The 109,670-nt window shown below is 39.7% G+C and overlaps 1 protein-coding gene across 15 annotated transcripts; it reads right to left on the bottom strand.

The window, feature by feature from the left end:
• Positions 1–4,906: 4,906 nt before the first annotated feature.
• Positions 4,907–98,025, bottom strand: RUFY3 (RUN and FYVE domain containing 3). Of its 15 annotated transcripts, none has more exons than XM_027544677.1 (19): positions 97,173–98,025; positions 59,430–59,483; positions 40,057–40,230; positions 39,137–39,254; positions 38,212–38,313; positions 33,206–33,329; positions 32,075–32,136; positions 30,483–30,548; positions 28,236–28,305; positions 24,262–24,354; positions 22,479–22,562; positions 20,092–20,259; positions 19,298–19,395; positions 14,847–14,966; positions 13,015–13,117; positions 11,851–11,930; positions 9,080–9,107; positions 8,242–8,313; positions 4,907–6,332 (listed from the first exon to the last, which is right to left on the bottom strand). In XM_027544677.1, exons 1-19 carry the CDS (start codon positions 97,522–97,524, stop codon positions 6,189–6,191), a joined length of 2,112 nt encoding a protein of 703 aa, XP_027400478.1. In that variant the 5' UTR covers positions 97,525–98,025; the 3' UTR covers positions 4,907–6,188. The 15 variants fall into 15 exon arrangements, 14 of the variants coding, with proteins under 14 accessions (XP_027400478.1, XP_027400480.1, XP_027400485.1 ...); XM_027544679.1 differs by having other exon boundaries at positions 11,866–11,930; XM_027544684.1 differs by lacking the exon at positions 97,173–98,025 and adding an exon at positions 77,143–78,379.
• Between the last annotated feature and the right edge of the window lie 11,645 nt (positions 98,026–109,670).

The following is a 109,670-nucleotide window of genomic DNA, read 5'->3' as shown; positions in this document are numbered from 1 at the left end:
AAAATCAGCTGTCCTCAGGAATGGTGAGAATAAAATAGAAGACCTTAATAATGGACAATCCCCAAGCTAACAAAAGTCTAAGACTCATTAAGATTTGACCCAGGAGAACATTTGGGGGTTATTAGGACGACTGAGCGACTTCACTTTCACTTTTCACTTTCATGCATTGGAGAAGGAAATGGCAACCCACTCCAGTGTTCTTGCCTGGAGAATCCCAAGGACAGGGGAGCCTGGTGGGCTGCTGTCTATGGGGTTGCACAGAGTCAGACACGACTGAAGCGACTTAGCAGCAGCAGGCTAAGTTATTAGCAAGATGCTTTACTTTAAATCAAAACGTGCTACTTCTGAAATACAGTTCTTTAGGAAGGCCTACATTTTCTGCTGGGCAAAGCTGAAATGAGGCTGTAATATAGACAGTAGCCCTGAGAGTTACTTCAAAATCAGTAGGCTATACCTGGAGTCCTTTCACAGAATGGTTAAAATTCCCTTTAAGAGTTTCATACATTTTTTTCCAACTTTCACTTTTTTATTAACAAGTTTGCAGTTCTTTTTCATTAAGTTTTTATAAAATGTACTTGATTTAAAAGTGCTTGTTTCAGGTATACAGTAAAGTGATTCAGTTATGCATGTATATCTGTATGGATAAATATAGACATATATCCTTTTTTTCCTTATAGATTATCACCAGGTATTGAGGATAGTTCCCTGTGCTATACAGTAGGCCCTTGTTGGTTATCTATTGTATATGTAGTAGTATATATATGTTAATCCCAAACTCCTAATTTCTCTCTCCCCGCTGCTTTCCCCTTTGATAATCATTGTTTTCTATGTCTGTGGGTCTATTTGTATTCTATTTTGTATATATTTTTTAAAGTATTTATTTGGCTGCATCAGGTCTTGCTTGTGGCCCTCGGGGTCTTTGTTGCTCCATGTGGGATCTCCAGCTGTGGAGTGCAGGCTTAGTTGCTCTGTGGCATGTGGGATCTTGTTTATAGTCCCTTGCATTGCAAGGTAGATTCTTAACCCCTGTGCCACCAGCTAAGTCCCTGTAAGTTAATTTTTATCCTTTTTTTTTTTAGATTCCACAAATAAGCGGTATCATGTATTTGTCTTGTATCTGTCTAGCTTACTTCCTGAGTATGATGATCTCTAGGTCCATCCACATAGCTGCAAAATGGCATTATTTCATTCTTTTTTATAGCTGAGTAATTTTTCATTGTGTATATATACCACATCTTCTTTATCCTTGCATCTGTCAATGGAACATTTAGGTTACTTCCATGTCTTGGTCATTGTAAATAGTGCTGCAGTGAATATAGGGGTGCATGTATCTTTTCAAATTATCATTTTTATAACTTGACTGTAAACAATGAAAGAGCCATGTGCTGAACTACAGATCTAATTTAAAATCCTCATGCTGAGGAAAATCCTCAGATTCTATTTGTAAATAAACTGCATTTAAGGGAGTTCAATCAAGTTCTGTAAAGTCTGACCTATAGTTGCTTGGAATATGAAAGCACAAATTTTTAAATTTAAATAAACTTTATTTTGGAATAGTTTAAGATACACAAAAACGTTGCAAAAGCAATAGAATTCTTGTAAACACTGGCCTAATTTCCCTGTTTACATTTTATATTGCTACATTTGTCACGGTTAATGTTAATACATAACCATTGACTGAATTCCACACTTTGTTCAGATTTTATTAGCTTTTCCCTAGTATCTTTCATTCCAGGATCCCACATTATGTTAGTCTTTGTGTCTCCTTAACCTCAGTCTTGTTTTGAATGACCTGATACTTTTAGAGTACTGGTCAGATATTTCGTTGAATGTCCCTCAGAGTTTTCTAAGGTTTTCTCATGGTTAGACTAGGTTTATTGGTTTTGGGAGGAAGAATACAAAGGAATTATTCTCACTGCTTTCACCTTATCAAGGATTCTTGTTATCAACATGACATCACTGACCATGTGAATTTTGATCACGTGGCCGAAACAGTGTTTCCTTGGTTACTATAAAACCGCTTTATTTCTGTTTCTATATTCTACTTTTTTGAAGCAAATTACTAAGCACAGCACATATTCAAAAGGTGGGGAGGTAAGCTCCACTTCTTGAAGGAATAGTAGCTACATAAATTTCTTGGAATTTTTCTTTGTAGGAGACATGATACTTCTCTGTCATTTATGTAATCTCATATTAATATGGACTCATTTATTCTCTGGGTAATACTTCTGCATTATTTTGCTCGCATTTTTTCAGCTTTACCCACTGGAAGCTTCTAGTTTTCTCCTGTATACCTTTGCTATGCCTTCCTTTTTTTTTTTTTTAATAGCACTTCCTTAATTTTTGATGTTGCAAGATGCCCCAGACCTAGAATCAGCCATTTCTCCAACGAATCCTGGTTCCTTTTATTGAAGAATGGTATTATAAACCAAGCTTTGGTTTCTGATTAAAGACCGGGCATTGGATGTGCCCATTGTTACTGGGTCAGCTTCCAGACCCTCAGAGCACATGGGGATATATGTTTGTGTACCCACCCATATACACATACATATCTATTTTCTGTATCCAATTGGAAAGCGTGGTATTTTAAAAGTTGTAAAATATACAAACATTTTACCATTTTAATCATTTTTAAGTGTACATTTCTGTGGCATTAAGTACATTCATATTGTACGAACACCACCACCACCACCATCCATCACCAGAACTTTTCATCCCTGCCCCACCTCCCAACCAATTGAAACTCTATCCATTTCCCACTTCCCCAAGTCCTTGGTAACTTGTGTTTGTCTGTCTTTCTACTGTTGGTGAATTTAACTAGATACTTCACATAGGTGGAATCCTATTTGTTGTGACTGGCTTATCTCATGTCAGGGTCCATCCGTGTTGTAGTATGTGTCAGAATTTCCTTGCTTTTTAAGGCTGAATGTATCTACCATATTTTGTTTATCCATTCACTGATAAATGAACACTTGGGTGGCTTCACCTTCTGGCTATTGTGAATGATGCTGCTATGAACGTGGGTATAACCCCGCTTTCATTTCTGGGTATATATATCCAGAGGTGGAACTGCTGTATTACATGGAACTTTTCATTTCTTTAGGAACTGCCATTCTATTTTCTGTACTGGCTGTACCACTTTACATTGCCACCAACAGTGCACAAGGATTCCAGTTTCTTTAAAAGTTTTATTTTGACGAAGCTAACCTATTTTCTTACGTTGCTTGCGTTTTTGGTCTTATCCAAAAAAGTCACTGCCAGACCCAGTGTTATGAATCTACCTCCTCTTTGTTCTAAGAATTTAATAGTTCTAGGTCTATGTTCAGATCTTTGATCCATTTCAAGTTACTTTTGTATATGGTATAAAAGTCCAACTTAGTTTTTTTGGCATGTGCATATCTAGTTTTCCCAGTATCAGGTTTGAAAATTCTATCCTTTTTCCATTGAATAGTCTTGGCACCCTTGTCAGAAATCATTTGAGTGTAGATGTGAAGGTCTATTCCTGTGCCCTCTACTCTGATGGCTTATTATGTCTGTGTGCCATTACCATACTGCCCTCAGCACTGTAGCTCTGTAAGTTTTGAAATCAGGAAGTGTGAGACATTTTAACATTTTTTCAAGATTGTTTTGGCTGTTGAGGCACCTCTTGAGGTTCCATATAAATGCTTCTATTTCTGCAAAAGATATTGGGATTTTTGATAGGGGTTACACTGAATCTGTAGATGGTTGAGGTAGTACTGACATTTAAAAGATATAAACTCATCATCAACTGAGGGAATTTTTCAGAAACTAAAGCTTGTGGTCAGCGATTTTTATTTTGGCTGGCCCACAATTGTGTTATAACACTTTGTGGGTTATTACATTCAATAGTTATACCTGACATACCTGTCGTCTCCAGCACTGTGAGTCTCATTTTCACTTTCTCTATTAGAATCAGTTATTAAGGCTTTTTGTGTGTGTGTAACATTCACATCATCTGAATCAACTATATTCTGAAGAATACCATCTTCTGAGACACTAGTATATATGTCTCTTGGACAATCAAAAGTATCTGCATAAAACCAGACAAATTCTTATCTCAAAACTTCACGATGTGTCATTTTTTAACGTTTTATGCTAATAAACGTACGTTTATAACATACACAAGGTAGGACAAAAACCTACCAGTAAAATGTGAATGATTATGACAATCTTAAGCTGTATAATGAACCCTTGATCAATTTTACATTCTAAAAACTCTGCACAGTGATGTTAATTGTATCACTCTTTAAAAATGTATTTATATGTCTCTGGTCAGTAACATTTGGGTAACAAAAGACGTATTAATACGTCTGGTCAATAATGTAAGTTTTCCAATTCATGAACATGAGGTGTCTTTCCGTGTACTGGTATCTTCTTTTGGCAGTGCTTTAGTTTTCAGTATACAAGTCGTTTGCTTCTATGGTTAAGTGTATTCCTAATATGTTATTCTTGGTGATGCTATTGTAAACAGTGGAAACTGTATTGTAAACAGTGGAAACAATTTTTAAGGAAGAAAGGCCTATCGTTAAGTCAAGGTATTCATGACTTGGTCCCCTTGCTTCGTGGGCATATGCACTAATAACAAATCTCTGGAGCTTTGGTCTTAAAAAAATAACCGAAACACTAAACAGCTTATGTGCATTTCCAAAACAAATCTCAAGTGGCTAGTTATTTATTTCTCCTTACATGCCATGTACAGAGTGGCCTCTTCAATTTACTTCAAAACTAATTATAAAATAACTTTTGCTAATTTAGGATAATCCTCCCCCCCATTTTCTGTAGAACCTAGAACAGTGCTGACACATATATGTAGTCAAAAATAAGGAAGATGGAGAATCACAAGCAATAGATATTATTTAAAGAGAAAAAATGACAACAAACGATGTTGGAATTAACGAATTTTATTTCTCCCTAGGACTCTTAAAATTCAGATCCACCATGTAACAGGTCAGACTTCTGGAATAACAACTTTCCTGGGCTGTCACTCTTTTTAGGAGACAGAATTTATCAAATATCATAGTTCCAGGATGTTTCCACCCCATAACTCTAAACCAGTTAACAGAATCTTCTTAGGTCTTAATTGGAATCAAACAATCTATGTACATGCAACATAATCAAAGGAAAATAGACCATTTCCTGCCTTCCCCTGCTGAATGCACATCTTTTTTTTTTTCCCCAAAGCGTTTGTTGCTAAGAACTGTTTTGAATATATTTTCCAAAAAACCTGTCTACCAGTTCTGAATCTTGGCTTGGAATAAGGAATCCCTTATTCACGAAAGAATTTAACAAATATTCTCAGCCATGGACAAATTAAATTTCTTCACTCTACACCTGACATGGCTTTGCTTTAGTACTTCCTGTTTGCAAAAGTCAAACCCTATCTTTAAAACCCCTTATAATTTCCATGACCCAGAGAGGAGGGAGACTTGGGAAGAGCTGGCTTGCTGCGTAGCAGATTCTGAAAAGGGCAGGTATTTACTTTTGAAGTCAGTAAGTGGAAAAACGGCAAACATTCTTCCTCCTTATTCTGATAGTGAAAACGTGTAGGCCAGAACTAGAAAATTCTGGTCCTAAAACTAGAATACATTATAATATTAAGTACATTCAAAATTTATATTACTCTTTAATTTCTTTTCCCTGAGTTTGGGTTCACAGTTTGGTAGAGATCCTTTAAAGAAGAGGTAGGTGGGAGGGGTAAAGAGGAAATAATGTTTGTCTAGCAGCACCTGAGAGAACATGTAACCTCTATCATTTCAATCTCGGTTAACAATGATCTTTCCCTCTTGAATCTCCAAATATAATAAAGGGATGATCGTTTTCCTTTTTATTCTTATTCACTAAGGACCCTCTCTCCTTTAACATGCAGCTCAGTATTAATATCACTATTCATAAAAATGAATAGCCCTTCCAAAGACAAGCTAGCAGATCAATGCTTCAAAGTGAGGTTGTTTAGATTTAGCAGAGAGGCTCAAATGAGTAACTTTTATTCATACAGTTATTAGAGAAAACACACAAAATTTCCAGCACTGTTAACCACTGCCTTTTCTTCCTGGACCTGGTTTATTTAAAGCATTCCTATCAACTCGAGTTGGTTCTAAAGTCTGCTTTAGGGGATTCTGACATCTAACGTGGGTGGATACATTCTGGTCCAGATCTTGGCCTCCATCTTACGATGGACTGGTAGAATACTGTTTCATCAGATGCTCGTGGCAGGGATTGCAAACTCGCTCAGGCTTGATACTTGAAGGAAGAGGCAGTTCGTTTGTTGAACAGATGTTACAGAAGGTTCCTCTGCAGTTCCTACATACATTCTACAATACAAAGAGAAAGCGAGGTCAGGTGGGTAACAGAAGAGCAGGGCATAAGTATGCATGGGATGCAGGAGGCCAAATATGACGGATGCTTAATGTCCAATAAAATACTGGCTGAATATGTGCTGTATGCCACACAGTATCGGACCAAATAACCTGTCTACAAAGTGCACAGTCAAGTTCTTAGATCTAAATGAAGACAAGCATTTCCACAGAGGTCACATGAACAGATAATACACAGATTATTTATCTTCACAGAATATATACTTCCATTTATATTCCCTTTTAGGTGGGCTAGTTCTAAAATTAGTTTGCTGTTACCTAAGCATACTCCAAATAAGGCAAGCGGTGACCTAGCCGTGGGTTTGGTAACCAGCAAAACACTTAGAAACTTTGCTGAGCATGAACTAAAAGCATAATTTCTAATACATGATGTGCTTAATGTTTTCCTGTGATGCTCTGCGAGCACATCTTTTGGGATATCAGTGCAGGCACAGCTGCCTGCCTCCTTTCTATTTGGGAAATTAATCTATTAAGCAAAGGCTTCCCTGATGGCTCAGCGGGTAAAGAATCTGCTTGCAGCACAAGAGACACAAGGGATGCGGGTTCAATCCCTGGGTTGGACAGAGGAGCCTGGTGGGCTACAGTGCAAAGGGTCGGAGGTGACTGAGTGACTAAGCATTTGGAGTCTTTAGTAGCCAAACTGGGGGACAGCATGTGGGTCATTATGGCCGTGTTGCAGAGAGTGACAGGACAGTGCACACACAGCTCCGAGGTGCCCTGTATAAAGGCTGTGAAGAATAGTTTTCCCCATAAATAATGCTCCTTTCTGCCTAAACAATTCATCTTTCTGAGGGTGCAGTGGAGTAGGGGGGAATCAATCTTATTTGAAAGCCTGGGAGGAATGTTTCCTCTGACATATTGCAGTTACTTTGCAGGTCTTAGACAAGAAAAGCCAGAATTAGATTAGCAGCCTCTTCTGTTTCGGAACACATTTCTCTAACTACAACTTCCAATTCTATAAAGGCAGTCCATCTTTATCTGTTTCTGCTAATTTAAGACTAGGTCATACTACAATTTTGCTTGTTAAAATTTTAGCACGATCACAGACACTGGCAATTGGGTTGTAATGTAGAATTTGGGCATGTTTCCATCTCCTCTATGCACTTGTTCCTGACACTCATTTGTCTGTAACATTTCTTGAGCATCTGCTATGAACTGGGCACATATTAGATACTGGGGGATCCTACTGTGAGCAAGGCACAGATGTGGCCGTCAAAGATGCTTACTCTTCCTTGGGTGCTCCCTTCACCCAGCTGACTCTAGAATGACAAGCTGGGAAGGTGCTCAGACAGAGACCCTTGAGGATCCAAAGGGAAAACAAGTGGTTTGGTGGAAAGAGAGCTTGTTTTCCTTTCAGAGGGTGTTTCCCCAACTAGTTCAAAGGATTCCCTTCCCTAACCTGTCTTCTCTGTTCTAAACAGGATGGAGTACTGGAAGGAGTGTAGACTTTGCAGCCAAAGTCAGGCTGCATCTGAGCTTTCAGTAACTGGGAAATGCAGGTGACACCTCTTGAGCCCAAGGCTCTTCATAAAATGATGGCACAAAGGACATAAGCTTAATGAGACCAGGACTTCATGTACACTTTGTTCATTATCCTTTTGTAATGAACAAATTTATACATTCGTTTATTTTAAATTATGTAGTAAATTCTGTATTTAATATTTGAATGGGGATTTACTGATATGACTTAATAGGACTGAAAATAATAGGTACACACTCACTGCTGTTCCTTTTGCTTCCCACCCCCCACTCTGCACTCTACATGGCAAAGTCCCTGTCATCAGAAGCAGCTAGTCATGCAGTGGGCGTCCCTACGAAGAACTTGTTTGTTTCTCATCACCGTTACCTTTGTTAGGCTGCAGTCTTCCTGGCATAGTTGACAATACTTCGGTGGCTTTTCGGAGGGCAACGGCTGATCCTAAACCACACAGTGAGCCAGTCAGTCTCCCTTAGCCCCAGAAATATATTTTCAGAATATGCATTTTTAGTTACAAAATTATATAATCACACTGCAGACTACTGGAAACTAGAAAAACAAGTTATATATATATATATATATAGTCTTACCACCTTAATACAACTCTGATAATATCATTATCCTTGTTGACCCTCTTAATTTTTATAATAGAGTAACAGGCAATTTTACTGATAGAAATTCATGTATATAAATGTAAAAATCTCCATCCCTTTTATATTATTCTGTCATGAGGAATGGAAGGGAGTAGGCTTCAGTATACCTAGTAAATAAAAGACCATGGTAACTCAGACATAGTAGCATTTATCATCTTTCTCATGGAGTTACCACTATATTTTGTAATGTATTTCTTAACCGTTGATGTTTGCTTATTTCCAAGTGATCAAGAGGTACTTTTTCTCTTCCTTTTATTTAAGGGAAAGCTAAGGGCAAGGCAGGTCTGGTGAGCTCTCTGAGGTCTCACAGTAAGTCAAAGAGAATCTCAAATAGGAAGTGAGCACTGCTGTTTTACTTAGTAAATTGCTCAAAACTGTCCTACTTGCTGTGAGAGTGTCGGGGAAATGCATGTTTAGGATATTAAAAGGATGGGGCACAGAGACTTGTATGCGTTCACCTACCTCCCTTGCTGCCCTGTTTACAACTAGGCAGGGCCCAGCCAACTACCTACCTAATTTTTTACAAGATGTTTTAGGACAGGAGACTCAGTTACCTGTTGATCCACAGGGTGAGACTGCAGCCTATAACAGGAAAGTAAAAACAGTAACTAACAGCGGCTTATATCTCCTTTATCATTTTCAAAGCATGGAGAAAGCAATACCATGGTTCTTCTATGTTGCTGGGACCAAAGTAATTATTAATGTTGACCTCCAAGGAGAGGAAATTTTGGTTGTTAAATCTATTACTAGGATAAGATCCTATATTAGTCTAGGTTCCTGTTTAAAAATAGATGAGAGTTATATTTTGTTTTCTTCCTACTATCAAGAAAATAGTCTTCGTGTTTCCCAACCTACAAAGCCCCAGTGGCTGAGGCCATGCATTTTAATAGCTTTTTTTCGTATCTAGTATTATGGAAACCTGCTGATTCTCATATGTCATGTATTAGTCCCTTCTCCCAAGTTATCCATTTAGATTGAACTATTTCTTCATGAGACCAGCTGAGCTAACCCCAATTTTGCCAACTTGGAACAGAACTTATACAAGAGAAGCAAAGCCCACATTAAATTCTGGGGGAAATGGACCACAGATCTATAATGATTCCAATTCTCTTCAGTTGAATGGCAGTGTGACCATTAATATGACCAGCTTGGCAGCTGTTCCTTGGACCACAATCCAAGGCAACTTTGGGTATGTTTTAGGATGGCAGTTCTTGCCAGGCGAGGCCCTGGAAGCAGCTTTTATTTAGTGCAGAGGAAGACAAAGGAAGACATGATAAAGAGAGGCAACTTGGGTCTCTGTGTGCCTCATTTTTCTCACCTGTAAAGTAGGAGTAGATGATTAAGCTTTTTTAAGGAGAAGTAAATTTGTAACGCCCCACTCCAGTACTCCTGCCTGGAAAATCCCATGGACGGAGGAGCCTGGTGGGCTGCAGTCCATGGGGTCGCTACGAGTCGGATATGACCGAGCGACTTCACTTTCACTTTTCACTTTCCTGCACTGGAGAAGGAAATGGCAACCCACTCCAGTGTTCTTGCCTGGAGAATCCCAGGGACGGGGGAGCCTGGTGGGCTGCCGTCTCTGGGGTCACACAGAGTCGGACACGGCTGAAGTGACTTAGCAGTAGCAAATTTGTAAGGAGACAATGAACGTGACGCATTTTTTAAGCTGCAGAGTACAATACATATAAGGTAGTATACTCATGCCTCCTGGTTTTCAGGTTCCACATCTGTGGTTAGTTAAATCCCAGAGGCACAATCCACAGATACAGCGCATTATGTTCATTGTACCAGGCCATTTTTTGTAAGAGACTTGAGCATCCATGGATTTTGATATCTGAAGGGGCTCCTGGAACCCTGGATGCCAAGGGATAGTCATTGTATTGTCTATTTCTAGGGCCTAAAATCAGAACCTGACATGTAAGACACTCCTGAAAGTAAATGACTTGATTTTGGTCTGGCATGAGCTGACTCTGAAAGGCCCTTTTAAGCCTTGGTTAATTTTATGGTCTAATTCCTTCCCACAGCCCATGATGGTCTGTAGGAAGATTAGCTCTAATCTTAAGGAGTTTAAGGCTGGTCCTGGATCAGACCATGTTCTCTTGGGAGTAAAACTTAAAGGTACTGGAGTCACTCTGGCCTTGGAGGCAAGGAAGGACTGTTTAGGCTAAGCACCTCCAAAATCATCCTGCTGTTGGACTGTGTGATTTATCTTCTCCAGCGGCTAGTTTTGCTCCAGATGACATATTATCTCATTCTTAGGGCATCAAAGATTGGACAGATTCAGCTGCCAAAAATATATACTATATAGGTCTCTCAAAACTCCTCTGTGGTATCTTTCCTTGATACTAATCTTTTGTTATTGTTGTCATTATGATTGACTTTAATTTTTAGTGCAGTGTTAGGTTCACAGCAGAGCTGAGCAGAAAGGACACAGATTGCTTATATATTGTTGGACCTCCCCCCCTCCCCCAATATCAACATTCCACACCAGAATGGTACCCGATGCGAACAGTTACTGAACCTAAACTGACACGCTGTGAGTCATGGTTTACCTTAGGCTTCTCCCTTGGTGGTGTACATTCTATGGGTTTGGACAAATATATGACGACATGTATCCATCATTACAGTGTCATAGAGTATTTTCACTGGCCTATAAAATCCTTTGTGCTCTACCAATTCATCTATCCATATCTCCTAATCCCTAGTAATCATTATCTCCATGGTTTTGCCTTTTCCAGAAGGTCATGTAGTTGGACCTCCTTCATTTTTTAATATAGTGGCACTGTGTAATATTTTGTTGTTAAAGTAATTTGTTAAAAGTCAACTTCCTGGAAGGGATCCCATGATCTTCAGTGAGCAAATGAGATGAAGAGTTAAGAAAAATAAACTATTTTTCTCTTTAAGAGAAAAACATAAGGGAAATAAGGGAATTTATTTGAAACATAGCCTCCATTCACTTAGCACACAGGTGGAAGCAGGTCATGCTCAAGTGCATTAAGAACCCAGGAAATGCTATGATTTGTCTTTCATTCACTTGTCCTACTGATCCAGTAGAGATCAGATTAGAGCTAATCTTTTAAGTGATAGTTTGGGGATTAACCAGGAAAGAATCAGAAGACAGCCTGATCACCTTTATTTCTTCTGAAACTGACTAAATGGGTTTGGTTCAATATGTGTTATCTGGTTTATTCCTTATTCACTCTCCCTTTAAAATGTCTTTCTGGAATATTAATATTACAAGTCAGTGTCTGATCTGAGTCACTGCCAATGTCTAACAAAAGCTCCCTCTGTCCCACCACCCCAAAAGAGCTTTATATCTTAGTACTTTATTAGTAAACACCTGTGGCTTTCTTCCAGGGGCTTGTTTAGTTTAACATTTTCCTCTTGGATTTTGTGCTTCCCATCCTGCCAAAAGAAAACAGCCCAGTTTGTTAACTGTTCAGATTGCCAAACAAGTTTAACCATGCAGACATTTTCTTCTGTATTGTCCTAGCTTGGTATGAAGCTAAGCAGCTTTTTTTTTTTTTTTAAAGGTTAGGGGAGGAATTTAACTTTCAAGATATTTGCCTTTATTCTTTGTTCCGAGTAGTTTCTTAACAAATTATTTGGATAAGACTTGCAACAAATGATTTTCAGAGTAGATAGTTTTTTAATTCTTGAGACTGAAATGAATTCAGAATATATCCTATTTACTTACAAAATGGGCTCAAGGTATCAGTTACTTCTTAGGACAAAACCCTGTTTCCTGGGGTCCCAGGGATAATCCAATTTTGGCTCTCTCACCACTATAGGTGCTAGAGGCCTCTTTCCTAACACTGTTCTCTAGAAGCTTCTACTCCTGCTCTTTAAACCACTCTGTGTTATTTCCCATTTCCCAAGCCTAGTTCCCTCTTTTTCTAAATTTCCCAAGAGAAGCACCTTGAGTATGCTAAACTTGAAATCTTCATGACTTGGAAAACGGTGTACAGAAGCAAATCAACATTTAAGACAATTCTGTTAAAGGGGAATTCAGGATTAGGGAGGGATGGTGATACCATATTATTAAAAATATTAGCTACTAAAATAATCTTAACAAATTGAAAGGATTAAGATGGTCACTGTAGGACAGAGAAGTAAAGGTCAGGGAAGCCTGGTGCTGCAGTCCATGTGGTCACAAAGCGTCAGATATGACTTAGTGACTGAACAACAATGAAAAGATGGTCACTGGAAATTATGGTTATCAATCTCCTTTTCCAAATGAATTCAAGTTAGAGTGTCCTGGAGGCAGACTTAGAATCAAGCTTCCATGTGTCTACCCCAGCACCTGCCTACCACCTAGGTACTCAAGGCCATAGTAATGAAATGTGTTCCATAAGAGAAAATAGCCTGGTCCATCAAGGTAACCTCTAAAAATTGGTCCTCCGTCCATGGGATTTTCCAGGCAAGAGTACTGGAGTGGGGTGTCATTGCCTTCTCCAAAGTAAAGGAACAAGGGAATAACAAACATTACCATTTTGGGTTCTTCTGGCTTCTGGGATCCCTTTCCTGGGATGCTCCTGCTGTTTTGTAACCTTCTTTCTCTTTCCTGTTTTAGCTCTAACTCAAGATGATTCCTGGGATGGGTGGGAGAAAAAAATGACGAAAATTTGGATTTCTGTACTGTTTTCTAAAGAATGCCAAACCCTTTTCTTAGAATTCAGTAATTAAATTTTAATACTTGATTAACAGCATCACTGATTCAATGGACATGAACTTGGGCAAATCCCAGGAGACAGTGAGGTACAGGGAGGCCTGGCATGCTGCACTCCATGGGGTGGCAAAGAGTCAGACATGACTTAGCACTTAGCAACTGAACAACAACAATAGAAACAACCGTGTATATATGGACAACCAGGTTTTAAAGTGCACGTGTGCAAAGTTGCTTTAGTCATGTCCAACTCCGTGACCCTGTGGACCGTAGCCCACCAGGCTCATCTGTCCATGGGATTCTCCAGGCAAGAATACTGGAGTGGGTTGCCATGGCCTCCTCCAGGAGATCTTCCCAATTGAGAGGATTGAACCGGCGTCTCTTCAGGTCTCCTGCATTGGCAGGTGGGTTCTTTACCACTAGTGCCACCTAGTGGTACTATGGTATGTCCACACTATGGACAACCAGGTTTTACAGTAAAATACAATACAATAAAACCAGTAGTACTACAATACATTCGACGTATTTAAGCTTCCTGGGATGATTAAGAATGTACTTGAGGATCTCCCAGTGCCTGCGGGCACTACTCTGAGTATTGACAATTAACACTAACTCTTACTGAATAGTTATGGTCAACTGAATGCTGGTAGGATTCACTATAACTGAAGGATAGTATTCCTAAAATTTCAAGATACCGTATGAAAGCACTGACACTGTAAGTCCCATCACATTTTAATTAGCTATCTCTTTACAGTTATGCAGTCGATCCCCAGTTACACCCTCAACCACCAGTGTCCTTAGTAGCTGTGTACTTGTATATCCAACAACAAACTTATATTTGTTTGAAAGCAGTGCCTTTGGCACAGAGTTGAGTCTCATCTGAGAGATGGTATGGAAGAATGGGCTTCCCAGGTGGTGCTAGTGGTAAAGAACCCACCTGCTAATGCAGGAGATGTAAAGAGACATAGGTTTGATCCCTGGGTCAGGAAGATTCCCTGGAGGAGGGTATGGCAAATCACTCCAGTATTCTTGCCTGGAGAATCCCATGGACAAAGGAGCCTGACATGCTACGGTCCATAGGGTCACAAAGAGTCGGACGTAACTGAAGTGACTTAGCACCCACACACGATATGCTGACTTAGCATGCACGTGCGTGGAAGAATGGTTAAGGGCTTGGAGTCAGAGAAATAGGCTTTTTGAATGTGGCTACACATTAGCTACGTGAATTTGGACAATTTAACCCCTCTAAGTTTCCATTTCATCTGAAAGTAGGGGTGATGAGATCACAAACAGGGTTGAAGGGAAGATGTTAGGAGAAACTGCATATGAAGTGCTTAGTAAAGTATCCTGCACACAGTAAGAATTCAGGAAATCCTGTTATTATTAGTGTTGTGTTGGCCATTACAGTCTTTTACTCCATCCTATTTATCTGGGATCTTGGGTTCTAATTTCCTGTTTCTTTGGTAGCAAAAGATGCTGACAAGATTTGGGGAATGCTGGTGTACGTGAAGCTTTCTGGATTCTAGTTCTGGAGAAAGGACTTGGCAGAGACAGAATGGAAATGGCTGGAGCAGGAGACTCCCCCCTACCCCCTGGCTGTCTAGCATCAGTACTTCCCACGACCGCCCTGGCCACCAAAGCTGCGCTTTCTTCACCGCTGCCTGGTGAGCGCCTCCACTTCCAGCTGCAGACTGTTGATCTTGTCTCCAAAGTCCTGCTTGAAGAGCCGGTTGTCCAGTTCAGCAGACTGGCGGCCTCGCTCAGCCTGGCGCAATCTGGATGTGAGCCATATGAACGTGTGATAAAAAACAACAGCCATGGCGGGGAGGAAGACCAAGTTCACAGCACAAAATAAAACAACCCAAGGAAGAAGGCATGGGGATACACAGAGAGGAAAATAAACTCTGCAGGACATGGGAAGAAATTATGGGGGGAAAAAAGATGGAGGAGGAACAAATCCTTTAACCAAAAAAAGCAAGATGAAGGTGAACCAGGCAGAGGAAAAGCTGATTTTCCATTTTTTTTTTTTTATTCTAGTACTACAGTTTACAGCCATTAGATGATAAACAATAAAACATCACTTTTTAGAAAATCCATACCAAAGCCAACTTCAAGTACACAGTAATTAAAGTTAAATCCACTTTTTTTGTTTGTTTTTATTTCCTAATAGGTTTGGTACTTTATATTTCTGTTTTACACTCATAACTGGAACTTGCAAATGGGCAACTACCTTCTTATGATACGGAATTAGAACATCTTCCTTGTCCCTTTCCTTAACCACAAATATATTAAATCACTGGACACTATACATCAACCTTTACCCAGGCTTCGGGTTTTGACATAATGAAAAGCCTTTGTCAGAGTCTGGACATCTCATTCCTTTTCCATATCTACCACATAGTGTGTGACTAAGTGGACAAGCGTTTCAGCACTGGGCCTGCCTAAGATTCCTGACCATATTCTCTGGAAGATTCTGATGAATGTTTTCTCCCATATATCCTATAACTTTGCACCTATAAAAAGTATGTTCTAAGGTGAAGTATCTGGGGCTCTCTCTAATAGAATTTGGAAGCATGCTATGTGTAGTCTTTAAAATGTTTTATTTTGGTGTTTGAGCACTCCTTCCAAATACTCATAGAAAAGGCAACTCATCACCATAAAAGGGTGATGAAGATAAGAATAGATGCAAAATTATAAGAAATAAACTAAGTTCAAAAGCACAGGAGCTTCCATGAGGTTGGCCATAGGCTCTTTGACTTGACTTTGGCTCAAGTCTGCAAGGACCTATAAAAACACACCTATAAAAATCTATCTTACCCTCTTAATCCTGGTTTTTCTAAGGTGATAAAGAATTTCAACAGCTGGAAGCAAAGGGGTTATCTTTGTCCCCACTTAAGCAGCTGAAATGCTGCAAATCCCATCAGAATGAGACAAAAGAGAAAAACAAAAATTTTGCCAAGCCTTTTTTGAAGTAATAAAGGCTTATGTAATGCCTGTCCCCCCAAATCAAGTCATTATAAAAATCAAAGTATTTATAGGATTATTACAATGTAAAGTCTAGGAAGGATTAGATCTGTGGTCACTTAGAAAAAGAAGCCTTGCTAATTACTGTTTATGAACACCTACTGGGAATCTTTATTTTTAGACTAAATAATAACAAATATAAGTTTATTTAAATTTGTCTGTTTCCTACTCTGAAATAGTTTTCTAATAGATTGTTATTTTTCTGAAAACTTAAGCAAATTCCTTTCTGAACAAAAAGTAATAGAAACTCTTAAGTAGAGGTTGTCAACAAGAGACAAGAGGCAGGGAACCATTACTTGGGTCCATGCCTCGTCATCTTTACTTCAAAAGGAAAAGCAGAATAGATTTGAAAAGTGTGTAGCCTATTTTTTTATATAGGAGAGGAGTGTCTGTATTAAAATTGCTTTCTCTGAGCTACCTAAATAGGAAGTGGAACTGCAGGAAAATGGAAGAGGTAGAAGATGACAAATATTAGGAGGGTCTTCCCAAGCTTCCATATTATTATGTTATCATAAGTTACCTAATCACTAAATTTATCTCTATGACTTTAAAGAACTGGAAGGATGCTGTTTTTTACCCCCTGAAGTCACTAAGGCAAAAAAGTTGCAAGCAATCTTGGTTATGGAGAAGAGGACTGTAGTGAAATACTAAGTACTTATCCTTGGCTTGGGGATTAAACCTAGATAACCAAAGTGAAAAGGGGTCATGGCCTACGAGATACAGAACTACTTTAGGAGAGTCCAAAACCGTGTGGTCGTCACCTCTAGTTCATTACATCGCAACGGCAGAACAGGCTCACTGACACAGACATTGTACCTAGAAACTCGTATTATGGGGGACTGGGTTGTAAAGGCATCAATCATGTATGTACAGAGCTTCCATTCCCTAGGATTTTTTTTTTTAAAGGGGTGTTTATATATTGGTCAACTCAGAAGTAATTTCTCAAAGTTTATTTGGTAATTAATTAAGAACTTATACTAAATTTGCTACCTCTGGGGAGAAAATAAAGAAGAAGGAAAAAACACAGCCTATATATCAAACTGTTTTTCTTAAAGTCCAGCAAATTCAAAGTCAATTTTTGGTGACATTTTATATAGAATCAGAGCATAAATGCAATCGCTTTCAGATTTCTTCCTTTTACAATTAAGTTGTGATATCCAACTTGTGAGGTGACCAGCTGTAAAATGCCTAATGATGTTTTGGGATCAGTTTATTTGCTGCACTGTTTAAGGTCTTTGCCTGTTTCACCAAATCCTTTTCACTATGTTAATACAAATAAAAATAAAAATGGAGTGAAAGGGGAATGAGAAAATGAATAAATAGGAAAGACAAAAATAGCAAGAGAATAAGTCAGCTTAATACCTGAAGAGATAAGTCATTATTTCAGTTCTGTCTGCTTTAAATACCAAAACAAAAATCCACTGAAAAATCATCTGACACATTTCAAAAACACAATTTACGAACACTAATATTGATTTGTTAAATCATAAACATACAACTTTTATGAACGAGACAACTTTTGAGATAGACTGATAACTTTTTCATTTACAATCAGCCAAGCCAGAGGTTTCAAGCTTATTTATTAATTTACAATTAACTTCTGAGTCAACAATAATATGCAGTGCTGTTCAGAACCTACCCTGGTCAAGAACCACTCGAATAAAAGAAATCATCCATTCACCTATTCATTTACATGTCTATTCAATGAATGCTTTGGTCACTTGGCACTGTGATAGATCCAACAAGGGAACCTAAAGGGTACAGTTAACTAGCTTCAAGGAACTCACATTCTCATCAGAAGATAAGATACATATATAAAGGTTTATAAGGTAAGACAGGAAGTGAGAAGTGCTATGAGCAGTATGGCTAGGTACAGATATAAGGCTATAGGAATTCCAACGAGGACAAACTGGGAAGAAGTATCAGAGGAAGCTTTGGATAAGTGGCATTTTAGCCTGAACATAAAAGATGTATCTGAAGAACAAGGGAGTGAAAAGAGGAAGGACATTTCTATTTGATGAAACTATTAGAAAACACAGTCAATTCTAAAGGAAATCAACCCTGAATATTCATTGAAAGGACTGATGCTGAAGCTAAAGTTCCAATACTTTGGCCACCTGATGTGAAGAGCCAACGTTGGCTCTTCCAATGAAAAGACCCTGATGCTGGGAAAGATTGAGGGCAGGAGGAGAAGGGGATGACAGAGGGTGAGATGGTTGGATGGCATCCCTGACTCAAAGGACATGAGTTTGGGTGGACTCCAGGAGATAGTGAAGGACAGGGAAGCCTGGCATGCTGCAGTCCACGGGGTTTCCAAGAGTTGGACACAACTTAATGACTGAACAATAACAATTAGGAAAGACACGGATGGGGAATATGGGAAGTGTGTCCAGGGGCCAGTTAGTAGTGTAGTTTTGCTCAAGTGCAAGAAGGGTGATCAGTGGGTGTTACAGGTAGCAAAGTTTTCATGACCAGGGGTACTGTGGCTCATTTAATCTTGAAGCCTTAGCCATTTCTCCTGGCAGCTGAGTCACTAGCAAGAATGTGGTGATTCCAGACAGAAAGACAGAAGAATAGCATAGGAAGAAGATGTACTTTGGGCAGACTGAGTTGTAGGCACTAGTGGGAAATAGCTGGTCAGGGGATGAAAATATAGAAGGAAGACAGAACTAGAGATCGACAGATCTAAGCACTGTGGGCAGGAGGTGACAGCGGAAGCTGCGGAACTGTTGAGGAGAAAGCAGAGAGAATAGGGAGATGAAAAAGGAGGGAAAGAGGTTCACGGTACCCCTCGATCACCTAGCACTAAAGTCTTCAAAGACTTCAGTAATAAACAGTAACAGAATCACACACAGATTTAAAAGTCCTTTCATCCTTGTACGTATCCCTCCTCTAACACATGACACTGAAATGGTTTTTAGTCACATCTTAAAAAATAACATTTAATTGGCTTTCTTTCTATGAACATGCCTGGTGATAAGCTGGGTGATTTCCACATACTCTCTGTCAAATCTACAGCATGTTCTCTTCACTTCCAGGACTGAATGCCCTAAGTGTTTCACTAGAGAAACAGCAATTTTACCTTTGTTCCAGTTGTTTAATGGTAGCAGCCATCTGATTAGTCTTCTCTTCTAAGCGACTGTTCAGTTCACTTTTCTGTTTTACTCCCAAGTCTGAACTCTGTTACAGAAAAGAATTATGAGTAATGTTTACATTTATATAGAACGTAAAATCCTGAAAAAAGTCACACGTGCCTTAATGGGAAGTAAAGAAATAGAAATGCTTATATATTAATATTTGTCCATCAGTTAATTCCCAAACAGAGAAAAGCAGGAAGCAACATTTAATATTAGTGTTGTTATCGGCAGTTTTGTCTCAAAAATCAACATCAGAAAGTACATCAATTTATCTATATAACTCAGTTGGTAGGTCAGACTTGAGAGTAGATGTGACAATGTGAAAAGTGGCTGTGGCTTTCCAGAATAAGCATACAGGATCCTATGATGGTCTGATTCCTAAAGTGGTTTATTGGCAGCTAGGGCTTCCCTGGTGGCTTAGATGGTAAAGCATCTGCCTGTAATGCAGGAGACCCAGGTTCAGTCCCTGGGTTGGGAAGATCCCCTGGAGAAGGAAATGGCTACCCACTTCAGTATTTTTGCTTGGAGAATCCCATGGACAGAGGAGCCTGGTGGGCTACAGTCTATGGGGTCACAAACAGTTGGACATGACTGAGTGACTAACACTTTCACTTTTCAGCCTCAAAGTGACACCACTCTTTCCTCTTGTATTTAAAGTGCGATTCTAGAGAAGAAGAGGGACAGAGGGAAGCCCTGGGATTTAGGGAGCCAGTGAGCCCATTCCTTGTGCTTCTCGTACCTGCAGCTTGAAGGCAAGTTCATGCTTAAGAGCCCTGAGATCGTCCAGCTGCTGCCGCAGAGACACCAGGGCATCCTGCTTCTCACAGACGTCCTTCTCCAGCATCTTCATAGCCAATTCCATCTCCTGTCTCATGCTGATCTGGATTTCCAGTTCTTTTTCAACATCCTGCCCCCAGAGGGAGACAAATTACTTATTCTCTCTTTCCTCAACTATGTACAAACTACAAAATTCTGCAGGAAAAGGCAGGCCTAAATTCTCAGGTCTGAAGTCTGGCAAAACAGATGTAAACCATCATTGAATACAAAGACATTAACACTAAGAATAAGAATAACCAGGATAATTATAGTAATATTTACTGAAGAATTTACAAATCTGAAAAACATGGTAGGCCAAAGGTAGAGCTATCTAATATGCCTAAAATACACACATACTTGAGGCACATCATTAGATATTAAAACAAACAACTTGTCATGTCCTGTTATAAAAATATGAAGTATTACAGTAGCCAGCACAAAATTAAGCATCTGGAATTCTCTTTAGTTTGAAGGTTGTTGACATTTTCAAGATCCCAAGGGACCAAAAAGATACTTTGGGTCCTCAAGGTAACATCTCAGTTACTGGGAACTGTCAATATGGCTGAGTTTTTTTCTATTTTATTTTATATTGGAGCACAGTTGATTAACAATGTGTTAGTTTCAGGTATACAGCAAAGTGACTCAGTTATACATGTACATGGATGTATTCTTTTTCAAATTCTTTTTCCATTTTTATAGATTAAGCAGCATTTCCTGTGTTTTATAGTAGGTCCTTATTGGTTATCTATTTCAAATATAGCAGCTAACTCAAAAATAGGCTGAACACAGAGCTCTGTATTTAATCACTGATACACTGCTTTTTGTATATATGCTCTAATTGAGAAAGGAGGTCAGTATGGCTGGATGAATAAAAAGAGAAGATTTCATGAAACTAAGAGAAATGAATTCAACGTCCAATGACTATTAGAATGAAAATGCAGGTGATATACAGGTCCCTAAAAGTAAAACAGCAATTTGGACTTGACGCTAAGTGGGATCTATTTCAGTGTCCTGAAAGGGAAAGTGATGCAATACATTTATGCTCATTTACTTCTATCATCTTGAAATTTTAAAAATATTACATGAAAAAGATGCATGTATGTTTATATGAAGTTCTCAGCATAAAACAAAGTCAAATAAACCTTGGTTGTTATTATTAAAATAAATATAGTGGCTAACTGAACTTTTATATTCACTTAACACGAGGCCTGCTTTTGTTTCAACCTTACTACTGCTGTGTTATTTGGATGATCACAGATACAAAGACCTGAGGTTCTTCTGCATCCACGCTGTGCCCAGGGCACATCTAGAACCTTGCCTACTTGCTTGGTTTCTTTCTCTGTTAACAAAACATTTATCATAATGTGGTATGGCAAAGTGGAAAATTTTTTGTACCATTTTTTCATTTGCTCCTTAACTGAGGCACTCCACTGTACATGGCGACCATGACAGAAGGCAACTCAAACCGTATTTTTAAACACTGACATACATTATTTCTAGGACCTTCTTTATGGAAAGTATTTTGAGACTGAATCTACAAACATATAGAAGGAAAATGGTAATTATTTCAAGGATGTTAAAATAACATTGCTAAAGTAACATTAGCAAGAATACTGGAGTGGGTTGCCATTTCCTTCTCCAGGGGATCTTCCCAACCCAGGGATCAAACTCACGTCTCCTGCATTGGCAGGTGGATTCTTTACCACTGAGCCACCTGGGAAGACACAGGTTTATTATTATACTAATATTTGGATAAAATCAATTGCAGAAGTATTTCAGCCCTTATTATACATTCTTATATATGTATATAAATTAATTTCTATGAATATCTTAAGACTAATACTGATGTTGTATTTTTCTATTTATGTATAAAAACAAGAATAAATTCAGAAATAACAACTAAAAGTAAAAGAGGACAAGTCTACACTGATGACTCTTAGTAAGGAGAAGAGGAGCTGACCTATCCGAGGAGACATGTCTTTGCAGGGGTGAGGACTGAGGCAGTAAGAGAGATCATACAGTTTAAAAAGTAGGTTCTATATACCTAGCGTTTTTGCAACACAAACTATAAAAGCAAAAATAAATTAAAAATGAAGATTGGCAAAATTCTATTGGTTGTTGAGAATACTCAAAGCAAGGACTGAGGAAACACTGTAGGGAATATGGGTTAAAAGAATGAGAAAAAAATTCACAGGATCCATAAAATTTGTTAGACTACTACTGATCTTCCCTTGATCTATGAGATAAAACCCCTAAATGGGGGTATTTTAACATGTTGCTGAACCACGAGGACATAAAAGCACAGTTTACCAGTCGCAGTTGTGTCTCTTCCTTTAAGTGCTTCCTGGCTTCACTCAGTGCTTGCCCCTCAGAAGTCCGGTCTGGCTTAGGACCCTTGAAAAGGTAAGTAAAATAGTACACATCTGAGGATGTAGAGAATCCAACAGTTATCGGACACCAGCACTCCTATTCAGTGAGGAAAATGATCACACCAAAGCACATATGACAATGAACGAAGACAATAAAGAAACTGCAGAGGTTCCATAAATATTCTAAGCTGAACTGGGAAATTTTTGCCATTTTGTTTCAAGTCCTTGCAGCTTACCAAACCAAGTGGTAGAAGTCTCAAAATATCAGCCTCTAAGAAACAAAATAGCATTCACTGTAAACTATAAATTGGGCCAAAGTTTCAGTTATTCAGTCCTCCTCCAAAAGATCTCACATCTGGTATCTCCACCCAGACAGCGAGATAAGAGTGAAAGATGAAGGAAAGTGAAAGAAGAAGGAAAGTGAAAGTCGCTCAGTTGTGTCTGACTCTGTGCGACCCCATGGCCTATACTCTAAGTGACTCCATGGAACTCTCCAGGCCAGAATACTGGAGTGGGTAGCAGTTCCCTTCTCCAGGGGATCTTCCCAACCCAGGGATCAAACTCAGGTATCCTGCATTGCAGGCAGATTCTGTACCGGCTGAGCCACCAGGGAAATGAACAGTTCACCAGAAACCTCTGAGCAGTCACAGTTGTCTTGTTTTACAAAATCCATGCATTAAAGTCAAACTTTGCCTGGTGGCTCAGATGGTAAAGCATCTGCCTATAATGAGGGTAGACCCGGGTTAATCCCTGGGTCAGGAAGATCCTCTAGAGAAGGCAATGGAAACCCACTCCAGTACTCTTGCCTGGAAAATCCCATGGACAGAAGAGCCTGGCAGGCTACAGTCCATGGTGTCTCAAAGAGTCGGACACGACTGAGCGACTTCACTTTCTTTTTATTTATGTTGGTTCCCACTCAGAGGCTAGGTACTTACTCTTCAAGAACAATTTAAAAAACTGGATTTCTGGATTCCTAGGTCACAGTAGGTTAGAAACATGAGGCTAAGGAGTAGGGAGACATTTCCAGAAAGAGTAATGCTAACAGCAGTAAGAAATAAAAGATGCCAGTGAAATAAAAGGCAAAAAAAAAAAAAAAAGAATCTGGGACAATTAAGTATAGGTTCTAGAAGCTCTATCAGTTTCAACAGCCCCCTTGAGCAGCACCATTATAACATAGTACAGAATTGCCAATGTTGATAACTATGATCTTCAGTCACCATAAAGGGCCACATGGAGTAAATTATATCCTCTACTTAAGAAGGCTTAGAATTGTGCAATACACAACAGGTTTGCAAAATATGTTGAGACATATATAAAAGGGACTGAGTTATCTAGAAAATTCATTTATATGGGAACTCTTTCCCAGTGATATCAGAGATATACTTCTTATAAAACAGTACCATTATTTCTAAAAATAGTACAAATCATTATATAAAAATGTATATAATGTATATAAAATGCAATAGTGTATATAAAAAAATACATTGAATTAGACTGCTTCTTGAAGTCTCTAAACAGATGTACATGGTGGTGAAGCCAAGGAGTGTCAATAGGAGAGGGGCATCAACCTCCCATAACCTTCATCATTCAAGCAATTCTGCACCCAGTCTCAGGGAAAACAGTGCACTTAACATATGCAAAGGCTTGCTGCTTCCAAGCAGCGTTCTGGAGGGTGCCACCCACCCACCCCTGCTCTTACTGTTAACACAGTGACATGCTCTCACCTTCCGATTAGATTCCAATATGTAGGAGCTTTCTTCTTTAACTCGTTCCATTTCTTCTTGCAAGGTGATAATTCTGTTGTTTGCAACTGCAAGCTGTTGATAAAATTTTGAAAATAATCTTTCTTTTATTAGACACAGAATAAGATAATTCATAATCTGCAAGGACATGATTTTCACGCTTAGGTATTCTAGAAGGAAAGAAAACTATCTATAACCCCACAAAAACTTAGGAGAGCTATCTTGAAAGACAAATATCTCTTATTACTGCTTTTTGTGTAAAAACTTTTTTTTTCCAGTAACAGAATGTTAAGTTATGATCATTTACCTCAAGGGTGTCCCCATAGATAACTCATAATTATATTTAGCTACAAAACCTATTTCTAAAATGTTTGAGAGGTCACCTCATGCTTTGGGACCCATCTTACACACCCTCATTAAGACCTGTTTTTAGGGACTTTTCTGGTGGTCCAGTGGTGTTAAGGTTCTCTTCCCTTTCAATGCAGGGGCGGGCTGGTTTGATCCATGGTCAGGGAACTAAGAGCCCAAATGCCCTGTGGCATGGCCAAAAATTAAAACAAACAAACAAAAAAAGACAAAAAGACCAAAGTTCTCACTCGAAAAGATGCCTTTAAACATCGAAGAGATTTTTCTGTTTCTTTTCAGTGCCTAAAAACAAGGTAATGTTATTGGCAGTGTGTCTTTAGGGGACATGTTTATAACACTGTCCCAAGGGAGGGAAGAATGCGGTGGAAACACTCTCCTTCTCTGTATGTGTGGAGATTAGCTCCTGAGAGAACGGCGAGGGGCCTGAAGGAGGCTGGGAAAGGCGCTGAGCAGCTCCTCTCAGCCTCGCTGGTCTCCCTTTTTGTTGTCTCTACTTGGCTCCTGTTCTACTGTGTAAGTACAGCATCCAGGCTCTGGTGAGCTTTCTAGAGGTGGGTCTGACAGCCCATTTCTCTCAGAAGTGACTCTGGGCAAGCAGGTTGGTGCTCTTGATCCAAGCGCACCTCAGATGGCTTCTTCCAAGGTCTCATCGTCAAATAAACATTAGGAATGACGACTCCAGACCCAAGTGGACTCTCTAAGTCAGCTTTACCAACACAAAGTGGATATCTATTTATCCTCATCTGCTCAGTTCTTTTCATCTTGTCCTGTGCGCTCAGTCGCTTCAGTCATGTCGGACTCTTTGCGACCTTATGGACTGTAACCTGCCAGGCTCCCCTGTCCGTGGGATTTTCACGGGAAGAACACTGGAGTGGGTTGCCGTTTCCTCCTCCAGGGGATCTTCCCAACCCAGAGGATGAACCGTGTCTCTTGTGTCTCCTGCACTGGCGGCAGGTTCTTTACCACTAGCGCCACCTTTGTTCTACTAGTTCAGATTTCAGGAGGGAAGAGAGGTCCTTCTAGGTTTAGTTTAGTTTTGTTTTGTTTTTTTAACTGGTCCCTTTAAATCAAAAATAGATGGAAATGAGAGAGGGAAGACCTTATTAGCCTTATCTGTTATTTATAAAGTCCACACACAGTACTTGCCCATGATTAATATTGCTGGTAAAATAAACTTAGGCCAAGAAGACAAGTCCCATGACTTAGGAAATAAAATTAATGATTTTATTTACTGAGTGCATGTGACGGATGTGTCAGGCACTATAAGTGTTAGTCGCTCAGTCATGTCCCACTTTGCAACCCCATGGACTAAGCCCGTCAGGCTTCTCTAAGCTGCCAGGGAAGCCCCAGGAATACTGGAGTGGGTGGCCATTCCCTTCTCCCGGGGACCTTCCTGACCCAGAGGTCGAACCTAGGTCTTCCTACATTGCAGGCAGATTCTTTACCAGCTGAGCCACCAGGGAAGCCCACTATCCAGGTCCTTATGTATTAACATCATTTAATGCACACAAAAAGTTTATTATCATTCTTGCCCCATTTTGCAGATAAGTAAACCAAAGAACAGAAGCTTAAGTAACTGGCCCCAGATCAGAGAGCTACCAAGCACCAGATCAGGGACAGGAACCCAAAGAGCCTAGCTGTGGAGAGCATGCTTAACTGCTATCCCACATCGCCCCAATATACCAGCAACAGAATCACAGTAGAAAATTTTTATGCACAATGTTTCGAAAGCCTTGTGGGATAAAATTCTAAGGATCGTATCCATAAATTAAAAGTTTTAATATAATTTAAGAATCTATGTCCAAACATAAGATCCACAGAACTGAGCAATAAGGGAGGTGTTTTAAAGTCATAACAGTGAAAACGTTAGTTCTGAAAAAAATCTGATTAGATGGCATTTCTTAACTAGTGCTTTACCTTGCTTTTCTGTTTGTACTTTAGTTATTTATTTATTGGCCATGCCGCACAGCATGTGGAATCTCAGTTTCCCAACCAGGGATTGAGCCCATACACCCTGCAGTGGAAACTAGGGAGTCTTAACCACTGGACCACTAGGGAAGTCCCTAACTTGTTTTTTTAAGACCAAATTATTTTCTGAAGTATAGATGATTTACAACATTAGATTGGTTTCAGGTGGATAACATGGTGATTTAATATTTTTATAGGTTATACTTCTGTATATACAATAGATTATATACTTTTATATATTATAACCTTAAAATTATAAAATATTGGCTAGATTCCCTCTGAAAGTGAAAGTTAGTCGCACAGTTGTGTCTGACTATTTGTGACCCCATGGACTGTAGCCGTCTGGGCTCCTCCGTCCACAGAATTCTCCAGGCAAGAATACTGGAGTGGGTTGCCATTTCCTTCTCCAGGGGATCTTCCTGACCCAGGAATCAAAACTGGGCCTCCTGCATTGCAAGCTGATGCTTTACCAACTAAGCCACTAGGGAAGCCATATTCCCTTTACTATATAATATATTCTTGTAGTTTATTTATTTTATACATAACAGTTGTACCTCTTAATTTTTTCTACCCCTATCTTGCCCCCTCCCCACTGTTTACCACTAGCAAGTTCTCTATTATCTCTGAGTCTGTTTCTGTTTTGTTTTATATTCATTTTTTTTGATTCATGTTTTAGATTCTACATTCCACATTTAGATAACAGACAGTATTTGTCTTTCTCATTCTTATTTTACTAAGCATAATAGCCTCCAGGTCCATCTATGTTGTGGTATTTAACCACCTTTATTTCACTATAGGATAGTTATAATTTGAAAAAGAGAAGATAAAGTCTTTGTCATCTGAAAAATTTTATTTAAGGTTTCTCATAGAAACATTTAATGCTATTGAAGAAAAAAATATATTGTTGGTAAGCTAGGGAAAAAATATTAATCAGAAGTAAAGTATGACATTATATTTTAATTCTTATTTTAGGGACTTTTCTAAAAGTTTTCACATGCATATTCTTATTGATCTTCAGGGTAATTGTGAGGCTAAAAGGGGAAACACTACTTTGCCAGAGAAGGAACTGGGTCTCTTGAGGGTCAAGTGACTTACTTGCTCAGGAGCACATGACGTGTTAAAGCATGACATGTAAGCAGGAATTACCAGTCTTCTGACCAGTGTTCTTTACGTTATATACCTCATCATTCTATCACCCCAAGGAGAAAATAAAACCTGTAAAGGGGGGAACTCGCCAATCCAGCACACATAAATCAATGCCTGGCAGATGTGAGTCTGTGTCTAGCTCTGGGACATACATAGTATCCAAAATGTTCAATGAATAAATAAATGATAAACACATTATCTTACTGAACATTAACTCTAGGCTAGACCAGATAAAACATTCACACAGAAAGCAAAATATTTGATCAAACCAGGTTCTAACCCTACATAGTCCAACTGGATAACTGAGATACTTGACATAAGCCAGCTGGCCACTCTTGGTCAGAACAAGGAGTACTAGGGTAGATATTATCCGAAAAATCAAGTCCTATATTTCTGAGGCTTCAGAGAAACTCTTTTCCACTAATGCATTTTATTAAATTCTATTAAGTCAATCGAACAATTTCTAGAACACTTACCTCCTCTGTCAGTTTAGTGTTGGATTTTTCTAATGCATCCACTTTTGCCTGAAGGTTGTTTACAGTAGCACTATGAAGAGAAGAAAAAAATTAAGTCTCTTTTGAGATGCAGAACAATATCCTATATTTTCTTTTAAAATACCCATCATACTTATCATTCATTGTTTACTGTCTACAATTCTCAATAGGCTTATAGGCTCTAAGACACTTACAAGGTGATGGGTATCTTACCTGCTACATTCTTGGCACTAAAATTTGTGTTGTTTTTTTCCCCTTGGGAGAAAAGTACTGTTTACTCAGATCTTGTTCATGTTAATCATCCAGCCAAAGTATTGGCCCCTGAGAGGTTACTTCTCTGTCAGTGAGTCAATTAGGGCTTATTCTCAGCCTATAAATACTTAATCCCCCAAATCAAAATGAACACACCCAAAGGCTTTTTGTGAGGTTCATGGGGCATATGGGATCTCAGTTCGCCAACCAGGGATTGAACCCTCGACCCTTGCAGTGGAAGCACAGAGTTTTAACCACTGGATGGCCAGGGAAATTCCTTAACAAGCATTTGTTGATGAAATTTAAAAGTTCATGCACTACACTGTACTTCAAGGTTTACTTCTTTAATAATAATAGTAGGCTACACGAATTATGATGTGCTTGTCACACACCAAGCACTCTTCTAAATGCTTTTACTTGCACAATTTCATTAACTCCTTTCAACAACCCCATGTGCTAGGCACCTCTGCTGCTGCTGCTGCTGCTGCTAAGTCGATTCAGTCATGTCCGACTCTGTGCGACCCCACAGACGGAAGCCCACGGTTCTCCAGGTTCTCCAGGCAAGAACACTGGAGTGGGTTGCCATTTCCTTCTCCAATACATGAAAGTGAAAAGTGAAAGGGAAGTCGCTCAGTCGTGTCCGACTCTTAGCGACCCCATGGACTGCAGCCCACCAGGCTCCTCCATCCATGGGATTTTCCAGGCAAGAGTACTGGAGTGGGGTGCCATTGCCTTCTCCGAGGCACCTCTAACTATACATAAAGAAACAAAAGCACTGAAAAAATAAATAATACTGTTATATAATTCAGGGGCTTCCTTGGTAGCTCAGCTGGTAAAGAATCTGCCTGCACTGCAGGAGACCTGGTTCTATTCCTAGGTCGGGAGGAGAGAAGGGATAGGCTACCCACTCCAGTATTCTTGGGCTTCCCTGGTGGTGCAGATGGTAAAGAATCCACCTGCAACACTGGAAACCTGGGTTTGATCCCCGGGTTGGGAAGATCCCCTGGAGGAGGGAATGGCAACCCATTCCAGTATTCTTGCCTGGAGAACCGCCATGGACAGAGGAGCCTGATGGGCTACAGTCCACGGGGTCGCAAGGAGTTGGACACGACTGAGTGCCTACGCATAGCACAGCACATTCACTGTCAACTGTAACCGTATCTTGGTTAAGCTAACATCTCCACAGGTCACTGCTAGTTCATTATTAGTACTTGGCCCCCAGAAAAATGTACTTAAATTGTTTTTGAGCTTTCTAGATGGAACCAAGACTGCAATTTATACTCATACTGGTGTAACCACATTTTAGGTCTTACTTAAATTAAAATGATTATCTTTCACAAGAGAACTATAAATAAGATAATTAAATGGATATATTCACTTTTATGAATTATTCAACAGTTTTTTAGACCATCAATGTACTTGAGAATGCCAATAAATTTTGGACAGCTCTCCTTAGGAGAGGAGAGATTATTTTATGTTCTGGTCATGAAAAATACTTGGTGAGTACTTGGTAAATTAATGGTAGTGACGGTGAAAAGAGGGTAAATTAATACTATTGATCCACTATATGAAAAATATAAGGGACCAATGAGAAATCAGTAATCTAAAGGCACTACAGTGGTGAGTGCTTCACCTAAGACATGGTCCTGAAATACATGACTGGCTCTACGCAACCAAGACCTCCAATTTCAAGTCTCTATGGCACAAATTTAAGAGTTCTTCACTGAGTATGTTTACATAATCACTAAAACTCTAATTATATATTAATTTTATATTACCTTTCATTAAAGCCCACCAAAACAGGTAAACACCACATATCCAGTACCTAGGCTCAGAGCTGTGCTAGCAGGAATCCTATATATATATTTGTTGAGTATTGTCTGAATTTATCCTAACTGCTCATCATCAGTTTATCCTTCCCTTCCCTTCTCCCACACCATAATCCCCAGAAAGTAATAGTATTTATTCATTCTTTACTTTAGGTGTCTGTTGAGTTCTTCTACATAGTTCTTCTGATCCAGAATTGCAGTAATCTGGCCATCTCTGAAGGGAAAAAAGATAAAAAATAGAGAAAAAGTAAATGACATTAGAAATACTAAGATGTCCCACCTCCAATATTTTCATAAAACAGGAAGGAAATTATGGCTCAGACACACTGAACCAGAAGACAGACCTGATTAGAACTTCCTTGACACAAGAGACCTGGAGGTTTAAAACTGTGAAGACCTTCCCAGCATATTCATAAAGCCCTTCTTATGGCTTACACACCTTAATAACTTAGGTTACAGGTATAATGTATAATCTATTAGAGGCATTTAAAGAAAAAAATTATCTTCTTGCAATTCAAAGATTTTTTTTTTCTGCTTTGCTGCTGCTGCTGCTAAGTCGCTTCAGTCGTGTCCAACTCTGTGGGACCTGCTAGTATTATTTATAAGAACAATTTTCCATTTGTCATAGGAATTGAATTAAGCTTATTTGGGTAAAATAATAATTGTTCTCAAAGGCAATATATTTGCCTTTAAGTGCTATTTGGTTTCACAATGAATGGTTTAAAGGGCTTTCACAAAGATCAAATGTTTACTATTACATGAGAAAATCAAGTGTGGAAAAAGGAGGTTCACTTCTGGGAACAGCTAATCTAGAACAGACAAAAGTTAGACTTTTCAACTGAAAGAAAACTTCAATGCCACATACCTCTAGGACTACTTAAAGGACAAGCAATATAATTTAGTTCAATGCCTAAGGTTAAACACTTCAGGCTAATTATGCTTTCACCTGCCACATTTATGGAGAAGACAATGGCACCCCACTCCAGTACTCTTGCCAGGAAAATCCCATGGACGGAGGAGCCTGGTGGGCTTCAGTCCATGGGGTCACGAAGAGTCGGACACGACTAAGCGACTTCACTTTCACTTTTCACTTTCATGTACTGGAGAAGGAAATGGCAACCCACTCCAGTGTTCTTGCCTGGAGAATCCCAGGGACGGGGGAGCCTGGTGGGCTACCATCTATGGGGTCACACAGAGTCGGATACGACTGAAGTGACTTAGCAGCAGCAGCAGCCACATTTATAATGGGTAAAGGGTAAGCTTGTGACTGCTAATTTGCAAGGTACTGTATGAATATTTTAAAAGCTTTCAATTTTAAAATCATTTTAGAGTTACAGAAGTTTAGTGCTGAGTTCCCATATACTCAGCTCCCTGTAATGTTGACATTTTACATAATCCCAAGATGCACGTCAGAGGGCAAACTGAAGCAAACTGAGAATGCAGTTCTTCTGGTCAAGAAGACCATGTTTTCAAACACTACTTTTGAGAGATGGAGCATTAGATTCCCTTTATAAAACTTTTTTATTTTATTTGCCCCTCAACCACATACCAGGAAAATACACTGAACTAAAACCCCTTTTAGGGTTTAGCAGGCACAATAGATATTTTTTATAAGACTCTATTAGAGATATATCATCAGAAATAATTTCAGCAAATCTCTTAAAGCAGGACAGTTGTAAACTTTAAACACTATCAAACAACATTGAAGAAAAAAAGAAAGCAAATTTTCTTTGCACGTACCCTTCACTACCTTTACTGCTGTTCCCATCCTTGAGGTACATTGAAAAATCTATAACTCCAACCTACAGAGAGAATTTTCAGAATTTAATATAAAATTAGATACTTTTACCAAGCCATAACATATGAATTTGTGCAAACTCTGGGAGACAGGGAAAGACCGGGGAGCCTGGCACAATGTAGTCCATGGGGTTGCAAAGAGTCGGACACGACTTAGCAACTGAACAACAACAAACAAAATGTCTCTTTCTAGGCGCTTAAAAACAGTATTATAGTCATGACAATTACTAGGAAATTTTAATAAAAACTTAATGTTTTATTATAATCCAGAATTGACAAGGGTTGTAAGACTCAAGACTAAGTCAGTAGGATATGACTAAGAAAGTCAACAGAACACTTAACATAAACTTAAGGTTTTGTTTGGCTTCTCTGGTGGCTCAGTCAGTAAAGAGCCTGCTGGCAATGCAGGAGACCTGGGTTCGATCCCTGGTTCGGGAAGATCCCCTGGAGAAGGAAATGGCAGCCCACTCCAGTATTCTTGCCTTGAGAATCCCACAGACGGAGGAGCCTGGTGGGCTACAGTCACTAAGTGGTGTCTGACTGTTTTGTGACTCCATGAACTGTAACCCACCAGTTACAGTTACAGTCCCTGACCTGGGCATCGAACCCGAGTCTCCTGCTTGGCAAGCAGGTTCTTTACCACTGAGCCACCTGGGAAGCCCAAATTTAAGGTTAACTGAATATTAAATAAATTAATTAATTAAGGTTTAACATTTTTTTCTCTTTTTCTTTTTTCAAATATTCTACTATTAAATTCCTGTGTATATATTTTGGTCTATACGTTTGTGTGTGTGTATGTTTGCCACTGAACCACGTAGCTATATATATATATAGATATAGATATATATATATCTTTAATATTTTTAATGGGAAAATATTTTTAATGGAAATCACTGTTAAGACAAGAATTTGAAAAATATTCATTATGTATAATTTTTTATATTCACATCAAAATTAAAGAAAATTCTATTTATGACTCAGAATTTCTGCTAATTTGGTTGGTATAATCTGATGAATCCAAATTCTGAGATAACTCAGACTGATACACTAGGCCACCGAGTATCTCTCTCATACCTGAGAGTCCAAATCTTCTCCCTTCATACAGAAATTGGCATCAATGACATTCAGGCCCACCAACAGACCAGCAATTATAGCTCCTTCTTCTTCCATCATGAGGGCATTGGGTTCATAGAATTCACTGCAAGAGAAATCCATGGAATGCTCTATGTAATAAAACCTCAAGAATCCAGTGATGTAATCATGAGACAAGAAGTAAAGCATTTGTCTTGTGGTTAAATATGGTCACCTATGATATTACTTGGATACTTCATTTTAGATAACAGGTACATGAACAGACTCTAGAAAATAGACTAGCAGAAAGAAAAGTGATCAGAACTGTGTTTTCACTGAAGTGAGTATTCATGCTTTCCCACATATTTATATTTGCAACGCACCAGGGGATAATTTTTCAATCTTTCATGCATCTAAAAAAATCATTAAGTTTGTTTTTAAAAACTACCTTTTTATTTGATCTGCTTTAGTTTTTATTTTACTAAATATACATATTTTAATTTCTCTTTTACATTGAAGTATAGTTGATTTACAATATCATGTTATTCAGATATACAACAAAGTGATTTAGTAATACATATACATATATCCATTCTTTTTCAGATTCTTTCCCATATAGGTGATTAGAAAGCATTGAGTAGAGTTCCCTGTGCTATACATCAGGTCCATGTTATCTATTTTATATGTAATAGTGTGTACATGTCAATCCTAAACTTCTAATTATCCCTCCCTCCTCGATTTGCTTTATTTTAAATTCTATTTAAGTACCACATTCCTTTAACATAGTGAATAAACATTTAAAAAATGTAACTGTCAAATTAGTTACATTCTTTCGCTTTAGGCTAATTAGCAGAAGTTGCCTAACAAGCATGTATAATAGGTTGAGGATGATTTAAAATGCTTGTTATCTTTTATTTAATAAAATCAGTTTTCATTACCAAAAAAACAAACAAAAAAAAAACAGCACAAAAAGAGGTACACAAGAAACCCTGTAATTCTACCCACCAATGACCTGTTAAGACCTTGATATATAATGTTTCAGATCATTTATGGAGACATATACTAAAGGTCCATCTAGATAAGGCTATGGTTTTTCCAGTGGTCATGTATGGATGTGAGAGTTGGACTGTGAAGAAAGCTGAGTGCCCAAGAATTGATGCTTTTGAACTGTGGTGTTGGAGAAGACTCTTGAGAGTCCCTTGCACTGCAAGGAGATCCAAGCAGTCCATCCTAAAGGAGATCAGTCCTGGGTGTTCTTTGGAAGGAATGATACTGAAGCTGAAACTCCAATACTTTGGCCACCTCATGTGAAGAGTTGACTCATTGGAAAAGATCCTGATGGTGGGAGGGATTGGGGGCAGGAGAAGGGGACGACAGAGGATGAGATGGCTGGATGGCATCACCGACTCGATGGACATGAGTTTGAGTGAACTCTGGGAGCTGGTGATGGACAGGGAGGCCTGGTGTGCTGCGATTCATGGGGTCGCAAAGAGTCAGGCACGACTGAGCAACTGAACTGAAGGGAACTGATACTTATTTTTGAGGGATACTAAAAGGGCTGCTGCTGCTGTTGCTAAGTCACTTCAGTCGTGTCCGACTCTGTGCGACCCAATAGACGGCAGTCCCCCAGGCTTCCCTGTCCCTGGGATTCTCCAGGCAAGAACACTGGAGTGGGTTGCCATTTCCTTCTCCAATGCATGAAAGTGAAAAGTCAAAGTGAAGTCGCTCAGTCATGTCTGACTCTTAGTGACCCCATGGACTGCAGCCTACCAGGCTCCTCCGCCCATGGGATTTTCCAGGCAAGAGTACTGGAGTGGGTTGCCAGTGCCTTCTCCGACGAAAAGGGCATTATACCATTAAATCATTGTGAATTTCTTTTTGTCTTAACAATACTGTGAGTATCTTTCTATTTCAATAGATAATTTTCTGCAGTTTCATTTATACTAGTTTTATACCATTCCACTGTATGACTGTAGTATAAGTATGTTCAGCCAAAACTCCCTTTTCCTTAGCCAACTCTCTAATCAACAGTTAGGCTAGTTTTGGCCTGTTCCCACAACTAATTCCACAGACCAGGCATAATGTGCTGAAAATGACTTTGAAATAAAAAAGTAAAAGAGAAACAAAGTACTTGAATGATTCTGAATGGATACAAATCCTAGAAGACCCCTGAATAATTAAATATTCTTTCATGATGTACCCAAATTATCATTACATATAGATGAAATGACTTGAAATATTAATTTCAACCAATTTGATATCATAACTGAAACATCACTGCAATCTACTTGTTTTCAACAAAGTCACTTGGGACTGACTGTTCATGGTCAACCTCAATGATTGGTAATAATACATTTCATTGATGTGAGTTTCTCTTTTCTTTTTGATTCTCTATTAAAAATATTAACAAATGGTAAAACACTTCAAAAGCAGCACATGGATAATCTGCAAATTACCATCTCTCTTGATAACTGCACACATATTAATAGCCTGTGAAGAAAACTAAGAATTGGAATGAACAAGGTTCTTTAACACTTTATTCTTTCCCCAAAACCATACAGTACACATTTTCCTTTGTCTGGCTTCCCTTGTGCTTTATATGTGAGGTTTGTACATATTGTTGTATGCAATGGTAGCTCATTTGCTTCCAATGCTGGACAGTATTCCATTGTAGGAATAAACTACAGTGGATCCATTTCATTTGCTCTTTCAGTTGTACAGTCGACAGTACTTTTATGAACACTATTGCACATGGTTTTTGGTAGATATACACATGCATTTCTCTTAAGACATACCCAGGGTGTGAAAGTGCTGAGTCAAAGTGATTGAAAATGTTCTGTCTAGTTCATAAGACTGAACCCATTTAACTTTGGTGCTCTGTGGGTAAAGATCAAATTCTTTGGACCTCACTTTGAATCAATAATTTTGATTCAAATAATTTTGATTGAAGACACTCCCCTGTATCCTCCCTGGTAGCTCAGTCAGTGAAGAATCTGCCTGCAGTGCAGAAGACCTGGGTTTGATCCCTGGGTTGGGAAGATCCTCTGGAGACGGAAATGGCAACCCATTCCAGTATCCTTGCCTGGAAAATCCCATGGTCAGAGGAGTCAGGCAGGCTGCAGTCCATGGGGTCACAAAGAGGCGGGCAAGACTGAGGGACTAACACTTTCTCACTTTCTTTCTACTCCCTGTAGCGACCTACAGCTCGAACACTAGACCCTACGCCTCATCAAAGCTTGACCCTTGGAAAGTTGAGCCTTCTCTTTGTAGAAATAAATAAGCTATCCTGAATGGTTCTTGTTTCTCTTTTTCCTGGTTTGCTTAATTTTCTTAGGCAAGAAAACAGCAATCAATAGCATATGCAGCTGCAGCAACATTAAAACAATGCTCCATATTAGGTGCTGTAGTGCAATTTCTTGTAGAAGCTAGACTTTTGGAAAATTCAATCATGTCTTCAAATTCTGTTACTTGTTCGTATACTATTTCTCAGAGGCAATATGCTGTATTTGTATTTCTTTCAGTAAATATTAAAGTACTATAAGGTGCATAAAGACAAGTACACAAATCATACACTACGGCAGACTGTGTTTTCATAAAGAGAACATACCCATGTAACCACCACCATATTAAAAACAGTATGATTATCAGAACCTCCAAAACCACGTTATGCTCCCTTCTACTCCTGATTTAGTACCCTCACCCCACCAATGGTAGCTCTTTCCTGACTTCTTCTATCATGAAAGGTAAGGTGTGTATGTTTCTGAACTTTATATAAATGGAATAATACACAGAGTATTTTCCATGTCTGGTTTCCAACAAAACCAGATTAATCCATATGGCTGTGTGTAGCTGCTATATGGTATTTCACTGTATGAGTACGCCATAATTTACTTACCCATTCTACTGTGAATACACACTCGGGGTCTATTATAAATATTTGGGGCTGGTACATTCTAATAGATATGAACATTCCTGTTCATGCCTTTTGTTAAACATAACTATACATTTTTTATTGGATATAATAACTAGAAGTGGGATACTTGGTCACAAGAAATGCTTATGATCAGCTTTTATAGAGGATGGTAGTTTTTTTAAGTTTCTATATTAATTAACTCACCAGCAGAGTTACTATACATCTTCTTCAACACTTGGCATTATCTATCTTTTTCAATTTTGCCATTCTGGTGGTTGTGTGAGGTTATCACACTCTTGTTTTAACTCATATGTACAAATGGCTAGTGAAGTTAGGGATCTTCTCATGTGTTTACTGGCCATTTCAATTTCTTCTTTTGTGAAATGCTTGTTCAAGTCCTTTACTATTTTTATATTTGCTCATTTGCCTTTTTCTTTTTGGATTGAAGGACTGAGTTCTTTATATACCCTGAATATTCATCATTTGTTGAATATATGTATCACATATCACAAATATCTCCTTTAGAGTAATGAGTTGCCTTTCACTCTTAATCTAAAGAGTGTCTTTTGATAAACAGAAGTTCTTCATTTTAAGGTAACTAATTTATTCTTTTTTTTTTTTTCCTTTATAGGTAGAACTTTTTGTGTCCTGTTTGAGAAATTTTGGTATACTTTATGTGTCTTCTAAAAGCTTTATTGTTTGCTCTTTTCCATCTGTACCTATGACCCAACTTGAAACTATTTTGTGTGCTGCATTGGAATTTAATGTTACATGTCAACTTCTTGTCTTATAGAGCCTGGGTATATGTGAGTGTGTCAAAGCCTTTCCTGTTTTTCTGAAGGTGTTAAGTTTTGACCTGTCCTGCAAAGGACCATACCTATGCCACAGCGACAGTGTGAGCACACTTAATAGAAAAGCATCTAATCTTAAGCATGTGTGTGTGTTTGATGTGGGAGAAGGCATTAGCTGAACTATGTAAAACTGTCACGAATCAACCGCTTCTGATCCACAAAAGTGATAAATTTATATGATTCAACCTAATATGATACAGAACATACCGAGAAAAGGAGAAAGTTCAACAAGAAGATCTTCATACCTGAGAAGTTCCTTCTTATTGATCAAAGCTTTCATGTATTCTGAAAGTTTCTTTTGCATTAGTGCCAGACGAAGCCAGGCTCTTCCTCTGCCTACAGGTGTTCTACGAAAACACAGAAACCAAAAAACCAGTAGAAGCAGCGGCGGAGGCCACGGTGGGACAGGCTCATTCACTCCTGCTCATGATCCCTCAGTACAGTGCGTGTAATGAGGCACTCCTGACACACAGCCCCTCCGTCACCACACTCCTGTGTGAGGAGTTCTGTGAGGGCTGGTGGGGGCCGGGGTGTGCTGGGACAAATGCGCTTGTGAGGAATTCATTACTGAATGAGACTACAATTTGAAGACCTCTGGGAGGCCAAACTGAAAATGTCCCATCAGATTTGTTTTGGTAAATCCTAAGTTTAGTGTGAATCATGTAAGTACCCAAATAACAATAACAAGGACACAGGCCATTCAGACCTCTAACTGATTAAAATTAGGCCAATCTAGTTTGGGAAGGTAATCACCTACTCTTTTTCAAATTTCAAGGCAGGTTATGGATATCAGTCAGTTCCTGCAGTTCACTTGACAACTGTTTTAATCGTGGTTCTCAAACTCCAGAAGACAAGTCTAACATGCCACCTCCCTAGATCTGGTTTCTTGAGACTCACTAGCTGATATCCACAGTGCTTTGAAAAAAATAAGAGAATATTTGGTATTTTAACATGAAGACAACTTCTCTTAGGTCAATAATAATTATCCCTCACACTTCTCAATATTCTACATTACCAGGGCCCTCCTAACAATGTCTATTCATAACAACATTATGCATTTTGGATTGTTATGAAATACATTATGGTCATCATTGTCTTCCGTCTCACTCCTAAAGGAAGTAGTTGAGAAGAATGTTTTCCCTGACACATAGAATTCAACCTTAAACTTACTTAAGTCCTGGAAGATCTTTAACACTTGCTGTTATCTCTGCAGCTTCTGGAACAAGCTTTTCTACCAGTTCTAGAGGCCCCCAGAAGGATTTATTTTGTCCAAGAAAAGTTTTCTTAGCTAAGGTGATAAAAACAAAGCAGTAGTTTAATACTTTTTATATAAACATACTCTCAACACACACATACAAACATACCCTAGTAGCTATTCAGTGTGCTTTTCAGGGAATTAATCCCAGATTATCAGACAGTCTTAAAATTATTCATGCTTTCAGAATTGATAACATTTCATAAAAATAAAGTATTCCCTGCTTCCCAAGACTCAGCTCTTCCTCTTTCAGGAGGAATTTATGGCCCACCTGTATATGAACAATAAAATTTTTAATAATATCGTGCTTTAAGTTGTGTGGTATTAGTGAAGGAAACAGTCTAGTGGAAAAGAATATGTAACTCAGGAGCAGGTTATCAAAGATTGGGGAGGAAAAGAAGCAAAGGTGAATAACGCCAGGTCCTGCCCTTGAAAGCTTATGGTTAAGTGGGAAGAGCACGGAAGCAAGAGCCAGGACATCAGAGTTCTAGCACTTGCTTTGCCCCTACTTGCTGTGGGATTTTGAACAAATCATGCCCCACTCTAGAGCTATATCCACCAGTGAAGCACAATTGTCATCTTGAACTCGATACTTGTAACAGTGCTTCCAGCTCTAGCTTTTCAGGATCTGTATTTTTTTTAAGCCTTATACCGTCAAACATATTTCTGTACGCAAATGTACCAACATTCTGTACCCACATGTCGAATCCCAGTGGATTAATATGAATTCAAGAGGCTTCTTATTCTTTGGCTCCATAAGGAAAGTTTCTCTTCTTGAACACGTATTGCTAGGAAACAGGTGCGTGCGCATTCTCATTTTGAGGCCATGGCCTACCTTTCAAGCCATGTTTCAGGCAGTGCTCCATCACCACGAAGAACTGCTGCAGAGGTGCGTAGTCGGAATCCAGAGTTCTCCCCAGGTTCAGAGCAGATTCGATCAAGCCCTTGATACTCAGCTTGGCCATGTTCATCAGGTTCATGCGTTCGTTAGCCATGAGATAATTAGGATCTGCAAACCCAAGGGGGAGAGCGTGGAGCCTGGTTACTGGAAATAGCACATTTAAAAATTCAGTCTAATTTCACTACGTTGACATCTGCATTGATGGTGCAAAAGTCACAGTGGGTAAGACTACTGGTGTCTTGGCAAGAATCAAGGCAGTGACACCAAATTATAGTAATAGTTGCTGTGTTCCTCTCCACCATGCACTTGCTATTTAAAAAAAAGAGAGAGATGCCAATCTTCCTTGGGAATATTCTTGGCAGAACACTAAAAGGTGTATTTATTTTATGAAAATTTACACCTTGAGTAGTCTTTTAATATTCTTACCAACGCCTTTGCCACTGCCCTGACCTAGGCTGGTCATAACTCAGTACTGCACAGCTCCCACACAGGCCGCTTTTACCCTGGCCCCGCCCCACCCATTCTCTACAGCTTGTGAAGCTCAAAAAAAATAAAGCCACTGTAGAAAAAAGGGATAAAGTGCTTAAACTTTGTTCCCAACATGTTATTTGCATTATTAGTATTTATACTAGGTAGAATTATTATTTAAACTGAGCATTCTTAAATGAACAATTAACATTATCAGTATAATGCAGTCTTAGAACTTAACCAACTGCGAAATTATTTTTAAGACTTAACATAGACTTAACGTAGCTCTCATCAACCAATTACACCATCTGGGGAAAGGGAAGAAATACCACATTTTACCTGACAAAAGTCTGAATCATCTTTGTTCCACAGGTGTGTACCCTGTGTCTGGTCCTGTGGGTTCTTACAATGATGACCTCAGTACCTCCTCACTGCACATTAGGAGACAGTTACACCAAGAGCACCAATTGATAGGGCAGAGAAATGAGGCTCCAAGAATAAAGGAGCTGACCCCAGGCACAGCCAGTACTACATGACAGAGCCAGAGTCTACACTCTGTCTTTCTGACTTCAAACCACGTGCTCCTGACAACTACAATCCACTTACAAACGCATCGGTGACTCCAAATAATGTGCATCCTTCCCTCTTGCTGACCATTCTTTTACACAGTTATCTTATTTAATTCTTGTGACTCCATCATTTAAGTGCTATTCCCCTTTCCAGGTGCTAAAGCCAGCCTGTAACGGTTTAGAGATCCAAGGCCAAACACTTCCTAAGTGGCAGAATATAGACCTGGATGTATTATAGCATGAAATGCTCTTTAATGCTCTTTCCACTATGACATCTGCATCCTCCCAAACACCAAATATGTTAAATTTCCATACAAATTGGAAAAGACCTAGAGAACTATGAAATGTTTTACCTTTTTTGGAGGACTAAAAGTAATACTAATAAAAGCCCATGCTCCCATAATAGAAACAAAGCAGAGATTATTTTATTCAAATTGTTCCAAGTAATTTTCTTCACACAATGTTTTCATTTATATCTGCTTTCATGGTTAAATGGAACAGAATCAACTGGCCAAATTCTAAGCTCACTTTCTTCTCCATTAAGTTTAAGAACTTGAGGTTTATACAAATTTTGGTTTGTTGTACTATTCTCCGAGGTAATTTCTTTAGAGGATAGTTTATTAGGAAGGTCAGAACTTCTATGTTGCCATTAATTCTTGCACATCAATAAATGTTTTAGGACCATGGCTCAAATCTGGTTTCTCTGTTTACTACAGGTCAAACTTGTCAAGAATGGAACAATCTCCCAAGGACAATGAAATACACAAAAAAACTATCCCTGAAAAAGAGCCATGAAGAACTTTATCAGATATTAACTTCCAACACTATGACCAGCATTTATGTGCACTGTACTGTATCTGACCTTCCACAATCCCTGGGAGAAAGGAATAGGGCAGGGGTGTGTGGGCTTGCATGGATGTTTGTGGAGAGCTGCTGGATTGCCCACTTAATGCAGGAAAACATGGCTGGAGTTGGATTAACTGGTGGTCCATAAGGTACCATTCTCTTGGCCTCAGGTCTGTAGACCATTGTCAGGAGGCATTTAACAGGAGGCTTCCTGTGTGCTGTTTTGGATCTGTCATGAACCCTCTGTTCCTTATTAATTCCTTAATATTCAGGAATTAAGAGGGGTGGCAAACCGCTCCCAGGGCTGAGGAATACATGCATTTCCTTCCTTAGTTTTTCCATATGGTGGTAAGTAATTATCTGCGACCCTCTTCCTTTTTATGAACCCTACAGTAAAAGTGATTATTTATAACCCTCTCTCTTTGATATGGATTGCCTTATGTTTCCTTGATAATTTGTAAGTCTGGACTTCTGATCTTTATCTTTGCTGAAAATAGCTACCTTATAAGACAGTATATATACCCATGCTATGTTGAATAAAACACCTTTGCTCCATCAGAGCTTGGGTCCCAGTGTCTTTCTTTCTCTCTCTTCTCTCTCCCTCCAGCTAGTTCTCTGGAGTGTAGAAACACATCATGCTCACTCTCCTGCCCGGGCTTCTAAGACCCTCTTGAGAAGGCGCACTGTGCTTTCACCCCCTCGAGAGGGCGCCCGGTGCCTTCGTGAGCGATGCAAGCCCTGTGTCAAGGACTTTATTGGTTTTCCGCGTAAACCAGGGAATATCAGCCTCTCTCTCTCTTTTACTTTCTTATGGTCGACTCCGGACCACCAGGTTCTGGTCCATTAAAGGACCTCAACAGACCATTAATTCAGGGCCCTAACAACAAAATTAGGGTTTAGGATAAGACGGTCGGTTGTGGTTGTTTTGTGAGGTAGTAACAAGGAACACCGGAGGAGGCAATGGCACCCCACTACAGTACTCTTGCCTGGAAAATCCCATGGATGGAGGAGCCTGGTAGGCTGCAGTCCATGGGGTCGCTAAGAGTTGGACACGACTGAGTGACTTCACTTTCACTTTTCACTTTCATGCATTGGAGAAGGAAATGGCAACCCACTCCAGTGTTCTTGCCTGGAGAATCCCAGGGACAGGGGAGCCTGGTGGGCTGCCGTCTATGGGGTCGCCCAGAGTCGGACACGACAGAAGAGACTCAGCAGCAACAACAAAATTAAACAATGCTGCTAGTCAACGTACACAACCTAACTCCAACCTGGTGACAACCAGTCACGTGGGGAGAGCTGGATTTGGAACAAGTACAAAACCCCAGGCTTTGAGGTATTTTTCCAGAAGTGGTGGTACCAGCTCTTCTACATTGCCTCATCTCATTGTAATCAGTAGCAGAAATGTTTAAGACAACTGGTTATAGTGTCTAGGATGCATAAACTACAGAAAGAAATTAAATTCCTAATAATGCAGTTTGCATAGGGAAATTAAATTCCTAATACTTTAGACTCCGGTTAGTATGGTGCTATAACCTGCTTGAATTAACATGTGTCAAACATAAACAGCCCTCCCATTCTTTAGGAAATATTACTCTCAACCTTGGCACTACTATATTTTGGGCCAGACAACTCCTTCTTGTGTGAGGCTGTTTTGTGAATTAAATTTAGTCGTAATGGATGCCTTTGCCCTATAGATGTCAGTAGCACCCTCTAGGCATGGCAACCCTAAATATCCCCAGATATGGCCAAGAGTCTGCAGAAGGACATCTTCTCCCTGTGGAGAACTATTATTCTGAACAAATGAAAGCAAGCCAAACAAAAATCAGGGTAATTTGACAACTAGACCTAAGAGCTCAAAAGAATTTATTGCTCATTATTAATTATTTAATACAAAAGTCAAATGATTATTTCATGCTTTATTATCAACATTTTTGTGTTAGCAGTGTATAAGAGTATGGTCATTACAATTAAGTTTGTTTCCTGGTTAGTTTAACTACGTGAAAATAATTAGTACTTATAAATTTTCTCCATTTTATAACTCTGGCTACTAACAATGAATATTACATCATTAGCTTGATTTGTCATAAGAAATTCTCTAGTCAGTTTGTTACCTGTCTTGAATTGTACTCAAGTATAAAATGATTTTGTGGAACTAATGTACGCTGTGAAAAAAGGGCTGCAATGACTGGAAGAGAGTATGGAGGGACTTATGAAGGGGAGGTAAAGTTCTGCTTGATGTGGTGTTAGTTTTGTGAACTTGGGGAGTATGTGAAAAACCACTGAGCTGCAGCCATCACAAAGAATGAAATAACGCCATTTGCAGCAACAGGGGTGGACCTGGAGATTATCATACCAAGTGAAGTCATAGAAAGACAAATGTCATATGATATCACCTCTGTGCAGAATCTAAAAAAAAAATGATACCAATGAACTTATCTACAAAATAGAAACAGACTCACAGACTTAGAGAAAAAACATCTGGTTTACCAGGGACGAAGAGTTGGGCAGAGGGATAGAGTTTGGGACTGACATATACACGTTGCTCTATTTAAAACAAACAACTAGGAACCTCCCTGGCAGTCCAATGGTTGGGACTTCACCTTCCAAAGCGGGGGATGTAGATTTGACCCCCGGTTGGGAGCTAAGATCCCACATCCATCACAGAAAAAAACCAAGAATATAAAACAGAAGCAATATTGTGAGAAATTCAATAAAGACTTAAAAAAAAAAGTCCACATCAAAATGTGCTTTAAAAAATAGATAGCCAGCAGGGACCTAAAACATTAACTAATAAAAAAAAAAAAAAGAAATGTGGAAGTGGATGTAAGATTCTAGCTGTCCTCTCTGAGGCCAGACATTAAACAAATTTCCCCAAATATAACACATGACACCTTCTTGCAACATTTTAGGGGAAGAAATACAGTTTTCATGAAAAGTAAGTTATCTATATTAACATGTAAAGGGGTAGTTATTAAATGAATGAATATTTTTTAAAAATTGATTGAGCTGAATACTTATAATGTGATCTTTTCTATTTCAGGCTTATAACTATAAAAGGTTTTTAAAAGTTCTATTTTTATTGTATAGACCAAAAATTATTTTTAAATGCATAACTTTCACAATGTTGTTAGTCTTACTTTTTCTATGAGAAAAAATAATTAAAATTTTAATTCTTCACAATGCTAACATTCAACACTATTTCTCCAAAACTGAACTTTCGTTTATTCATTCAAGCATCTACTGGGTGTTAGACAAATAAACAAAACCGAACTTTTGTTTATTCATTCATTAAGCATCTACTGGGTGTTAGACACTGTATTTAATGCTGGGAACCCAGCGATAAAAGACCTAGTCCTCAACACTGAAGTGCTTACTATTCATCAAACTTGGGTAAATAGATGCCTAAAGAACAAAACTGGGCAGCTTACAGAGAATGCTTGAAATTTTGGAATAAACATTAACATTTTCAACCACAATTAACTTTATTACAGGACAACTAAAATGTCTTCATGTTGAGCCATATACATCCATTTTATGGAATCGAATGTAAATTTTATATATATTTAAAGCTAAGATAGTGAAAGTGAGAGTTGATCAGTTGTGTCCAACTCTTTGCAACCCCATGGACTGTAACCCACCAGGCTGTCCATGGAATTCTCCAGGCAAGAATACTGGAGTGGGTAGTCATTTCCTTGTCCAGGGGGTTGGTGGCTCGGATGGTAAAGACAGTAGATATGATGGCAAGTTCTAAGTCCAATACGATTTCCTCGGCCATTGGATGTATTCTTCAGAAAAGTTTAATATCTATTACCCATGCCTATTACATAACATTGTACTGAGGTTGGCAGACCAATGCAATTAGAGAAGACAAAGAAACATATAACCTGTAAAACCGTGGATCATGTATTATTGCTCTCAAACAATCTAATGTTACACCCAGAAAATCAAACTAAAATTTTTACAGAAACATAATAATTCACAGAGGTACCAGAGCACAAAATTAATATATAGAAACCACTAGATGCCACTAGAAACCACTAAAGGATGAGACTTTTAAGTTCAGTCTTAAAAGATAAAGAGAAATTAGGCAAGGAAGGGTTAGGAGGAGAGCCATGAAAGGAGCAGAAATGAAGTACAGCTAGGGTGAAGGCACAGAAATATGGAAGAACATAGCATGTGGAAGAAACCAAAATTGAAGAAAATGCAGTAAGTTTATGATACATATAAGTAAGACCTGTGAGATGAGACAAGGAAAATAGGTAAGGGAGAGATGCTAAGGGCTCTGTTCAAGGAACATAGATTTTACCTTAAAGCCAGCAAAGATTTTGATGTGAGGTGTAATGTCACAGATTTGAATTTTAGAGAAGCTGTTCTAGCAGCCTTGTAGAAGATGGATCAGAAGGGACTCAGAGCTCAAGAGCAAGTAAGGTTTACTGCAAAAGCTGAGGAGAGAAATTATGATCAGGGTTGGAACTAGAGCAGTGGGTGCTGTGTGGAGAAGAGGGAGTTGGCTTTGAGAGACTTCTAGAGGTAGAATGACTGAATTTCACGACTTGATGACCACATGGATTGAAAGAAGAAAGAGAAGGAATGGAGAGCAACCTCTGTGTTTCTAATTTTGGTGATTATCTGGTTGTTTCTAGATTTGGATGGTGGTATAAACAGTCTTGATGGGAAACACAGCAGGAGCAGTGGACTAAAGAAACCCTGTAGAAACGACTGTAGTTATAATAACTATATTGGTTTTCAAATCAAGGTCCTTTTAAGAGCATATGGGTCTTGACTACACCTCGTTAAGGCTGCTAATTTCCATATGAGGAAGTTTTCATAAATTTTACAGTCATGTGCTCATCGAGTCAATAGCAGTGAAAAAAATGGACCCAAAGTCACGTCGCTAAGTGACATTTAGTCACACTATTCTGCAAACCAATCATCTCTCCAAGATCCTATTTTACCTCCTTATAGTGCAATGATGGGTTTCCCAGGTGGCTCAGCTGGTAAAGAATCCACCTGCAGTGCGGGAGATCCGCGTTCGATTGCTGGGTTGGGAAGATACCCTGGAGAAGGGGACGGCTACCCACTCTAGTATTCTGGCCTGGAGAATTCCATGGACTGTAGAGTCCATAGAGTCACAAAAAGCTGGACACGACTGAGGGACCTTCACTTTCACTTTCATAATGCAATGATGAATGCACATATGGAGAAATACTGAAATGTTTTATTAATAACTGAAGCAAAGTAAATTATATTTAACACTATGTTAATATTAAGTATGCTACATCATACCCAATTCTTGGTAAAGTGGGAATGATTCATATGTAGTACAACAATAACTTTTATCTTAAATGTGAAACAGAACAGTTGTCATAGAGAAATTTCCCAATGATACCTAAAAGCATTAATATGAGACTTAAAATGACCAACTAACAGAAAGATATTGAAAGGAAAGCTTACTTGAAGTTCAAAATGACTGAAGACCAATAATTCCTAAATAAAGCTATTTTGGACTTCTGTTGTAACAGTTCTTAAGAGTATAAAATTAAGTATAAAATGAATTTCCCATTACAGTGAAAGAAATTACTGAAGGTACTAAAAAGACCTTGTAATAAAACACCATTTAACTATTTGATGACAAATTTATACAAAAGAATTATGAATTTTTATTCAATCTTCATCTAAAAATAATCAATATGGAAGATAGTATGGAGATTCCTTAAAAAACTAGGAATAAAACCATCATATGACCCAGCAATCCCACTCATAGGTATATACCTTAAGGAAACTTTTTCAAAATTGAAAAAGACACATGTATCCCATTGTTTTTTGCAACACTATTTACAATAGCTAGAACATGGAAGCAATCTAGATGTCCCATCGACAGATGAATGGATAAAGAAGTTGTGGTACATATACACAATGGAATACTACTCAGCCATAAAAAGGAATGCATCTGAGTCAGTTCTGATGAGGTGGATGAACCTAGAACCTATTATACAGAATGAAATGAGTCAGAGAAAGATAAAATACCGTATTCTAATACATATATACAGAATCTAGAAAAATGGTACTGAAGAATTTATTTATAGGGCAGCAATGGAAAAAATGGAAAAAGAGACATAGAGGATAGACTTATGGACATGGGTAGAGAGGTGGAAAGGGTGAGATGTATGAAGAGTAACATGGAAACTTGCATTACCATATGTAAAATAGCCAATGGGAATTTGCTGTATGGCTCAGGAAACTCAAACAGGGGCTCTTTATTAATCTAGAGGAGTGGGATGGGGTGGGAGATGGGAGAGAGGTTCAAAAGGGAGGGGATGTATCTATGGCTGATTCATGTTGAGGTTTGACAGAAAACAAAATCCTGTAAAGCAATTATCTTTCAATTAAAAAATATATTAAAAAATATAGGGCCCTTAGATTATCTATGTATCTATATCTGTTTCTATTCTCCTTAATGTCATTTGAGATATCAAATAAGCTTCTACTCAAGAGTAATAAAGAAGAAATTCACTTAAGTAATATTTTCCCTGGGTTGAAATCCGTTAAAGGAGTTAAGAAAATTTAACTAGAGGGACTTCCCTGGTGGTCCAGTGGTTAAGACTGCATGCTTCCATGTTGTCAGTTTACCTGCCTGAAATATTTTCAGACCTAGTTTTGACAGTTTCTACATTATGTTAAAATGAATTTTTTTTTTTTTTTTTCCTCCAAAGACTCCATGCTTCCAATCCTGGGGACATGGGTTCAGTCCCTGGTTGGGGAACTAGGATCCCCCATGCTGTGCGGTAGGGCCAAAAAATAAATAAATAAAATAAATTTAACCATAAATTTATTTATCCTGATTGCTACCTTTTCTTAGTAATAGCATACTCAAAGATATATTTTGCTATTTACCCTGATTGTTACCTTTGCTTAGTAATAGCATACTCAAAGATATTTTTGCTAAAATCAAGCCTTATCAGCAGAAAGACTATATCCACCCAATAGCCTTACTCTATTTGACCTGAATCATCTGTGCTAATTAGCTTGTTATATGATGCCAGGCAGGGAATCTTACTTCTTTGAGGCCTGTTTCCTCAACTGTAAAATTAGTTGTTCAGTAATTTTTTTAAAAGAGACATCACATACCTGTATCACTCATAATTAATCACAGCACTAATTCTCAAGCAGGGGGCACACTAATATGCCTGGAATGGGGAGAAACAACATGGTTTGAAAAACCCCACTAACAACTCTGATACCAAATGACCTAGATTCTTACCACTCCAAGTGTGGTCCTAGAACATCAACATTGGCATTGCCTGGAAGCGAAATGGGAAAACTTGCCCTCCAGCGTTACAACTGAATCAGATTCTGCACTTCAACCAAAACCTAAACCAATCGGTATACGCATTGATGTTTGTGAAGCAGTGAACTGGTGCTTCTAGCTCCAGCATGTCCTAATTCCATGATTTCATAGATAGATTCATCAAGGGCAATCAATAAATACATTTATCAGTAGAAAGCCCTAAGGAGAAAAGAACAGTAAAGATTAGAGTAGAAATCAATAGCAAATAAAACTACTGAGAAAAATCAATGAAACTCAAAGTTGACTCTGAAAAGATCAGTAACACTGACAAATGGATAGACTGCCCAACAGAAACAGAATTACTAAAATGAGAAATGAAGAGGACACACTACTATTGACCTCACAGAAACAAAAAGGATTGTATGGGCAGTTGTATGCCAACATATTAGATAACCTAGATAAAAAGGACAATTTTTAAGAAAGATAAACTACCAAAACTGGCTCAAGAAGAAACAGAAAATCTGAATAGAACTATAGTAAGTAAAGATATTAAATTCATAATAAAAAGCACATCCCGTAAAGAAGAAGCCAAAACCAGATTGTTTCACTATTGAAATTTACCAGACATTTAAAGAATTAATGCCAATTTTTCACAAACATTATATGAAATGTCCAGAAGAGGCAAATCTATAGAAACAGGGAGTAGGTTAGTATAGTTGTCAGTAACTGGAAGGAAGGGTGAATAGGGAGTGAATGCTGATGGGTACAGAGTTTCTTTGTAGGGTGATGAAAATATTCTGGGATTAGACAGTGGTGATGAAGCCACAACTTTGTGAATATACAACAACCACTGAACTGTACAGTTTAAAGTGGTAACCCTTAATGATATGTGAGTTATACCTCAATAAAGCTTTAATTTAAAAAAAAAAATTAAAACTTAAGACATAATAAAATATAGCATATGGATCCTGATTTTAAAAAACTGACAAGCACTTTGAAAATGGGCTGAATAGTACATACTATTAGGAAATTTTTGTTAATTTTGTTAGGTGTAGTACTGAATATTTACAGGTAATAAGCCAATGTTTAGAGTTTGCTTTAAAATACTCTAGAAAAATGTGGGGGTGATAGATGAAATAAGATCAGCATACAGTGATAATAATTGAAGCTGAGTGATGGAAAAGTTAAGAGTTTCTTATGTTACTCTCTCTACTTTATGTACTTGGAAAATTCCACAATTAAAAATAGTTTCTGCTTTCTCTTGCTTCAGGTCATGGTTTACCTGCTAGACTCCAGTAAGAATTCAGTGCTGTTTTCTTCTTCCCTGAACATAACCAAAAAAACCCCTTTTGACTGCCATTAGCATTGAAATGAATGAGTATTTCTGGATATTTAGTATTCCAAAGCCACTCACCGGTATACTCTTACTCATTTTTAGTCAGGTACTGTGAAATAAAGCGATCAATCAATCAATCTCTCTCTGTCCCCACCTCCTAATACAGAGCTCTTAAAATCTTAATAACTTCCCAAGTGATAAGAGCCATAGGAGCATCTTTTGTTATATTCTGTTTCTCTCTAGTTCCTGAAATAGCTCCACATCAAAGGTAAAAGGAGTACCTTTGTTATTCCTAACAACTTCCTCTCAATCAGAGTTTATGCTAGTGAGGTGAATTTTAGAAGGCCTCCAAACCGAGATGGGGGGTGGGGGTGTTGGGGGGGCTGGTGGCCAGGGGAAACCAGTGGTGCGATAAGTTGGGACTTTCAGCCATCACTTCCCACCTACAAATCCAGGGAGGGGAGGGGGCGGGAGATTGGAGAGTGCAATCATAAGAGTAGCAGTAGTAGTCGCTCAGTTGTGTCTCAGTCGTGTCTGACTGTGCGACCCCACAGACTGTGGCCCACCAGACTCCTCTGTCGATGGGATTCTCCAGGCAAGAATACTGGAGTGGGTCATCATTCCCTTCTCCAGAGGATCTTCCTGACCCAGGGATTGAACCTGGGTCTCCTGCATTGCAGGCAGATTCTTTACCACCTGAGCTACAAGGAACCAGGTTTTAATCAATGATTAAATCATAATCATTTGAGGCCTACATACTGAGGCTCCATAAAAACCATAATGGAAGGGTTCAGAGAGCTTCTGAACATACTGAGGTGATGGGAGGGTGATGTGCCCAGAGAAGGTATGGAAGTTTTGTGCTCCTATGCGTCTCTTTCATCTGGCTGTTCTTGAGTTGTGTTCTGTTAGAACCCACCTGTAATCTAGCAAATAAACTCTTCCTGAGTTGTGTGAACTGGTCTAGCCAATTATAAAACTTGAGGAGGGGGTCATGAAAACCTCTAACTTCGAGCTGGTGGATCAGAGCATGGGTGACAACTTAGACTTGTGATCTGCGTTGAAAGTCAAGGGGCGTCTTGTGGAGCCTGTGTTAACCCCAGAGAGATAGAGTCCGAATTGAAGTGATGTTGGAGAACTGGTGGGTGTGAGAAAAAGAAAAAAACCCACATTCAGAGTCAGAACACTGTGAGCAATAGAGGAAAACACTGCTTTCTTTTAGGTAACCATTTCTAATTTTTAAAAGATGTTCATTTCTAATCCAGCTTGTCCAAGAGTTCCCTAGGAAATCACACTGATCTCCTCTTCACTGGGCTCCCAGTAGGATACTATAGTCAAGTTTAGTTTCGGCAAGTTTCCCAGGCTTCTTCAAGTACCTTTACCTGAAGAATTCCTTCCACACCACTGAAGAATACCCAGATTATTTCTGGGAACATCTAGAAGTTGGGACAATTGTCAATCTTCTTTGTTTTGATGCAACATAAGAAATTTAGGTGTTAAGTACAAATTCAAGAGTTCCCTGCTCTGCTCAATTTATTCCACAGAAATAATTTAAGTATTAGGGGGCACATTGTGACTTAGAACAGTTAGATCTCTGATCTAGAAGAGTTAGAGCTGTCTTTCTCACATCCCCTGAGTGATGCTGGGGAAATTTCTCATGTCTTTTTATCTAACTTGTAAGATACGGAGAGAGGACAATCCTTCTGGGACTTCCTGCACTACTGTAAGTCTTCATGGGTTGTATCAAGACTGCCAGGCCCTGATTGCTCTATTACCCAGGCCACTTCCTGGGGTTGCTTCTGCAACTGATCATTGTGAGACATGATGAGGCTTTACTGCTGCTTCCTATAAAAGCATCTGTTCCCCAAACTCAGTGTTCCTCAGCTGCAACATAGAAACACCATGCACACAGCATCTTCCTGATGCTCCCAGGTGCAACTCTGATGCAAGAGGAACTGATACTAATGTGCTGATGCTCAGGCTGCCCACTGTGTCGTGGATAGTAACGTTTTTCATTGTGTCCTTTACCAGTATCCAAGAAACAGTAATAGGATGGTTTTTTAGTTTGTAAGCAGAGTAAATCCCAACCTTGACAAAATACAGGCATAATCTCTACCCTTAATTTAACTTCCTGGAATACTGTATACTCATGCTCCAAATGAGACAATACCAAATCAATATAAAGATAAAAGCATGATAACTGCAGTACAGGATTTGAGGCAGAACCTAAATATGAACTCACAGACAACATGGAAGAAAGTATTCCACGTGGTGGGAATGGGTATGTGAAATGAGGTGAGGGAGATAAGAACACAGTGGGGAGCACTCTCTTCTTGGTGGGTAGAGTTAAATGACAGGTCTGTAACACTAGACCTGAATATCCAGGAAGCAGGCAGTGGGAACCCACTGTGGGTTCTGAGCAGGGAAGTCATATGATTAAAACACTGTTTGAGGATGACTGCGTGCGTGCTAAGTCACTTGTTGTGTCTGACTCTTTGCGACCCTATGGACTGTAGCCCACCAGCCTCTGTCCATGGGATTTTCCAGGCAAAAATACTGGAGTGGGTTGCCATGCCCTCCTCCAGGGGATCTTCCCAACCCAGGCACCAAACTCGCATCGTTTACATCTCTTGCATTGGTAGGCAGGTTCTTTACCATTAGCATCACCTGGGAAGCTCCTTAAAAGGATTATGCACAGTAAATTTGAATAATTTGGGGGAGAGGATCAAAATGGCTTAACTTGAAGAATCGTACCTGTTAAGGAAACAGGAGTGAAGAATAACCTAACATTTTCACCCTGTGAGCCTGGAATACTGTGCTAAAAATGGAAATGAAAAACACTGAATAACTGTTTTGGAAGTAAGGGGTTAAAAAAAAAAAGGACCCAATGATGTGGAAGCATTCTATAATAATTTTTATCACACAGTTATAAATACGAACTAAAGTTTGGGGTTGGATAATTACTAGCAAAGGGATAATGGGTGCAATGATTAGAAATAAGATGTTTTCATCAGAGGAGATGGTCTAAAGCAAAATAGAAGGATGCAAGATCACTGGCTCAGCCTGTAAAGGGTGCTGGAACAGAACGCAACATACTGGCAATGCTGGAAGAGCTCTTTTGCTTATATCTTGGTAGCAAGAGCTAAAATAGATATATAACAGAGAGGCAGTACAGGAAACTGGACTATCAAACTAAAGTTCACAACTCCTTAGTGGGGTATAAAAAATCGATTTATTATAGTATGTCTCATATATTAAGGTTATGTGTTGTTTTAAGAAACTTTTGTAGAAATCAATGATGTGTGTGTGGAGTTCTGATGAAAAGTATTTTTGAGAGTCAACTAGGTTTGAACTTTGGTATAGTGGGTGACACAGCTCTGAAACTAGTTTGCTGGCATTTGAACTTCCCTTAGCTGTGTAACCCTAAGCAAGTTTCTTTTTTCCTTTCTTTTTTTTTGGCACTTAACCATTTTGAGATAATTGTAGCTTCATAAGCAGTTGTAAGACATAATAGAGAGATACTGTGTACACTTAACCTAGTTCTCCCAAAGGTAAGATTTTGCAAAAGTAGAGTAACTTATGACCAGGATGTGACATTGAACTGTGTCACAAGGATCCCTCATTTTGACTTTTTATAGCCACAAGCATTTCCCTCCTGCCTCCTACCCTGTTATAACCCATGGCAACTACTAATCTATTTTCCATTTCTGTAGTGCTGTCATTTCAAGAATGTTATATAAATGGAATCAAACAATATGTAACTTTTAAAATTGGCTTTATTTTTTTGTTTTCACTCAGCATAATTCTTGAGGGATCCATCCAGGTTATCAATAGTTTGTTCCTTTTTATTGCTGAGTAGTATTACACTGTGAAAGTTTCTTAACTCTGCAGGCCTTACTTCTTTTATCCATAAGATGATGATAGGGTTCTGAAGATTAAACAAGCTCATGGGTGTTAAATATTTAGAAATGCTTAGGCTGTACTAAGAATAAAAAATTGTTAGCTTTCAAAAGTATTATGGTCCTCCATAGATAAATTACACAATTTTATTTAATTTAAAATAAGTCTTCAGAGACTGCCCTGGTGGTTCAGTAGTTAAGAATTTGCCTGTTAATGCAGGGGCTGCTGCTGCTACGTCGCTTCAGTCGTGTCCGACTCTGTGTGACCCCATAGACGGCAGCCCACCAGACTCCCCCGTCCCTGGGATTCTCCAGGGAAGAACACTGGAGTGGGTTGCCATTTCCTTCTTCAATGCATGAAAGGAAAAGTGAAAGTGAAGTTGCTCAGTCCTGTCGGACTCTTTTCGACCCCATGGACTGCAGCCTACCAGGTTCCTCTGTCCATGGGATTTTCCAGGTGAGAGTACTGGAGTGGGTTGCCATTGCCTTCTCCTCCAATGCAGGGGATTTGTGTTCAATTCCTGGTCCAGAAAGATACCACATGCCCCAGAGCAACTAAGCCCATGTGACAAGTACTGACCCCATGTGCCCTAGAGACTGTGCTCCACAAGAGCAGCCACTGCAATGAGAAACCCAAGCACCGCAAGCAAAAGAATAGTCCCTGCTCACAGCAACTAGAGAAATAACACAGCAATAAAGACCTAGTGCAGCCAAAACTAACTAAATAAATATTGAAAAAAAAAAACCTTCATTGAACATATGTGTGATACAGTACTGAAGGTGAAGGTGAAGTTGCTCAGTCGTGTCCGACTCTTTGCGACACCATGGACTATAGCCTACCAGGCTCCTCCGTCCATGGGATTTTCCAGGCAAGAGTGCTGGAGTGGATTGCCATTTCCTTCTCCAGGGGATCTTCCCGACCCAGGAAATGAACCTGGGTCTCCCGCATTGCAGGCAGACGCTTTACCGTCTGAGCCTCCGGGGAAGCCCGATACAGTACTAGATGCTAAAACAAATCTCTTAGATATATTCCTTCCATTTTTCAAAATGACGGACATCAAGTCTTAACTCATGAAATACATCAAGGGACCAGTAAGCCATCTTGATCAGGTATTATTTCACATAAGTATATTATTTCCCTAATTCAAATAACATCCCAGCCACTCCAGTGCTCAAAGAGATGAGTAATCTGGGTAACTGCAAATATACAGAATCTGTTTAAAAGGTTTGTAATAAGTACAGATAGGAATTCAGTATTTAGTGAGAACTAAAGAGGGTAAACCATGTGCTTTTATTATTTCATTTAGTCTTCATAATCTTTTAGTGAGTTTCAAAACTTTTCAACCTGAATTAATAGCACATATGAGATGATATGTAAGATAATTGACCAATGTTGTAAACATGATACAATTCTGTCCTAAGAAGACATTTCATATTCTACCAGACGTAAGTTATAGACATGTTGACTGTAAAACCAACCATCACTGTAAGAAATCAGTTCACCGGAAAAACCTTCAATCTTGCCAAAATCAAAACAAAACACAAGAAAAATCAAACACCAAAATGAACAGTTAAATCTGTGACCTCCTAGAGTTTGGTATTTTAAAAAGCAGTTTTTCAGGAAAATGGAAGCTAGTGTTAACACTTTGCCTATTAAAAAGCCACCTCTTTTGACACAGCCATAATAACTGATAAGAAATATAATTAAAACAGCTTAGCAGTGAAGGGTCTCCTGAAAAGATCTGAGCCTACATACATCAGTAGCTTTCTCCAGGTCTGACTGCAGGCTCCTCTCCCAACCCTGAGCTGCTATGGTTGTTATGTGTTGGTAATACTCCATAGTGAAAGTCAAAGTGTTAGTCACTCGGTTGGGTCCGACTCTTTGCGGCTGTGTGGACTGTAGCCTGCCAGGCTCCTCTGTCCATGGGATTCTCCAGGCAAGAATACTGGAGTGGGTTACCATGCCCTCCTCCAGGGGATCTTCCCGACCCAAGGACTGAACCAGCGTCTCCTGCATTGCAGGCAGATTCTTTACCATCTGAGCCATCAGGGAAGCCTGACTCATAAATTCCAGTATTTCATACAACTGAAATGAGACACAAGATGCAGAAAATTCTATACAAACGTAAGGATGCAATGACTCAAAAGAGTTAACAAGTAAAGCCATTTTCCTTCCTTGACTCTGATTTTCTTTTTTAAGCTGTATTGCAGTAAGACTTTCCTGTAAATAGGTTCTTGGCTAACATTACCATATTCCACTTTACTGGTAGGGATCATCAAAGTAATACAACTCACATCTTCTTACATGCACCCTTATATTCATAGCAGCATTATTCACAATAACCAAGAAATGGAAGCAACCTAAGTGTCCAACAACAGAGCAATGAATAAATAAGATGTGGTACATATATACAATGGAATATTACTAAGCCATAAAACAGAATGAAATAATGTTCTTTGCAGCTATAAAAAAAAAGCACAAAATAATGCTATTTGGTTTCAACTAGAGATTATCACACTAAGTCAATCAGAAAAACAAATACCATGTGACATCACTTATTATTTGTGGAACCTAAAATATGACACAAAGTAACCTATTTATGAAACAGAAACAGAATCAGGGACACTGAAAACAAACTGGTGGTTGCCAAAGGGGAGGGCCCTGGTGGAGGGATGGAGTGGGTGTCTGCGATCAGCAGATGCAAACTGGCATGCATAGAATGGATAAACAACAAGGTCCTCCTGTGTAGCACAGGAAACTATATTCAGATTCCTGTGATAAACCATAATTGAAAAGAATATGAAAAAGAATATGTGTGTGTGTGGGTATGGCTTCCCATACCCACACATATACATGTATGGGCTTCCCTGGTGGCTCAGATGGTAAAGCGTCTGCCTACAACACAGGAGACCCGGGTTCGATCCCTGGGTCAGGAAGATCCCCCGGAGAAGGAAATGGCAACCCACTCCAGTGTTCTTCCCTGGAGAATCCCATGGATGGAGGAGCCTGGTGGGCTACAGTCCATGGGGTCGCAAAGAGTCGGACGCAATTGAGCAACTTCACTTTCACTTTATATGTATAACTGAGTCACTTTGCCATACAGCAGTAATTAATACAATATAGTTCAGTTATACTTTAAAAAAATTCATATCTTGGTTTTTTTTTTCCCTTTCTGATTTCCCCTCTAACGATTCACAAAAATTTCATCAAAAAAGAAATGAAAAAGAGGAGGCTGACTCACACAGTAGGCTTGATCTTACAGCAGTAATTCATATCAAAGAAACAGAATTTTGCCAAGACTAAGTCATAGAGAAGAAGTCTATTAAGAAGGACACGGATTTGTTGGCCTTTATGTATGAAGTCTATTAAAGGAATCAAAACCTTAAACCTGTTTAGTGTCTGGTAAATAATAATCATAATCAAAATGGCAGCTAACATAGCAGACAGTACTCACGCAATGAATCAACACGGCTCTCTTTTTTTCCTCATCTAGAAACTCTCAGGACTAGATAATACTGATCTGTTTTTTTCTTTAGAATACATATAGCTAATTATATTAAAAGTAAAACCTAAGACAGAATAAAAAGATAGTTTGATTCTAGGAAATGGCATGAAACTCAGGATAACTGACTCACTGAAAGTAAAGTGCTGAAGAAGAAACTATTGGGCATCAATGGAGAGAGAAACTGACTTATATTTTTGTTCAGTGTGACCAAATCTACCAAGGACAATACTGTCCCAAGCTGATATGAGTACCAAGAATTTTAAGATGATCTCTGCTCTCAAGGATTTTACACTTTAGCTATGAATGCAAACACACAAGAAGGAGAGAACAAGAAAAAACCTTAAGCTCCAGGTTCTGCAGGACTTGAGTTTATGGATAAATGAACTGTGTCAAAGCTGTCAGGGAGTGCTTCCGTAGAGTTCTCATGAAGAGACTGGGGGTGCGGAGCTGGGGGCAGGGAGAAGGGGAGTGAATGTTCTGGTTGGGATGTCACGGGAACAAGGCAGGAGAGGAGGTTGAGTGCAGCTCATGCAGTCAGTGGAAAGGCCAGTGTGGGCAGAGCGGTGGGTGGTCGTGAGCTAAGAGAATGTACACTGAAGCTGGGGAGCTTTCAGTTGCCCAGCCAAAGTGGAAGTAAAATGATATAGTGAAGTGGAGCCAGACTTCAATTTTTCTTATAAAAAGTGTAGATCACCTTGAGCTCCTTAAAGTAATGTACTGATTATGGAAGAAATAATTACTGGTTTGGGAGCCTTCATGCATTAAAATGTATGTGCTACTTGTCAAAGAAATTCCACCAGAAAGGAATGCTATAAGATGACTAAGCTCAAGGTGCTTACTCTGATGGAAATCTACAAATCAGAGCAACATTCCAGACCAAATACTTGATGTTCCTGGGGTCTGTTTTTAAACTGTTTGTGAAATTCAAAGAAATAGGTGTATATATATATATATATATATATATATACACACATACACACACACACACACACACACACACACACGTATATATACATTTTTAAATGAATGATATAAAAACATTTACATTTTCCTAAGAAACAAATGAAAAGACAGAAAAAATTGATACAATCTTGAAATAAAGTCCCCTTTGAACATGTCATTTAACAAATATCCTGAAGGAACAGCATAAACATATATTAATGCCACTTTACTTGGAACCATAAAGATTTTAAATGCAAGACTCTGAAAACCCTACTCCTGTATGAAGCACCTGCATGGACAATCTGGCAAACAAGCTTACTGCTCCAGCTACTGTCAATGGGAAATAAAACCTAAAGTAGACACTTCCTCTTATGGAAAACGATCAAAAGGTGGTTAGAAAATTAAAAGAAAGAAAGGAAAAAAAAAAAGGCTGAAAGATGCTGGTGTGGCACGCACCTTCTGTATCATCGCGCATTTGCTCCACCAAATCTGTCAAATCCTCCCAAGAGTCTTTGCAAACGGCAAAAAGAAAGGAAAAGAAAGATAAAATGTCATGCAAGCCAAGAAAGAAAAGTGTTATCAAAAACAAGGTATCAAAAGGGGTAACTGAAAGGGGGATTCCTAGAACTCTTTGGGCGTAACCAGGAGATTAGCAGTGAAAAGTGCTGGGGACGTACCCAAGGAGCCATGCGACACTAACCAAGCAGATATATCAACTATGACTGTTAAACATGTCTCAAAGCTAAGATTAACAATTTCAAAGCTTCTCATCAGAGGAGAGAAAGATGTACATCCCATAAAAAGTAACCGATTTTTTTTCCCACCGAAAATCAAGATTTGCATTCTTTAATATTTATTTTGACCTTCCGTGAAGCTAAAACACATGTGGAGTGTTTTTTAGACTCAGGCCAAATATTATGATGGAAATCTAGTGACTTTTCTTAAAATAAATGGTGGCTTAGACAGTAAAAATAAAGAACAATCTAAATACTTGTCCCAAGCCCTCCACCCCGATGGTTCTCTTTCCTCAAAACAAAAATAAAGGAAAAATTGCTGTTAAAAATAAATCACTTATAATTCAATAAAGATAAGACGTTGACTCAATTTAATGTATAGTACTCTTTCCTCTTACTATAAATTCAACGTTTTTTAAAATTAAATTTGATTAGCACATAGTTGCTTTACAATGTTGTGTTAGTTTCAACTGTACAGCAGAATGCATCAGCTATCTGTATACACAGCCTCTTTTTGGATTTCCTTCCCCACTATAAATTCAATACTCTTGTATACAGAATATTCCATGTGAGGCAAAAGGACAAGAATGTCAAGATTTCAAATATAAACGATACTTCATTATAGTTTCTTCTAACAGTGTCTTAAGCTGTAAGATCATTATCTGTTCTATAAAATTTGAGAACCTACAGAAATTAAAAAAAAAAATGGATTAGCTTCATCCTTCAGAAACTGAAACCATTACACACAACTGCAACATTCATACTTAAACTCACAAAATCATGTGAATTTTATATGTATAAATACTTAGCAAATAAATGTAAGTTCTCAGAGGATAAAGCATAGCAAAAATAAGAAAGTGAGCAAAGAATATTTTGCCCATGATAAGCCCTCTTTCTTAAAAAATTTATCATGGAAGTCAGCGTTGGATCTGAAGCAATAACTTGAAACAACCATCTAGAAAAAGAATTTATCATTTGTCCTTTTCTCACAAGTTTATTAAATTATCACTGTAATTAAACTGGTTAACTTTGGTTCTCATGTGGCATAGTGATTTTCAAGCGGCGTGTAAGGGTACATTCCAGTGTCAAATATATGGTCAGTTATCCTGTAAAAATGTACCAAAAAAACCAAAAATATATAAAATTTAAATTTAAATTCAGAAAACAGGGAAGCAGATGGGGATCTAGTAAGGTGATATGTGATTAAAATGGAACGAAAACTACATATAAAAATATTATTGTTAGGTCAGACCCAAAGATAGCTAATATAAAAAGCAAGCAAGTATCTCTATTCTATTACATTTGTATTGTATTTCCATTAATGACTTTGCCCGGGCTCACATCCCAGCTCCACCCCTCACTGCCTGTTATGACCTTGGTCCAGAGACTTCATCTCTTTTTCCTGAGTCTCCTCATCTATAAAACACAGACAAGAACAGTATCTATCTTCAGAACTGTTGCAATGAGTAAAAGAATAAACATCAGTCCAAAATCTTTTATCTGGTTATTTTCTGGCCAAATGAACTTTGAAATTCAGAATTTTATTTTTTTAGAAAGGTGAAATGGCAGTACTGAGGCCAACAAACACGCAGAACTAGCACGGCCTGGGGCAGTGTCACAAGCAAGCACATTAGTATTTCTGCAGGAAATGAATGGATATTCAAATTAAACAGAATCAATCAAGACTATAAATAGCCTCAAGTAAATTTAGGTCATATTTCAGCACCAAATAAGTTCAGGCAAACTTATGAAAAACGCTTTCAGAGCTTTTACTGGATTTTATGATTGTGGATCTGTACGTGTTGAATACTCAGAAAGTGTCTCATACAGAAAAAGCACAATTCTATTATTTTACAATGAATTTGTGTTAAAATACATCATATACAGACATCTTTGCATATATGATTTTCAAGTATAATCCTCTGAAAATATAATGTGCCACAGATTTATATTGTGTAGGCTTATAGATTTGTAAGAACCTATTTTTCTAATAATCATGATATTTTTCTATATAGACTTGGACTATTCTTATTTTAGCCTGCATTTCTTTAACCAAAAACTACATTTGTCACCTAATAAAAGTCTATCTTATTAAGCAGAATATAAAGAACCTCCAAGATCTATGCAAAGAAGAGCTCAGGAAAGTGAATTTCTAGGTAGAAATGGGTGGTGGGTACAAGGGGTCTCTCTGACTTTCCCTTGGCATGTCTCATCTAGAGCACTTTTCTGCTCCATCCAGACTTACTCTGTTTTGTTTCTAAAACAACACTTAAAATCATGAGTGCCAGAGTGATAGAATCAGTTTAAAAGAGACAGCCCTGCTCCCTGGAAGGTAACAGGTATGTGTTCTCTTTTTAAAGTTGTTCCCCACTTTACCTTGGCATGCTCAGAATTGTACTGTAATAAAGAATGCATACCACAATATTCTTTTATAACCCCCAAAGAAGAATTTATAAAAGATTTCTTTAAAAAATTGTGCCCTCTGGAATATGTTCAACTTGTTAAAACAACAACAACAAAAGCATCTAATATATGAATCAAAGAGGTGGGAGGCAGCAGAGCCAACTCCTGTCTCTTTCCCAGAACATTTCCTTTTTTGAGGAGTAGCAATTTGTTGCCTCGAGTATGTTTCACCTGATCTAAAAAGCTATATTACCTTGAATTTTTGTCATAATACATATTCACAGATTGCAAAGAAGAGTAATATAGAGCCTCACTGGTTGATACAGAAGATAAGGTCTGGATTAAATTTTGCTCTCGATAAAGCATAGTTCAGAGCTGTGGAGATCAGAATTGTGCCAGATGTGCACTCTAAATGTCGAGTGGTAAACGGCTGCTTCCAAAGTTACGCTAGCTACTCAGTTCTCACTCAGAACACTGACTCACAAGGAAAGGGGTATGGATTGTCACAGGGTTGCTGCCATGAGACCAACGCAACATCAGGACCACCACTCCACTTGAAACACTTGGATTAATTGGCTAAAAATGCTGCTCCTAACAGACTCTATCACCTTATTTTTAAGATCCATTTGAATGAAGACATACTTTAAGTCAAGAGACAAGAGACAGGCTGCAACTGTACAAAGGCCCTGAATTTTCAAGGAAGCATAGCTTATTTCCTGGCTAAACGAGCAGACTAATTCACTTGAATTAAATATTTAATTTAGTCATACTGTAAGACAGTTGCTCTTATGGTACATGGTAACTCAATGATGATGCAGTGTGTCTGGGGAAAGAGGCCCTGGCTTTGATGTTGGCTACTCCTTTTCTCTCTCAACGATGGAGCGGGCGGGGTAGGGCTGCAGCTCCCTCCCTCCTGAGAAGCGCTGGAATAGCCACAAAGTGCCTCTCCACTGTTTATGTACCCATGCTTGTGAGATCTCTCTTCTTGACATATTCTCTCTTCAGTATTATTACTATGGAGTCTGTAGTATAGACAACTGAGTTACAGCCTAGTTTAGAGACAAGTTACACTGTCTCCTTGAGGCTAGGTGTGTTTTCTTTTTTCTTTTTATTTTATTGAGGGTATAACTGCTTTACAATGTTGTGTTAGTTTCTGCTATACGATGAAGTGAATCAGCTATATGCATACATCTACCCCCTCCCTCTTGGGTCTCCCTCCACCCCACTCAATTCAGGTCACCACAGAGCACTGAGCTCCCTGTGCTATACAAAAGGATTCCACTCATATATATGAGTCAATATATGTTTTTCTCTTTCTGACTTACTTCACTCTGTGTGACACACTCTTAAGTCCATCCAGGTCTCTACAAATGACCCAATATCGTTCCTTTTTATGGGTGAGTAATATTCCATTGTGTGTGTATGTATATATACACACAGACATATATATATACACACACACAACATCTCCTTTATCCATTATCTGTTGATGGACATTTAAGGTGCTTCCATGGTGTCTTTGATTTAGAGTGTTACTTTTTGAAAGTTTATTACAGTTTCTTGAGGGGAAATCCTTCCTGAAACCCAATCACTGATCACAAATAACTCTTTGAAGTACTGTTGTGAACATAATTGTTACTTAAGAGTACCTGTACTTAGTGTATCATAGGTAATAAATGTCAACTTTACATTTACAAGAAACCAATGCATACCCTGTATTTTGATTTGGCTACAGACTGGAGTCCTCTAAGTATTTGCCATACTTATTTAAAGGAGATAGAGAAGACTGGATTGAAAAAAAAAAAATAAACTAATTATTAAACATAGAGAAATAACATAAGTCAATGTTAAGTAAACCAAGGACAAATTTAGCAACTGAGGCTCTGTTAAACTAACAGTAATTGGGTTGGTAACATAATAATAAATATTAGCAAAGGAGCTATCAAGCTAACTTATCAAGCTAACAAAAAAAAAAAGCTAAGAGGTCCTGTTAGAATTAACCAGTAAGTTAGGCCAAGGTCTATTTTATTCCCAAAGTATAGTTAAAAAAAAAAACAAAAAAAACTATTAGCAGGGAAATACAAACAATCCTGGAAAAAGTAAAATTAAGTTATTGTGATACTGTGATTTATAATAATAAATATCCTGGAACCAAATATTTGGTTTTAATTTCCAGTTCCTGACACAGGCTCCTGAAATCTTATAAACTCCTAAGTGATAAGAACACTAGAAACATCTTTTGTTCTAGTGAGATTACTCTGGGGGTCTCTCAAATGGGAGTTGGTTCCCATAATTAATAGTTTGGAATTATCAGCACCCCACTCCCACTTCTCTGGAGAGACAAGAGGGGCTGAAAATGGAGTTAATAATGGGTCTTATCCATATGAGGAAGCCTCCTTAAAATCCCAATAGTATGGGGTTCGAAAACTTTCAGGTTGGTGAACATATTCATGAACCAGGAGGGTGACGTACATCAACTAGAAAGGGACAGAAGCTTCTGTGCTCTGGGCCTTCCAGACCTCACTCTACATGTCTCTTCATCTGGCTGTACGTTTGTATCCTCCAACACATCCTTTCATAAACTGGCAACATAAGTAAAGGTTTCCCTGAGTTGTATGAGCTGTTTAGCAAATAACTGAATTCAAGAGAGAGAAGGTCATGGGAACCTCCGATTTGTAGCCCAGTCAGCTAGAAATGGTGGGTAACCTGGGGACCTGTCACTTGCAGCCAAAGTCTGTGTGTGGTGGGGGTCAGGGAGTATTCTTGAGGATCTGAGCCCTTGACCTGTGGGATCTGATGCTATCTCCAGGGGAACGGAGTTAGAAATGAGTTAAACTGTGGGACACCCTGCCCTTGTTAAAGAATTGCTGCTATTGGAAAAAATCCCACATATTTGGTGATAAGAAGTGTCAGAAATGAAGAGTTTTTGTGGACCTCAACTGGGTAGCTGCTGTCCATAGAACAGGACACGGTGACATTCTCAGATAAGACAGAGTACATATCAGAAATATCCTAACTTTCACACCTCTAGAAGAAAGAAAAAAGAAGCCCCAGCAGCCTTTTTAACCCCAGAAAGTAAATGCTAGCAATCTTAGAGAAGCACGGAATTTCTCAGTGTACAATCAGAAGTAAAACTCATCCTCTTCTGCATAGAACATTGTCACTAGCTTAAAGAAAACAGAAAAACAGATAAAATGTTATGTAGTTTACAGCTACTGGATCAACTATCCTAAAAAACCACACTGTTTCCTTGGAGAGTTGAGATTTTAATCAGTGTGAGAAACCACAACCAACTACAGCAGTCACAGACAAAAATGAGTTGCAAGGAGGTAGCCAATGGGAACATTCATGATACCATGGCATTAAAGTTTTGTAATGTTTATGGCAGCTTGGAAATGTGTATAAGAAATTAAAATACATTACTACTTGAGCCAGAAATTCCACTTCTAAAAATGAAAATTGTTCAAGTCAGAAACACAATGATATACCAAGAATGTTTGTGGTAGCCTAATTTACCTAAAATAACCTAAATGCTTGTAATAAGGGAATAAAGAATTTATGGCACATCCAAACAACTAAGGCATTAAAGGAGGTGGTACAGATTTGCATCTACTGATATAGTTGTAGGCAGGTCACACAACTCAGGTATACACACAACTTATAAGATTATGTGAGTTTGTAAATGAACTCCATGGGTATATACTGAAAAAGAGAATCTGGTTACTAAATCCTACTAGTGGTTATTGATAGGTACTAGAATTGTAGATGAATTCTGTTTTATATTTTTTACTTTTCTGTATTTTGTGACCTTTTAAATGTGAATATATTATTTTTTAACTAGAAAAATCAAGTTGTTTTCACTAAAATATTACATAGTAATACTAAATGTATTTTCTAGAAGAACCCCATTAATTTTAATACACTGATTTAATTTTAATTATGGGGGAAAATATTTACTTAAAGGCTATTTCACAATAAGTCTGTTTCACTGTCCCTCTACACAAGTATTTCTAAGCTCATCAAATTCTTCTATTTGTTCTCTGACAAAGTTCAAATAGGAAAAACTGCAAGGGAAATAATTTAATATTTACGTCCCTGTACTCAAGAGCACTTCATAGCAATCCAAGGGACTGGTGGGAGCTGGAACAATCACAATGGAAAATCGTGCCCCATTATACTCTCTACCTTCCCCAAAAGGGGCACAACCAAAAAACCCCAAATAATACAGAACCAGAGTGAAGAGGGGGCTTCCCTGGTGGCTCAGTTGTAAAGAATCTCCTGCCAAGGAGATGAGGGTTCAATCCCAGGGTTGGCAAGATCCCCTGGAGAAGGAAATGGCAACCCACTCTAGTATTCTTGCCTGGGAAATCCCATGGACAGAGGAGCCTGGAGGGCTACAATCCAAGGGGTCACAAAAGAGTCAGATACTACTGAGCGACTAAACAAATAAAGAGCAGAGAATACTGTGGGTTCCCTCAAATGACAGCCATGCTCTCTTCCCAGTCAGGTCTCACAGGTGCCCAGGCCTGGGAATCCAAAAACTTGAATTCCTGAGCTCCATCACTGAGTACTAGTTACGTAATCTGGTATAGCATTTACCTCTGGAAAATGATACACAACGTCTGTGATTACCTTAAGACACAGGACGTTCTGGCACTGGAAGCTGATGAGCCACAGAAGAGTTATTAATGATGTGAACTACAAAGAAAGGCACACATTAAAAGCTCCATCCAAAAAAGGTCCAGAAGAAGCTCACCAACATAGAGCAAAGACAGTAGAAGCGCACCGTGATTAATGACCGTGCACTAAAGCAGATGCCAGTGACAGGAGTAACAAGGAGCTGGGAAGAAACTGAAAGTAGACCTGAAGAAAGCTAATTTTAGGGAGAGCAGCTTAGAGGCAGCACGGAGCTGTTCTAGTGCTTCATTTGTGGATTGGGGTGCAAAGAGAACCCTGCTGATATTTCTTCCCGATTCAGGATTCTATAAAATCCCAGAGGCAAGTGGGTAAAACTTACCGTACAAGGGAGACAAGCCAGGCTATTTCCAGATCAGAGTAACAAGGAATGAACCTTGTCCAGAAAACTTTGCCTGGCAGGCTTCTGAGATGGCAATAGAATCTATAATCTATTCACTGTGAGAATTTCACAAAGACTGCCCTGTACACGCGTAATCACAACTCAGAGAACCTGACCATGTAAACTTGAGGCTAACCGGTTGGTAGCAACAAATGTTCCAGTACTCTCACTGAGAGCAGATTACAAAAGGAGGCGTGCCAAAGGAAAGAACAGTAACATGATTCTATAAAATAGACAATCCTACTCACTGCAGCCCTGAAATTAAAAGACACTCCTTGCTCCTTGGAAGAAGAGCTATGACCAACCTAGACAGCGTATTAAAAAGCAGAGACATTACTTTGCCAACAAAGGTCTGTCTAGTTAAAGCTATGGTTTTTCCAGTAGTCATGTATGGATGTGAGAGCTGGGACTACAAAGAAAGCTGAGCACTGAAGAATTGATGCTTTTGAACTGTAGCATTGGAGAAGACTCTTTAGAGTCCCTTGGACTGCAAGGAGATCAAGCCAGTCAATTCTAAAGGAAGTCCTGAATATTCTTTGGAGGGACTGATGCTGAAGCTGAAACTCTAATACTTTGGCCACCTGATGCGAAGAACTGGCTCATTGGAAAAGACCCTGATGCTGGGAAAAATTGAAGGGGGGAGAAAAAGGGGATGACAGAGGATGAGATGGTTGGATGGCATCATCGACTCAATGGAAATGAGTTTGACTAAGTTCTGGGAGTTGGTGATGGATAGGGAAGCCTGGCACCCCACTCCAGTATTCTTGCCTGGAAAATCCCATGGATGGAGGAGCCTGGTAGGCTGCAGTCCATGGGGTCACTAAGAATGGACACGACTGAGCAGCTTCACTTTCACTTTTCACTTTTCACTTTTGTGCATTGGAAAAGGAAATGGCAACCCACTCCAGTGTTCTTGCCTGGAGAATCCCAGGGTCGGGGGAGCCTGGTGGGCTGCCGTCCATGGAGTCGCACAGAGTTAGACACAACTGAAGCCACTTAGCAGCAGCAGCAGCAGGGAAGCCTGGCATGCTGCAGTCCATGGGGTCACAAACAGTCGGACACGACTGAGCAACTGAACTGAACTGACCCACTCAGGTTTTATTTTCTGAGCATAGGATAGGCGTAAATTAAATGCTGTACTGAATGCACCCAAGTCTAGACACTGTGGGCCACACGTGCACTGTATGCAGCGTATAGTTAGCTTTGAAAACAAAGTATGCCAAAAAGTAATGTTTTTTGGCCTGTTACCTGGAAAAACTCAAAATGTCTAACTAGAAATATTAAAAAATTATACTGGACATTGGATCTAAAGCAGTAGTCCTGCTTTTAGAGCTATGGTTCCTGTTCGTGGATGTGGGAAAGTCTGTCACGGAAGATACTTAACTCTGAGGTAGACAGATGGATGAGTACATCCATACATTAGAGCTTTCATAAAGCTTTTTTCTTTAAAGAGAAAACAACACAGTATCCTGATTATAGTAATATATCCTCTTATAGGATATTAGGGGGCAACAGGATGAGATGGTTGGATAGCATCATTGACTCAATGGACATGAGTTTGAGCAAGCTCTGGGAGATAGCGAAGGACAGGGAAGCCTGACGTGCGGCAGTCCATGGGGTCACAATGAGTCAGACACAACTAAGCGACTGCACAATAACAAGAATATTTGGAAGACATAAAGAAGTATGAAGAATATAAAAATCCTCTGTTGTTCCACTCTCCAGAGAAGACCACTTTTTATATTTTTGGTACATTTCCTTTCACTTGGGTGTACATGTATCTATATTTAAATCAATTTGTGATCACACTGTACATGTGGCTTGGGAGACAGCTTTTAAAACCTTACTATACTTTAAACAATACCCTAGACCACTAAATATTCTTCCACAACATCATTATCAATGTTTGTGGTACTGATGCTCTACAATTTATTCAATAATTTTCCTGTTAGGTTATTTAAGTTATACTTAAAGTTTTGCTACTATAAATCATAATACTGTGATGATTATACATAGTTGTATATTTTGCCCATATCTGATTATTTCATTGCAATAAATGTCTGGTATAACCATTGGAACTTAATTTTTGAGGCACCTGATTCACACTGATAAAGTGATTTTCAAAAAAGCTGTGCCAATAAATATTCTACCTGAATTTTCCTATATTTTCATCAGCACTGAATAGTATTCACAGATATGTTCAACAAAAAATTATTTGTTATACTAAACTTCTATTTTCAAAATAAAATACAATGAGTGTGAATTATGAGCTAAGTGTTTTCAAAAAAAATTTTAAATATCCAGAAACCATAGTTGTGTGTAATGGAAGGTAAGGTACTACAACAGTCTTCTCTTTTAAAAGTGATCATTTTCTGGGGATTATGGGGCATTTCTGTGTGTGTGCTCAGATGCTCAGTCATGTCTGACTCTTGGCAACCCCATGGATTGTAGCCTGCCAGGCTCCTCTGTCCCTGGGATTCTCTGAAAATTTTAGAGTGCGTTGCCATTTCCTCCTCCAGGGGATCCTCCCCATCCAAGGATGGAACCCGAGTCTGTTGGGTCTCCTGCATTGGCAGGTGGATTCTACCACTAGTACCATATGGGCATTGAGTTCACCTAAAGTGTATTAGACAGCTACCATAAATAGTATATACAGTAATATGAGGCCTTCTTAAGGGTACAAAAGAAAAGTTTTGCCCTAAAGAACTTTCTGTATAATTTTATAAAAGTATGAATCACATAGGCTAAAATAAATCATCAGAGAATGATTTCAAGTGTATTCAATCAAGTGATGGAGACAGAACCCAACGATTCAGGAGATGAAGGATACTGGACTTGTTAAAGAAGGTTCATGGATGAAGGGAGTCAGAGGTCCTTTCTGGTTTCTAATTTAATGTCAGTGAGAAGAATTTAAAGCAGAAATAGTATTAACAACAAGAATAACCATTTTTTCAGTGAAGTACAGAATCACAGCCTGGTTGAAATACGCAAGTATTGAAAAGGAGTTTGAAAAAACCTTTTGATAAGTAAAATTATCCAAAAGAAGGGCATGGGAATAGTTGGCTAAAGAATAAGAATTCAACATAGTTATTGTTTCTGACAATCCATAATCACGAACATTACTGCTACCATAAATAGCTTTCCATGTCACCTTGCACCTTCATTTGAGAAACATTTAAAATTTGGCACATAAAGGAGCCACCTGCCCACCAGGTCAGTCTCAGCAGTGCATTATTTTTATTGTTTGACAGCATCTGTACAATCATATAAATATTTTCACAGACTTTATAAAAATGGAAAGAGGAAAAAAAAAAACAAACAAGGGGATAAAATGCTAAGGTATCCAATTTAACTGATGGCAATTGCCAAGTATGCCCCAAATGGCATGCTTCTGGCCACATTCGGGTGCTCCCTGGACATAAGCTGGCCAATGCCATGTTCCACTGTGTATAAAAGGGATAGAAATATGTCACCAGAGACTGGGAAGAAGACGTCCCTTACTATGTGTGGGTCTATTGCTGAACTTACACTCACTGAATTCTGGTATAGGAAAGTTGCATGTAGGTTGGATCCAGGCTGCCTGAATGACTCCTAGTTCCACCACTTACTACATCTCTGTCAATCTGTAAAATGGGGATGAGAGTACCTAGGCTCAGTGGGTTTTTGTACATATTAAATGAGGTAATACATATATATATTACTTAGAGAAAACAGTTCCTGGCACAAAGTAGCTGCTCAATAAAAGACAGCATCTCTTCCTACACCACTGTCGCCATCACTTTTTCAAGAATATTCTACATTCAATATAAAGACTGTCTGAAACAGACTCTTGTACAAGAATGAAAAGTTTATTTTCATGAAGACTTACTTGGCAATTCTATAAAGAATGAATCAGTATAATAGGAAGAGAAATGGCTTGGAGAAAAGCTGAAAATAAGTGTGGGAATCTGAATGTGACACAGTTAGATCCTGGTAGTTGTGGAAATGAAAAGGGAAGACAAAAGTCTTTGTGGTGGAAAAGAGCACCTGTCTCTCTTTTATGCCCTAACACATATGGTACTATTTGTTTAATCATAATAGAAAACTATGATAGCTGGATGCCTTAAATCCAGTTTATATAATTTCATATACACACACACACAAATGCAGAAAAGATAATTTATATATAGCCAAGTGATGCTTTGGATATCATTAACATATGTTTACTTATGAAAATAACTGAAGCCTTGATTTTTCATCAACTTCAGTTACAGCGGTTTCATTTAAGAATCTTTGAGCTTCACATGGTTTATAATTTTCTTAGTAGAAAATACATGTTCATCATAAAAAACATAAGGGAAGGTTCACACATAAATATGTGAAAATAGAAAGCCTTCTCACAAACTTGCATGTTACTGGTATTCAATATTAGGAGTAATGATTATTTTATTTTTCTGTTAATTGGGAGAAATTCTTATTTAAGTCTTATTCAAGAGGGCTATTAAAATTCACATATTATATGATGATTTAATATATACTTATTTTATTAAAGTATGGAAATAAACACACACACTAATGACCTTATTCACTATTAAAACACTTCAGATTTTACTGTTAAAAAATAACATTATACACAATCAGAAAAGAAGAAATATACTATTTCTTCACTAACCCTAACATTTTGTCCCTGGTAGAGCATGTAGTTTTATTAGTATTTTTTCTCAAAGAAGTGAAAACTTACTGGAAAGAAAATTTGGAGAGACTGAAAATCTTTCAGCTCTGGTATCCGGATCTCAGCAAATGCTGTCTCCTACCCATTCCCCACCCCTAATGTCCCTTGCCTCCAGTTTATAACCAGATTAACTCTTGCACATCCTTTAGGTCTTAGTTCAAACATTACTTACTTCAACTGGAAAATTTCCCTGGACCTTCCTAATAAAACATGTTTGGCTCTATACCATAGCACTCATGCATGGATGCTCAGGCATGTCCGACTCTTTGTGACCCTATGGACTGTAGCTCTTCTGTCTCCTCTGCCCAGGGAATTTTCCTGGCAAGAATACTGGAGTGGGTTGCCATTTCCTCATCCAGGGGATCTTCCCAGCCCAGGAATTAAATCCGCATTTCCTGTGTTGGCAGGCAGATTTTTTAGCGCTGAGCCACCTGGGAAGCCATTTTGTCAATACTTGTTGAACTACCCCACCTCTTGCTTGTCAATAAGCTCAGAAAATACAGAGGAGCAGGCTTGGGCACTGTGCTATACATCAGGACCTAGCATAGCGTGGAGCATAAATTATATGTGGGACACTTAAGTGTGTGCTGAATGAAGGGCCGAGGGTCTGATCTTATGATTAAAATTATGCATGTTTTTCTAAACATTTATTTTCTTTGGGGGTTCTAATGGTTCCTAAGGTTTTTTCTTCCCCAGGAAAAATAAAGTACACATAAAAAATTTTATATATCAGTTTTTGGATCATCTTCCCAGGTTTAGAAGCCCGGCACTAGACTGTAGTAAGTTGATGCTATGAAGTTTCTTGGTCAACAGCCATTTGGCTTCCCCTGCCAAAATGCCCACTGGGTCATGCACTTTTTTCATTAAAACATATGCAGTTCCCAGGCAGAATGGGGTTTTACTCTTGTGCAATGATATTAATGAGTAAAAATACATTAGGAAATGTCAATGGAGTTATCTCAGAACCAGACACTTACAGCAGTCACCAAAAAGCAAACACTTTCTATTTCATCTTCCGGGGATTATTTTCCTTGCTTATTATATCAGCAGATTATTCCCTACTATATGGGAAAACCTGATATGAAATCTACACCCATACTGTCCCTTGGGAAGTATGGTCACTATGGATTAGAAGTCCATGTCCAGTTCCTATGAAACATGATTGTCCTTTAGCAACCAAGTAGTTCACACTTGTTTTACAGCAGCCTCTGACATTGTTGTTTCATCTTTTTTCCTTGACTGTGAATTCACTCAGGGCAAAGGCCATTATTTCTTAGTCTCTAGAACTGGATTTTGCATCAAGGGATGCTCAATAAATATTTCTGATCAACTGACAGACCAAACACACATAGTACAGTAGTACAGGATCCTTACATGTAGTACAATACCGTTACTGCAATCACAGATGTTACATACAAGCTAGCTCCTTATATATTACTGTGTAAGTGCCAGATACTCTAAATGCACACTAAAGCAAAATGTGACTACCAGGGGAAAACTGGACACTTATGCAGTAACAGCGTGTCTGAAGTCAGTCATCACACACAGTTTTCTATAACCAAAGTTCTCTGTAACTTGAAAATCAAAGGCTTGACCAGAGGTTCTCTTCTTAATGTGTCTGCTGCTGTATCATTTCTTTGTAGTCTGCCTCTTACTATCTGTATTTGAAAAAGGTATTTTCTAAGTCAAAAAATAATTCAAATCTTAAGAGTTACCTTTGTAACCAAATGGCCTATTTTACTGTACTAAACTGATCTATTCACTTCTCAATGTCGGATTCCTCTTCTTTAAAAGAAAGTTAATGGGAAAACAAGTATTTCTTAATAACCGACTTTTGTTTTTAACCAATTATTTTCCTGTTTGCAAAGGCCCAAGAAAGGACAATGCTGAAATGTGAATTTAAGCTACTAACCACCTTTAGTCTGTCCAGCAAACAAGCTTAGACTTGTTTAAGCTTGTGGTAGTTTTAAGCTTGGAATAGTCTGGCTTAGACTATTCCAAAAGGTTAAATACAAAAACAGAAACAAAACTAGAAATACATACTAAAAAGGCAAGAGATTTAACAATGGGGCTTACAACTGTTGAAGCTCAAACCGTTGTTTCATGAATAACTATTACACAAATAACTAACATTTATAGGGTACAGAGGATGAGATGGCTGGATGGCATCACCAACTCGATGGATGTGAGTCTGAGTAAACTCCGGGAGTTGGTGATGGACAGGAAGGCCTGGCATGCTGCAATTCATGGGGTCGCAAAGAGTCGGACATGACTGAGCGACTGAATTGAACTGAACTTACATTAAATATCTTGCTTAATGCTCCTAACTTACTATCGTGACTACCATTCCTAACAACTTACTATAGTCCAGCCCAGAATCTCACTGTGTGCTGCTTGAAATGTCCCTTCCACTCCCCACCCACAACAGTATCTGCCTGTGATCCTCTTGTTATCACACAAGGTGGAGCCTAGTCCAAGTGTCACTTCCTGGATGAAGCCTTTCCTGAACCTTCTTGCAATCAAATATTTGGACATTTGTTCCAGGTTTTTACAAAAGTGTACTAAAAGAAATGAGAGATAGCTGATCTCCTTGACCACCAATAAGTACTAAACTAACGAAGTGAGTTTTTATTCCCATGTATTTAAGAATTAAGGTGGGCTGAAACTCTGGGTCTGGTCTACACTGTGGCCAGCAGAGTGAAGACAAGAGCTGTTTTCAGAAAACACAAGTTGGAAACCTCAAAGCTTCTACCAATGAGGCCACAATGAGATTATCGTCTTAAGAAGATACATGACGTTTTTGCCCGTTTTCTCTCATGGGAGTCGGGAGCCCCAACGCAGAATTTGTACAGTCAGATGTCCTTCCTTGTGTCTACGAATCAACTGGGAAGTGTTCTGTGAACACTCGCTGTGTCTGGGCACCGAGTGCTCCATTTTTTGTCAACACAGTAGGGTTCCTGTTATCACTGGTCCAGCAATCACCACTTAAACGTTAATAGCTAAATTAAACTTAACAACTGTCTCTAGCATTAATATTAAGGCAGACATTTCTTGGGTTGAAGTCACTGTTTAGACATCCAGAGTTAGCCAGTAGAATAAAATCCCTGTCTTTTATTTACCTGGCTTCCTAGATCACTAAACCTATGGATGTTTTCTTGGGCCTGGACTTTCTTTTATTACTTCTAGGACTAATAATTTGAAATTGTTGCTTCATTTACCCAGCTGAAGGCAGAATTCCAAAAGTCATTGCCAGCCTTTCTCTATTTTCCTCCACCTCTTCTCCAGCTGATTCTAAGGTGTTGGAAACTTTCTATTTGTCTGTTTCCCCTAACCCAAGGATGTGTCACTTGAGCTTAGGTTGCAGCCCTCATATGTTTCCATCACAGATTTCTCCATAGAGAATTCAAACAGCACCACTACAAATGCTTACGTGAACCAAGCAGCTCACTTTTGCTTACTCACAGGTATCTTGCTCAAAAAACAAATAGGTATGCAAACGATTGTTGCTGTTGTTCAGCCGCTAAGTAGAGTCCGACTCTTCCTGATCCCCACAAGACTGTACCCCACCAGGCGCCTCTGTCTACGGGGTTTCCCAGGCAAGGATACAGGAGTGGGTTGCCATTTCCTTCTCCAGGGGATCTTCCCGACCCAAAAAATGAACCTGTGTCTCTTGCATTGGCAGGCGGATTCTTTACCACTGAGCCACCTGGGAAGCCCATTCAAATGATAAAATTTGTTCAAAATTAGAGACAATGACACACTACATTTTATAATTAAGGGAATATATGATACTGTGTGACTTTCAAAATAAGTATTTTAAAAACCAAATATGCAGACTGAGGCATCCGCTGAAAAGACTTCTTGGTAGCATTCTCAAAATGTACTTTTATTCCCTAAAGATTTTTAAAGCTCGAGAGGCTGTTCTAAACAGTACTGGCATTGTATGTGCCTCCAGCTGATGTCTCCTGACCGCCATGCAGCACATTCTGAAACTCAGAGCCAAAGGAAGCTGTCCAACAGACAAACCAATTGTTAAAGGGTGCAAAGGGCCTTAGAAACTACTTAAACATTGCCCTTAAAGACACACCCAAATGACTGCTTTGTGCTTTGATGTTAACCCTCTCTAAAAGCGGCTAACTGGGAAAATAAAATCCTTTTCAGAAACAAAGAGTGAAATCTGAGTCATGATAAGATTGCAATGCTTGGTCAAGGGCAAGGAATCACTTTTTCTAACCCAACTGCTAGGTGCGATTCACCTTGTGCCCTCTGTCCTGCAGTATGCCTAAATACTGGGCAGATTTTATGTAAAATTTATTCTCATATGTGAGCATTTCTTTCTTCATTATTTTAAGGGTAGAGAACAAACACTAGTTAAGAGGCCAGTACACAAAGGTACAAAACAATGTGATTCAGATTAATTTTCTTCCTTATGGTATTAAGTTCACAAAATTTAGGGCTAGAAGATAAAAGCCTCTCAGAATTTAGAAAAGGTTCTGGGAGAAAGTCACAAGTCAAGAGACTACAAAGGTCTCAAAGGGACTGACAGTGGAGATTTCACATGGGTCAACAGTTACCACAAACAACTTATAAAAAGCAATGCCCAATCGGTTCCATAGGTAGGAATTACCTTATCAATCATGCTTAACCTTTTAAGGTACTATGCTTTTTTGAGACCATATTCATTAAATAAGCACTGAACATAAAACTGCTTTCTCATCTAACCTTACAACCTATATTATCTTAAAGAAAGAATGTTTGACCATGTATTTTCTAGATACCACAGCCTGTTTAACATTATATCCTGATGATAGGATACCCTTCGTGAGTGCTTCAACTATATCACGTACGCTCCTATAATTAATTAGTCATGCAATTTTACCTTACTCTATTAAAAACAACTATAATTTCTATAATATGTTAGCATCTAATCAGAATTAACAGCTTTTCCATTGGTTGATTAGGGTCAGATGTGATAAGTGATCTCAAATGTTCTTTACAGCCTTCAAGACAAAGAACTCTAAGCAAGCACCAGCATCTTTTGAAAGGATACCTCAGAGGGCAGGGAAAAAATCTTTTCCCCCAGTAAAGTAGAGAAGGGGAGCTGGTGGTAGGTTTAAGGATGAAAGGTTTTCAGGGCCATTAGCTAGTTTAGAGTATGGGTTCTTCCTGCCTCTCCCTGACCCTCCCAGCCTGATTAACAATGAGGATGCTGGTGAGATACTGGAGGACGGGTTCTGACCATACCTTCATGGGTAGGCTCTGGGTCAGGTGTAAGTGAGATGTCATCCAGCTCTCGCAGGCAGAGCCATTCTCCATCCATAGACACTCGGAATTTGCAAAGGTAGATGGTCTCCATGGCAGCCTGTGTGATCTTGTCAGTGGTGGGGGTTGGCATGTCGGTTGGAGGCGTCAGAGCAGACATGATGACTCAGCTGGGACCACAACACACACACACACACACACACACACCCCAAACAAAAATAAATAACCCCCAAATCCGAAGCTCTGAAACAAAGCTCTCAAGAAAAGAGGCAGGTAAGGGTTTAAAAAAAAAAAAGACGGAAAAATACCTATGCTTTAAGCACCAAGTGTTCAAGATAAATAATTCTATGCTATGTTTTCTCAGAGGCAGTTCCTACCACATAGCAAAATAAGATGATGCTTATCTTCTTCCAGCTTCTCTCCTATTATCTTCCCTTCCCTACCCCCTTCTTTTTCAGCTGAGGCAGAGGCTTGAAATCCTGCACAGCCGATGCTACCTTAGTTGGCTTTAAAAAAACTGGCCTCTGTATGAGTAAGTGAAAAATCCTCCTTCTTTTTACAGAAAAAAAAAATACAAAAGAAAAAAATGAACAAAAAATAAACCAATATTTTCTGTTTAGCTTAAAAAAAAAAATCCTGAATTGCAGAAATCACTTCCAGGATCTGCTCAGAGGAGCCGGGATGCTGAGTTCTAATAGGATTGGTTGTGCGCAGTAAGCAGGGTGTTGACCAAAATGGCTGACTAATGAACTGAACTGAAAATTCAAGCTCATGTGACCAGCTGCTCTGAACGTAGGGCGAGCAATTCCCAGGATGCTTTATAGATGCTGCTGATGCAGGGAGAGCAATTAGGCTGCCTGCTCTCATCGTGCACAACCCACTTCCAGACTCTGCTAGTCAAACTGTGATCAGACATAACACAATGCACGTATTCTCATCAATTCCCCTTGCTGTAGGATAAAAGGGCTGGGAAACAGGAGGACAATTAATACTGGGTAACGCTGCACAGCAAAAATGGTAAAAGAGGTAGTTGGATTAATTTAACAAGCACATAATTCACTTCTTTTATCCTTATATACTTAGCTATCAAAATTCTTTGCTCTGCTAAAGGTGGTGTTTTAAGAAAAACTAAAGCAAATTTTTGATTTAAATACACTTTCAGGCATTCATAATTTCCTTCTCCAAAATACAAAGACTTAATTTTTCAGATTGGACAAAAGTGCAGGAAAAAATAAAACAACCTAGAAGTTAAATCCTTCCTGATTTATGGCAGTCCCTCCTTCACTTCTGACACTGCTGTATTCACCAAGTTTCTACATTAGCTTGTTTCTAATAAGAGGATAAAACTACGCTACATCTTAAAATTTCTCCCACCCTGGAATATCCTAAGTGCACATTATCATATTCTCTCTATTTTGCATATTTTATTTTTCTATCTTTTGGCCACACCACAAGGCATGTAGGGTCTTATTTCCCTGATCAGGGATTGATCCTGTGCCCCATGCACTGGGAGTGTGGAGTTCTAACCACTGGACCACTAGGGAAGTCCTATCATATTATCTTAAACCAATCAACCAGTTTACCCCTCTACATATCTATATTATCCAATGAGGCCTTTGTGCCTTGCAAGTGAAAACTCAGGTACTTGTTTTCTGAGCTACAAAAATAACAAAGAGATAAGGGATGACAGAGATTTTCTTTGAAAATGCTTTGGATGGTTGCAAACAATTTTTTTTTTCTTTTGCTGAAGGGTCTGGTTTTAAAGAGGAACATAAAACTTCAAGAAATATGTCCCAAGATGATTTATTCTATTTTAGGATTTCTTATGATTATTCTGTTCTAGGATTTCTTATGAGAGGGATATCTAACAACTGAAAGAAAAATTTCTTCTTGAGTATTATTAAAATGTCATAAATGTTACATATATATAAATAACTGAATCACTCTGTTGTATATCTGAAAGTAATACAACATTGCAATTCAACTATATTTCAACAACAACAAAAATTCTTTAAAAAGTAAATGAAAAGGAAAGCTGTATTGGAATAAAGTGTTTACAACAAATACAAAAAAATTTGTAAATGCCTCCACCCAAATTTGAGATTGCGCTCAAAGGAAAAAATACTAAGGACCAGATTCTGTAGGTAAACAGGCATTTTCACATTGTTAGAGGGAAGGCAAACTGGCAAAATGTAAGAATGCATATATGAATATACTTATTTATAATCAGGAAGAAAATCAGTAAGTTATAAGGAAAACAAAATATTCCAGGTAGGTTTATTCTTTTCTGTTTAAATCTCTTCCAACATTACCTCTATATTTGGACCAGACCTATTCCTTCATTCATTCAGTAAATATTCACTAAGAGTACTCCACATGCCAGGCACTCGGCATGGAGCAGTAAGATCAGAACACTTTTTTTTTTAAGATCACTTTTTCAAGGAAGCAAACTGCAGCCATGAAATTAAAAGACCCTTGCTCCTAGGAAAGGAAAGCTATGACAAATCTGTGAGAGTTAAAGTTGCATCCAACTCTGTATAGTCCATGGAATCCTCAGGCCAGAATACTGGAGTGGGTAGCTTTTCCCTTCTCCAGGGGATCCTCCCAGCATAGGGATCGAACCCAGGTCTCCAGCATTGCAGGCGGATACTTTACCAGCTGAGCCACAAGTGACAAACCTAGATAGCTTTTTAAAAAGCAGAGACATCACTTTGCTGACAAAAGTCCAGCTAGTCAAAGCTATGGTTTTTTCCAGGAGTCATGTATATCACATCTGTAGATGTGAGAGTTGAACCATAAAGAAGGCTGAGTACCAACAAATTGCGGTGCTGGAAGACTCTTAAGAGTCCCTTGGATTGTAAGGATATCAAACCAGTCAATTCAAAAAAATCAACCCTGAATATTCATTGCAAGGACTGATGTTGAAGCTGAAGCTCCAATACTTGGGCTACCTGATGAGAAGAGCCAACTCGTTGGGAAAGACCCTGATGCTGGGCAAGATTGAAGGCAAATGGAAAAGCGGGCGGCTGAGGATGAGATGGTTAGATACTATTACTGACTCAATGGACATGAATTTCAGCAGACTCCAGGAGATAGTGGAAGACAGTGGAGCCTGGCATGCTGCAGTCCATGGGGTCTCAAAGAATTGGACACAATTTAGCGACTAAACTTAATTTCCAAATACAGAATATAAGCCTTCATTTAACACATTCACATCTGATTATAGCACAATTTCTTTCTAGCCAGACAAATTTCCATCTTTTTATATTAAAGCTTAAAGGGAGATAGTTTATAGTTTGAACTTTAAGCCATGCAACACTTTAAAACATAGTTAAGGAGTCATTAAAATCTTCAACCCAATCCCATTGCCAAGAGAGGCAATGCCAAAGAATGCTCAAAGTACCACACAATTGCACTCATCTCACATGCTAGTAAAGTGATGCCCAAAATTCTCCAAGCCAGGCTTCAGCAATACATGAACCGTGAAGTTTCAGATGTTCAAACTGGTTTTAGAAAAGGCAGAGGAACCAGAGATCAAATTACCAACATCTGCTGGATCATCGAAAAAGCGAGAGAGTTCCAGAAAAACATCTATTTCTGCTTTATTGACTATGACAAAGCCTTTGACTATGTGGATCATAAGAAACTGTGGAAAATTCTGAAAGAGATGGGAATACCAGGCCACATGACCTGCCTCTTGAGAAATGTGTATGCAGGTCAGGAAGCAAGGGTTAGAACTGGACATGGAACAACAGACTGGTTCCAAATAGGAAAAGGAGTACGTCAAGGCTGTATATTGTCACCCTGTTTATTTAACTTATATGCAGAGTACATCATGAGAAATGCTGGACTGGATGAAGCACAAGCTGGAATTAAGATTGCTGGGAGAAATATCAGTAACCTCAGATATGCAGATGACACCACCTTTATGGCAGAAAGTGAAGAAGAACTAAAGAGCCTCTTGATGAAAGTGAAAGTGGAGACTTAAAAAGTTGGCTTAAAGCTCAACATTCAGAAAACAGATCATGGCATCTGGTCCCATCACTTCATGGCAAATAGATGGGGAAACAGTGGAAACAGTGGCTGACTTTATTTTGGGGGGCTCCAAAATCACTGTAGATGGTGACTGCAGCCACGAAATTAAAAGACGCTTACTCCTTGGAAGGAAAGTTATGACCAACCTAGACAGCATATTCAAAAGCAGAGACATTACTTTGTCAACAAAGGTCCGTCTAGTCAAGGCTATGGTTTTTCCAGTGGTCATGTATGGATGTGAGAGTTGGACTATAAAGAAAGATGAGCGCCAAAGAATTGGTGCTTTTGAACTGTGGTGTTGGAGAAGACTCTTTTGAGTCCGTTGGACTGCAAGGAGATCCAACCAGTCCATCCCAAAGGAGATCAATCCTGGGTGTTCATTGGAAGGATTGATGTTGAAGCTGAAACTCCAATAATTTGGCCACCTAATGTGAAGAGCTGACTCATTTGAAAAGACCCTGATGCTGGGAAAGATTGAGGGCAGGAGGAGAAGGGGACTACAGAGATTGAGATGGATAGATGGCATCAAAATGGACATTAGTTTGGGTAAACTCTGGGAGTTGGTGATGGACAGGGAGGCCTGGCGTGCTGCAGTTCATGGGGTCGCAAAGAGTTGGACACGACTGAGTGACTGAACTGAACTAAAAATCTTCAAAGTTACACTGAATAGTTCCTGGAACCACAATATCCAACAGCCCTGGCTATCTGTACATATGACATCAAGATTCTAGGTCACTGATACATTCTTAAAACATAGAACAGTGATTATATAAATTAATCTGAATGCTCTGGGATTGCCTGTGTTGGGCTTCCCAGGTGGTATCAGCAGGTAAAAAAAAAACCCATCTGCCAATGCAGGAGACCTAAGAGACATGGGTTCAATCCATGGGTGGGGAAGATCCCCTGGAGGAGGAAATGGTAACCCACTCCAGTATTCTTGCCTGGAGAGTCCCATGGACAGAGGAGCCTACAGTCCACAGGGTTGCACAAAGTCAGACATGACTGAGTGACTAAGCACAGTACACCAATATATGAATCCAGCAGGTCACAAACAGTGATGGACAATCTTCCCATCAATCAAACAATAAAGCATTTATTTAACACTGAACAGGAGATTTGGACTCATTACAACATAGCAGCACAAAATGAACATCTATGTCAACAAGCAGAGTACCTTGGTTAACATTCCTTCCAAGGTCCTTCTCTTCAGGTGGAGGGCACAGGGAGCGAAGTCCAAAGCAACTAAAACTTTTGCCCAGGAGAGAAAAATGTGTACACACTGGTTACCGTTGAGTTTCCCATATGTATCAGTTTGAGGAGGTGTTAACATTTATTTCAGAAATAAGAACTGTGGATGGGCAGGAAAACCTGTACTTCTACCAAGTTACACCTGTTTGCAGGTAAACACTCTTGAGTCTTCAACATGACAGTTGCTCAGTGTTCATAAGCAATACATTTACTATGAAAACCAGCACAATTTATAGAGAACTATGCTCAGTCGCTCAGTTGTGTCAAACCCTTTGCGACCCCATGGACTGCAGCCTGCCAGGCCAGGCTCCCCTGTCCATGGGATTCTCCAGGTAAGAATACTGGAGTGGGTTTCCATTTCCTTCTCCAATAAATAAAAGTAATTTAAATTATTGCTTAGTCATGTTTTCACATTTGGGTCTTTATTATGTAAACATATTAGCTTAGAACATAAAGGCAATATTAAGTCATTGGCAAAACATACAAACTTTGAACTTTTTTCTCATAAACATACTACTTATAAGCTGTATTGGACTATTTTCTCACGTGAATGCACTTGTGAATAACAGCATATACTTGTAAAATAGTTGTGAGGGCCTGGGGTACAGTCTGTGGCCGTAAAACAGAATTAACAAGACTATGTAAAGTTTAAATTCAAGATAATGATCTGAATAATACCTATGTTCTAGCTGCTTACACAGCTCGAATTTTCCACATTATGATTGAAAGCAAATGAGATTCACTTTTCAAAGTTAGTAGTTACATTCCTTTAAAGTATATTTACTCAGCTCCTAAGACAAAGACTGATTTGTCATGCTCAGTGTCCTTGTTATACAATGTGGAAAAATTATCACTACTTAAGGAACTATCATTTATTGGATTTCTTTTTTCTGTTACGTGCTTCATACATAAATATTATAGCAAGTCCTCACAAGACTCCTGCAAAGTAGATATTGATATTCCCTCTTTACATTCAAGGAAGCCAAGCAGAGCCACCTAACTGGTCCAAGATCACACAATTAACAAGTGGCAGATCTGCGATTTCCAGCTGCTTCTAGAATGCCCCTAAAGTCCATGTTTTCTTCTATACTTTGCAACTTCAGCACTTCACCCCAAGGATCACAGGGAAAATAAAAGGAAATAAAAGCAAAAACAAAGTAACACAGGCAAGGTACTCTTGAAATTTCCTAAACATCAATTTCAACAAAGTTACGATATGAAGAAGAAAAAAATGTTATCAGCTTTCATAATTTACACCTTAATGCTTCATAAACTATATATTCTATTTTGTCACCCTTATATAGCTAGTTCAGGTTCTTAACAAGTGGGCCTTTTTTCTATTCCTCTTTTTTTTTGGCCTTGGAGTGTGGCTTGTGAGATCTTATTTCAAGGATCAGGAATTGAACCCAGGTCCCAGCAGTGAATGTACCAAGCTCTAACCACTGGAGCACCACGGAATTCCCAAGTGGGCATTTTTTGAGAGGCTTCGAATCCAGTATGGATCTTTCTGCTTGTGCTGGCAAAGGGTCAACCGAATTCTTCCTGACTATCGTGAAGGATGTCGCTTGCTTACTGTACCACCTCTCTGAGAGCTGAAAAAACCACCTTGCCAAGTTTCTGCCACATTCACTTACTCAGGTGAACATGTTAAGAATACCTAATACATTCAGAAGTGTGAGAAGACAAATGAAGGGGGGAACTATTCTCTAAAACGACTCATTTCAGAACATCTTTAAACAAGAAACTTCAATGCGTAATTTTAAGTCTTAAAAAAAAAACACATTAATATCCATGAAACCATTGCTCAGCTGGAGAAATAGACCAGTGTCTGACATTTACACATGCCTTCTTTCTTCTGATAACTTCCCCAATTGCTCAGTTGTTAAAAGAATCCGTCTGCAATGCAGGAGACCCTGGTTCCCGCGGGAGAAAGAACAGGCTACCTACTCCAGTATTCTTGGGCTTCCCTTGTGGCTCAGCTGGTAAAGCATCTGCCTGCAATGACCTGGGTTTGACCCCTGTGCTGGGAAGATCCCCTGGAGAAGGGAAAGGCTATCCATTTCAGTATTCTGGCCTGGACACAAACTGAGCGACTTTCACTTCTCTTTTGAATTTCTGCCTCCCCTTTTGAGGCAACTACTTCTGAATTTTGTGTAAACCATTACCTTATTTTAAAACTATTCTTAAAAATAATGGATGCCTAAACAATATCTTGGGGTTCCCAGGTAGCTCAAATGGTAAAGAAACTTCCTGCAATGTGGGAGACCTGGGTTTGATTCCTGGGTCAGGAAGATCCCCTGCAGAAGGGAATGGCTATCCACTCCAGTATTCTGGCCTGGAGAATTCCATGGACAGAGGAGCCTGGCAGGCTATATAGTCCATGGGGTCACAAAGAGTTGGACATGACTGAGTAATTAACACTTTCTTTCAAGTAGTATTTCAGCTTCAGCTTTTTAACTTCAGCAAAAAGGGCTTCATACTATATATAATCTAAGCCTTTCACTCAATATTGCATTTTCTAAGATTTCTTTGGTGGCTCAGACCATAAGGAATCTGCCTGGAGTGTCAGAGACTGGGGTTTTATCCCTGGGTCAGAAAGATCCCCTGGAGAGGGAATGGCAACCCACTCCAGTATTCTTGCCTGGAGAATTCCATGGACAGAGGAGCCTCACAGGTTACAGTCCATGGGGTTGCAAAGAGTTGGACACGACTGAACGACTAACACACTTTCACTCAAAACTGCATTTTCTAAGATGTATCCATACTGTAGTGTGTCAGATCAGATCAGATCAGTCGCTCAGTCGTGTCCAACTCTTTGCGACCCCATGAATCGCAACACGCCAGGCCTCCCTGTCCATCACCAACTCCCGGAGTTCACTCAGACTCACGTCCATCGAGTCAGTGATGCCATCCAGCCATCTCATCCTCTGTCGTCCCCTTCTCCTCCTGCCCCAAATCCCTCCCAGCATCAGAGTCTTTTCCAGTGAGTCAACTCTTCACATGAGGTGGCCAAAGTACTGGAGTTTCAGCTTTAGCATCATTCCTTCCAAAGAAATCCCAGGGCTGATCTCCTTCAGAATGGACTGGTTGGATCTCCTTGCAGTCCAAGGGACTCTCAAGAGTCTTCTCCAACACCACAGTTCAAAAGCATCAATTCTTCGCTGCTCAGCCTTCTTCACAGTCCAACTCTCACATCCATACATGACCACAGGAAAAACCATAGCCTTGACTAGACGAACCTTTGCTGGCAAAGTAATGTTTCTGCTTTTGAATATGCTATCTAGGTTGGTCATAACGTAAGCGTCTTTTAATTTCACGGCTGCAGTCACCATCTGCAGTGATTCTGGAGCCCAGAAAAATAAAGTCTGACACTGTTTCCACTGTTTCCCCATCTATTTCCCATGAAGTGATGGGACCAGATGCCATGATCTTCGTTTTCTGAATGTTAAAGCCAACTTTTTCACTCTCCACTTTCACTTTCATCAAGAGGCTTTTTAGTTCCTCTTCACTTTCTGCCATAAGGGTGGTGTCATCTGCATATCTGAGGTTATTGACATTTCTCCTGGCAATCCCAATTCCAGCCTGTGCTTCCTCCAGTCCAGTGTTTCTCATGATGTACTCTGCATATAAGTTAAATAAGCAGGGTGACAATATACAGCCTTGACGAACTCCTTTTCCTATTTGGAACCAGTCCGTTGTTCCATGTCCAGTTCTAACTGTTGCTTCCTGACCTGCATACAGATTTCTCAAGAGGCAGGTCAGGTGGTCTGGTAGTCCCATCTCTTTCAGAATTTTCCACAGTTTCTTATGATCCACACAGTCAAAGGCTTTGTCATAGTCAATAAAGCAGAAATAGATGTTTTTCTGGAACTCTCTTGCTTTTTCTATGATCCAGCGGATGTTGGCAATTTGATCTCTGGTTCCTCTGCCTTTTCTAAAACCAGCTTGAACATCAGGAAGTTCACGGTTCACATATTGCTGAAGCCTGGCTTAGAGAATTTTGAGCATTTCTTTGCTAGCATGTGAGATGAGTGCAATTGTGTGGTAGTTTGAGCATTCTTTGGCATTGCGTTTCTTTGGGATTGGAATGAAAACTGACCTTTTCCAGTCCAGTGGGCACTGCTGAGTTTTCCAAATTTGCTGGTATATTGAGTGCAGCACTTTCACAGCATCATCTTTCAGGATTTAGAATAGCTCAACTGGAATTCCATCACCTCCACTAGCTTTGTTCGTAGTGATGCTTTCTAAGGCCCACTTGACTTCACATTCCAGGATGTCTGGCTCTAGGTGAGTGATCACACCATTGTAATTATCTGGGTCATGAAGATCTTTTTTGTACAGTTCTTCTGTGTATTCTTGCCATCTCTTCTTAATATCTTCATACTGTAGTGTGTAGCTGTACTTTACCTTTCGGGCTGCTGATTACAAGGTAATAGTCCATTCTATATATAAACAGTTTTTTATCCATTTTCACACTGGTGAGCATTTGCCTTATTTCTAGTAAGTTTTCATTTTTAAATGATATTATTTAGATGCTTTTCAGAAATAGATTTCTGGTAGGTATGCCAATTCTTCTCCAACAGCTTTGAAGGTAAGAGACCACTTCACTTATTCCTTTTATAGTTAGCTGACTACTCCTATTACGGAGTTCCTATTCTACACACAATAGTGCTTCTTAAAATCAGTCAACTTGTGCAACTAAATCAGTTTGTAAAGCTCACAAGTTCTGTTTCCCAAGGCTTCCTGGGTCATGGTTTTACAATTTAAGAAGAAAAGTCTTACCTTCCCTCAAATTTCACTAGTTGCTGTTAGCACAAAAGTGTTTTTCTCAATGAATTATCATCATGATGACACGTGGGAAAGACCAGATGTTTCTGCTAAATTATAAGATTATCCAATTGAATGATCATGACTTTGTCACATGCTCCCATCCTCCCTCCACTTCCTTCCCTCTCACAGACAAAGCTCCGTTATATCTACTGCTGATGTTGAGATTGCTGCAAGTTTAGGTTTATACATTTGGCAAGCTCAGTACTACTTGGTTAGATATTAGCCAAGAATGATATTATATACAATGAGTAACCTGAGAAGCTGAGTCATGACGGCCAGACTCTGACTGCCAAACACCACCAGGAGTAATATTATAATGCACATTTTTCTTGTTAAAATTAACCAACACAAGACAAAAATAACTCCTGCCTTAATAACTAAAGTGGGCTTCATGGCTAAGTGGCAGGAGGTAATAATTTACAGATGTAAAGCTACCAACTGCTTGGTAGCCCATCTTGAGAAATTTATCCTATCTCAATTCATTCAAATATTAAAAAGGAAATAAATAACTAGCTTCAAGACCACAGGCTCTGTAAGAACTTGGCCTGTTTTGCAAACCACTACACACTTGCTTAAAACAGTACCTTCCCAATACCAGACTCTCAGTAGATACTTGTTGGTATAGATATGAAACTTTAAAGTACTCTATATTTTTGCAATGGTGTATTTCCACCCTCCTGTTTCACTTCAGTCATGAAAACCCCAAGTTCTAGAAAATCAAGCTATATTTATGCCCCAAAAGACACTTCATTCTAACACAGGCTTTATTCATTTATACATAACAAATTCAATCATTTAACAAGTATTGTTGTTGTTCAGTCGTTCAGTTGTGCCGACTCTGTGACCACGGGGACTGTAGCATGCCAGGCTTCCCTGTCCTTCACTATCTCCTGGAGTTTGCTCAAACTCATGTCCATTGAGTCGATGACGCCATACATAAGGTATTATGTGCTAGTCACTATGGATATGAAGAAAGAACAAAGGCAAAGACAAGAAACAGAAAATTATGGGCGTTTAAGGACTTCCGAAGTCCCTGTGACACATGTGGCTAATTCAGTGTTACTTACATATATAACTGTTTTTTCTATCACACTGGTATCTTGTGAATTTCACATTCATTTTTTTTTTTAAGCAAATAGGGCTTTGCTGGGCAGAACAAGAAACTTGAGGGCCACTGCTGCCTAAGGAGGAGCCTCCAGTTTGGAATGTGATTCCAGTTATGGGAGACAGTGAAGGAGGCTGAGAGCACATGGACTCAAGTCAGAATGCCCACAGTGAATCCTAGTCCACCACTTAGAAGCTGAGTAACCTTGGCAAAGTATTTGTTTCGGCGCCCGTTTCTTCACTGACAAAATGGGGATACTCCTATTAACTACTTCAGAGTTAGATGAAATAACGTAAGTAAAATGCTCAGCATGGCACTTTGCACAAAGCAGACAGTCAGTACATGGCAGCCATTATCATCATTTCACAAGTGATTCTGCCTTTGAGAGTTCTGGGAAAAAAAAGAGGAAGGGGATATATGTATATACATAGCTGATTCACGCTGTTGTACAGCTGAAACTAACACAACACTGTAAAGCAATTATACTCTAATATAAACAAAAACCTATCATCACATGAAATAAGAGTCAGTAAGGATCAATGTTCAAGGGACTAAGGTAGAGGAAAGTAAAAAGGTGATCTGAGCAAAGGGTATGGTGGGGTAACTCTTGAGCCTTGAGGAAGGAAGAGGAGAGGGGTCAGAGTTTTACCAAGCCTTCACATCTGGTGACTGTATCTCCTAAGTTCATAAAAAAAAGGCAGGGGAAGCAGATAAATGTCTGTGGAGAGTCCCTAAAAAGACTGTATGGTTAGAGACAGGAACCTCATTTTAAAAGGCAACACGCTGAACCAATTAATTTATTCTGCTTCCTATGTGCCACTTGTCAGTCTGCCAATCTCTCCTTTCCTTATGGATTGTGAGGTTTCAAAACTTCCCACCTCTGCCCCACCGTTCACGCCACTCACCCGACACATGCGGAGTTTCATGTCCACTCCGTATACAGCAAGTCTAGAACCACACACTTAAGATGTTCTTTGCAAAGAGTATGATCTTGGCCCAGCAGCGCCTGATTCCTGATCTGTTATGTTTTAGGAAGACTATGAATTAACTTTGCACAGTTATTCAAATAGCTACAGTAGAGGGCATGACCATATTGATACGTATCCTCTCAAGTACCACTGCTTTTGTAAATCTAAAAGCATTTCTTTTCACATAATTTCAAATCAATTCTTTAATGCTTTGGTATACTATTAAATTATTCCCAGAATAAATTTAAAAGCTCATATTTGAGCTACTTTGCACTGTAGAAGAGATTATAATGTTAATAACATTTGTATAGAAATGTGACAGCTGTGATATTCTGCAAAGTTCATTAAAATGGGATTCTACTTTTATTTATGATGGCTACCAGTTGCCTGTGCAATGACAGAGAAGCAGCATGTCTTTTATGCAACTTGTTTAATTATTTCAGGAATTTTCAAAAATATTAGCTGACAAGGAGTTATCATTTCATCCAGTTAATAAGGCTAAACTCTTATCATCATCCACCTAGACTTTTTACTACCTATGACCTACACTAGAAACATATGTTCTCTTAGCTTCTGAAGGTGGGAGGGAGGTTGAAGCAGGAGGGGCCATGTGTATACCTATGGCTGATTCATGTTGTATGGCAGAAACCAACACAATATCGTAAAGCAATTATCCTCCAATTAAAAATAAATAAATTTTAAAAAGTCACAAAGGGAAAAAGATGTGAGACAAAATACATTCTGGTGAACATGTTCGGCCAATACTATTCTTTCAGTCTGAAAAGCTGCTTTCTTTGTTGTCTTTCCTCTGCTGTCTCTCCTACCCAGCAACTTTTTTTACTGCCCTCTCTCCAAACTGGTTTCTTTAAGGCCTTGGTGAGGGAGCATACTGTGATTAACTCATGAGCTTTGGATACTCAGACTATTCAGGAATGTGAATTCATTCTCTATCCTTCAGTTTTTTAAAAAAAGCAACATATACAAATATTGAATTATCAAGTTGTGTACCTGAAACTAACATAATATGTCAATAATAGGTACCAAGGGAGGATGGGTGGGGAGAGGGTTAGATTGGGGGTTTGGGATTGACATGTATACACTGCCATATTTATAGCAGATAATCAACAAGGACCTACTGTGCAGCACAGGGAACTCTGCTCAATATTCTGTAATCATCTAAATGGGAAAAGAATTTGAAAAACAACAGATACATGTATACGTATAACTGAATCACTCTGCTGTATACCAGAAACTAACACAACATTGTTAATCAACTATGCTGCTAAGTCGCTTCAGTCGTGTCCGACTCTGTGCGACCCCATAGACGGCAGCCCACCAGGCTTCCCCGTTCCTGGGATTCTCCAGGCAAGAACACTGGAGTGGGCTTCCATTTAAAATTAAAAATGTCAATTACACCTCAGTAAAAGCAGAAAACAAAACAAAACACACATACTTCTAGGGACAGGGTCAGAAATCTCTGTTAACAAGACCTCCAGGTGAATCTGATGTGTGCTGATGTTTGAGATAAGACTCCCTAAAACCAAAAAATCAGTATCTCCAGAATATAATCTTCTAAATCCAAGGTTACTATCAGAATTTATTTTACGTAATAGTTTCGATCAGGCACTTAAGAGATTGAGTCAAATACTCCGATGACAAACATCTGTTGCACCCATCTATTTCCCTGTATGAATTCTATATGCACTACTCCTCCTCCCCATTTTTTATTTTCAGCTTTCATTTTTAAGTGAGTGGTTTTGTGTATTGGCTCTTCTATCTGATGGAAATTCTAAGAAATACCTCATAAATATAACCCCCTAAACTGGTAACTACTGATACATGTGAAGTTTTTGCCTGCCTGCCTAGCACATAAAAATATTCTATTCACAGAAATGGTAGTCACTAAGTACCACAACTATCTTGCTAGTTACGTTCTTTATTCATAATTGTCTGGGTTATAGAACTACAGTAAAATTTTTGTCGTCTAATGAACAGCCTTTTAGGATCCTATAGTATCTAAAATGAAGCTAAGATCAGAACTAAGAAATAAGAAAACTCTGAATGAATGAACCCACGATTATCACTAGCAAAGCAGCCAAAACAAAGTCAAAGGCTCAGAGATTACATCTAATATTCTGAAACTGTTGCTTTGTCTATTAAGAGCCTAACAGGAGTTTTTGATAATGCCAGGCCAGAAGAGTAGGTAAAAGAAAAGAAAGCAGGCAGAAAAGAAGGGGAGAAGATGGCTGGGGAGACAACTGTGACAGTCCAGGCAGCAGTGGTGATGAAAGTTACATCAGCAAGGCAAGAGGCAGACAGCTAATTTAGTCATGAGGCAGGAACTGGGGCACAACCCAGTGCCTGAAATGCTCAGGATCCCAGGGCATTTCAACTGTGTGTAGAAAGGACGCATCTATTTAGTAATTTATTTACTAATAAATAAATTAGTATTTATTTATTAGTAATAGATACTACGATTTAGTAATTTAGGGTAATTTATTACTAAATAGTAATAATTTTAGTAATAGATTACGTAATAGATTTAATAATAGATTACGATTTAGTAATAGATACTCTTAAAGACTAAACTGGAAAAGGGCATGGCAACCCACTCCAGTATTCTTACCTGGAAAATCCCATGGATAGAAGAGGCTGGCAGGCTACAGTCCATGGAGTCGCAAAGAATCAGACAGGACTCAGCAACTGAGCAAGGTCAAGAATTAAACTACAGGTCTCTGGTAGTCACCAAGCTACAAACAATTATACACTGAAGATGCTGCATTTCTGAGGTTTTCCCCCTTTTCTTACGAGTCCTTATAGCTGCCATTTGACAAAATGGCATTTAATGAATCAGAAAGTGGCTCCTTGCATTCTGAACACAGTTGGAAAAGAGCTGATGGTTATAGATTTGTGAATCACAAGGCTGTAAAGAAAGGCACTGCTTTTACATTGATTATAACAAAAGGCTGTCTTTTTAAAAGTCACAAATCAAGCAGAAACCTACTAATGAGGTGAATGTGCAAAACTTTTCCATTCTGATGGCTGGACCCTTCCCTTCATACCTCTGCATTTGGGGCAGAGGCCTCTATATTTGCAAAACCAGAAAAAGTACTTCTGTCTTTTCAAAGTTTAAAAAGCAAACAGCAGATGAACTGATTAATGTGTATTCAACTCCTAACCAGGTATAATGTTTTCTATAGTACTGTTAAACAATGAAAAAAGGAGAGAGACATAATAATAGAAATACCCATGTTGAATAAACTAAAGTCAGTGAATACATACATATACAAATAATGTATATATGCACACACACACACACATATATATATAATATATATATATCTTTATACAGTAAATGTGTGTACGAAACTGGGAACATAAAATTGACTTTCTCCCCTTAAATACACATTCATGGTTTTATACGTAAATGAGAAAGTTCCTTCCCTAAATCATGGACTCTTAAAGTGCATCTGTGAGAAACAGCTGAATGCTTCTAGAAGCCTCGTCCTCTGCACTTTGCAGGGCTCAACCAAGGCATTCACTGTTACATATACTCAACTTTGAAGTGGGTAGTCATAGTAACGCTGCCAGTCCTCCCCAAGGCTTTTTCTCCCTTCTTTCTATTCCTTTCCTAGCCCTCCTCCCATCTCAAAACAGCATACACAAATACAGAAAGCTGCTTCTATGAAAGTGTGACTTTTTTTGTACACTGCTGTACTCGAGAGAGTAAATGGCAGAGATGTGGGCTATTTGCATGACACTGCCTTAAACACAAATGTCTGTGGTGGATCTGGGAGCTGAAAGAGGAAAAGATCTGTCAGTAGAAGCTGATAACCATGCAGATGGCAGGAGTGCCTTTTCCTTCCGACTAAGGAAGGAGAAGCCATCTCTTGTCCATTCTGTCCACCCATAAGACATCTCAAAAGTTAAGATGGAAAAGGAAGGCATTAAAAGTGTTATTGGTGTGCCCTTGGCACAGAAAGCCAAACTCTGATCATAGGTGTTTGAAACAAGGTATGGGTTTATTTGCAGGATGCCAAGCAAGCAAAATGGGCAGCTCATGCTGACAAGACCTGAACTCCTGGATGGCTTTCAGCAAGAGGAGATGGTCACAGGATGCGTGATCAGCTCAAGAACCTTCTTCTGATTGGCTGATAACATGCTTATGTTTCAGGAATCTCAACTTTCTGGTTCCAACCAGTCTGGGGTCTACAATGCTTGAGATCTACGTGTGGTGGACATCTTCCACCTGGGTGGGGGTCTTAGTTTCTACAGAACAATTCAAAGGTGTATGTCAGATTGTTATCTATATCCCTTCAGGAGAAACTAGGAATCCTGTGACTCTACAGTCCTCTTCATTAACCTGTCCTTGGCTTGAGGCTACTCTTTGGCACTCAGGAAAAGCCTGAGTCTAAAGTCTTTTTCTTTTTTTTACAAGTAAGAAATGGGGGACACAGAACGACTTTTGTTCCTGGAAAGGCCCCACAGGGTCCTGTTGGTTTCAATCCCCCCCTTTCTTTGATACTCTTTAATCCTGAGGGGAACAGTTGTGGGACAAGAAAGAGAATGAAGTCTTCAATAGAGGGTTTAACCAAAAACTCGGCATAAGAATTGTGTTTTAGGGGGACTTGGTTTCAAAAGTATTGGGCTGTGGCATGCAAGAAGCTCCTTCTCAGAGAGCTGATGAAAAATTGGAATGAACAGTCATACGCCAAGGGGGAGAACGCCCCATGCAATATGAACACACACAGTTGTGTGAATGCATGCAAAAGTTCTGCAAGAAAACTCACCAAACTCAAAGGTGGTATTCTCTGATAATAAACTATGGTGTTGATGGAAGAAGCCGGGGGACAGGAGGGCTTGAGGGCCCACAAAGAGGAAAGTTCACTTCGTGCTCAATGTACTTTTTTATTTTTTTTGTGCTCAGTGTACTTTTGCACTATAAAACATTTAAAGAGTAAGAACAGATGCATGCATTACTTGTAATTTTTATTAAAAAAAAAAGGCATGGTAGAATTTTGAGACTTAAAAGCTAGAAGCATAAAAATTTAGCAGATTACTAGCACACAGAGTCAGATTGGCACATCAGAAAAGTTTCATATTGCATTTAAGCTCATTGAGTTCTTTTATAGACCGTATATCCTGCAAGATTTTACATTGAAACCTTATATATCATGATTCCTACACAGTTTAGGCTACTTCCTCTGCACACATTTTTGCTATTCTTCATCGGTGTCATTTACAACAAAGCTCCTAAACTCAAACGTAAAGGTTAATTTTTTAAATTTCTGAGTACCGTCAAGATTTCTAAAATGGAGATAATAATACCTTAATAGACACCCTGTCAAAATTACTGTATATGTATACACTTCTGGCAAATACATTAGCAAGAGTTAAAAATTTGGTGTTGAAGAGGCAAATATTCATTACTTGTTGAGGTTGAGTCTAAGTACTGCCCTGGTAACTGAAGTGAGAAGTCTTCTAAAAACAGTTGGTCTGAGGTTGCTCAAATAAGGAATCAGAAGACCCCAGGTACATTACACAAAGCAATACTGCACTGACTCTACAGAGTAGCAACAAGGAAGTATTTTTATTAATATCTAGGGTATTCCTTTTTCCAAGTTTGTGTATTCTAAAGTATATATTAAAATAACAGATAAAAATAAAAACAGTACAAAATAAGAACCACTTGAAGACAATTTTATAGTTGAATAATGTAAGTTATCAGTGATCTTTTACAATATAAACTGTCCCTCAGTGACTGGTCTATAAAAAGTGTTAAGTGGGACACATATTTCCCCAATAATTTTTCTGGGTATTTACACACGTATAAACTATTTCAGAAATTAAAGGACAGGAGAACTTTATGTGTGGACAAATCATGCCACATATCTACTATCGTAAGGTAGAGACCAAGGAATCACAGTTACAAAATTTAAGCTTTAAATTCTCACTGCTGATCTTGATCAAGCTAAGGCCCCAATTTTCTGAAAATACTTAAAAAAAAAAAAAAAAAAAAAAAAGTCAGCCCTTATAAGAGGAAGGAATCAAATAAATCAATGAAATTCAGGTAATGCCCATAACAGATACTGGCCAATAACTGAAAATTTTTTTCTACATTACACCTTCTACCACAACTGTTACACAGAGTTATAAAGAACTGAGGGGAGGATCTTCTTCATTCTACAATGACTGGTTAATAAGCGGTATACAAAAATACAGTTTTAGGAAGAAGAAGGCAGTGCTTAAAGAACAAATCAGAAAGCAGATTCCTTAGAAAATGAAAACTAGTGTTGAGAATATTCTTACCTTCACCTCCTCTACTTATAAAAAGACTCATTTCTGACAATATTAGACACTCCCTTTTGGAGATTAGTGGATTACTGCAACACCCAAAGGAAGATTTTACTAAAACTCTTAGTCAATGGTTAGTGTTGGCCCCCATTCTAGGTAAGTAAAACAGAGAAGCTAACAAAGGACTCCCTCCAGGAGAACCCAATGGACCCTAATTTGGAGAAGAACCATCCAATCACGTCTGCTCTTCGCTCAAAGAGCGTTGGGCTCGGTAGGCAGAATCTGGTCAACTTCATTCCTTCTCTCACACTGTTACTTAGGACAAATCACTTAAACACACTGATTTTCAGCTTCCTCACCTGAAAAAGCGGCATACTGAATTATAGCGATGTGAGGGTTAACTACGATCATCGCAGCACAGGCACACAGAGAATATTCAACTAATGTTAATCTTTTTCTAGGGGACGGATCAGAGGGAGAAAGGGCAATGTCAGGGTTTCTTGGCAGTGCAGAACAGTTAAAGGGTTTGCTTTGGCGCTAAAAAAGAAATTTCTAGCTATGAGACAGACCTGAGACAGAGATAGACTGATTCTCTCTTCGCCTTAGGCAAGTCTCCCTTTTCAGAACTCATACAAGCCAAGTTTTCGGCAATTATTTCAGGTCTTGTATCCTCAGTCACATTTTCACACTCTTAAGATCCTGTCGTCTTAAACCAGACTTCACACTGCCGCAAGTCTTGTGTACACACTGCCTACTCTAGGACCGCGCTCACTAGCAAGGAGCGCCAGACATTTTTGGACCGATCCAGCACAAAGTGGGTCCTCTGCATTCAGAGGGCTCCGGTGACAGTGTTCTTAAAAAGGTGGAGGCCTCTTCCTGTCAAACGAGATCATCCCAAGAGGTGCCCTCCCCAAGCCACACTTTCCCTTCTCATCACCCCGGCGCACAGTTCCTGATTTCTCTTCCCACTGTGGGAGGACGGATCTGTGATATTTACGGGTGTAGACTGAACGCTCGTAAAAAATTCAGTGGTCCAACCGAGGCCACGCGGGCGGCGGCAGCAGCGCAGCAGCCACACCTACTCGGCGGCCGCGGCGCTGGGAGCCCGTACCCGGCTGACCTGCCCGGCGGCCCAGGCTCCGGGCGCCGCCCCCTCCTCGACTCTTCCCGGGACGACTCCCACCCGAAACCCGGGGCTGCGATCCGCGAGCACGTGGGAGGCTGGCAAGGACGAACGCCCGGCCCGGGAGGGGAGTGGTGGGGAGGCCGGGCGGGAGCCTGAGGCCTGGGGAGACTCGGAGGTAAACAGTCCGGCGCCCGGACCGCGGCCGTCCCCCTCACCCCCGCCACCCCTGCAGCCCCGGACGCGAGCTTCCGGAGAGCAGCCCCCAGCGCCCCTGCCTCCCCGCTGGCCCGGCGCCCCGCTCCGCTCCGGGGACCCTGCGGGAGGCGGAGCTCCGCGCAGCCTGACTGACCCTTCTGGCCGAGGCCCCCCTTCCCTGCCGGCATCTCCCTTCCCCGCCGCCACTCACGGTGTTTGCCGCCGCCGCCGCCGCCCCCGCTCGGGTAGTTCAGCAGCAGGAAGGGCAGCGGGGAGCCCGGCGACGGCGGCGTCCTCCAGGAGCGCTGCTGCTGCGGCGGCGGGCGCGCTACGAAGCCGGCGCCTCCATCTCCCGGGTAGAGCAGGAAGAAGGGGGCGGCCACCGGAGAGCCGGGCTCCGATTGCCCCGCGGGGGAGGCCAGCGGCGGCCCCGCCTCGTCCTCCCGGTCCGCGCCCCCGGCTGGAGCGCGGCGCGGCTCCTCCGGCCGCTGCTTCCCACCCCTCGCCGGCTCCTCGCTACAACTTTCCGCGCCGGCGGTGGGCGGCGGCGAGGTCTCAGCCATGCTGGCTCCTTCGTTCGCCGCCGCCTCCGACTCGCGCCCAGACCTGGGCGGGGGAGCAGAGGGTCACGGCGGGCAGCCGCCGCCCCGTCCCGTCCGCGCCGCTGCCCCCTTTCTCCTGGGTTACGGCCCGGCGTCCGGGCCCTGCCACTTCGTCTACGGCCCGCCCCGCCGGGGTCCGAGCCAGCTGGAGGGCCGGCCCCGCCCGACGGCGCGGTCTCCCTACCGGCCGCCTCCTCCCTCCCGCCCGCCCCTCCCGCTCCGGCCCCGGGCCTGCGGCGCGGCTCCCCTAGGGGGCGACCTCCTCCTCTTCCCAGTGCCCACCTTCCGCCCGGCTCCCGCGGCGCTGAGCTCCCTCCCGACCCGGGGGTGGAGACGGCGCCGGGAGCCCGGTCCTTACCCGCCCCCGGCACGGCCCTCATAAGCGGTCAGGTGTGTGTACCCCCGGTGCTTGAACGATGGGAGACCCGGCGAAATAGCTGGCGGCGCTTGTGTGTGTAACCGCCCAACTTTATCAGTAGCAAGGAGGCACAAAGATCTGGGTTGAAAAAGAGGCGAAAGCTAATTTTAAATAGGAACCTACCCGCTCCCCCCACCCTCTTATTAAACTGTACCGTTTGCCTTGCACACACTATAACTTGAACCGTTCATTCAAGGTTTTGATTTATGAGCTTTTTATGTGAGAAACCAGAGGTGGGTGTCCACCTTCCCCCACCTCTATTGTTCGCTGTCATGTGCCCTGTATAAAAATCTTGTATTTGCTTTAACTCCCTGGTTTTCCGGTGTTTCGGGTGCGCATGAATGCGTTTTAAACCAAACAGCTTAGAATTTATATGACAAGCATCTATTACAGGTCGACAGTTTTCACTTTCATATCGCCCGTGTCTCGCTAGTAATTGGCCACTGTTGCTTTATCTTGAATATTTGAATCAACGATTACTGATCCAGTAATTCCCATAAATAAACATTTCCTTTTTGAATAAGACAATTTCCAGTTACTATTGTTATTCCTTACGCTAGATTCCTTGAACGTGCCCGAGTATTTCCCAGCTGTTTAGCTTTGTGTTCCGGCTGCAAAATGCTGGCATAGAATCCATGTTGACTCGTAATTAAAAATCACTGTTGTGTAACGTTTTGTCCACCTGATTTTCCTTCTTTCTCTGGTCTGCCTTTCCCTCTGTCGTTATCCCTCTCTGAAAGGGAAAGTAAACCTTTTTATTATTGTTATTCTCTGAAAATCATCTTGAAATTACAAGAAATTATCGTGAGACTTCTAATACTATCACCAAATCTTTTGAACAAAACATTTTAAAAGGAGGTATTTATAAGAAGCTAACTTCAAGAAGTTAGTAGTTTTTCAGTTTCTGGCATTTTCCTGACCTGTTGATTCCAGTGCTACTGTCTACTTAAATTATTTGTCCTGTGAACCTGGATTCCTGTTCTGGTATAGGGTGAAATAATTGTTATTATTAACTATGTATTATTGTTTTATTAAAACAGCCTACAACCTGCAGTAATAAAAACAAAATGGGGGAAAGCGTCTTCATCCTATTTTGTAGCATTTTGGAATTTTGCTGGGCCTTTCCTTTTCAGTCTGAGGGTGGAGTCTTGGTAAAAAATAAAATTGCCTTTTAGGAATTATAAACTATAATGCCTTGAAGAGAAAAACTATAACATTCCAGATATATGATTTTATTACCCGTCTTTAATTGCCTTTTTTTTTTTAGTTGAAATATAGTTGATTTACAATGTTGTGCTCATTTCTTCTGTATAACAAAGTGGTCCCTAACTGGCTCTCTTACCATGTTTTTGCATGCAGAAATTTATAAGTATCATATTCTTGTCAGGTTCCTTCACAAAGATATTTTGCAGTTTTTCAGTAAAGAATTTAACAAGAATATATACCAATCCCATTGTAGGTAGAAGAAAAGAGATCAGACTTTTGAGAAAGGCCAGTTGTAGCCAAAGGAGTCACCAAGTTAACAAACTATAAAATGTTATCTAGTCTAAATTACCAGCTTTCTCCTTTCCAGTTAGCCACGTTACCTACGGTGTTAGACACGTTGACATGCTATGGAACCTTGCGGTATATTGAGTCTTTTGTGCCTCTTTACTTTTAAAACAGTTCTATTTATGCTTTATGTCATCAATTACAATGAATTAGCTAAAAGAGTTCACCATGTACATTCTATATACAATGAATATAGAAAATCAGCTGACATATGAGTCCTTTAAAATTCACAGGCAAGGCTGTTTATAGGGATTTTCTTTAAAGGTGGATGATATTCAGGTTCCTAGTTTCTTATGTTTTTAGCTTTTGGTTCAATATTATAATCACAGCTCTACATAAGGTTCAGAGACATAAAGGGCTGAGTTAGCTGGAACATTTAGGGAAGCTCAGGTTATAAAATGAGGCTAATCTTGATGTTCCTTTATGAAATGAACAACTTCCTATACTGTTTTAAAATCCAAGCCACTGTAAGAATCAAGTTCTATTAATTTTGCTGTGAAATAAAGCAAAAGGTGTTTTTCAATTTTATTTGCATTTTGTTTTTAGTTATTCATGTTCAGTTTTCTGAAACCCTTTGGTGATCTTAAGGATGACACAGAATATATTAAAAATTTTATAAGATCAATGTCATAGATGTTCTTTTAGGCTAAGCTTTTTAGAACTGTGATTGGAAAAAAGATATCACTTGGGAAGGGATGATATTCTTTTTCAAATTTCAGTCTTCTTAAATTTACTGAGACTTGTTTCGTAGCTTAGCACGTGATCTATCCCGTATGTACTTGAAAAGAATGTATATTCTGCTGTTTTCATAAGGAATCTTCTATTAATAGCTATTAAGTTTATCTGTACCAATGTGTCATTTAAGGCCATTGTTTCCTTATTGATTTTCTGTCTGGATGTTCTGTCAATTGATGTAAAATTCCCCCTGGTGCTGCTGCTGCTGCTAAGTCGCTTCAGTCCTGTCCGACTCTGTGCGACCCCATAGATGGCAGCCCACCAGGCTTCCCCGTCCCTGGGATTCTCCAGGCAAGAACACTGGAGTGGGTTGCCATTTCCTTCTCCAATGCATGAAAGTGAAAGGTGAAAGTGAAGTCGCTCAGTCGTGTTCGACTCTTAGCGAGCCCGTGGACTGGAGCCTAATAGGTTCCTCCGTCCATGGGATTTTCCAGGCAAGAGTATTGGAGTGGGTTGCCATTGCCTTCTCCGAAAATTCCCCCTAATAGGTGTTAAATTCCCCCTAGTATTATTGTATTATTGTCAGTTTTTCACTTTATATGTTGATATTTGCATTATATATCTAGGTGCTCCTATGTTGGGTGCATATATATTTATAATTGTTACATCTTCTTGTTGGATTGATTCCTTTATCATACTGAATGTCCTCTGCAGTCTTTGCTTTAAAGTCTATTTTGTCTGATATAGGTGTTGCTGCCCTAGCTGTCTTTTAATTTCCATTTGAATGGAATACCTTTTCCATTCTCACACTTTCAGTACATGTATGTGAGATAATTTTCTTTCATACTTTTTATATTTGTAGTAGTAGCAGCCTTTTCTTTTCGGCTTAGAGAAGTCCTTTTAAGGTTTCTTTTAAAGCTGGTTTCAGTTCAGTTCAGTTCAGTCGCTCAGTCGTGTCCGACTCTTTGCGACCCCATGAATTGCAGCACGCCAGGCCTCCCTGTCCATCACCAACTCCCTGAGTTCACCCAGACTCACGTCCATCGAGTCAGTGATGCCATCAAGCCATCTCATCCTCTGTCGTCCCCTTCTCCTCCTGCCTCCAATCCCTCCCAGCATCAGAGTCTTTTCCAATGAGTCAACTCTTCGCATGAGGTGGCCAAAGTCCTGGAGTTTCAGCTTTAGCATCATTCCTTCCAAAGAACACCCAGAACACCCAGGACTGAACACCACAGTTCAAAAGCATCAATTCTACGGCGCTCAGCTTTCTTCACAGTCCAACTCTCACATCCATACATGACCACAGGAAAAACCATAGCCTTGACTAGACGGACCTTTGTTGGCAAAGTAATGTCTCTGCTTTTGAATATGCTGTCTAGGTTGGTCATAACTTTCCTTCCAAGGAGTAAGAGTCTTTTAACTTCATGGCTGCAGTCACCGTCTGCAGTGATTTTGGAGCCCCCCAAAATAAAGTCTGACGCTATTTCCACTGTTTCCCCATCTATTTCCCAGTGGTGGTGAACTCTGTTAGCTATTGCTTGTCTGTTAAATTCTATCTCTTCTTCAAGTCTGAATGATAACTTTTCGGGTAGAGTATTCTTGGTTGTAGGTTTGTGTGCGTGTGCGTGTGTGTGTGCCTTCTGGCTTGCAAAGTTTTTGTTGAAAAACTTTACAGCCTTATGAAAGTCCCCTTGTATGTACCTAGTTGCTTTTCTCCTGCTGCTTTTAAGATTCTCTCTTCATCTTTAATTCCGGGGATTTTAATTTTAATGTGCCTTTGTTTGGACCTCTTTGGGCCTATCATGTTTGGGACTCTGTATTTCCTGCACCTGAAGATCTGTTTGCTTACTCAGGTTAGGGTAGTTTTCAGCTATTATTTCTTCAAGTAAGTTCTCTGCCCCTTTCTCTTCTTCTGGGATGCTTATAAAAGTATGCTTGATGCTGTCATAGAGGTCTCTTAAAATATTCTCATTTTTAAAACACTTTTTTTCTGTTCAGCTTGAGTAACATTACTCTAGATCACTCATCCATTTCTCTATATCATCTGATCTACTGTTGATTCCTTCTAGTATATTTTTATTTCAGTTATTATCTTCTTCAGCTCTGTTTGAGCCTTCTGTATGTTTTCTCTTTGTTAAAATTCTCACTGTGTTCATCTATCCTCCTCCCCAGTTCGGTGAGCATCTCTGTGGTCTTATCTTGAACTCTTTATCAGGTTGGTGGCTTCCCTGGTGGTTCAGACGGCAGAGTCTGCCTGCTAATTCAGGAGACCTGGGTTTGATCCCTGGGTCAGGAAGATCACCTGGAGAAGTAAATAGCAACCCACTCCAGTATTCTTCTCTGGAGAATCCCATGGACAGAGGAGCCTGGCAAGCTACAGTTCATGGGCACATGTTCGAGCAACTAACACACAGACACACACACACACACTTTATTAGGTTTGTTGTTTATCTCTACTTCATTTAGTTTTTTCTGAGGTTATGCCTCTTTGTTTGGAACATATGCCTCTGTCTCATTTTGCTCAACTCCCTATGCTTATTTCCTATGTGTCAGGTAGGTTGTTAAATTTCCTGATCTTGTTATTTATTTATTTTTTGGCTTTGTAGTAAAGCTTGTGGAATTCGGTTCCCCCATCAGGGGTTGAATCCAGGCTGTGACAGTGAAGGCGCCAAATCCTAACCACTGGACACCAGGGAGCTCCCTACATTTCCTGATCTCAGAGAAGTGGCGTTCTGTAAAAGAAACCCTGTGAAGTCCAACAACATGCTCCCCTCTGGTCACCAGAGCGCTCTAGTGGTGCCCACTCCACGTAGACTGTGTGTGCCCTTCTTTTGTGGTAAATGACTCCTGCTGGCCCCCGGCCCATTCGGCTGCAAGGCTGTGTCTTGTGCTGTGGCTGCTGTGGCCCGCTATAAGGCAGGGCTGGGTCTCTGGTGCTAATAAGCTAGAGGGAGGATTCCAAAGTTGAACTTAACAGCACTGGTGTTATCACAGTAGAACAAGCTCCCCGAATGGTTGCTGCCAGTGTCTTTATCTCAAAGGGAAGTCCCAGTTGCCTCCTGCCTCACCAAGGTTTGAGCCTCACTAACTCGGTTTGATCCAGTTCGTTTCAGACTATTGCCTCTGTGCTGGGACTTGGAACATGTGAGATATTGCACATGCCCTTTAAGAGTCCAGTCTGTTTGCTATAAGCCTCTGGCTCTACTGAACATAAGCCCTGCTGGTTTTCAAAGCCAGAAATGCTGGGGGCTAATCTTCCTGATCCATGACAACCAGGCTGGGGAGCTTGGTGCAAGCCTCAGACTCCTCACTCTTTGGGGAAAGACCTCTGTGATTAAAACATTCCTCTTGTTTGTGGGTCACCAGACCCAGGGGATGTGGGTCCTGACTATACTGCATGTCTACCCTCCCTGTCTCACTGTGGCTCCTTCTTTATGTCTTTAGTTGTGGGAAATCTTCTCTGCTAATCTTAAGGTTGTTCTCCTAGGTCACTACTCTTTAAGTAGTTGTAACTTTCCTATGTCTTGGAGGTGACTTCAAGGTCTTCCCACTTGTACCAACTGCCTGCCCCTCTTATGAGCAGTACTTTGAATGCAATACTCTTATTAAGAGTACAATGGACTCTAAAGAAATATATTTCTCTTACACAATATATTTGTGTGTCACTCAGTTATGTCCAACTCTTGAACCCATTGATTCATGACCCCATTGCCTATATCCCACCAGCTCCTCTGTCCATGGAATTTTTGGGGGCAAGAATACAGGAGTGGGTTGCCATTTCCTCCTCCAGGGGATCTTCCCAACCCAGGGATCTTCCCAACCCAGGGATCAAACCTGCATCTCCTGCACTGGCAGGCAGATTCTTTACCACAGTGCCACTTGGAAAACCCAAGCAATATATTTAATCAAGATCAAACAATGGCCCTTTTCTTTGGGTGGTAGAAATATGGATGTATTTTTCCATTTTTCTACTTTTCTGCATTTTTAAAAAGTTTATAATGAATATATTACTTTTATAATAGAAAATAAAATGTTGAATGACTGTTTTATTAATAGATTGATAATTATATCTTTTTAATGATCTATTCACAGCAAAATTATGTTGAGTATACTGTGGAACTCGAGAGGCACCCTAGAGGAGCTTATCATTATTTTGTGTCTATTTAGATTTTCAATATCTTAATAGAACTGCTGAAACTACGTGGCTACTTGCTTTTGCTGACCTTTGTTGCTTTGCTTTGTGGCTTTTCCCACACTTTGTTCCAATTTTCATTCTTTTTTTCCAAGTTTCCTTAGAAATTTCTCTCAAATCTTTCCTTGAATCTGTCCTCTTTAATTGAAATTTTCGTCTCTTCTTGCCTGTGTTATTGCAAAGGACTCCTAGCTGGTTTTTATCCCCCTATTTTTAATCTAACTCCATTGGTGTACAGCAGTTAGAATGAGTAATTTCCTTTTCTGAATGTTGATCTAATTATGTTGGACTGATTCTTAAAAGGCCTCCCCAGACAGCCATTTTGCTTTTTTGCATTTCTTTTCCATGGGGATGGTCTTGATCCCTGTCTCCTCTACAATGTCACAAACTTCATTCCACAGTTCATCAGGCACTCTATCAGATCTAGGCCCTTACATCTATTTCTCTCTTCCACTGTATAATCATAAGGGATTTGATTTAGGTCATACCTGAATGGTCTAGTGGTTTTCCCTACTTTCTTTAATTTCAGTCTGAATTTGGTAATAAGGAGTTTATGATCTGAGCCATAGTCAGCTCCGGTCTTGTTTTTGTTGACTGTATAGAGCTTCTCCAAATTCGGCTGCAAAGGATATAATCAATCTGATTTCGGTGTTTACCATCTGGTGATGTCCATGTGTAGAGTCTTCTCTTGTGTTGTTGGAAGAGGGTGTTTGCTATGACCAGTGTGTTCTCTAGGCAAAACTCTATTAGTCTTTGCCCTGCTTCATTCCGTATTCCAAGGCCAAATTTGCCTGTTCCTCCAGGTGTTTCTTGACTTCCTACTTTTGCATTCCAGTCCCCTATAATGAAAAGGACATCTTTTTTGGGTATTAGTTCTAAAAGGTCTTGTAGGTCTTCATAGAACTGTTCAACTTCAGCTTCTTTAGCGTTACTGGTTGGGGCATAGACTTGGATTACTGTGATACTGAATGGTTTCCCTTGGAAATGAACAGAGATCATTCTGTCGTTTTTGAGATTGCATCCAAGTACTGCATTTCGGACTCTTTTGTTGACCATGATGGCTACTCCATTTCTTCTGAGGGATTCCTGCCCGCAGTAGTAGGTATAATGGTCATTGAGTTAAATTCACCCATTCCAGTCCATTTTAGTTCGCTGATTCCTAGAATGTCGACATTCACTCTTGCCATCTCTTGTTTGACCACTTCCAATTTGCATTGATTCATGGACGTGACATTCCAGGTTCGTATGCAATATTTATCTTTACAGCATCGGACCTTGCTTCTATCACCAGTCATATCCATAGCTGGGTATTGTTTTTGCTTTGGCTCCATCCCTTCATTCTTTCTGGAGTTATTTCTCCACTGATCTCCAGTAGCATATTGGGCCCCTACTGACCTGGGGAGTTCCTCTTTCAGTATCCTATCATTTTGCCTTTTCATACTGTTCATGGGGTTCTCAAGGCAAGAATACTGAAGTGGTTTGCCATTCCCTTCTCCAGTGGACCACATTCTGTTAGATCTCTCCACCATGACCTGCCCGTCTTGGGTGGCCCCATGGGCATGGCTTAGTTTCATTGAGTTAGACAAGGCTGTGGTCCTAGTGTGATTAGATTGACTAGTTTTCTGTGAGTATGGTTTCAGTGTGTCTGCTCTCTGATGCCCTCTTGCAACACCTACCATCTTACTTGGGTTTCTCTTACCTTGGGCGTGGGGTATCTCTTCACGGCTGCTCCAGCAAAGCACAGCCACTGCTCCTTACCTTGGACGAGGGGTATCTCCTCACCACCACCCTTCCTGACCTTCAACGTGGGATAGCTCCTCTAGGCCCTCCTGTGCCCGCGCAGCCACTGCTCCTTGGACATGGGGGAAAAGAAATGCAAAAAAGCAAAATGGCTATCTGGGGAGGCCTTACAAATAGCTGTGAAAAGAAGAGAAGTGAAAAGCAAAGGAGAAAAGGAAAGATATAAGCATCTGAACGCAGAGTTCCAAAGAATAGCAAGAAGAGATAAGAAAGCCTTCCTCAGCGATCAATGCAAAGAAATAGAGGAAAACAACAGAATGGGAAAGACTAGAGATCTCTTCAAGAAAATTAGAGATACCAAGGGAACATTTCATGCAAAGATGGGCTCGATAAAGGACAGAAATGGTATGGACCTAACAGAAGCAGAAGATATTAAGGAGAGGTGCCAAGAATACACAGAAGAACTGTACAAAAAAGATCTTCACGACCCAGATAATCATGATGGTGTGATCACTGACCTAAAGCCAGACATCCTGGAATGTGAAGTTAAGTGGGCCTTAGAAAACATCACTATGAACAAAGCTAGTGGAGGTGATGGAATTCCAGTTGAGCTATTCCAAATCCTGAAAGATGATGGTGTGAAAGTGCTGCACTCAATATGCCAGCAAATTTGGAAAACTCAGCAGTGGCCACAGGACTGGAAAAGGTCAGTTTTCATTCCAATCCCAAAGAAAGGCAATGCCAAAGAATGCTCAAACTACCGCACAATTGCACTCATCTCACATGCTAGTAAAATAATGCTCAAAATTCTCCAAGCCAGGCTCAGCAATATGTGAACCGTGAACTTCCTGATGTTCAAGCTGGTTTTAGAAAAGGCAGAGGAACCAGAGATCAAATTGCCAACATCCACTGGATCATGGAAAAAGCAAGAGAGTTCCAGAAAAACATCTATTTCTGCTTTATTGACTATGCCAAAGCCTTTGACTGTGTGGATCACAAGAAACTGTGGAAAATTCTGAAAGAGATGGGAATTCCAGACCACCTGACCTGCCTCTTGAGAAATCTGTATGCAGGTCAGGAAGCAACAGTTAGAACTGGACATGGAACAACAGACTGGTCCCAGATAGGAAAAGGAGAACTTCAAGGCTGTATATTATCACCCTGCTTATTTAACTTCTATGCAGGGTACATCATGAGAAACGCTGGACTGGAAGAAACACAAGCTGGAATCAAGATTTCTGGGAGAAATATCAATAACCTCAGATATGCAGATGACACCACCCTTATGGCAGAAAGTGAAGAGGAACTCAAAAGCCTCTTGATGAAAGTGAACGTGGAGAGTGAAAAAGTTGGCTTTAAGCTCAACATTCGGGAAAATAAGATCATAACATCCAGTCCCATCACTTCATGGGAAATAGATGGGGAAACAGTGGAAACAGCGTCAGACTTTATTTTTTTGGGCTCCAAAATCACTGCAGATGGTGAATGCAGCCAGGAAATTAAAAGACGCTTACTCCTTGGAAGGAAAGTTATGACCAACCTAGATAGCATACTGAAAAGCAGAGAGAGACATTACTTTGCCAACAAAGGTCCGTCTAGTCAAGGCTATGGTTTTTCCTGTGGTCATGTATGGATGTGAGAGTTGGACTGTGAAGGCTGAGCGCTGAAGAATTAATGCTTTTATTTATTTATTTTTTAATTTATTTATTTATTTTATTTGACTCTACTTGGTCTTAGTGGTGTCATGTGGGATCTAGTTCCTTGACCAGGAATTGAACCCAGGCCCCCCGCACTGGCAGCATGAAGTCTTAGCCGCTGGACCACCAGGGAAGTCCCAGAATTAATGCTTTTAAACTGTGGTGTTGGGGAAGACTCTTGAGAGTCCCTTGGACTGCAAGGAGATCCAACCAGTCCATTCTGAAGATCAGCCCTGGGATTTCTTTGGAAGGAATGATGCTAAAGCTGAAACTCCAGTACTTTGGCCACCTCATGGGAAGAGTTGACTCATTAGAAAAGACTCTGATGCTGGGAGGGATTGGGGGCAGGAGGAGAAGGGGACGACAGAGGATGAGATGGCTGGATGGCATCACCGACTCGATGGGCATGAGTCTGAGTGAACTCAGGGAGTTAGTGATGGAGAGGGAGGCCTGGCATGCTGCGATTCATGGGGTCTCGAAGAGTCAGACAGGACTGAGCGACTGAACTGAACTGATTCTTAAAACCTTGGTTGCCTTCTCTGTATTATCTAAGGAATATTATCTAAGCTCCTTAAGATAATTCCTGATCTAACCCTCCCCTACTTTACCAATATTATCTTCCTACCCTTGCTTCTGGCACCAGTGGTAAAGACCCACCTGCCAATGCAGGAGATACAAGAGGCACAGGTTCGATCCCTGGGTTGGGAAGATCTCCTGGAGGAGGGCATGGCAACCCAATTCAGTATTCTTGTCTGGGGAATCCCATGGACAGAGGAGCCTAGCAGAGGTCCATAGGGTCGCAAGGAGTCTGAGAAGACTGAAGCAGTTTAGCACACACCCACCCTAGCCTTTGGATAAACGTTTAACTTGTTTGACATTCCTTATATTGCCACACCCACTCTTCCTCCTGATTTTACACAGATCTTCCTTGCCCTCTGTAAGTAGAGGTACATGCTTCTTTTGAGGGGCCAGTGTATCCTGTTAATGGCTGTCCCATAGGGCAGTTAATGGCTCTAAATGTATTATATGTCTCTTTCACCAATGTATCTACTCCTAAAGTTGACATCTTCTAAGAAGTTTTTCCTTTTCACAGTGCACAAAATTTACTTTTAAAAAATAGTTCTCATGTCCCTACCTCCTTTCCCCACCCCCTTTTTCAGTTAACAATTTTCCTTTTTATTAACATTTCCTCTTTCTAAAATCCTACCAAAATTTGATCCTGTGGCCATCAGAGACCTTGAATAGAAGTGATTCAGGAAATTTGGACTGAATATGAAACTTAAGGTATAAACATTCATTTGGCTGCAGTTTCTTTTTGTGTATGTTCAAGCATGATATGTTAGAAACATAAGTGAAAGTGAAAGTCGCTCGGTTGTGTCCGACTCTTTGTGACCCCCATGGACTATATAGTCCATGGAATTCTCCAGGCCAGAATACTGGAGTGAGTAGCCATTCCCTTCTCCAGGGGATCTTCCCAACCCAGGTCTCCCACATTACAGGCAGATTCTTTACCAGCTGAGCCATCAGGGAAGCCCCCAAGAAACATAAGTACTGTATGTTTAAAAGAGCTTGCTTAATAAATATGAAGAATTCTAGGAGCTAATAAAATTTTGTTCAGTCTTCTACTTTGAGTATATATACACACACACACACACACACACACATACATACAAGGGCCATATAAAGCAATGCTTAAAGGTAAAAGGAACAGTCCTCTCAAGTTTCCCATGAGGTCCAAGGATTTCTAGCTTCAGGGAGTCCAGGAGCCCAATGACATCATATGTAAAATGTTGTGATTATATTCTAGGGAAGAAAAAATCTGACTCCATATTGG

The sequence above is a fragment of the Bos indicus x Bos taurus genome, chromosome 6 (genome assembly GCF_003369695.1).
Source record: "Bos indicus x Bos taurus breed Angus x Brahman F1 hybrid chromosome 6, Bos_hybrid_MaternalHap_v2.0, whole genome shotgun sequence".
NCBI classification, from domain to species: domain Eukaryota; kingdom Metazoa; phylum Chordata; class Mammalia; order Artiodactyla; family Bovidae; genus Bos; species Bos indicus x Bos taurus.
Note: the sequence above shows the minus strand (reverse complement) of the source record. Positions and strands in the feature narration are given on the sequence as shown.

Excerpts from the sequence above, each read along its gene's own strand:
- RUFY3 (XM_027544677.1), bottom strand. The coding sequence starts at position 97,524 with ATGGCTGAGACCTCGCCGCCGCCCACCGCCGGCGCGGAAAGTTGTAGC. Across the intron at positions 30,549-32,074 it reads AGCAGTAAAGGTAGTGAAGG|AGATGGCCAGATTACTGCAA; the intron begins GTACGTGCAAAG and ends TTTTCCCTTCAG. Across the intron at positions 14,967-19,297 it reads ATTAAACAACTGGAACAAAG|ATTGCGCCAGGCTGAGCGAG; the intron begins GTAAAATTGCTG and ends GCTCACATCCAG.